Here is a 121896-nt window from a genome sequence, read left to right as displayed (position 1 = left end):
AGCCAAAGAATGACTGAGCCAGCTGTGTGAATGCATTTTGTTTAAAACGAAATAAAAACAAGCACGTTAACCCAGGTTTTTCCTAGGCGTTTAAAGCAGTGTTTTTGCTACAGTTACAATCAGAAAAGTTAAATTGAGCCCTCCCCCCTGTATAGTACAGTTTTAAAGCCTTTCATATCACAAGATGAGTTTTGCATTACTGTGCTGTATCTTTGTATTATATTCCACATTAAGGCAGTAGACAGCAAGTGTACACATTTATTAAAACCACAGAAAAGTATTTTATTTCAGATTTAGAACAGCCTCCGTTCCCAAGGTGTTCCTAACTCAGAGGTTCTACTGTATGTGGAAATATTAGTAATTCATATCTCAGGCCCCCCAGAGAGGCTGCCTTTGCCTGATAGGGGGAGAGTCGCCGGAAACCCGCAGTCACTTTGATAAACCGTTTTCTTTTTTCTTCTAACAAATTAATCTGAGAAGGTCTGTGTTTGAGCTTGTCCCTGCCTCTCTGAAATCATAGCTGTGAGGCAGGATGTAAGGGCTCTGTAGGTGGCTGAGTATAAATACGTCATTGTGTTTAAATATTAGGCAACACCTTTCATACTGTCTGCTTACTGATTCTCATTTCCTTTAGGAAAAAAAAAAGAAACCAACCTTTTAATATCTTGTTTTGCTTCCTGTAGAGCTTTATAACCCCCTACTGCTGCAAAGGCTGAATGTGGCAAGCAGGTTTCAAAGGGGGGGAGGAAACTACCTTTTGGAAACATAAACAAACTGGACTGTCAATCCGATACACGCTAAAAAAAATGCAAACTGTCACTAAGGAATTCGATTTGTGTGAGCTGAACTGAGCATGACTGAGGAACATTACAGAAGTTAAAATACTTCTAACTTCTATCTATCTGTATAGAAAGGGAGGGCTTATTTATTACAGTAACATCAAATGGTTATAGAACTTTTAACCTCATCCCAGGTCAGAATCCATAATGGGAGTGTGTCAGGCAACTCCGACCGTCACCTGAGGAGTTTACTGAAATCATTTCACGGGGTGATCTATTCTGGAGCTGTGCTTGGACATGTTAAAGACTAATCTAGACTTTATTTTATATGGGCTGAACACAGACATGCCGGGATATTTAGGAGCTGTGACTTTCACATAGACAGGTTGGACCAGGTTGCTATCACACGTGAATGCTCAGTAATGATAGCTGGTTGAGAGAAAGCAGCCCCCTGTCTCCTACACAATGCTGCTTGATCTCTATTCCTTTCAAAGTGTTTCTTCTTATAAATACAGCTCATTCTTGGAGCGGGAGACAGACAATGCTGTTTTCTTATGATGTCTGCCGGGACAAGCTTTAGCTACACTGTTTACACTACACTCCCTCATCACCATATCACAGTTCCTCAGCTCTAATGACCAGGCTACACTGCCTCCGAATCAGTGGTGCAGTCCTAAATCTGAAAGTACCGGAACTGTGTTCCAGCACGTTCTGGCTACACTGCACCGCTGCTCCCAGTCCCTTACCTCTAACCACTAAGCCACACTGACACTCCGTCTCGCAACTCTAAACACTAAGCCACACCGCTCCCAGTCTCTCTGCTCTAAACACTAAGCCACACCGCTCCCAGTCTCTCTGCTCTAAACACTAAGCCACACCGCTCCCAGTCTCTCTGCTCTAAACACTAAGCCACACCGCTCCCAGTCTCTCTGCTCTAAACACTAAGCCACACCGCTCCCAGTCTCTCTGCTCTAAACACTAAGCCACACCGCTCCCAGTCTCTCTGCTCTAAACACTAAGCCACACCGCTCCCAGTCTCTCTGCTCTAAACACTAAGCCACACCGCTCCCAGTCTCTCTGCTCTAAACACTAAGCCACACCGCTCCCAGTCTCTCTGCTCCAAACACTAAGCCACACAGCTTACCTCCCTCTGTGGTGTGCAGTCGATATCCCAACTCTCAAAAGGTTAGAGGTCCCTGATTTGTTAAGCTCTCTCTCTCTGTCTTCAAGGGGAGCAGCTTTCATTAAACAAACAGGTGTCCTGATGGTACCTCACTTCCACAAGGTTAATGCTCTGAGGAATGTGTGGCAGGAACGCACAACTCAAACTTCAGAACAATCAAGTGACTTGAAAGAGAGCATGGCAGGATTTGATGGCTGTTCGTTTGGAAGCATTAGTCCTCCGGGACTCATAAACATTGCAGAGGGCTTGGGGGTCAGCAGATCTAGTATAGTGGTATCAAATCTAGACTAAGGGTTAGATAGGGTTAAGATACAGGTCACTGTTTAATGACCTGGTGTATAGTGCTATTCGATCAAACCTCTAGACACAACAGAACCCCCAAAACAAACAATCTATACTCCCTTTCATTTCAAATACATTCTCTAGAAAGTATCGCTGAATGTCATTCTTGAATCCCTCCCTTCACTCTGACTGCCTCTAAAGACACGACAGTTGTATTTTTGTTTCTTTATTAAATGAAGATTTTTGAAATGCGCCATTTATGATGTGAATCAATCTTCTAAATAGTTAAACAAATGAAGTCACTCTTCAGTCAGATCAGCACTTCAGGGCAATGTAACCCAGGAATTTGCAGATTAAGCCACAGTTACAAAACGATCATTACTAAGCAAACAACCAGAAAGTAAATACAGAGCAATGCTCCCGTTTCAAAACTCAAAATACAGCTTTTACGCCAATACAAATACTGCTCTTAGCCACAAACTTACCCATGAAGGTGACACTCAAGCTATTTAGAATTTTTAATACAGTGAAATAGTTTGATGTTTAAGATTCCCAAACCAATTATACCCTTGTTTGTGTTTATATGTACAGCTGTGGCCAAAAGTTTTGCATCCCCCTACAGAACGAGCTAATTTTGCTTTATAAAGTCGAATGAAACCTGCTGAATAATGTTACGTTAACATATTGAATTACATACCGCTTTGTAGTTTTACTTAAAGACAAACTGGCAAAAATTTAAAAAATGTGACATTTCAAAATCTATTCTAATACTGTACTGCTGTTATGGCTTCCGGTAGACTTTTTTATCATTTTGTAGTTGATCACATGATGTTCAATAAAAGATCTAAAATATGTTTATATAGTTTAAAAACCAAAAAATAAAATATGCGTCAATCCTAAAATTCTAGGTGATGCAAAACTTTTGTCCATAGCTGCTGTGTGAGTGTGACTGAGTGTGTGTGAATGAGTGTGTGATGAGTGTGAATGAGTGTGTGTGATAAGTCAGTGTGAGTGTGTGTGAATGAGTGAGCACATTCAGATCAAACAAACCTAGGCTTGTTCATTCGCTCTGATTACACTGTGTCGGTTTAATCAGCACTACACTTGTACACGGCCCAAAGTTCTCATGTTCAAGCAATGAGCCCCAAAGTGCCTCAGAGGAGTGTCGACGATCCTGGGATTCTTCAGAAGTGGGATTTAGACACATTCCTGTGGAAATTCAAAACCAATTCCGTGGATTAGCACACATTTTTATTACCGCTAAACGTGCTTACATTGTTTTGATATGCGGTCAGGAAAAAAATCTAAAGAACTTTCATACCTGTAAGCGCAGCACGCTGAGATGGCTCTTCTCTTGAGTAAATGTATGCCCTGCTGATGTAATGCAGACAAGCTTGTAAAAACCTGCCTTCCACACTCCCTGCCGCATCGCTGGAGCTGCCTGCTTTGTGCTCCCCAGTTTCAGTCACCGGCTGCAGGTCTGTGGGCCCCATTTCCCAATCTTTTGCTCAGTGCAATAGACTCTCTTCAAAAGCCTTTTAGTTGCTTTCTAACACTGCTGTTTTATTTGCAGTCATTGTGAGTGGTTCTGGGATCCCCTAAGCAAGTTCAAAGTCTGTAAAGGCAGGTTTAGAGAAATGCTATGTTGTTATTTCTTTTTAGTGCTTCCATTGGGCTTAACCATTCCTGTGGTTTTGCTCCAATAGAAGGCTATTTAGTCCTTCAACAGGCTGGCTAATGTTGATTTGCTACACAGTGGTAGACAGCTAATAAATGACAGGAATGAATGTATGAAAAAGGCCATTGACAGGCTTAGACTTACTGTCTATATTGGTCTTCCGCAATGGTCCTGGTTTCAGTTGTCAACCCGTTCCACTTTCTGAGCTGAAGAGCGAAGCCAAGTTTTAATAAACCTTTAACATCCTGGGGGGATGGAGGGATATAGGAGGGGATTACAGCTGGTGAAGCCCACAAACCAGATCTAATTTCGGGAATATAAACGTCTTTCCCCTGTAAATCAAGCCAAAGGCAGCGCCATTGTCCTGGAATGGGCTAGGGTTAAGGGGAGGAGACAGATTTATAGAGGGGGCATGTGCACAGCGAGGCGGGTAGACAAACACAACGCTCCCCAGCCTGCAGGCTGCTGAGATGAAACAGACTGCTGTTAAAAACAGGGAGGGAGAAACAAGCTCTTGTTTTATTTCTATTAAACAATAGCATGTCCAGGAACGCAGATGGCCCAAACTCAAAGCTGCTGAAAAGAAAGATGCATTAAAAAAAAAAAAGAATGACAAATGCCTTGTTATAAAGGAGTATTGGGTCATCTGCCTGCAGACAGTCAAGTTTCTGCACTGCGGAGACCTATACAAGACTGAAAGACAATGATGACCACCAGGTGGCGTTGGTGCATATATGGAGTCAGCTCTTTGCAATGCTGCTGCAGAAAAAACATTCATCTCAGGCAGGTGTAGTCCGTCAGGCATAAATGGATAGAGCCATAGACAGCACTCACAGCTAGTATCAGTCTCTGAATCACTGCGGTCCCGTATTTTCAAGGCACAACAACTGCCCCAAAGAGACAATGATCATTCCTTCATCACGACATATTCACAGAACATCATCCATGTTTGATACTTCACAGAACATGATTATCTACACAAGCATTACGTTTCACGTTGGTCTGCCAAATTCTCAACAAAAATGTAGGGCTAATCCACATACTCAGCAATGCAAACACTGAATTCAGGTAGTATGATGAGAAAGCTTTATCGATCAGATTTAGTTTGGGTCTCAGCTAAAGTCTGCAAGCGTGGCCGCTTTATTAGGAACTCCCTGGAACTCTCGAAGCGGACGTGATTCTTAAGGGAATCCCAGTTGTGAAATGGGAAGTGGGAAGACTTGGGACTAGAGTTTCCAACACAGGAATTGTTTCATAGAGCAGCTGACACTGGCCAGTTCCACTCTGCAGGTTAAAGGTTGTGTAAGGACCTCATAAAACAGCAGCTGCTGGCGTCCAGTGTGGTGCCATAAATTTAGCAGGGGTGTTGAAGACCCCTGTAGAGACATATGGTGTGGACACCGCGTGGACCCTGCGCTGGGATTATCCTCAGTCTACAATAACAGACTCGGCGATGCCTGCTCCTTCTGTCAGTGTGACTCCGATCTGAGTTGGGGGCTGGGGGGCTGGGGGCTCAGGGGATAACCTTTGAGGTGTGACGCCTTTTCACTCCAGTAAGCAAGGTCACTGTGATCCAGTGACCAGTCACAGGCTACCATACTGAAACTGTCTGGGAGAAAGCTTCTATTGAAAATATATTGTATTTTCTATAAATAGTGTATTTGATTTAAAGTCTTGTTTAAAATGTGTTATAAATTAAATTTTAATTTACTGTTAAAAAATCCGATACGACCATTGCTGGTGTGTGTGTGTGTGTGTGTGTGTGTGTGTGTGTGTGTGTGTGTGTGTGTGTGTGTGTGTGTGTGTGTGTGCAGTTTGTGGTGTGTGATGCGTCTCTATTCAGTGTTTAGTGTTCTTCACTGCAATAGTACAATAGGTCCTGTGTTTGAGTGCTGAATGAGGGCACATTACACAATGCCAGCGCAGGGGAAAGATAATCTAATCCGTGACACTGCCTGGGAGGCATGTTTTTCACACTGTGCTGCCTGTGAAGGAGCAGAAGGAAGGCAGGTGAGAAAGGAGATTCTGGACCCGCTGTAAAGATTCACACTGCCCAATTGACACCACTGCACTAGAGGTTTAAAATGGCTTCCACAAATCTTAATCTGAAGGGCAGTGTGTTAAAGGGTAAATAAGGACCTTTTTTTATTTTATTGTGTTACATGTTCCCATGTGTTGCTACAACTGTTTACGTAAGGTGTGTGCATTGTTTTTATTTTATTTTTTTATTTTTTTTAACATTTTGACCAATTTTTTAAACTTTTCAATTGCATTCCCTGCCGCAAGATGGCTTCACATGTACCCGCATGGACCTCTCAAAACTATATTTCCCATCATCCTCCTGCTCACTTGTAAATCCATCTGTTACATATGTGAGCAGGGGGGTGATGGGAAATGTAGTTCTGAGAGGTCCATTTGACCTAATCAATTTGACCTGATGCTGTATCTGCAACAAGATCACCGCTACAGAAAGAAAGGCGTGCCAGAGTGTTAAGGTGAAGTTGATGGCCTTTGTTAATAATAAAGGAACATTAAAAATATACTTCTGCAGTCCTATTGTTTTACCCATTACTGTAATTATCTAAGCTACAAGAAAACATTTTAAAACCAATGTCTTACCTAGTTCTCTCAGCATTGTCACTGATCCCCCCCTTTCTTGTGTAACGTTGGGTCACCCAAGATTAAGGCTAATTGGGTTATGTGAAAGATGTGTTTTAGTGTTTGCATATCGCTTCTAATCAGGCATGCATGCTGCACATACATGCTCTAAAGCACAAGTTAAATCAAATTTAAATCCTGCAACTTAAAAAACAGAACCATCCGGTCCGAGGTTTTGAATCCTGTGATATGATCTGAAATGAAATCTGCCTTAAGTGACCGGGCTGGTTCAGCAGTGTCTTTATAAAGCAGATCCTGACCCACCCCGCCAGCAGTGACACACGAACCCTTTACCGGGCAGGAAGTTTTAAATGACTGGAATCCCTCGCTTCTACATTGTTAGGGGATGTGTCAATGGGGCGAGGAGCAGACCAAAGCGCCAGGTGCCCTGTTTTCTGTGTGTTTTATTCTCCGGAAGGTATTAAGTGTCTCCCGTGTGTGATTATTTCAGGTAGTTCTTAATCAGACACCCACTCATAGCTCTTTGACTGGGTGACTCACGTCCCTCTCAGAATGGGTGCAGGCAAAACCCCAAATTGAAGGGGTGCCTTGATTGAACACTTGGTTAAACAATGCTGTGGAGCTATGTTACAAAATAAAGAAGGGGAATAGAAAAGGACAATCTATGTTTTTTTACGGAGGGTATCTACTTCAAAGTAAGCTTTTAGGATTTGGATTTGTTGTGGGCGCTTTCGCTCTAGAACAAAGTGATTCAAACCAGAGAGCAGGCCAGCGTTCTGCATGAAGTGTATATAAATATATATGAATTAAATAAGAATCAATAGTATAGCTAATCTTAATGTGACATCATTCAAACTGCAAACTATCTGACACTTTAGATGGCTTAAAATACCTGACTGATACCTGCATTACAATATTTGAACACATCCCGTATATAGTGCTTATTTACACAACATAAATACACAGAGGGAGGTTGTTCTGCGTTTGTTTGTCTGAAATGAGTTTGTTGATCTGCAAAATAAAAATATATATATATATATATATATATATATATATATATATATATATATATATATATATATATATATATACACACACACACACACACACACACACACACACACACACACACATTATATTTTGCCCGATACTTTACAAATAATAAACATCAAAGTGTAGGGGAGAATGGGGGTGGTTGTCACACGGGTTCGCTGTCACACGGGTTCGCTGTCACACGGGTTCGTAGTCACACGGGTTCGTTGTCACAGTGCTCATAGCTATGACACTAGATGGTGCAGGCAGGTGATACTAACACTGAAATGTGTGTTCTATTGTCTGGAAGTCAACCATCTTGTAATTTGAGGTCAATTCCATCTAACATAAAGGTTAGCAGATATTTCATTATTTTTCATACCGAAAGTAAAAAATTGCATATCTTGTTATTTATGTTATAACTCTTAGTAGTACTGGAGTTTGTTTGAACTGGTGGCCATGTTTAATAGAACCAGATACTTGGCTAACTTTTGGTGTAAACCAGAAGGTTCTCCCAGTAGTACAGCGAGAATTAAATTATCATGTAAAGTCTGGTTGGGGAAGGTTGTCACATAGTTATGGGGGTTGGTTGTCACATGCAAATCATATAGGAAGAAGTCTTATATTTTTTCTTTCTACTTTTTTTACACCAAAATGTGGGCTATGCTATGTATATGTGTGTGTGTGTAAGTAAGTAACATGCTTATTAAATGGGTTTTGGTCTACCAATACCTGTGGACTAAATTTGACAGCATGGGGTTGAATGAATAACGTTAACAAACAGCTTTGATTAAATAATAATAATTTTTAAAAAAAGTTTTCAGTGAAGGAATATATAACATGTTTTATTACAGCTAAACCACCGGGCGAGACAAGACTCTATTGTGTGTGTCTGATTACAGAGAGGCATATTTTAGTGTTAAATACACAGGAAGGTCCTCCATTTATTATGAATGATGAAAGGCGTGTTTCGCTTTGGTGCCAGTCGTGTTTGCTCAACTCGCTCAGATTGCAACGAGAGGAATGAGTTAATTCCGTCAAAACTATACACGATTAAACTCACTAAATAAATAAATAAAACACTGACACAACGTGGCGATATATAAAGTCCGCCACTGCCAGTTGCTGCACAAAACAAATATTTTAAGCATCCATTTCACTTTCTCTAAACTTAAAGTCAATACAACAGAAGTACTGGCAGCCGTTTTTTTTTTTTTTTTTTACGGGATTCTTACTGGCAGTAGAATCTGCATATAGGAAAGCCCAAAAAGGCAGATGCCAGTAGATTTTCTACCGGTTCTAATTACAAAAATATGGGGAGCGTGGTACAGTGCCCTTGGCGATTACCCAGCGCTGTAAAATGCTCTAAAAATAGTTTATCCCGTCTAGCAGGGTTCTCGAATCCTGGCCATGGAGCGCCACAGGATCTTCTGGGTTTCATTCCAACTGAGCTCTCAATTACTTAACGAGATCCAGTATTTAACTACTCATTTGCATAATTAAGCTTTTTTAAAATTGTTCTCGGCTACAGAGTTCAAGTTACTAATTAAGCAAATGATCAGTTCAATTAATTGTTTAGTTAAGTCATTCACAGCTCAGTTGGAATGAAACCCAGAAGATACAAGGGGGTCTCCAGGACCGGGGTTGGGAAGCCCCCTTGATCAGCCCCTCACTGCCTGGCTGCAATTTGAATGGTGGCCTCAGATCACTGGCAAGGAGACAGTCTACCTGTATGTTAACACCTTGGACCAGACAGGACCAGTGTATTTTATTCTTACTATATTTGATTTGGTATCAAAACGTGGTTCTTTACTCTTAAATATATATATATATATATATATATATATATATATATATATATATATATATATATATATATGAACAGGGACTGTCTTTCTCTCCACCAGGAACACAAACTTAAATATGCACAACATTTCTTTTGTTCAGCTACTGACTCACAATTTACCCCCGTTCCAATCTGTCGTTTGTTGTTTATTTACTATTTTCTGTAATTTTCCTAATTTTCAATTTATCGTCTCCGTCTGTTGCGCAGTTAAAACACTCGGACGAGGCTTTGATCTTAAATTTTACGGCGCTAGTACCCGAGGCTCATGTGCTTATTGACTTCCAGACGCTGTTTAAACCCTAATCCTCGCCCTATGACAACACCCCCAGCAGAAACGGTGGGTGGGAGCAGTGTTGTGAACACAGCCCCCCCCCCCATGTTAAATTAAAAGCTTCCCTTTCTCTCGCTTTTGCTCAGAAGTTGTGGAGCGTGTGTGAGAGAGAGGGGTTTTGGAAATACAACATCTGACAGCTCGAGGACTCGATTACATTTTGGGGGGGAAAATTAATTGTTTTAATACTGGTATTTATGGACATCGATAAAACAAATGGTTTTTTTTGTTTGTTTGCTTTGTTTTCAAACTGTAAAATGTTCCAGATTGCTAAAAATTTGTCTCTTTTTTTTTTTTTTTTTTTTTTTTAATTGGATTTGGATATAAAAATAATATATATATATATATATATATATATATATATATATATATATATATATATATATATATATATATATACTGCATGTTGCATAAACTATTTATTTTAATTGATATTTTTGAAAACTTATATATATGCGTAAAAATTTTACTATCTTCACATTTTGTTATTTTTTTATTTTATTTGTTTTATCATTTTTAAACACTTGCATTAATGCCGCATGGTTTAAATTAGTTAAGTCGCGGTGGTATAATAGTTATATCATGTATTAACTGTTAAACTGCGAATGCCAAAGTACTTTTACGCACCCATAAAGAATGACATCTGTTCCAGTTAGCAGCTCTTCCGTGCGCCCAGCTCGCCGGAGCGAGTGGCTTTGCAGCGCCTTGGCACACCACTACAAACCGGACCCCGGCGTGGGTAATGAGATTGTAGTCCTAGCCACCGGAGTCGACCAGTACCTCCAGGAAATATTCCATCACCTGGCCTTTTACAGCGGAGACGATCTCATCTCCGACGAGGACTTCAAACTATTATGCTCGGTTTTGGGGTTACTCGAGCACCTGGAAGTAGAGGAGGCGGGAGGGAATGAGACGAGAGGGCTCTGCTCCGGGCTGCCCCGGGAGCTCGGCTTCAGGGAATTTCACTCCAGGCTCTGTGGATATTTCTGCCTCCGCTCTGGGGGGTCTCAAGCTGAGACTCGCCTACCTCTTGCGGCGGAGACAGAACACGTAGAGCGAGAGATTAGACTTCGCTGGCCGCGAGTGCGGCGGAGGAAGTGTGTCAGTTTTGACCTCTCCAAGGACCGACAGTCGGTCAAGAGGACATGTCAGAAATCTGGATCGATCTTGAAACTGGATAAACTGCACTTCTGCTCCGGTGAGTGTGGAGATGAAACAGGTTATTATTATTATTATTATTATTATTATTTATTATTATTATTATTATTATTAATGCATAAACATTCAGAAAACGCAATTGCCAACAACGTTGTTGAATCTCTAGCAGACCCCTTAGCAGGCTGATTTGAGTGAGGGTGCATGTTCTGTTTTTGCAGTGCGTTAGGTTAGGGTTCAAACCCGTTAACACTTTCACCCTTGCTCCCTTAAAGGGACCTCCTGGTTAGGTAAAGGTTTAATACATTGAAAGGCTCTGTATAAAAAGTGGCTCATTGATTGATTGCCTAACTGATGGATTGAGCCCCCTATTCAGTTTCATACCACCTCTTTGTTTAGGATTACAGGGACATCACAATCTGTACCCATTTGGTTTTGCACATCACAAATGCATTTAAGTCTTGCAATTTCAAGTTCAAGTTTTGATCATTTAAGGCGTTCCTGGCCTCCATCTGCATGTTCCCAGATTCTTGTTGAGGGGACTTGTAGGGAAGGTGAAAGGCATTTAGAATTCTTTGACCAGGGTTTTATTTTCTAACTGGTAGGAGGGCACTTTTATAACCCTTCCCTGTGTTGCAATTCCAGACTCCGGCCAACAGGGGGCAGTACAGTGCCGCCTGGAGATGGAGAATGCCAGCCTGCTGGAACTGGTGGAGGATCTGAGATCAGCCCTGCAGGGGAGTGACGCCCGCTGCCTGGCCTTAGAAGTAGCAGTGCGGAGAGAAAAAGCTGCAGAGCCGCATGGCACAAGCAAGCAGAAGCCAGTCGAGGTGCCAGCCTGCAGGGCGGCTCGTCACCACAAGGGAGAGTGCTGCCGGGGCACCAGGGCCCTCCTGAAAGAGCTGGAGCTGATCAGAGCCTCGCGGGACGGACAGCTCGAGGAGGCCATGAGGTTCAATCAGAGGGTGGAGGAAGAGCTGATGGCAGCCAATCAGCAGATCCAGCAGCTGGAGGAGGCGGCGTCTCGGCTGCAGTGGGAGAACGCGGAGATCAAGAGGAAGGCTGAAGATGCCAGGGCAGCTCTGGTCAACGGGCTTGAGAAAGTCAGGGAGATCCAGGAGACTGCCAGGCTGGTGCCCTGCTTGCAAGAGAGGATCCAGGAGCTGGAGGCTGAGCTGCAAAGCTACCGGTAAGCATCTGTTGCCTCTGTTCCATTTTGCAGCATTACTGCTTTTTCCTGGCTTTTATTATGTGGCCACGACCCTACAGCTCACAGACAGACAAGCAGTTTTAATAGCCAGTCTATCCCACGGCCACCGAGTGCGGACATGTGTGGATGAAAGTGCAGCCTACCTGATGAGATGTTAAACAGATGTGCTGTTTGCTTTGTTTGTGGATGTAATTAAAGACCTCATTGAGGAACCAACGGCACTGCTTTGAAGAAGAGGAGGGATGTTAATGTTGTTTTACCTGGTGAACTGTAATCAGTCTTCAGGTCTGAGGGACGGGGTCATTTGCATCATCAAACTACATAATGTTACAAAACTGCATTGTTGAGAGAGAGGGAGAGAGCGAGAGGGAGGGAGGGGAGGGAAGAATTGTCTTAAACGGATGAGGAAACGTTCAGGTCGAGTTAATTACAGAGCACTGGCCTGCTGTTATTTAAGAGATTACCATCTGGACAACGGAGGATCATTCTTCCTAGAAATCAGCCCAGACTTGAAACCCAAAGCAAAGCACAATCTAATCTTGATCTCCTAACAAGGGCAGCCGGCTTCTAATCATGTGTACATCTGTATATAGTAACTGACCTCTGCGTTGTCTGTTCCTGATAGCGGTGGGGCTGTTTCTCATACACACAGGCCCCTTTAATTAACCAGCAGCAGCATTCATCCATACTCCAGCTGATGCATGCCTATCAGCATGCTGACAGCCAGTTCCTGTTTCTAGCTCAATAACATTGTTCCAAGCCATGCCTTGTGAACAAATACGTTCTCAATGGCTTCCTCCTCTTGGAAGCCTCTTTCCCAGGGTTTGACTCGCTGACCAATTATCACTGAGCCATTGCACATCCCTTCAAATACTAAGCCTCTTTTCTCTGTGCTGGTGATACTGACCCTGTCAGGGAAGCTGTACAGTACCCTATAGATGGAACATTCTTCAGAGTGCACAGTGGCAGGGACGGGGAACAGTACCCTGGAATGATAAAGGCTCTGGAAGGAGTGAAGGTTCCCCTTTGTTACTCGAGGGGCTGCTGGCTGAATGGGCGTTTGCAGGTGGTGAGGCGGGCTGGTCTGGCTGTGGTCTCCACTGAGCAGACGCATTGCTGCTTTTCTCTGGGGCACCCGGACGACACACACAAAAGAATCCGAGGCTCTTCTTATTTTGATTCCCATTTACCCCTGTGTTAATTTGCAAGTAAAAAAACGAATGCAGTTTGCAGGTGTGGCGAGAGTGCATTAAGAGGCATTATGGGGTTTTAAATCAGCACACACACAATTGCAGTTCATTTAGAGTGTCGCTTCATGACACCGTTACAGTAGATTAGCTGCAGCACTAAACCTTCGTTGCGTTTGCACATTGTAAATGCAATTTAAGATCATTGACTACACAACATTTAAATTGCATCACTGTGGGTTTAAGCTTCTTAGAATTAGGAAATAAACTACTTGAGGAGTAAATCGACCATTTAGTGGAGTGAAAGAAATGCAGTAAAACGAACCAGTCGCTCAGAATGCAGTGCGTTGTATTCTTTAAATAAAGTATAGCTCGCTGTCACGACCCTTCTACTCGGGTGATCCACTGTTCCACTGTATATAGAACATATACAATGTAACGTGCTGGCTGACTCCCTGAGAACCAGGAGCTCCTGTCTGAACCAGACTGACCAGGCAAAAGCTGGGCGAGTGGCAACACTGTATCTCACTGCAGCCCCCCCCCCCCCCCCCCCCCCAATCTCACCCCCACAAGCTCACACTGGGGTGAAGATTGACATGTGGGCTGTGTAGCACGGCAGGAGGGACTCATTAATCCTAATTAACGAGCTTACTGTCCAATTATCAGTGCCCTTTAATAGACACAATGCCACTTTAGATCTGGGATCAGATTAACCCTTCAGATGCCCTTATACAAGTTTTGTTACAGTAAATCTGCGCAGTCATTTTTCAGTTTAGCCATTCTTATACTGTGGGTCCCTCTCGCACGCACTAGGAGGTCCTGTCTGTGTGTAAGGTGAAAGTGAAGAAGGAAAGCAGAAAGATCTAAGGACATGAAGACACAGTTAATGTTTGGTGAGATTCACAGGGGCTCTGATTGACTGATTAGCTTGATGCTGGCTTGGCTTTAAACAGCCTGGCAATAGTGGGAAAGTTCTCTCCTGGTAATTCTGTCCCAGCGGGGCACACACACCCCTCCCCTGGCCACACACAGCCTGGTTCAGGATCAACAGAGTCCCATGGGGGCGACAGTGGATTCAGGATTAACACTCCTGCCCTGCAATTTCTACTGTACACAGGCAGCATTCATTTTAAATGATTAACAGGTTCACACCCCTGCAAAGCTAGGACTAATATTCTAGTGAAATATCATGGGAGTATCTTCTATTCTATTGCAGGTTTGCTTTGGAATCATCTGCAGTGTGCCTTCCTGCATCAGGAGGTGTCTGTTTCTGCTACTCTCCCTTCATAACCCCCTCTATTTCACGCGGGGCTGTGTGCGTGGAAGGTCGATAGCCTGGCGCTCTGCAGATTGATCACGTTGCAGTTCTGTTTGTTTCTCACAGCTTCAGGGCTGAGACTCCGGACGAGCAGGTGACCTCCGCCGTGACCCTCGACCCCTGCAGCCCACCCCCCTCGCATCGACGCTCCCCCACGGGCCGAGACGAGAGCTCCCTGAGAGCGGGTGAGCCCTGCCTGTCTGTTTGTCTGTGTCCGTACGTCCATGTGTTTATCACTGTGCTGCAATGTCTTACTCGTCAATTTGGTTTTTTTTGCCACTGTGGAATGCACTCCTAATAATATGGCAATTTAATATTGCTGTTGAATTTAGTGATGAAGCCCTGAGTGTCTGTGTATTGCTGTTGTAAGGAAACTAATGTGATGTCTGTAAATGAGTGCATGCAACACCAATTGCCTTGATAGTAAGTTTCCATTAATTCATTCCAATATTCAAAAGCACATACATATAGCTCAAGCATTACCGCTAGACACAAGAATGCAGTACCTAGCTATGAACAGAAATCGGATAGTGGTCAGTGACCTAATGTTCAGGGAGGAAACTCAGGTATGGCAGTGTTCTGTCGGGAGAGGATCCCGATAGTTTTTCTCATTTGCACTCTCAAGTTCAACTTTGTTTTCCTAACAATATCTAAACACTATCATTTTCACGGTGTCTGACGTGTGAAGCCCTGTGTATCGCTGTGCCAGTCTGTCCACTTGTCTAACAGTTTCGTGGTCCCACAGGGGAGGAGCATCTCCAGCGGGCAGTGGAAGGCCGCGCTGCCTCGGACGAGGAGGAGGAGGAGAGAGGAAGCGAGGAAGGGCAGTGCTGTCTCCTGGAGGTCAAGAGGCTGCTGAACCAGCTCAGCTGCTGTGGGAGAGGGTGAGTGCCTTCGTTGTGCTTTCTGTAGGAATGCTTACTAGAGCACATTTGGAGGGAGCGGTTCACATAGCACACAGTGCCACCAGTGCCCAAATACTGCAACTGCAGTTTATTTTTGTTTTCCATACTCAAACACAAATTGTAAAACTGGAGTTTTGTATATCTATAGACTGATGCATTGCTACTGCTATTGCAAAGTATTTAATATAGAATAGAGATACAGAAATTGTACCTTGGACAGTGTCAGAGAAACACAAGACAGTTTCTGTTACCTCTAGTAACAACACAGTCCTGTATCTACACGCAAAGCAGAGGCAACAAAGCATTTGAAATGGAAGAAACCATTTAGCTCTGGATTGTTAACTGCTTCCAGGCAACAGGAGGAAACGAGACAACTGCAGCTCATTAGCCATTTGGTAGCTAATTACTGTTAATTTGTGTATCTTAAACGTTGACTCACACAGCGGTAAACAAGGACTCGTTCCAGAGAGCAGGGTTCACGCTGCACACACCTGAGGGCTGGTAAACTGACAGCCAGGGAGCACTATAGAATCGCTTCCACTAAGATATTGCTGTGGAACTTGGGAGCATTGACAGGCCCAGCTGTTTCCTTCAACAAACTGAAGCAACTTGCTGGTGAACTTCTCAAGCAGTTTTTCCCCAAGTTGCAGAAATCGAGACTGTTTAGAATTGCTTGAACTTTGAGATGAAAATGCTGTAGACGTTTCAAGAGCTTTTGGGCAACTTTGTGGGAGAGGTGACATTTTCAAGCAGTTCCACCCTGGATGCTCAGATCAAGCCTGTTCTGGTGTTGCTTAAGTTTCTAGAGGAGTTTGCCTTATGGTTTGTTTATATGGGCAATGCACACTTCCAGTAAACTACACTTGAAATTGTGACAAACCATTTGTGGCGGCCTCTGAAAAAACAGAGCTCCCGATCCACCTGCCGCTACCTGGTGAGCGCAGCTCCTTCTCAAAATGCCCTGTTTTTGTTGTTGTTTCCACAGCTGTCAAAGTAGTGCTGCACGCCAGCTGCTCATCGCCCAGGCCAGTTTCCATGGCAACGCATCGGCCTGTGTCGCCATGACATCAGAGCTCAAGGGGTGGAGTCGGCGATGCCACGCCCGTCTCGAGGATCAGGGAAGGAGTTCGGAGAGCGAGTTGGAAAAGGTGAGCGGCGAGGCCTGGAGCTGATAGACTGTGATGTTAGTGAGGCTTGTGTAATGTGACCCTGGCTTCCAGTCCTGTATTAACATCCCCCTCTCTCTCTCAGCTGCTGTGCTCGACAGGGAAGGACCTGCAGCTGCAGGAGGAGGAAGCGGAGATGCTGCGGATGGAGCTCCAGATGGTTGAGACAGAGCGCGTGCGTCTCTCTCTGCTGGAGGAGAAGCTGGCTGATGCACTGACACTGCTGCTGCAGCTGCGAGCGCAGGTAACCACTCCAAACACACGCTGCTCTTTAAAATCAGCTGATCTATTGCAATTGTGTTATACTTTTATTTCTTGATAAACTGCCTGTTTAATGCAGAATCTCTCTTGCAGAATATTTCTCGCAGGGCTCTGGGGAAGATCCTTTTGGACACACTTGATCTCTGTAGCAAAGCTGGCCATGGTAAGGTTCTAAGCCACAAGCACACACCTTCTTTTACTGGGATAAGTGACTCCCAAGTCCAGGTCCAAGCAAGCTCCGAAAGCAGTTCATTTCCAAGAGTGTCTGAGCAGTTTGTGCATGAGGTCCCATCACCTTGTCACACAGCAAGGAGGTAGCAGGTTCGACCTTAGAAGAAACAATCAGACAAACATTCATCAGCATGTTGTCTCCCAGCCATGATACAAATGCATAAGAAACATATTAGTGCAGAGAATTCAAAAACAGCATATCCAAGGAGAATCAGGATCAATCACGAGAAACGAATGAAGAAAAGAATTCTTAATTGATCTATGTATATAATATGACTAGCAGAGCTTCACGCTGGCTATCTCTTTGGTAACCCCTCGTCCTGCCTCTCTTTCTCCAGGTCCATCCCACTCCCCTGTAGTGCTCGATACCCTCTGTCAGCAGCTCCTATCCTCTGAGCTACTGGCGGCAGAACCAGCCGGGCAGGCTGGACCCGAGCAGCCGTGCAGCACCACCAACTCCCTGATCATCTCCTGCTGAGACTGAGGAGAGAGAGTGGCTATCAGCTGCAGTCCTGTGAGCCCAGAATGGGAATGGGATGTGAAACAGAGGACTGAAGATGCCAGTCTAGCACCTTCCCAGATTCCAAGTGTTGTATTATTAGACAGAAACAAATGAACTTCAGCAGATACCATTCTATTTCACTGATTATAAACTGCTGTTCAAAACCACAGTTTATTTGAAGTCGTAGGCGATGTGAAGCTCTAATTAGCTGTTTGTTTACTACAGTTCTTTAGCGGTAAATAGCCTGTCTATTATGGTGTATATATAGAAATCTATAAATGCAAAATGTCTCAATTATTTTTTAAATGTACTATATTTGTATCCATTCTCTGTACAAAGTATATATATCGTGAGCGTTAATTTTATTTTTTTATCTGAGGACATACTGCCACCTACGTGTAAGTGGATGTTACTACAGTGTATCACTCTTCATGTCCAATTGTACAGAGAGGTAGCTGGAACCCTTGGGCTTGTCTATTGTACTGATAGCTGTTCCTGTTCATTTCTGGTATTTCAGAAATTAAAAAGTGGTGAAAATATTATGTTTACATTGTTGTGTTGTAAGATGTTTCATTGTTGCAATTTAGAAATACAGAGACTAAAAATAGTCTGTAAATATGGTTACACACACACATATATATATATATAATCATTGACATTGAAACTAGTTATTTGTGAGTAGCTGGTTTCTAGGAAGCTTGCCTCTTTCAGCTAAACCTTTGTTGCTGACAAACTGGCCCATCAACAAGGCCATCGTTTGTGTAAAGTAGAGTGCCTAGGAGATTGTAAACAAGCAAGAAGTAATAATATTTTGATATGTAATATTGAACAATGCTGAAGCTGTGCACACCAGTGGTGATTAAATAAGGCTCAGACATGTGTCACATGCCTTGGCCTTGATCAGGGAACTCTGTCCTTGTGAACGGTGCAACGTTGTAATTCATAAAGCAGATGAGATCATTTTCTGTAGACTTTGCACTGGCTTCAGTTGTTTCAGGCATTTCTGAGTACAGTGTTTATTGTTTCAAATGATATGAAACAAAGACGCTGAGGCCCACTCTTTCAGTACAGTCTCATATGCACGTGTAGTTTTCTCTGCTGACCCATTGCGTCAGGGGAAAGCTAAAATGCAGCAGTCGTGGGAATAAAGAAATACATTGTTTAAGGCGAAGGCATAGCTCGGACACTGCAGTGGATTGTGTGTGACTGGCACCCTCTAGTGGCTAAACTGCATATCCTTGCTCACCATAGAATTCAATGAAAAGCGATACTCGCTGATGAAAGGAAGCTGTTGCCACATTTGAAGAAATGTTATCTTTATGCAGAAAAAAATTATAAAATAACAGAAACACCCTGTGATTTTCCTCCTGGGTGCTATCATTTGTAGCAGAGCATGCACGTTTGGGTGATGAAATGTTATATTTGAATGTGATTGTGAGACCGATTCTTCAGCAAGGTGTACAGGCTTCAATATTTGTTTGTCAGTCAGTACACGTCACCCGCCACAAGGGGCACTGTGGAGATGCCCACAACAGGTGTCAATTAAAGATGACAGAATGCAATAAGACGGTTTTGCGGGCCAGCGAAGTCCAGATCTGAAACTGGTGATGCTGGACGAACTGGGAACATAAGACTCCAGAGACGAAAGACTAAGAAATATTTATGATTTATTATTCAGATAATTTACAAGTACAGTAGTTGTGCAGTCTTGAATGGTCAGCGCTGAACATTACGACCACCGTGCTGTGGACGGCCATGCACTGGTCCGGGCAGGGTTGAGATGCATGCCTTTCCAGCGTGCAACACAAAGGACCCACAGAAACAAAGGCAAGAAGCCAACCCTCGCACTCATACTGCTGCTTTTTAAACGTTTTATTAGCCCTTACCCGGCTGTGGCTGTTACGGTGCGCATTCTTTCTCTCTGTTTCAGGTGATTGCTTTCCAGGCTGGAAGGTGATGTCACACAACACCTTTCTTAACCCCACCCCTCTTTCTGAGTTCCACTGTATCTCAGAACTCTGAGCACCCAATCATATCCACTGTGGGAGGGGTTTGGCTTCGGACAGAAACTGAGGTCTCATTAACGACAACAGCTGACAAATCTTTTGGTAAACACTGGGGAACGGTACAGGAATCATAATTCAAATAAACAACTAATTATCGTTAGAACAAATCTTTTTATATACAAAAATGTTTGACAAACTGTAAAAAAAAAAAAAAAAAAAAAAAACAGTTCACAGGAGCCAAAGTTCTTATTCATAATAAGACGTTTCAATAGGATTGTGCCTCAAACATGTATTTACACCGTGTTGGCTGCAGGTGGCACTGTTTCATAAAGAGTGTAGAGTGTGCACGTTCTCCACCCAAATTACATTATAAAATATCTTGAACACATCAATACAACCACAATCACCCAGATGCTTTTTGGAGGTTTCTCATTTTTGGCAGCATTGATTCAATTAAAATTTAAATAACCTTAATAAATAAATAAGAATACTTCTAAGTAAAATAAGTTCATATTTTACTAATGCCCATTAAAACCCTCTAGGGATTTATTTAAATAAATTGAACTATTAATACAATTAAAAATAAAGACAAATTAATTCTTCCTTATCCCAAATGTCTTTTTGGCGTAATACACATATCTAGATTAATATGATCACTAGCCATGTGTGACAATCAACTGCTGAGATTTTAAAATCAAATCAAATAAACTACATGCACACATTTGAAATAAAACATCTCATCCGAGCCTTTTTTTGTAACGCCACGTCACCACTATCCAAAACCAGTCTCAGGAACCATTCCAGTTATGAAGATGCTATTCCAGTTATTCACGCATGAAGCAGGTTCATTCAGGTATCAGTGAGAGCAGTTAATAAAATCACAGCCCAACCCTGGTCCTGGGACCCCATTCCAACTGAGCACTCAATTACTTAACTAAACCCTTAATTGAACTGATCATTTCTTTAAAATTAGACCTTTTTACTTGTTTTCGGCTCTTAAACAGTTGCAGATTTGAAGTTAGCTATAACATTTTATAAGTAACTTGAACTCTGCAACTTTTTAGGAGCTAAGAACAATTAAGGTCTAATGAAGCACATTATTAGTTCAGTTAAGGGTCTTGTTAAGTAATTGAGAGCTCAGTTGGAATGAAAACCAGAAGAAACAGGGGAACCCCAGGACCAGGGTTGGAAAGCTCTGGCACAGAGTAAAATAATCGTCACTAGATAATTTTACTGAGGTCCAATGATCACAAGAGATCAGCCAGTTTTAACTTTGCTAGTAGGATTCATTGAAGGTGCAGGTTTAAGGGAAGGGCAGCTTGGATCCTTTGGGGTAAATCAGTCCCAGGAAGTTGTAAAGTGTTGAATTATCCAGCAGATGGAGAATCACAGGACAGATATTACAGCGTCCGCGCTGGGAGTGGAGTACTTCAGACATGCTTAAATAAACTTCAATTCAAAGTTTTGACTGCAAGTCCTTTCCAATGCAGACCCTGTTGTTGAATTTAAGTCTCTTACAGTATTAAAGTCAGCACTACAGAGTTTAATAGTATTGAAGGGAACAGAGCATGCTGGCCAACAGACTAGCAGCACTTTACAAGAACACAGAGTTTTCAGCAAGTGGTAGAATTCAAAAGTAATTAAGTATGAAACATATTTCCTCATGATCAGCACACTACATTCCACACTAGGTTGATTTCATCCGTGTTCATGTCAAGTATAGTAAGTATGCCCACACTATCGGAGAACACAGTGCCCGGCAGGTCGAGAAGCAAGAATGGGAAACACTCAACACAGTGCCCGGCAGGTCGAGAAGCAAGAATGGGAAACACTCAAGATGGGTTTCCTCAAACCCCAATTCTTCAGGGTAGAGGATGCCTAGTGTGAGGAGGCTGTTCTGTGTGTTATTGCCAGTTTTTTGTTCTTTTTTAAAAAAATTTGCACTATATCATTTTAGCCTGTAAAAATATGGCCAATAATTTTTTTTTTAAATCCCCATTGAAAAATAATGAGAATTCACTTCTCCCACTGACATTAAAATAATTATTGTAATAAATTACAAAATACAAAAAGGGTACAGGAAGCCTGAGGAGGGGTGGGTCTAATCCCCGACGTCGCTGTCGCGGTCTCCGATCAGCCACAGGATGTGGAAGCTGAGAGCCAGGAAGCCGGTCCCGAGCAGGTCCCCCAGAGAGGTGAGGTACGGGATGGAGAAGTTATCGGGGTCCATCCCTCGCCCCCACATCCAGTGCACCATCCAGTCAGCCATGTAGAGCAGGATCAGCACCTAACAGGGGAGCAACACAGCACTGTGAGACACCCTGAGGATCACATCACAGCTCCCCTGTCATTACACAGGCACAGCTTGCAAACAGAAAGCCATGGCGGTCGATAATCGATTAACAGATTTATTGCTGTATCGCCACCTTCTTTTTTCTAACACCCCGACTGTGGCCCTTACTGTATCCTGCACGTCGTAGTTATACTTTGTGATCACACTCTCTTTAATTCCAGTGTTTGCTATGCTCTGTTTGAAGACGCGGCGCTGTGGTACCTGTAGCAGTGCCACGGTCAAGTAGAAAGCCATGAATACGGAGGTGAGGGTGGTGTGGCCGCCCTGCATGGAGCTGATGGTGTAGAGGAAGACCAGGTGACCCGGGACCACCAGGAGGAAGAGCACTCGGGCCGAGCGGGAGTTCAAACCTGTGGGAGGACAGGAGGAGTGTCAATCAGACCCATTCATCCACCAGCGTGGAAACCCCGCCTTTACTTTCTGGATTTATACAGGGATACGTCGATATCTCGCCACTGGAGATTAAATTAACAGAAGCAGGTGTTGCCGTTTGTTGTTTTCCAGTCCTGCTCCGCGTCCCCAGGGTTAGGGCGTTAGAAGCTCCAGGTGAAGGGCTGGTCTCTCGACTCACCTGATCCAAAGAAGGCACTGCAGGGGTTGAGGCACTTAGGCCGGTTAGCCTGGGGCTCCACGCCGGGTAGGCCAGACATGTGGAGGTAGGTTGAGATTCGGCTGGCCTGCACTGCAACCAGATTACCACCAACACCTGCCAGGAGAGAGACGCTTGTTAAACAGAGACCTCTCACCAAGACTGGCAATGCCCAATAGAAATAGTAAAAGCAGGGAGAGTGGGTATGCTTGTTAATGACATTGCCAACATAAGAGCCATATACATTCCATTGAGCTCCTGGTACTTTTAGAGGAGAAAGCCGTGTTTTCAGGGCTTCCGTTTGGTCAGAAAGGTTGTAAAGCTCGGATCCAGACTCTCAGCTCCTTGGCTACCAGGAAGGTTTTGCATGGATTTCAGAATCCTGCTCCTTGTTTATAGAGCCGAGACATCTGGGCAAGCTGCTTGCTAACAATGTGCTCTCGTGCAGTTTGAGAAAACACTGTCCATGCTTCCAGCAGCCCCTAGCTTTCCATTAAAGAGCTTGCAGTCTTCTCCGGCAAGGCATGGCTAGGCTTGGCTAAAGACTTCTCTTTACCATCTTGTTAAATGACTTTGTTTAATTTGGATTGTAGAGCTGCATTTGGTTGGTAAAGCGTCCCTAGATACAGAGATATTTGCACACTTGAGATGATCCAGTATGGTTATGAAAATCAACATCTCTAAGCGTGCATGACTTTAATCATTTTTGCAGTGTATAGCGATGGCCAAATATTTAGCATCACCTGGAATTTTAGGATTGAGACAACTTTAAATTAAAAAAAAAACACTTATATGAACATAATTTAGGTCTTTTGCGTGTGTCATGTAATCAAAGAAACTACAAAATGATAATGTAAAAGTCTGCGTAACTCAGTATGTTAACGTAACATTATTCAGCAGGTTTGATTCGACTTTAGGAAGCAAAATTAGTTCTTTCTATAGGGTGATGCAAAACTTTTGACCATAGCTGTACAAATCAACCCTGGCCCAGCTAAATTAGATCTTTTTAAAAAGCAATTCAAATGCCCCTTCAGGAGCTTGTCAAACATGCATTGAGGAGTGCGAGTTGAGGCTTACCGTTGATGACTGGTGTGAAGACTGCCATCCCTGCGAAGTTGGGATCTGACACAGTTTTATCTAATATCAGACCTCCAACACTGGAAAAGATCACAGCAGAGCAAGTCAGACCATAGCCAGATGGGGTACAATACAAAGTTTTAGCTTCATCCTGCTTTTCATTTGCATTGATGTGATGTGCATTGAGCAAGCACAGCAGCTACAAACTCATTACGATGCCTGGAACACTAAAGCTTTGGACCCGAAACGTTTGTCTTCACTGTTTCTGCTTTCATGTATGCGATGCACCGTTTGGTGTTTTGGCCGGAGAGTGTAGCGGTTACCTGCTGATCGCCATGGCGATTATGACGGGCTCCCAGCCAGAGTACAGCACCTCCCTCGTGGAGGGGGTCCGGCGGGCGATAACGATCCAGATCGGGGTCAGGGCCACAAAGACGGCGCACACCAGCGTGTTCACGTAGTCATTCGCCTCTGCAAACACACACACCCAAGAGACACTGTCTTCATCAACTAGGACTGCAAGCTCCAGCCCTCATCAGCACCACCACCACCCGGAGGCTTCAACACAAGCAGATGCACATGTGACATGTGCCAAGAGGGGCGTTTACAGAAGTGCTCAAGTACAGCAGATGCGATGTGTGCTAAAGTTCACATCAGCTAGTTGTGTGATTCTCAAGGGCTTGCTAAAAATGTACACCTACTCCACTGCCTTTCCCTGAATTGTAGCACCCCTTATCAAACTTTACCACATTCAAACTGCACGGTAACTTTGCAGTTTCTGTATGCTTGTCTCATATTTACCTTAGTTTACCATGCTTTTAGTTTTTGTTATAAGCTTCACCACACCTCTCTGGGCTTCACAGTGCTTATGCTTTTATGTTGGGAGACTTTCCTAAGGCAAGGACTCCACTTACGCATCTGTTTGTAGAGCCCCTCGCTGATGCCGGACAGGAGTGCCAAGGTGATGAGGTCTCCCAGGCTGGCAGCGATGGGCGTTGCCACATTGTCAGGGTTTATACCGATCTTCCTGGCGCCCACGATCACCCCAATCATTATCAACCCTGCACAGACACAACAAGCGGGTTAAGAGCGCTAATCAGGGATCGCCACTATACAAAGCACTGCCAGTGCTGGGCTTTCTGTCTGTACTAGCTTTTGTTTCAATCATATTAAACACACATTATTCACATTGCTAGTGTAGTTATTTTCAATACCCTCCACTCATCCTGTCTTATCTGGATGACATATTGCCCGCCGCTCAAGTCTTCATAAAAGATTATTTATGGAAGGCGTGTGTAACAGGTTCACTAGGTAGGGCAGTGGTATGACTTAGCCTGGGGCAGGTGAGGCTTGACAAGCAGCTGATTCATTATTATTGCATGTGTACTCTACAGCTAAGGCCAAAAGTTTTGCATCATCTAGAATTTTAGGATTGAGACCTCATTAAAAAAAAACAAAAAAAAAAAACATCATGAACATAAATTTAAATCTCTCATTTGACATCATGAAATAAAATAAACTACAAAACGATATTGCAAAAGTCTACCGGAAGCCATAACAGCAGTACAGTATTTCGAAAGATCGCATTTTTCAATGTGTCACTATATGAAAAACTACAAAGCAGTATGTAATTCAATATGTTAACGTAACATTATTCAGCAGGTTTCATTCAACTTGATGAAGCAAAATTAGTTCATTCTATAGCAAAACTTTTGGCCATAGCTGTATAAAGAACACTTTGCATTCTAGCCTGGCCAGGACTTAAACTGAGGAGTGAATTAATAAGGGTTCTTACACAGTATAGTAAACAGTAAAATATGAACTGTGAACAAGGCCTAACCATGAGTTAACAGAATGCATGACTTGCCGAACTGTTAGAGAGGATCAAAAGCATTTTTTTTAGTACTTTTTTTTATTATTCATTTATCTGTCACTCAAATCAAAAGTGTTTAACTGGTTTGTGGCTGGGCTACTCCTGTGGAGATACACACATCACTGAGGCAGCCTGGGGCAGTACAGATCTACAAGACAATCCCATTTCTGTGTCGAGGAATTGGCTTTGGTTTGTGTCAGAATCTCACCCAGTAATAGGGAGGCAATGAACGCCGTGGCTACACTGCTGGCACACAGCAGGACCGCGTGCCCCATTTTGAAATGGCCCTCAGGGATCCAGCCGAATATCACAGCAGCGATCGAGGCCAGGAACCCCACCACTGTGGCCTGGACCTAGACAAAGAAAGAAGAGATGTTACAGGACACGACTTGATGAGAGCAGTGCGTAAAACTCACCACTGCCCTGCGCCTTGTCAATCCCATTTATACAGCAGGCAGCAGTCACACATGAACTGGGAAAGCCAGACAAGTTCCCGACCACATTTCCTCAACAGCTCGTACCACAAGGGAAACCATTTCATTCAGCGATAAGCATCAAGTGATTTTAACCTTGGCGCCAGACTGCAGAAGGAGGTTTCCTCTTCTATTTACACTGGATGCATGCTCAAAAAAAAACAGACAACAGCAATATGCAATAGGGGGAGGAGAGTGGAAAAATGTAGTCATGGGGGTGTGATACAGGACTACATCACACAGAATGCATTGGGGTTTGCAATTCGAGCCAGGATGGCGAAACACCTGCCTCTAACAGAATTAGGGGTAAAGACTGGGTGGAAACTTTGTACAGCCTGTGTGGGACAACTTTAAAAGGTCCTCGGTGTGCTGCGTTTAACTTGTTTTAACAAGAAACAGTTTTGGTTGAACCGGTAAACAGCTTAGCCCTCCGGCTTAAGAGTTTAGGAATTTGAAAAAGTTTATTTAGCTCTCCAAAGACGGAGTTAGGCTTTTGTTTTTTGTTTCAGCATTTCACTTGTGATCTGTGTAAATAATAAAAGTGCGTAGCAGGCACTAAACTGCAGGTCTTGTGCCTGGGTCAGGTATTTCAAGGGTGCAGACCAGCCTTGGGCAGTATGCTTTACCACAACATACACACACACACACACACACACATATATATATACACACACACGTACATACATACATACACAAATACACACGTTCGCATACGAACACAAGAATATTTAAAAACAAGTTCATCTCAAGCGCAGATTATGACTAATTTTCAAGCGTCGACTGCATTCAGCTCAATCTGTTAACATGACAGATTCCTGCTGCCTGCCCGGTTTGATGCTAAACTGGTTATTGTTTTGCTCTTGGGCACACTGATGGGCTCACCTGTATCAGCGCTAGGTTCCCTACGATCATCCCCCACATCTCCTTGGCTGTGTCCATATGCCCAATATTAGCCTGAAGAGAAAGAAAATGATGGCGATGTAGACAAGCCCCTTTATTAATGAGTGTACTTACTGTTAAATACACCGAGCATCCAAAGAAACGTATCACTTATATTTGGATAAAATTCAGTAGATCGAAAAACGACACTCTGTTTTAGAGCAGCTGCAGTGACTTTTTATTGTGCTGATTAACAACTGACATCACAAAGATGCTGCAGGATGATCTGTCGATCTTGGGCAGGTGTTGTGACTCGTAGTCCATAGTCCAGCCTAAAACATGTCAATTGCACGATTGCTCTCTTTATTGCTTTTATTCAAGCTTGCAATTCATCAGCTGAAATCACTCCATATCCAGTGTCCAATCAACTGTCTCACTAATTAGGTGATTAAGTGCATAAGCTTCAGTCACAGCCACTCAAGCGAGGACAAGGAATAATAATCGAGCGATTAAAAAGAAACCAAAAATATTTTGTCAATGTCCAGCATTTATATACCTTATTTTATTTTTTTTATTTATTTTTTAATAAATGTGTTATAATAGTGACAAGTTTCTTTTGATGCTTGGTATACAAATACACAACTTCGATTTTGTGTAATTTGGGGAAAAGAAATCCCCTGATCTACTATAAATCTTCTCTAGTGTGACTAGAATAGAGTTTGCAGTGCAAGGTGCATTAGAGTACATAATTAGAGCAAGGGAACATTACTGTGCACATTTACTATAGAAAACCTGTGGAAGACCCCACTGCTTCATTGAGGGGAAAAAACACAAAACAAAAATCTATACCAATGAGAGGGCTGGCATTGTAGATAACCATTGCCTTAGTTGCATACAGAAATCAGGTTATTCAATTTGAACACCCCTCAGCTAACATGCTCTTCTCCAAAGCTGAAGGACTCAAAGCTGCAGTAGGATGGAAACGCAGGTATCTGCCACAGCGTGTACAAGGCAGGTTTATGCAAAATTAACTGGACTGAATTGGAGATGGCTTTGATAGGAGCATATCCGGTTTGTGGTTTTCCTGTTTGCTTACAGAACTTAGCATTCTCAAGGGTGTGGGGCATTACCAGCTGCTTGTCAAGGACCCCATTAAGCTCTGTAATCATGCTATTCAATCAAATGAACACCTTTTTACAACCCTATCTCCTGCAATGCTAATGCTTTACGAGCAAACATCTACGACCTGCCAATGTGACAGTGTGGAATATTTCTAAAAGGATGTTGCAGGAGATTTGAGAAACAGTTAAGACTGTTTTAAGGTGTATATAGTGATCGACTACTTCAAACCATTTTTTATTGTAAATTGGGTGTTCAGACACTGCATGCATGTTGAATTATAAACGGGTAACAATGTACATCAAGGGCTTATGCAATCTTCAAAGCTGGTGCTCTGACCTTGAAATATGTTTATAATATTATAGCTAGATTCCATCACTAATTGGTGCAGTTTTCCTCTTAGTAATTGTTTGCAAGCAGTGGATTTGTTTGGCCAGCGTCAGCAACCTCTGGTTTAATTGCATACCAACTTCAGGACCCCCAGATCAGAAGCTTGGAACTTTCATTAAAATCCCTTTTGGGGGCCTGATGTAAATCTATGCATGAATAAAAACACTCTGGCTGCCTTCCTAATCATGTGAACTAATTCTCACTAAATCTGAGACTTAGCTAGTGAAGGATTAGCATTCAAGTAACCCAGCCAGCAACTTTAATTACACCTAATCTGCTGGTAATTAGACGCAGCTTCGAGCCGATTTGTAAAGGAGATGACAATGATTTTGAATACATGGTTATTTTTTTGTTTTACGGTTTTTTATATCTTCAAGAGAAAGGAACAGGAAAGCTGTTTGCACACGCGGTCCCTCCCCTGTCTGTCATGTTTCCAGTGTGTTGGGATTGTTTTCAGGTTTGAATGCAGAGGAATCGCGTGGTCACACAGTGGTTCACACAGGCAGCTCTGCAGGAACAGCACCACGGGGCTAGCATGCTACTGTTTTGCTTGTATTATCCTTATCAGTGGGTTAGATAGCAGAACCACTATTAGGGATGCAAGTTTCAGTATAATTCCTGAACGTTTACAATTAATATGATCATCATCTATCTGTGGCCCAATCAATTGCTGCGATTTATATTTAAAAAAAAAAAAAAAAAAATTAATTATATATATATATATATATATATATATATACACACACACACACACACACACACACACACACACACATTTGAAATAAAACATGCCACAACAGGATGTCATTCTGTAAAGCCACGTCTCCACTATCCAAAAAAACTCATTCCAGTTATGAGGGTGCTATTCCAGTTATTCTCTCCTGTAAACAGCTGGGTCTAAATGGATGGTATACTCACTGCAGTAGACAACCTGGAGGCCAGCGTCATCTCCAGATTCCCCTTCAGCCCCAGCAGAGCCGGGACCAGAATAAACACCTCGGTCACCTCCTGGAACACCGTCCAGTGCTGCAGAGAGAGAACACAGCACAGAGTGAGCACCATGGGTAGAGACAGCTTGAAAACAGTGCTGGAGAGAGAGAGAACACAGCACAGAGTGAGCACCAGGGTACAGACAGCTTGAAAACAGTGCTGGAGAGAGAGAGAACACAGCACAGAGTGAGCACCACGGGTACAGACAGCTTGAAAACAGTGCTGGAGAGAGAGAGAACACAGCACAGAGTGAGCACCACAGGTACAGACAGCTTGAAAACAGTGCTGGAGAGAGAGAGAACACAGCACAGAGTGAGCACCACGGGTACAGACAGCTTGAAAACAGTGCTGGAGAGAGAGAGAACACAGCACAGAGTGAGCACCACGGGTACAGACAGCTTGAAAACAGTGCTGGAGAGAGAGAGAGAACACAGCACAGAGTGAGCACCATGGGTACAGACAGCTTGAAAACAGTGCTGGAGAGAGAGAGAACACAGCACAGAGTGAGCACCATGGGTACAGACAGCTTGAAAACAGTGCACCACGGGTACAGACAGCTTGAAAACAGTGCTGGAGAGAGAGAGAACACAGCACAGAGTGAGCACCACGGGTACAGACAGCTTGAAAACAGTGCTGGAGAGAGAGAGAACACAGCACAGAGTGAGCACCACGGGTACAGACAGCTTTGGAAAGCAGGAACCGAAGCCATCAGTGCAGACCATCAAGGTTTGATGTCCAGTGAAAATTGTTTACAGTTTTTCATGAGTGTTAACAACGTGATCCTATCAGCAACTTCAAGTAAAGGAATCGGCCTGTTCAAAGAGAACATCCAAGCTCTGAATACAGTCCTCATTGTTAAAACAGTATATATTACATGCAATTGTGTTTTTAATCTCTGTAATACTGTACAATGTCATTTATTATTCTTCATGTAGTAGGTACAGTTACATAACTTAACAAGGTGCTCCATTGTGGTAAACCAAAGTAAAAACAAACAATGTCAGAGAACTAGCATGAAATTACAGCTCAGAAACAAAGGCCTATGTAAGAGGAGCCCAAGTATTTACTGCGAGTTTCAAAACATGTTAACACAGTGTTTTCAATCTTAGAAACAGCCTTTGGCATTCCCAGAAGCCCACTGAAATTAAACCGAGGGCTTCTTCCTTAAATAAATAAAACAGAGCTGGCTGCCCTGCGACCCTGCACACTGCAAGCAAGTGGCTTAGCCACAATGCAAAAGAGCCAGACTCGTCTGCGTTCCTATACAGCTTGTAACCTCGTCTCGAGATTGATTGGGTGTGGAAACCCAGTATTTCCCTCACCCCCTAGAAGAGAGTGAGGTCCCTCCAATCCAGCACAGGCTGGATGCATGATCACTGGAGCACTATGTGGGCTCACATTGCCACTGTGTGCTCTGTCCTGGATCTCGTGGCAAAAATCTCCAGTCCACAATCCCAGAGCTACTGTTACTGCACAGTAAACCTCTTGTCTCTACACAAAGTTATTAAATCAATGACAAGAGACAATAGGACCCATTGTCTGTCCAGGACTAAGCAACAAGTAGAAGATGTTATCCAGGTAGCCAGGGTGGCACTGATTGGACGGGACCGCTCTGCAAGGGGTTTAAATTATTCTGCAGAGGTGCAAGACCGTTTTTTTTTTTAAACTTAGTGTTTCAGTGCTGTACAGACGTTCTATGTCATTATCCATTTCTCCAAGATACAAATGTACCAGCTTCACTTTTTTTTTTTTTTTTTTTTTGAAAACATTCTCATTTTGTTGATCATTAACGAACATTTCTGTACTGTGGGTGTTGCCGAGTGATTAAAAATGAGACGTTTTGTGTTTGAACTGAAAGTGATGGCCTCAAGGAGTCAAATGGGTCAAAGTTCAAGTATATTTTCCTCTACAGGAATTACCACTTTTTAATGTCCCCTACTGTGCTATTATGCCTTTTTTTTTTAAGAATGGCTCAGGATGCAAATATAGCCATGTATTACACACACACACACACATATATATATATATATATATATATATATATATATATATATATATATATATATATATATATATATATATATAGTAAGGTGGCAGGGGGAGGGTCAGATTCCTCCATGCCTAAAAACATGTGAAAATGCACACTTTGTTTAATTGAATTGCTTTTGTTTAATTTGTTTGTTTAATTGTATGATTTGTGTTAATTGTTTCATTTTAATTATCCCCTGCACCTGGCTATCACTGTAAATTAGAGCCAGGTGCAGGGTATTTAAGGAAAGCAGCCAGTGTGCTCAGTGCTGTTGCTGCTATGGAGTGAAGAGCCCGGCTGAAAGTCGTTAAGGTCTGTTGGAAACCTACCTTTGGTTTTATAAACACGTGTATTAGTGTTTTGCTTTGGTGTTATATGTCAGGTAAACAGCTTAGCTGTCCTGCGTGTTAGTCAGGGACCTGTGTACGTTTAGGTAGTGCTCAATGAGAGCTAAGTGTTTATTTTTTGTTTTATTTTTTGAATAAAAGTGTGCGAAAGCACTTTAAAAATGCTTTAAAAATCAAAGTTTTATCCCCGGGGCACGAACCCAAATTACCGCCAGCCTGTTTACATATATTATAGTTTTCTATCCAGGACCCGGCCCAGCTGTGCCTATCCAGTCAGTATCTCGTACTGTCAGAATTCTTAAATGGCACTGCTGGGGTGTGCTATACACATCATCATGTATATTGGGATAATTGAGATAAATTGGGTTACAACAGATTCTGCAGCTCCAGCTACAACAAAGCAGCCAGAACGAGTTCAGCCAAACAAGAGACACAATCAGGTTTGACCTGCTTCAGCACCAGCTTGCACCATGCCTTCCAAAACCAGCAACAAACACTGCAGGGCCTTTATTTGCACATGCTATTGGGCTAATTAAAGAAACTTGACATGCGCATGCGTTTTATTTTTTTAAACAAATATCATTTTGTATTGCTTGAAGTATTACTTGATATTCTAGGATTCAGGATTTGCAGTTTTTTTTTTTTAAAGTTGCAGAAGTGCATTCTAATTGCAGCGGTTCTTCGTTCTGTGGAGAAGCTAGTAACTTGACACCAGAACTTGGTCTAACTTAAGAACAGACTGACCTCCTGAGTATGACCTGTCAGTATTTTTAACAGCCATGCAACCTCACAGGCAAAACTTCAGGACCAGGCACTGCGTGCTGCAAATGAATAAGGACGGGAGAGGGGAATATTCTTCTTTTGCAGATACATCTCAAATTAAACTTTACAATAAAACATCTGCTGGACTTATCAACCTAATCAAGTACAACGTTTTGTACAGATGAACTACGATTGTCTTTTTTTTCCACGGGTTTACCCATTGCTGTATAATATGTAGGTCCCTGTGACAATTCCCATTTCTGAAAGATATGCATATTCTACATGTACTGCGTGTTACACTGCATTTAGGAACCTGACAGCTGGTGTAGTTTGTTTCCGGTAAAGGACACGACACACTGCAGCTGCACGATTTCTTAAAATGTCATCAACGAAAAAGACACAAGCTGCATCAAAGATGCAAATGTCTTTATATCTATTTTGGAGTGTGAAATGGCATGGAATAAGTCACTTTTACCGCCCTAACTATGACGTCTAGGGTATACATCTTGTGTTCTGGGATGGTCTCAGATTCCTGATCCACAGGAAGTGGGAGGGAGTTCCCAAATCAGAACAGGAGATAACATTTCAGATTTCTTAAATTCTTTCAATCGGTCTCTTCCTATCCATGACACCACAGCCAATAGAAGTCATCTTGCCAGCGTGAACTCTGTCTATGAAATGGAAATAAAAGCATCTCTTTGCATGTGACAAGGGGGTCTGCACGTGTGTGCACATGCGTGTATTTATACAGACAGGCTGAGAATGTCCATTGATATTCCAGCTCGCTGCTGACAATAACCTCAAGCTGTCAACATGTTACTGGGTTTATTTCATACAACACAATATTAGGATACATGGATTCTCCAGCTATTAAATATCTAGAAATAAGTAGATCTTAAATCATTCTATTCAATGTGACTTTCTCTCAAGTTTTCAGTTCTCTTGTCTCCCACTATTGTTTATTACATTTATTAATACTATAACTTGTATACCATTTATTTTTGACTGCATGTTCTCATTGTATTGGATACAGTCAATGCCCCAATAGAGGTGGAAATAAAACGGATCCATTTTTGGTTTTATAAGACTCACCTGAGCTTGTGACATGCACACTGTGGCTCCTCAAACTTGTATTAAAACATGAAATGAGGTGAAAGTTACTCTCGGTAAAATAAAAGCAAACTATAATAAACCACAGTGAAAGCATGGCAAAGCATAGGCAAGAATTGTAAAAAAAAATTGTAAATAACATTAATTATCATGATATTACAGAAAAGCATGGTAAAACTGGTAAATACAGTGGTAAACTTTATAGATAGTTTTAAACAAAAGCATGGACAATTGGGTTTGGCAAAAGGTCCCTACAGCTATCCATCCTGATGTATTGCCACTCTAAATTAAAAGGTATATGAACCGAATATAACTCACCTGTACAATATCCAACACTATGCCAGCCCCGACTGTTCCAAAGCCCGCCAGCAGGAACGGAACCAGAACTTGCAACCCAATGGAGAAGGAGGTTTCCTTGAGAGGGGGCGCCAGCACTTGGCTCTGGTCTGTGCTGGTGTCGTCGCTGTCGTTGCTTTGGCTGCCGTTCTCCAGGAGCGCGTCCTCCTCGAGAACACCCTTAGCATTGGCCCGGGATTTGATGACCACAACCTCGGCTCGGTCGGCATCGCTGTCTCCCTCTTGCTGTTCCGTTCTCTTTGTGAGGCTGGTCACTTCCTTCAGTTCGCAGTCAACCGGCCGCGTTTCGGTGGGTATAACCGGGTGCACGGCACCGCTGGCATGATGGTATCCAGGGACTGGTCCTTCTTTTTTGGTTTCAGCAACGTTTGTAGACATTTTTTTTTTTCTTAAAAAAAATGCTGTTGTTGTTCTTACAACTAAACCAAAAAAAAAAAAAAGTTGAGTTTTGTTTTAAAAAAAAAAAAAAAATCAGCTTTCGTAAAGCTGATGGAAGTGTATTTGAGTTTATCCCATGGAGTCAACTTTAAATATATAAATAATTAAATAGATGAATCATTAAAAAAAAAAAAAAAAAGTATGTTTTAGCATCAGGCAGAAGCTATTGTAAAAATATCTGAAGGTTAGAAACTACAGCAAGGTGTTTCTTGTCTCTTGGCCATTCGTAATGCAGATCCAGTGTTGGCTTTGGGCAGGTGTACCTGGATCGCGCAATTAAAAAGTCATATTCTGTTTGGCGCAGCTTGAAGAAAATTTGCATTTGTGCAGAAAACTTAATTATTAATAATTTGAAGGCGATTATTGGTCATATTGCTGAGATCAATATTCTGCCTTAGCTGTCCGGCAGAACCTTCAATTTTACTTTATTATTCTGCGGATGTGTGCGTTAGGATAACAGGAAATAAAATAAACTTCTCAAAGTTTACCGTCAGACGTCAGTTTTCATTTTTCAGGCTTTCTTGTTTTCTTTAAAATATGGCACAAGCTTAAATAAAACCATCGAAATATCTGGCTATGATTTTGAACCCACTTTGGTCGTAATATATAATGGTTCCCAGATAAACAATCCGATTTTTTTTTTTTTTAAAGTTGTTTACGAATGCACGGGCTTTAGCTTCCTAGTGGAAATCTCCTTTCCTTTGAACTACCAGCACGCCCTCCCTGGTCAGCGTGGAGCTTCCACTTGAGAGCGCGTTAGTTTCAAGACTTCTCTGTGCTATGGACTCGTCTCCCCTTACAACATGTGGCGCTCAAGTTATTTTATTTAAGGACCTGGAAACGTGGGTAGTGTTTGAGGTGGCGCGTCGTTGCTGTAAGGCAATGCAGAGCAGTGTTGGTCCACCCCACTTTCAACCTACAATTAAGAATAGAGATGTCATACACCTGAACATACAAGAAGACATTATTACAAAGAAGGATATTGTCCGCTCATTACAAGCCACCAGTCTATTCATATACATGTATACATTTTATTATTATTGACATATGCTTTATAGACAGTAAAATCCCCACCTACTGATTTCACTTAATTTGTAACCAAACATAGGGAATTTATTAATTTTTAAACCTTTAAAATGTTCCTCCTTTTGTGTATCTGTATTACCTTTCATCAGAAGTATTTACCCTAAGAAAACTACGTAAGGCTTTGTGATTCGTTACCGAACAATGGAGTCTTTTTTTATACAGAGTCGCAATAGCTTTCTGGAAATAACAGATCAAATACAAACAGGCACTCTGGCGTGTTGCAATGCGGGCTTCAGTTAGCCAGAGCTACGCCTTATTCTTAAAACGTCAAGTGTGCATCCAATATACCCCCCCCTAATACAACTATATATGAAATCTTGAGAGGAAGCAAGGCAGGGGTGAAATGGGCATTAGAAACGCAGAATGCAGCACCGGTAATCACAATAGTTACAAGCTTTCTGGAGAAGTAAATTATACTGTATCGTACATTGCACACTGGGAAACTCATTTGCCGTCGGTGTAGATATATTTTAAAAGTCCAACGATCCCTGTCCCTTTTATTGTCAGTTTTTTTTTTTTTTTTTTTTTTAAATCTAATTACGGGTAATAAGACTAATTGTTTTGTTTGTTGATCCGACATTAGCTGTAAAGTTCCTGGGTAAAACAACAATTTCTACAGACCAGAACATACGTACCTCGCTTCTGTACTTTTTTCCTCCTCTGTCCCCTGCGTTACTGTATTCTCTCGATCTTCCTGCTGTTAGTGTCACGATATGTTCCCTCCGTTACCTGTCGTGGAAGCGGCGAGCAGTATCGTTACCAGCCTAGCGGGGTTACCCGTAATGTGCAGTAAACTCACCAAGTAATCACGCCGGTCCCGTTACACTGTCTCACTCGCATCAAACACAAACTCCTGCGCTACTCGGTTACTGTCCCTAGCTAGTAATCTTGCATGCAGGAGGAAGTACATGGGCGGGCAAACCCACAGGCACTAATACTTTTCTGTCCAATGAGGGTGGACCTGTTTCTGAATTGGATTTGCCCCTTCAAAGTTACCCCGTGCGAGTGGCAGTAGGTGTGCCCGGGTGACACGCAGAGGCAGCTGCGAAGGTAGCAGTCAGGACTGAATGACACGCTGCTCTACCGGTATATCGACTTGGGTGTGAGTTTATTATAGTTGTTGATGTGCACGGTCGCCTGACTCAAGTTTAACCTTTATTTCCAAGTGATGTTAATCCTTAGGCGCTAAAAAAATATATATATTAATCTTCAGAACAAGTCTTGCTCGTTCTATGATGCGACATTCCGTCTTTATTGTTAAAATAGTTTACATATTTTTAATATATGGTAAAAAAGTATGATCCTTATACTTTAAATACATAGAAATTGACCCCTTTTATACATTTAAAATATATTTTAGTCTTTAATCCATTTATTTTATATGGATTACACGCTAATGAAAATATATGGTGCACCATATACTTTCAACATATAAAATAAATATATGGATTACAGACTAAAATATATTTTAAATATATCCTATATATTTTAAATATATAAAAAGGGGCCAATTTCAATATATGAAAAATATAAGGGTCATGCTTTTCTACCATATATTAAATATGTTTTTTCCATAAGGGCGTGTTCTGAAATCGTTTAATCTTGATCTGCAGCATTGCAGTAACTCGTCATTGTTTTAAGCATAATAAAAAAAAGACCTGTGCAAAACAACTTTTAACCAGTAAAATGATAAGTTATGTTTCTGTTAGTCCTTATTTGGTATGTTGTGTCATTATTGAGCAACAGGGGCATTATAATAAAGCAACTGCATGTGTTTCCATAGAGGAATACAACCAAAACTGTACACAACTATTGACTCTGCAGCCAAGCGCCTGGAAGTCAATATAGAACACATCAACACAGCAATTTCACAGCTACATATCTGCTTGTGTATTTCAACAGAAATTACTTTTTTGTGCTGTTTATACATTGTTGTTTTCCTCGCACTCATTTGCCTAAGCCCCTGGACCTCAATAGCGCAATGGCTATTGCAGCTGTGTAATATTGATTTACAGCGTAAAGCTGCTATAACCTAAAAACAAACCCTCCGGTTCTCCTGACGTCACGGTTCCCAGACAAGGCCCCATTGATGCCCACAGGGCTCCTCCAGCCAGGAACACAAGCGCCTTGTTGTCTGTGGCAAGTTTTCAGCAATACCTGAGCTTGCCTGGACGTCAGGCTGCATCATTTACCAGCACGGCTAACAGGCTGTCTGACTGAACACATTCCCAGGGTCACAGATCCCAAGAATACCAGCACAACACCTGCAGCTACCATTCAAGCTCGGGCTGCATTTGAGGACTGCATTATATAGTGAATCGGGAACTAACCAAAGAGGCACCAAAAGTTAATGCCCCAGGCCTTTCCCCTGTAGGGGTCGATGTTCGAATTTAGTTCCCACGTGGCAGGAAGGTAGTCTACATTAAGCCCAATGACGTTCAGTCCACACTAGGCTCCTTGTTAAAGTTTAAAATGAAGATCCTTCCTTTTTTTAATCTGAGAGGTTCTGTTCGCTGTCACGGTTTTTGGTTTATTGCCGTTTTAGGGTTATGTATTTTTAGCACGCTGTTCATCTGTCTTTCGTACCACTTGCAGTGGAAGCAAGATCACTGGAATTGTATCTGATCACCTGATTGGCTAACGATCTGGCTTTTCAAGGGACAAGTACCTCAATGAGGTCACTGATCACAGCTGTTAGTCTAAAGGAAACAGTTTTGAGAGGGTGGGGGTGCAGGAAATATAAAAATAGATCATTTAGAAAACTATTTCATTTGTTTTGCAGTTCTTATGTCGCAAAGGGAAGTTCTCTGTCATTATGAAAAAACAGTAGGTGTAAAATCAAGGAGTAAATAATAATCTTTAAAGTCACTATTAATAGATAATCTGGCTAGTTAGAATCTGAAGATAATTGTATTCAAAGACTACATCTAGATGCCCGAGTGTATTCAGTAGTAAGAGACTTCTTTATGTTGGTGCATGTTCTGTGCAGATCTTAAAAGGTGGTTCGCCGAACACAAACCATGCTGAATGTATCAGACTGGGTTTTTTCTGGGAACTTGTTCCAGTACACTATTCTCAAAACAGTTACAAAAAAAATTCCAGCTTTTAACCCTTTCATTTATGGTGACATATGGGGATAGATTTTTTTTCTTTATACAGGGGGCCTATGGAAGAGGCAAATGCATGACACTGATATGAGGATGCTATTCCCCCCCCCCCATATAAAGTAAAGGTAAGAAATTCAATTAAAACATATTTGTGGGTCCAAAACAACTTTCTTCAGCTATTTTTAAAAACATTTTATGCAGAAAATGGTTCAATTAATGTTTTAAAGAATGTACTAAACACACACACACACACGCGCAGGATTTTATTTTATTTTTTTTGTGTGTCCAATTGTAGAGCTGATTTATCAAGACTGGTTCTAAAATACTATATTTGACTTTTTCTTTTATTCAACAATTCTAATAATAGGTATTGGAACTATGAGGCAAAGCTTAGTAAAAGTGCACCTTTCACAAAGGGAACTGGATTTACCATGCTTGAATTAGTGAGCCATTTTCATGTTTCATATAAAGCTGAGCAAAAACTGCTGAAAGGACGGAAAATTCTCTGACCGCAGGAGGTAAGTTAATAACACAAAGCCAGGCAACGTTGTAGAGAACAATACCTCTTTCCAGCAGTCAAAAGCCCAGTCAAACAGCTAAGAAATGACAGGAATGCTGGAACAGGCGAATCTTTTAAATCAAATTTAAAATCATATTCGTTTGAGTTTGCTTATTTCTGAGCTGAGTTGACTGGCCGACGGTTTTTACTGCAAAGCATCCTGGGATGTTCCACACGAACGGCGCTATATAAAAGCAGACTGGATTGTGGCATCATTTCCATCTGATCATAAAAAAAAAAAAGTTAAAAAAAAAAACTATTTGCCTAGTACTAAATGTTACAGGAACACCCATATATTTAATAGCACCTGTCGTACAGAGAATATTCTACAACAAGCACTGAGGGATCTAGCATCGTGAATGTTCATGGTGTTCAATCATCTCGCTGAAGGATTCAGTAGCAGTCTTGCAGTCTGATAGTGGCTGTAAGGGTTAGGGTTAAAGGTTTGAGGTCAGGATTAGGGTTAATGTGCAGGCACTCCTGCGACACTCAGGTGCTGCTGGAACATTTGTCTCCAGAAGAAGCAACAGTGAGGGCGTCAGTCTGGGGGGGGGGGGGGGGTGCAAGACCAAATCGTTATGACCATCAGATTCTGGTACAGTATCTGCTGGTTTATATAGGTAATGGATTTAACACCAGGATGAAAAGCAGAAGGGTGTAGGACCTGGTGGTCACCTCTACCCAATGGGCACGATGTTCATCCTCCAGCACTTTCCTCATGGTGTGTCGCTTTACCCCCCACCCTATGCTAAAATCTGTTTGCCACACAAAATCAAAACAAAGCGGGACAGTGAATCTCAAAGACGGTACACAGACCATCTGCTTATTTCACGCGCGTTGAGACAAAAGCCCTCTACATGCTCGCTAATGAGGTCTCTAGACTATGCACTCATAAGCAAGCTGTTGTTTTTCAAGAGGACTGTTATCGAGTTTAATCCAGCCTCCAATTATCAGCAGCTTTATTAGAAGCAGCTTGCTATCTGGGCCCCTAAGCTCATCTACCAGTAACACTGAGTTCATACATTACTTACAAAAAAAAAAAAAAAAAAAAAAACACTACTAGGGCCTCTCACTGACCTGATTTAATGCTGTTGTTGAGAATAATCATCACTAGATTTATTTTCCAATTCCCTGAACATTTACTATGCTGTCCAGTATTCTACTGTACCACTTCCCTTTCCAATCCCAGTAAATTATTCTTTCAGACTAAGTCACTAGACAGAGAATGCTGTACTTGAACGGGGAACTTGTTTTTTCCATTGCTAACTGCTGTGCAACGAAACCTTGGCCCCCTTACAAAATGATGGCCAAGAAAAACACACACGATGGTTCAGGATGGCAGTGCCACCCATCCCTGCACAGAAGATTAAACAGTGCAAAGTTCACGAGTTTGATTGCTTCATCTTGCAAGCTTGACAGAGATTCTACACCTCTTGTTCTCGTGCAGCTGATCACAGGAAAGACCACAAAACAGCTTGGATTTGTCCTTTTATTTTCACATCAAGTGTACCTCTGCATCTTCATTGTCTTTTTACAATCAGTGCTTCAACATTGCTTCAGCTGCCTGTATTTAAATTAAAATCTTACCAATAAAAATGCATTGCTAGATTTTAGTAGTAGTGTTCAGTGCTAACTGATTCGTGTTGTAGCTCTTAAATCAAGTGAAATCTAACCTGAACACTTTTTAATTATGTCCATGCAACTTCTGATCAAGTACGACTGGTTTCCAAGATGTAGCCTCCACAGTGACCCATCACAAGCCGGATTAGAAAAATGTCACAAAAACTAGATTCTACAAACCTCACAAGGTTCTAGAATGTGTACATCTGGTTTCATCACAATCCAACGAGAGGTTCTGAAGAGGTGCTGTATAACACGCACACAGATTGCCAGAAATCTGCATAATAACTGGCAACCTAACTCTTGGGTCAGAAAGCAGGAATATTTCCAGCGATCAAGTCAAACCTGTGTAGGTCACAGTGTCCAGATTGGTTTAAATAAATCAAGCATGCCTTCTCAAATAAAAACAGAGAGGCCAGACTTGTGTTTTTTTTTTTTTTTTTTTTTTGTTTTTTTTAAATAGAACAACCCTTTCTGGAAATAGAAACTGAAACAATAAACTGACAACATTTACATTAAGTTGCTATCTGCTACTATTTAAATCAATAAAATAGACACCATGCCTAAAAACACTCTCATCCAAAACCCTCAACTGCCTGTCCAGTGTAACGCTTAAACAATAAAATGCAAACCATATGCTAAACCTTTGCCTCCGTCACCTGGCTCTGGTTTTGTGCAGATGAGTGGAGCAGTGTCAGAATCACTCTCCGCAGGGAGGGCAAACTGGAGAGATCAGAGTTGATTCAAGGTTTTTCAAGTTGAACATCAATTAATGTGATCATTTCTCAGCCACTGTAGCAATCTTGATTAGTATAATGATTCAATCTTCATTATGGCAACGGTATTCTTATCCTTAATACACGTTGCCAGTCTAGGTACAGTACAGACGCATCATAAATCACGTCCAATCACTGGCCTACAGTTCGTGAACACTGCCGTGGGGTTCCGGAAGCTTCCCGATATCGCAGTTCTGGAACAGTCGGAAATAGAACATCACGACCTCTTCGTAGTTCTTGACAGAAATCCTTTCGTTGATTCCGTGGAACCTGGTGGGGGATATGGGAAAGTTAGCCAATCAGAGCATCGTACGGGGAGCGGATTGCGAAGGCTGTGGGCGGGCTCACCTGCGCGTGTCTCCTGGTTTGAACCAGGTCGGAGTGAACCTGTAAATCTCCTTGGTCAGGTCGACAAAGTGTCTGCTGTCGGTATTCCCCACGCAGATACCTGGGACAGGGCACAACAAAACAGCAGCAGGAATGAGGACAGCTGACTTCCACTGGGCAAGCAGCAATGGAAATGCTGGAATGGAAACGCTATACTAACATCTGCTTTTAGTATTAAAAAACAAAGCAAAGGTCTGTTTTAAAAACAAGAGTTTGCTTTTGGCATTTTTATGCAGTGATTTGTGCAAAGGCAGTGTTGAATCTTCAATCTTACACAAAATACCTGCCATGACATTCAAATCTCTCTCGTTTCTGCCAGATGCACATTGGTAATGAACCGATTTCCCCAGAACAACCAACCATTCACTCACTGGAAAAGATTGCTCCAAAGGGCAAAGGCATTTTTTGTCTTATTTCTGCTTGTAGATCACTAATCACTATTATTTTACATAGTCAAGCCTAACCCTAAAGGCAAGCATGAAACCCTATAGCCACATTACAAAAAACCTAGTGATTCAGCGCTGAAACAACAGCCCATTCAGCGCTGAACACAGGGCACCTACCGAACACTCACATGAGCGCAGTATAACCAACACTGCCTGGTGGACGCCTTGCTAACGTCACCTTTCACTGGGTTTCTATATGTGAAAGAACCTGAACCTGTGTGACAACTTCTTGAACAAACAGAAAACCGAGCACTGTGCCGGACGTCATAACAGTAGTACAGTATTTCATGTTAGATTTCGAAATGTCACATTGTTTCATTTTTATCAGTTTTCTATTAAGTATATGGAAAACTACAAGGCAGTATGTAATTCAATATGTCAGTGTAACATTATTCAGCAGGTTTCATTCGACTTCATGAAGCAAAATTAGTTAACACTATAGGGTGATGCAAATCTTTTGGCCATAGCTGTATATAGAGTTTCTGCTGCAGTTCAGTGGGGTTTGTGCTGTGCTGGTTCTTAGCAGTTGCATCAAAGCTGGATACCTGGTGCCACAGAGACCTGAGGGAACAGCTCCAGCACTGTTTTCTTAATGATCTGATACCCGAAGGATGTTTCGCTGTGGGAGCTGACGGGGAGAGGATCAAATCCGCTGATGAGGTCCACCTTCACACGCTCGTCAGCCACCGTGTCTCTGACGATCTGCAGAACCTACACAGACCAAGAGGAGGCATCTCACTGGTAATCTATCTGTCTAGCTATGTTTATAAACAAAATAAAAATATAATAATCTATTTAGAATTTTAAACAGCTCCAGATCTGACAAAGGCACTGCATAAAAAATACATTATTATGAATAATAATCATTTATAATCACTCCTGAAAGCAAAAAGTTTCTTAAAACAAGGAGCTTTGTGAACAGGGCCCTCTTGTAGTACTTTCAGTATGAAACTGGGGACCCCTGGTAGAAAGTTGCTTCCTTGTACAAGCAATGGCAGTTGTAGCATTTGCTCCTGATTTCATGTACAGAACAGGAAGGAGTGGACTTTTTAAACAAACCCGCAGCCAACACCACATTCGGAAAAATCCTTTAGGATATTCACCTCTTCCAGGGTCTGTGCAGAATGGATCCGGAAATTCACAAGCGCTTCTGCATACGGTGGGATAACGTTTAACTGGAAACGTGAGAAAGCAAACAAACACAGACAAAGAACAAGGCAGCCATTAAATCACTGAGATTGAACAGTTACATCCACCTGTCAGTCACCCTTCACTGTATTTGAATTGCAATAGTAAAGCTGGTCTATAATCAAGCCCTGGAGGAAAATGCCAGCCGAGTTCCTTTGGATGTGAAGGACCGATATTTCAGCATTTCCAGTTCCCATGCACACCACGTTATTTCAGCAGTAACAGCGCCACCTGCAGGCTTTAACCTGTAACTTCTGGTTCCAGGCTGGTATACCATCTCAAGTCTCACCATGTTAAAATGGCTGCAATGAAAACAGCATTATAACTGGCCATTAGTTTAGCATAAACTTTGTTTCATTTTCTACGTTTAGAAAAAAAAGGAATGGTTTACTCTGCCTAGAGCACATCTGCAACCCAACATGCCAGCCTAATTGAATCTTTTATGAACAAATCTAGCTCCCCTGGAATGCCCTTCCACGCTCTCCGATCGCAGAGACAGTGTCAGTCTCACCCCTCTTACTCTTCTCTCATGGAACAGGAATAAAAAAAAGAGCCGTACCTTTATTCCAGCGTTAAACATGGTAACTGCAGTGGTGGTCCGGATGAAAGCGTTGGACTCAGGCTTTCTTTCAAGAACCCTACGAAAACAGACACCAGAAACAAACCAAAGCAGTGAAGGACAGCAGAGGCCTCTGCCGTTAAATGCCGACTGTGTTTTAAATTACTGAGAGGTTGTAAGCTTGCTATACTATACATTTCTCATAGATAATCCTGATTTGCCATGAATATGATTTACGCCATACCTCGATATTCTTTACCATGCTTTCACTGTGCTCTGTTGCACTTTGTTTTTACTATGGGACACTTTTATAAGAGATAGTCGACCTGTGTTTGACTCCAGTCACTTTGCATGTGTGGTGCGTAACTTTCCACTGCACAAGGAAGAAGCTCGATTAAACAAATCAATCAAACCACACAGCATAGTAATAGAGGCTTAGAGTTACATCTATTTTTGCTTTTACTGTTTACAACTGTAATACAAACCCTGTTCAATTCATTCGGTACTGTACACCATTACATTCACTGTACACCGCTACGGTTTCACCTCTTGAGGCAACACACAGATAACTATTAATCCTCTATTGCATTAGATGGAAGAAAAGTTTCCATGTGTCAGAAAGAATTCTGATTCACTAAGCATTTACTTCAGGGTGGAAAGTTTGATGCCGAGTCACAGAAGCCAGCAGGAAACTGGTAACTACTAACCCCAGTGTAAGTCCTCGTATTTTTTTGTAATATTTAACACAGACACAAACTCCACGCTGCAGCAAAGGCTTACTATTTAACTAACCCATATTCCATTCACTATAACGAGGAGGGTAGCTGTGCTGTACAAACAAAACAACAGCCTGTTGCTGTAATTGGCTATGCTATGCAATTAGTGCAATGAGGCATTCAAACAGATTCTTACCTGCTTAACAGAGGGGAAAAGAGCCAAAGATTGGTCAGAACGAATCGCAGAGGTAAGCTGAACTGTAAAACAGTAAAGAAGGAGACAGGAATATTTACTCACGCTTTCAATGCGTAGAGTGTAGAAACAGGACAGCTACACAGACCTTGCTAACTAATACTGAGTTGTTCCCATTTTTCTCTAAATCTGTCTTTGAGCTTGTCTGTCAAACCCTATCTGCTTAGTCCCTTGAAATCACGTGTCAGTGTAACTTTGTAACTGTGTCGGACCCTCTTTCTGTCTATATGGTACACATGTAGAGTAGGTGGGGCTGGCAGAGTTGAAAGGTTACACTGTCACATGATTTGAGTGGAATTCTGGCTACTCCAATCAGATTTAGAGAACAACGATAGTGCCACAGACAGTGCAACAGCAATGGAAATGCATTATGGGAATGCTGGCGTTAACTCAAAGGCAGTCTGGGCTGGCCGACAGGGATTTGTGAGTTTCAGACTTGCCTTGGAAGCCAGGTGCTCAAAGGTAGCCAGCTCTGGTCCTAATCCAAACAGTCTGGGCATGGGGTTCCTTTCCAGCCTAGAAAGAAAACAAAAAAAAACACAGAACAGGTTTGTAACTGTGCAGTAAGCCACTGCATTTTATCATTTCAGCAGTAAACAGGAACATTGCAACACAGCCCAGAAATAGCTACAGCTCTGTACCACCAATCTGCTCTGGAATTCCTTCTGGCGGGCATTGCTGCTTAAGAGTATAAATACGGGACTAGAATTTCAATATTTCCCTATTTCTGTTGCATGAAGTCTTGTTGCTGGACTACTGCCTGCGCGTCTTGGGATCCCTGGTGAAGACCGGTGACTTCGCACAGCCAAGATGCAAACCTGTGTTCCCCTGGCTGGATGGCCCCCCTCCCCCTGCACACCACCCTGTCATGCTTTTACCAGGGGAGCCCCCGGAGGAGTCGTTCAGGGCACTGCTCCCCCTTCTCCTCACCTGGACACTGCCGCTGCCAGGATACCGATGCTCGTCTCACTCGGAGGCATGGAGGAGTGCCCGGTTTCCGTGGAGACGCTCAGCTTCACGCTGCCCTGCCCCTTCTCACTGGTGCCAATGCTGTACCAGACACAGGAACCCATGGGATCAGACAGAGAAAGTGTGGTGTGCATTGCACACACATGCTGGAGACTTCAGGGCTCTTCAGCACAGTGGAGAGAGTTAAACAATTCAATACAAATATTTTAAAAGCTGTTTTTTTCCCCTCATTGACTCCTTCAATACACCAGACCTTTAAACAAAAATAACCCTACTCCTAGAGCAGTCTGGGAAGAACAGCTCCACCCGACACAGCAGTCATGTGGCACCTGGTTCTGCCCTTATAAAAGTTTATCACAGTGTTTTTGCATTTAGCATAGTTTACCCTGGTTTGCCAGGTTTATTAACATGCTTTACCATACCTCGCTATCCTTTACAATGCGTACCTACGTTTTACCAGGCTTTACTACACTTTGCTATGCTTTTACTGAGACAAACTTTTGTAATATGGGTATGCTATTTTATTATGTTATTTATAGACATTGAAACTAGTAGACTACAGTAGTCTTGCACGCAAAACTACTTAGCAGAAAAGAGCTAAAGGTGTAATACCTACAGAACGGCCCAATTAGAAAACGGATAACATGTATGTCTTACAGATGTCCCAACACCGTCAAGTCTGAGTTTAGGAATGAAAAGGGGTGGGGCATGCAGGTGGGTGTTCTGCTTAGCAGGAACAACAAAAAAAAGTGTGACTGGGCCCTCTCTGCAGTGTGTTTCTGGGCTCTGGCTTACAGAGCTGCTGGTCCTTGCAAACCAATTATTATCCCGTCCATCACGGCCAAGCCCTCGTCCAATAGGAAGGACAGCTTCACTGCCCTCGACTTCAGGAGGGCAACGATATTCATCGCGCCTTGAAGACCGCTCGCCTGCCAACAAACAAAACACAGCCACTAGCCCAGAGCCTGAAATGAAATCAGGAAAGCATATTGCAGCGGATTTGATGTTTTTGGTAGAGCCGTGTGATTAAACAGCTGCTTTACCTCTTCATCGTGTCCGAACCCAATGTAGAAGGTGCGTCGGGGTCTGTAGCCTCTCTCTAACAGATATTCCAAAGCCTGGAGGATTCCCTTTAAAAACACAACATGCATATGGATTTATTTGGTTAGTTATTTAACCAGGAGATTTACCCATTGAGATTGTGACCTCATTTACAAGGGGGTCCTGGAAAACAATAAAAGGACAATTGCAAAGTACAAACAACACAGTAAAAACATGCGTGGCTCAAACTTAAATCAGCAGCATACAGAGATCAAGGAGCAGAATAAATAAGACACGTATCTATGTGTTAATGTGGACTGAAGGAGAAGCATCTAAGCAATTCCAAAACATGATCTTCATTAGAGAAAGAAAGATCATCAGATTCACAATACCTCCAGCGTGTCACCTCTGCACCAGGAATTACTTATTTTCCAATTCAAAAAGAAGGACTTTTTTAATGTTGATGGCAGAAGTGTAGTTGCCAGTCTAATACCTCTTACCATGAGGGACTGCTTGTTGTCAATGGTCCCTCGCCCGTAGATGAAGCCGTCAATCTCCTGGGCAGAGAAGGGAGGGGCGTCCCAGCCCTCCTGGCTGGCAGGGACCACATCGATGTGGGCAAGCAGCATGTAGGGCTGCAGATCCGGCTCCAAGCCTGGCACCGTGAACAGGTGGCTGTAGTTCGCAACCACCTCGTGCTTCACCAGAGCGGAGGAGAAGACTGTAGGAAAGGCTGGCAAAGGAACAGACACACGGGCGTCAGAACTTAAGGGTGCATTGATCACCCAGAACTTAAAGTGCTTGAACCTAACAGAACATTTACCTATCAATTCACTATACAGGTCTCACATGTCTGATATTGCAAACACTTATTTTCATTATAAAACATAACATCTGATTCTACACCAGGTAAAAGAAAGCCCTCAGTTTGCTTGCCTTGTCTTCCAGGAAATTCTGTTACACTTAAGACTTTCAAGGTCATTTCACATCTGCACTTTTTACTACTGGCTACAAGGAGTGTCAATCAAGGTCAAGAGTAGTACCAGATGTCTTGTTTCGATATGAAAATACATGTTTGCTAAAAACTACACAGTGAAGACCTAATTAGTGAATGGATATGCAAGGTGAGGGCAAAGTACAGAATTATTTTGTCAGCTTCAACCTCTTTTTTTTTTTTTAAAAAACAAAAAAGCTAAATAAAACAAAATAAATCTCTTAGTCTAGTAGAGAGACGTCTGAAATGTCATTCTCCAGAGATTCAGCACCAACCCCCATTGCATAATCAATATACATCAACCAGTTTACTTAAAAATATATTTCCCTTCTGACGTGGGCTTTACCTTTGAGCAGAAAGTTTCGGAACTCCTCCAGGGCTGTGGTGTTAAACTGAGTTTGCGAGAAAGACACGGTGGGAATTCTGATGGCATCTATAAATAAACAGAAACGAAGCAACGTGTGTGGATTAGCAGATTGAATGGGGCAGAGCACAGGGGTACAGTAAAGACCTGGATTAGTGCACACCTGTTTTAGGCGCAGAGAATTAACAATGGGGGTGACGACCAATTCAATGATAATGTTTATTGAAAGTGGGGTAAAACGGCCAATACTGTCCATGACGCACCATTTACAGTTGTCTGACTGGTGTCAAATGAGCAAAAACTGCCCCACTCCACGTTACATTAGAATGAATCTATTTCACATGTACTGCACAAAAGTATTGTTCATGAAACATTGCATAATTAAATGCTTTTAATGTATATGGCAGAGACCCTTGTCTGCAAACTCCATATGCATTGGAAAAAGTCATGATAAACTTATTTTACAAATCTACACAGCGATCGTTGGGTGTGTTGTCAGGACGTGGACTCTAACAATACCTGGGCGAGCCTGGATTTGCGTGCGTTCAGATGCCAACTGAAGCCCGCTTGCTTTACGCGGGAGTCTGAAAGTATGCACACACAGTAAGATTTGTATTTATTTTATAACTGTACCTTTGAATCTGGCAATTAGCTGCTGTCTCTCCAGCTGGCTGATGTGCGGAGGAATCTGCTCCCGTTTTTCCCACGAGGCAAGCTGGAGACCCGCATCGGTATCAAAGGTGAGGGTCCTTATGAGTGCCGTTACCAACAGAAGCAGAAAGATTAACAAGAAACCCAGGCCTGCCAATTTTACAAGCCTGAACACTTTGACGTGATTGCAGGTGCTTCTGCTTGTTGTGCTCTTCCTGCCTGTCATTTTAAAAACGTAAACTGTGTGGTCTGTGCTGTCCCTTGTCACATTACCCAGATGAATGTCACGGACTGTCAAATTGTATGCATTTGTTCCCTGGGCAGTACTTGAATAAACATTGTAATCGGATATGTGCTAAAGGTTTGGTTTTGTTAATCTGCGGCACATGTGATGTGAAGTTTACCGTACTTGCACGAATATAAGCGTAGCAATTAGACGGCAGTGTTCCATGCATTCATTAAAATCAAAACACGCTTCAAAATAATCGCACCACCTTGTGGTAATTCCTTGCAATTACATGTAATTGAAAGATTCAGTACGCTTTTTTTTTTTTTTTTTCCCCCAGCGCACAGGGAATTACTGTCTTGGTTTTCTGGAGATATTTAAATGTTCTTAAGTCATAAGAAATACAGTGACATCACCTTCACAGAATTAAGGAAATGGCATTTGTTAAACACTTTGCCCGTTGCTAAGAAATGAGAAAGCATCACCTTTGTATTAGAAAAAAAGAGAAAACACAGTAAAAGCAGCATAAAGCATTTATTTTAGTTTTTAACAGTGTTCTTAAATTATACTAATGTCCAAAGCTTGTCACATTCCCTCAGCAATGACACCAAATAAAATGTATTTCAAACTAATTGTGCTTCCCTGGCACCCATTTAAATCCATTTAAAAATACAAAAAAACACTCTCTTGGGGCCTCAGCTCAGCCACTGTTTGTACAGGTCTTTATAAAGGCAGGGAATACAAGTCCTCTTCAACTGCAGCTTAGTGTTCCGAGAGGGAAGGCGTGTGAGAGTGAAGGGGGCGGGGCAGTGCAGGTCAAGGCCCCTCCCCCTCCTGCACACTCAATGCCTCCGCAGCGCAGCTTGGGCCCTGGTTGACCCCGCCCACCACCAGGAGGCGGTCCTGGAAAATGATGCTGGAGGCGGAGCATCGGGGGGTAGGGAGGGAGGGCAGGAGTTCCCATTTCTTCTTCCCTGGAAGAAAAGCTTCCACAGAGCCCAGCACAGTGGGCTGGTTACCTGGAACGAGAGCGGCAAACCAGCAGTCAACCTGCCATCTCTGTGTTTTATATGTTTCAACAGAGTTGAGTAACACAACAGTTTAAAAGCCATGTGTGTTTAACCCTTTCAGTGCCGGATTATTTGTGTTGAGTTGAATAGGAAATTAATTTATATAAAATTTCCTTTACTGAGTAAGCATAAGGACTAAACATATTTTTTACCTGTATTTTGGTGAATAAGAATTTCAAAAGGCAGTATTCTGAACCCCACATATTGAGAAATAACTTGTGGGATTAGAGTTACATGTTTGTACTCACTTGTATCGCAACACAGCTGGTATCATATTTTTCTGGCTTGCCTTTTCTCACTAGATTACAGAACCCTTGGTCACTTTATTTTTTTCCCCACAGGCCACACTGTTAGTTAAGAGAAGGCAGAATGTTGAGGTCCTGCCACAGGGCTGAAAGGGTTAAGGTCTTTCCCAGGCAGAGGCTGTTATGCTTCCTTACCCAGGCCCCCAGCCACGATAACCCTCCCGCGCAGGTAGCCTGATGCAAAGTCAGCACGCTTGGTCTTCATTGAGAGAGAACGCTCAGCCTTGAGCCAGAGTCCTTTGAGAGAGAGAGAGAGAAGGGGGGGATTCTTAGAACAGAAAGTTCTCATTTTAAAAGGGGCTCCTGCATAAATTAAGCAGCGCATAGTCGTACCCTTCTGGTAAATAATGTCCTACTGGTTTCAGATGGATAGACAACCTCAAGTAACAACTGTAGTAGTACTATAGTACTCGGTTAGCAAGTCTGTGACTGTCTTTAGTAGCCTAGGATTAATAGGGCAATAGTAATTTAGGTGCTTTTTCCAAAGGGTTGCTGTCAGCATGTGCCGTACCTTGCTGGATGTCGAAGATGTTGATGTTCTTGGTGAATTTGGGCCGCTGGTGGCCCCCCCCTTGCCGGAGCCCCCCCAGGCAATACAGTCTCCCCCCCTCATCCAGGACCAGGCCGGAGTAGGCCCTCCTGCTGGGGATGCTGGGAAGAGGGGCCCACGAGCGGCTCTCCATGTCAAACGCCTCAAAAGCGACGACCGAACGCTTTGACTGGCGTCCCCCTGCAAGCGAGTTCAGAACAAGATCAACACACAAGACAGTCACGGCTTCCACAACCTTTCGACACTACTTACGCCTCCTTGGAAGCGAGGAGCGTGTCTGAACTGGATTCCCCAGGCTGAATAAAGAACAGTGTGCAGTGTGAGCTCTGAGTTCCAGGGTGTTGAAGGCACTCACCGAGCACGTAGATCTTGGAGCCCTGGACGAAGGTGGTGGTGTCATAGCGGGGGGTTGGCATGCGTGGCAGGGTCACCCACACGTCCTTGCGGAGGTCATACTGCTGGAGGAGGCTCTGGGGGTACAGGTCGCCCCCCATGCCTCCTGCTGCAATCACCCGGCCGTCTGCAGCGAAGAAACAAAGAACGAAGAACAGTGGAGGCATTGCAAAGAGAGTAAGCAAGATGTCTCCAAGAGTGGACCCATTGTTCTGATAGCATTGCTAATATGTCTAAATTATTTTAAACTGTTTCGCCTGCCTGTTTTTTTCATGCATGCATTTTATACATGTCTATCAGAACAGCTTGAAGGAGCATTAGCTCTGGTCCTAATTCTTACCTTTCACAGTCATGGAGATTCCCATAGCTGCCGCCCTCAGAGAGCTCCTCTTCCTCCACTTGCCTTCATCTGTGTTGTATACCTCTACGGCCTTAAGGGGACGCTGGTCTAGCCCCATGCCTCCCACCACCACCAGCCGCTTGCCCAGGACGGCTGTGGCTGCCCCTGCCCGGGGTGTGGGCATGGGAGGCAGGCTGATCCACTGGTCCACCTCGGGGCAATACAGCTCCAGGGCACTCCTCGGGCGCCCGCTCTCGTCGCACCCCCCCACCACGAACAGCTGCCCCCCCGCCTCCACCAGGGAGTGGTAGACCCGTCCGCTGGGCAGTGGCGCAAGGCTCTGCCAGCGGAACTTATCTGTGCCAGCCACCGCCATTCCACCTGGCTTTCTCTCGTCAACAGCGCAGGCTCCGTTCAGTGCGATAGCACCTGCCGTCCCTTACCATCGCCTCGGACACACCCGGAGTCAAGCCCAGCCTAGTCCACAGCTCTCTCCCTCCTCCTTCTGCAAGGTTCAGAGAGTCCCTTGAAAGAGAAGAGAATCCATAAGGAGGAGCAGAATACTTGGATTTAAAGGCTTTTTATCCGGCTGTCGCCAGAAAAACATCCACCACAGACACTGCAAATCTTTACCACGCTAGAAATACTACGATGCCACCCCTATAGTAGATCCAGTACTACAAACCAGCATTACATTGATCTGCAGTAATTTGCAATCAACTCAATGATGTAGTAAATCAAAGCAATCAAAGGAGGTTGCATTTATATAGTGCCTTTTGTGTAATTAAAAAAGTACTGGTGAAGTACAGAAGTAAAAAATACTTCTATACAAATATGGTCCCAGTTCACACCCCATGATGATATAACACACATATAAACAGCAGAGTTCCTCAGAGTAATTCACCCAAACTGCAGCTAAATTAATAGCACCACAGGCAAGAAAATCAACGAGCATGCACATAAACTAACAACTAATTAACAGCTCGCCGCATCTGAGGATCTGCCTGCATGAATGCCAGCTGCTACAGGACCAATGAACAGAAGCCGCGCGTGTGTTCCTGTAATTAAACTGTTTTTACGCTCCCACCCTGACCTCCTCAAACCTCTTCCGCTAACCTCTCATTATATAGGTCACTGTGAATTTAAACTCAAAGGCTCATGGCACTGACCCTGGCTGCAAGCACATAACTGATTCACCAGTATTGAAATAAGAGTCCTATTGCGTAGCAGTTTCACCCTTTCCAGATTTTGCTACGAGCTTGATTAGCCTCAGTGTATAGGTAACAAGTTCAGGTGCGTCTTGTTAGACTGATAGTAAAACCAGGAATGGATCAAACTTATGCAATGGGAGTTAATTCCATCCCTGGATTCACGTCGTGGAAACGTCTTTCCTGAGGCTATGGATCGTGGGATATATACAAGCTGCATATCCCTGTCACATTCAGTCATGATAGGCAAGACTGATGGAAGCTGACACCACGTACCCTATACACACTCTGCTGTGTCACATGTGCCTCCCCTACAAAGAATAAGGCGTTAATGGAGGGGTAATATATGCATGTATCCCTCTAGAACAATTGAAACACCTTGCAGTCAAATCTCTGCTGTCCACAGTGGACTAGACCCTGTTAGCACTGGCAGACATCACAAATTTTACAAACCCTTGATAGCACTGAACGTAATAATTATGTCATCAAAATAACACATGCCTTGGACCCAGCCAACGAAAAAGACAGACTAAGAGAATGAATTAGCCACAGATTCTCTGACGTGTATATGGGTGGGTTTCCATAGCAACAATGGCATATTTTTAGCTGCAAGTCCTAGTGTCTCCTACAGTTTGAATAATGGATTGCAAACCTCTTTTTCACATTCAGCAGCACCAGCTCTAAATGGCATTCAAGTCGGATTGTATCCATCATAATAGAACCGAATCTGGAATACCTGTCAGTTTGCATTTTCATGAATTCTGCATGTCAAAAAATACCAATGCAAACACACATTTTACCCCAAAACAGTGAAAGTAGTGCTGTACATCCATGCAAGAGCTGAGTAACCCACTTCTATAGCTAAATGATACCTACATGTGTGCATCTTCAACAGCATATGACCCTGTCGGCTCTGAGTTCATTGTAAATCATTACAATAGGACTGCTGTGGTTGAGGTTAGCGTTAGGAATCGGGAGAGGCCATTTTATTTACTTGTATCATTTACAAGGAATACCAAGCTGATTTGGTAATATCTACTTTCCGGGAACACGAATCTCATTGCTATAAACTAGTGCACCTTTTATATACCGGTATATCCATTGGGTATACAGCTGAAAACTTTTTTTTTTCCCTTCCTGGTGGAGTTTTCAGCAGGTGAGAAGATATCCGTTTACCAATTTAGTCGATTTTATTTAAGTTACACAGCGCACAACAAAGTGTACTTTTACATTACCGGAGTCCCCTGCGTATAACAAATGCCTTTGGTATTTCTCAAGTTATCCAGGTTTCCAATCGCATCTCTGTAATAAACAGACATGTTTTATTTGTTTTGTTGTTTTTTTTACCTTGCTCTTGGCTTCTCCTCCTAATGCTAATACTACATTTAAATTGCAAATCGATCCGAGTCGTTTCCATAGCAACTGTGACTGCTGTTCTACTTCAAAATGTCAAGAAGACCGTCATAATCATGTGAGGTAGATGACAGTTCTGGAACACACACACACACATATATATATATATATATATATATATATATATATATATATATATATATATATATATAGCAATTATAGAAGGAGGGGAAAACTATAGGGAAGGATATTATTCAGGGGAAAAAAATCATACATTGTTATTTTAAATAAGGTAAATGTTACTACCAGTAGAATTTTTACTGGCACTAATGCAGCTGATTCCGCTGTTGCTACGCAAAACTAATTCATAATATAAGCACCCATTTCACTTTCTCACTTTTAGTCAATAAAATAGAAGCATTTTTCTTTCTTCAGTCCTGAGGCAGCAGTCTTTTGGGGAGTTGTTTCTAGCAGTAGAATTTGTACTGGTGATAAGAATCCCCCCAAAAGACTGCAGCCAGTAGATTCTCTAACGGTAGTAAACACTTCGTTTAAGAAAATGATAGATACTGGTAATTAAAATGCATGAGCGCCAGTACCATACGGAAATACCAATGCTGTTTATTATGAAAGGTACCTGTCCATTACACTTTAATATCAATAAACTCGCGATATATATATATATATATATATATATATATATATATATATATATATATATATATATATATATATAACCTATTGGTATAACCTAACCACCTCAGTCATTTACTAATCTCGGAGCCAATTTAAAATTATGGTTATTCAGTACAAGGATTCGTGAAGCACTTCTTTTTTTTTTTGTTTGTTTTAAGATATATAAATAATTAAATAAAAACAAAAACACATACAGCTGGGCTGCGTAATTTAAAAATGTTTAAATAACGCCATACTTACCTTTTCAAGTCAGAGCCGATCTCGTAGTCAGTCCGCATTGACCTAATGTATAAAGCCACATCACAAACCCTTCCCAATATTTCAGTGTATCCCACAGCGTGGTGCTTGACTAATCGTTCCAGTTTCTTACCTGCTTTTGTAAGTGAAATAAACAAATAAAAAAAAAGAAAGAAAAGGGAATCCTGAGCGATATAACTGGTTGGCAATGTTACAAACTCCTCTGGCGACTGGATTCGCTCGTCTGTGTTACAGTCTGCACTGTGTAGGACTGGACTGAACGCTCCGAGTGGAGACGGGAAACTCTGGAGGTGCGCCTCTGATCTTTACTCTTCAGATCGAAGCAGTGAAGTCGTCCCTGATAAACAGAGAATTAATGATGTCTGTCAGAGGACGAGAGGAAAGCGTGCCTGACCACACAGTGACCTAGAAGATAAAGATCGCAAACCATATGCAAGCACCTCAATTGCCTGTAACTCACAGAACAGGCAATGCTGAATAACCACAACGGGCAAATTAAACACGGCCCGCATGTCAGAATTTCCTCCCCATTTATTTAGAGCCAAAGGATCGTCATATTAAAAGAGCAGTAGGGTATTGAGAATTTTCATTCAATGTAAAGCGCTTTCATTGACTTTGAATCAAACATTTGTTGTAGCCTTGGTCAGGTACTGTAGAGCAGTCTATAGGACTGCATTTTCTTACAGCCTCCTACAGCCTACTAGCCAAAAGTACATTGCAAAACCTAAACCTTTTCTGCCTTTGAATTGATTATGACTGTAGGAAAAATATAATTGAGCTCCATTCCCCATGACAGGTTCTTAAATAACTGCCAGATAAAAAGTTAAGTGCTTTGTATGCTAATTCCTCTCCTACAAAACTTGTCAGAGGCTTGGAGACAGAAATAGCTTGCCTCTGTTCCTATTCTCTTAAAAAAAAAAAAAACACCCACACCTCACCCTTTAAATATAAACCAATTATCACAGTAAGAGAGAAAAAAAGAAGACACGCTACGAGTCGTATGACAGTGTTGTCAAAGCAAGTACTGTGCTGCTTAGGGATATATTATAGCTTCCTCTCGGGTCACCAGCAGAGGTACATTTGGCAGCTGAAAAAGCTTTGAACTTTCCAGTGTAAAACATGATCAAAATGCACTTCTGAATGTGCTGGGGGCAGAAAGCAGAGTAAGGAATTCAGAACATGACAGAAGTCAGCAAAGGCAAGACCTACAGCTGTGGCCAAAAATGTAGCATCACTGGAATTTTAGGATTGAGCCATAATTATATAACATATAACAACAATTTAGATCTTTTATTTAACATGCATGTTGCAAAAGACTACCAGAAGCCACAATAGTAGTACAGTATTTCACGTTAGATTTCAAAAAGTCATTTTTCAATTTGGCAGTTTTTCGTTAAGTATATGGACAACTACAAAGCGGTATGTAATTCAATGTTTTAACATAACATTATTCAACAGATTTTATTCTACTTTTTGAAACAAAATGTGTTAATTCTATACAGCGACGTAAAACTTTTGGCCATAGCTGTACACAGTGAGGTTCTGAATCAATTAGATCTAGTTTATGGCCCCTTCCTATTTACAGACTTATTGGCAACATGGTTAACCTCAAAAGGTATATCCTACAAGGAAAATAAAACTAGGAACCGAAAGTCGACTTGTGAACAATTACATTATAATATCCGATTGCATTTTACACTTAAGCCTTGCATACTTCTAAAAACAGGGCTTTCATTAATTCAGCTCATTATCTTCTTTATACATAAAACATAGGCTGTGTATTGGTTCAGAATGGACAATACAATGGAGTATTCCAGAAGATGAGGAGAAATTCAGAGGTGGATTCTGTAATAAATTAAATCTACACACATACTCTTCTGCTTTAAAAGAACTCTGAAGAGAAGGAACTGGTAACTGAGGCAGTAATGCATAACACTTTTGAGTGGACCCATCAAACAAACCAATACCCTTCTCTGTTTGACAGCTCGGGATCTCTGGGGACCAGGAGGCAGCAGCAAACATTCTGCCTCAATCTGAAGATTGATGAAAAATAAAAAAAGCAATTCCTACCGGAGATCCATTCAGCCAGTTAAATGACAACCCCTCCCCCTTTAAAAACCAAGCACAGATTAATTACTAAATAAATCCTTTATTAAACCTTTTCATATTGCATTGGTATATACTATTAAAATAAACACACACATCTGGTTACTGTACAATGACCAAATCTAAAATGCAACACCAGCCTGGAAAAAAATAAATATTAAATGACACAAGAGATAGAACGGACACCTTCCTAAAATATATTTCTGAAAGCGGAAAAGGGGGAGGCGGTAGATCTCGCAAGACCTTGCATTAAACAGGGTTATTTAGCTGAAAACCAGGCTACACACGGCTAGCCAGTCTCCCTCGGACTCATTCCAGTGCTTACATGGAAAGAATCAATGAGGTGTGAGTCTCAGAACTAACTGACCTTCGCCACCTGGCAGATGCGGTACATTTCATTATGTCTAGAAACCGTCATGAATTGAGAGAGGCAGATACTACTGTGTACACTTCTCCCAACTGAAGCCTATAAAGGCACTTTTACATTAGAACCTCAGACAATTTAGCAACCGGAACTTGCATCTTAATTGCCAAAAGGCTAGATTGAGTGTAGGGTTTGAAAACTGAATCCCTTGCTTGTCAATTGGCAAGTTTCCTATGGCATCACAAGACTTTAGAGGCTGTAGTAGAAACAGTCATTTCCCTTCCATTACCTCACCCCCGGTTCCAGTTTAAGGTTTCTGTTTTGTATGCCTTTACTCCTGCACAGCGAGGGGTGGCGGTTGGGTGTCCTGGGCTTCCTGCAGGATCTCCTCCCCCCGGCTGGGGTTCTGCAGGAAGCTGCTGAAGGGGTTGTCCTGGTTGGCCTCCATAGAGTGGTAGATGAGGAAGAGGAAGCCAGCGATCACAATGAAGACCGCAATCTGGGCCCAGATAGGAACGAGGTGCCCGGAGACAGGTGGCTTCTGGTCTCCCGTGGCTGGCACTTGAGTGACCAGCTCGCTGTACTTGAACTGGACAGGCCGCCCAGCCGCTCCTTTGATGGGCCTGCGACGCGTGGCACTGGGAATTAAACAAATCAACATACATCATGATACAAAATGATACTTACCTATTCAGAAAATCTTAGTGTGATTAAATAACTGCAATTGGAAGAGCTAGCCAGTGGAGGGCACCAAGTCACTAACTAGCTTCCTGTACTCCCCTAATTAAGCTGCTGCTTCAAGATGCTTTGTCTTTTCCGATTACCTTTAATTATTTCTATACCGGCTCATATGATTATTTTTTTATATACTGCAGCATATTTCCACTTTGATAAACTGGTTGCATTTTATTTCAAATTAAACAAATCAAGGCATTAGCAGCATGTATTGTTCTCCAAGAGGTTTTAAAACACATGGTTAACATACTCAACCAGGCATTAACAATTACCGGAACAGGAAAAAGAAAACACAAATCATATTTGCAAATGGACAACGCAGAACAAGTTTTGCAATATCTACCACTTAAAAGTATTCTTATTTACTGCTACGGATTCCATTACCATCACAGTGCCATTTTCAACAATCTCTTAAACCAACAGCTGTCACGTCATTGTAGCTGTAGGACCTGCACACATCAGTATATTTCTAGAGCAAAGTTAATTACGTTTTCCTTCACACACCATATTAATTTCTGAACAGATTGCAACAAACATATGGTATCTGTTCAAATTACTCATGGATTGAGTAGTTCAATGTGGTTTCTCCTCCCCTTCCTCTGTACAGCTTCTTTCTCATGTCTCATTATTTTGTCAGAGTACATTTTACGATAATGATTTGCAAATGGATTGGTTTCGAGTGGCTAGGGTTTATGACCTTCAGTACTAATGCCGTCACAACGCTGACGTATTCGGACAGGGATTCAACAGGTAGGCTTGGAGATATAAATGTCAATTACAGTAAAGCACTTCAAACCCATCTGCAATAACTGCTACCTCTGAAATCCCTGGCTGGAGAGCTTTCCTTACCTGATGCCTGTCGGAGTGCGTGCTTCATCTGGGAACATTTCCTCCAACACATCTTCCTTCTCCGACTTGCTGTTGCTGCCGTCCACCTGGAGAGAGAAAAAAAAAAAAGATCAGTCAAAGAGCCCTTGTGGAGCAAACTGAAAAGACAAAAGACATGGAGAGTGCTTCCATGACCCCAAGAGATAGAGAGAAAATATTGCTGCTGTGCAGTTGAAAAAGGTTAGGAGATGAACTGTTTTATTGTCTACCTGCGAAAAGCAATTCAACTCAAGTTGTATTGTAGATCCACCTCCAGACAGAATATGCACACCAAGGTCTGAGGTGCCACAATTCAGCATGTATAGTAATTGGACAACAGAGCAGAAAGATGCAGAACAAGAATCAGCGTGTATACCTTCCCCACCACCGTCACCATCACGCAAGTGACGAAGCCCTAATAAACAGCTGCCTTATTTTTCAGTGTGAAATGAGATACCATGGGAGTGTTAGTTGGTGTTCGGTATGTCATGGTGTTCTTGTCCATCATTATCTGTCCCTGGCAAAAAAATTAACAAGCACATTAGAACAGTATTACATTGCTTTATAAAATAACTTATATATTTTCCTAATATACTAAAAAAAACAAATAGTTATATACTGTAAATTCCATTATATTGCAGCCTTCATTTATTTATACACCAAGAAACTAAAAATCAGTTGCCATAAAACAATGAAGGAAAAACACAAACGGTAATCTGCAGTATATACTTCACTGTGCAATTAGCAGCCATTTAAAACAGCGATTACATTAACTTCACAGAATTTGCTTAAATTAACAGCACAGGAATAACATGGCATTTACAGCAGTTAACAGAATCCTTATTGATTGGGTCTGAAACTTTTAGTCTATGATCAGAAACATTTGGGATTGGTTAAGCAACCTCAAAAACCACCACGTGTCATTTCAAAGGGGAAACAGAGTGAAGTCAAGTAATCAGATTTTCACACCTCCTGCTTCTATGTGCACAGATCTGTGTTAATGTCAACTACACAACATTACCAGAATATGAAAGACACTCTCATCACCTTCCCCTTCACGTTGCCGGTACTGGCACTCCTCCCGGAGCCCATGCTCCCCCTTCTCAAGGGAATGGGGCTTGGTGTAACGGGCACAGGAAAAGTGATGTGACTGGGGATTGGTGTATCAGCAGATCTAACAGCCCCAGGGACTGGGGAAGCAGGAGACACAATAGCCCCCAGGTTTGGGGTAACAGGGGATCTGTTTGAGAGCTGCACCATAGTAGAAAAACACAGTCATCATCTTATATAACCTAGTTCTACTTTATAGATTACCTCTTCAACACTGCAGCTATTTAGTTTGCACCACTGATAATGTACCTGCAGCTCAAGTCTAACTGATCTATCTCTAGCTGACTAGGTTACTTGTTTAATAAGCTAATGTTTTTTTTATTTCACTGTATTTTAATTGCTTAGCAAAATCCAAGTCTAGATTGGTGAATGTTGCTAAATGTAAAGCTGCATTAGATCTTTCGTTGCCCTAACCCTAACCCTGAAGCAAAACCTTTTCAGCTACACTTACAAAACATTTAAAATGGGGCTATCCTGGAGAAATGTGAAAACAGAGGTCAGGTTTTTTTTTTAAATCAGGTCTGGTAAAAAAGTGCAAAAAAAATGATCAATATTCCAGTCACTTTCCTCATCCACCATCTTGGCAATACTAAATGAGACGCCTGTGCCTGCAGAATCCCTGGTTGTTTTACTGCCCTCCAGAGACGTATAGAGCGGCTTCACCTAAAGCAAGAACAACATGTTGACCGAGAAAGATATGCGAGTGGGTAAATACTGAGAAGACTAAGAACTGTTTGTACAGCATAGGCTCATTGGCTCCCACAGGAGATCAAGTAGTGACGTGGATACTGAGAACTACAAATTTACACAGTATCTAAACCCAACACTTTATTGACCTTCATAAACTTTATCCAGTAACCAATCATTCTCCAAACATTTGTTTTAAAATTATCTAATCATCATCATTTGGAGACTGCCAGGTTAATGATGGGAATATTTCCGAGACTTAAAACAAGTCACTGCTAAATGGCGCCCCTTTTCTGAAGGTTACAGTAATGTGTGGGTGGTCATAATTTCTGAATTTATTTGGAAGGATACAGATATAGAAACTCATATTGAAGTGCTCTTGAAACCACACTGCTCAGTGCTCCGTGTTCCAGAGATAAACTAAAGAGGAGGGTGCTGTGATCAGAAGTATTCAAACTCAAACCATCACCATCTTCTTGCTTACAGAAGGCATACTCTGAAACAACCGTCATTTCAACTGACTCATATTTAAAAGACTGCAAATTCAATTCAGTAAACTCAATACCTGAGCCAGGAACAAGCAAAGGGTTAAGCTGGAGCATTCAATGAAAAGAGATCAGTACAGAGATGTTACAGAAAACTAATTATGGTGTCTTGAAAATCCATCACACTTGACACAGAAAACTCATTATGTTGAGGTTTCCAAATCCTGCAAATTCAATGCAGTGTAGTGTAGTGAAAGGTCAAAAGCATTAAGCCAGTTTGGAGTCAGGAAATTAAACATCAAAACTCTCTGATAAGAAAGCGAATTCAATAAAGACGAGAAGCTGATGATGGGAGTTCTGGCAATGAAAGGGAACTTGGTAAGACAGCCATCAGGGTTGGGGGTCAATTCAAAGCCCTTTAAAAGGAATTATTTGGAAAGGCTTGGAATTGGAATATATTCAGAGCACGGGAAGTAGACAGCCATTACCAGTGTTCAAGTGCATTCCACCCATTCAGTGTATTGAGAGAGTGGTACCCTGACACCATGTGCTCTGAACTCTACCGCCGGTGTGTTCTGCACTGCAGCGAAGGTATTCCGCATTAGAGGACTCAAGGCAGTATCAGCAACACTGTGATTTGCTGCGGGCGGCGTGTACCCAGTGCTAGGATTTTTCCTGGGCACAGGAACGCTCACAGACAGCACTGGCGGCAGCCTGGCCACCTGCAGAAGGAACAGCTTTGTTTAACTGAATACAAATTAGAAATATACAAACATTATCCTGTTCACACAAATATGTGCCTGTGGCGTCCGATAAGCTCCCAAAGTAGTGTCAGTTTTTACCATCGAACAAGGGGCGAAGCACTGAGGAAAGTAGGTTGCCTGTTTTTCATGAAGTTTTCTTACCTGTTAATGTAAAAGAAAATTAAAGTAGGAAATTAACCTGTAGTGCTCAACTGAAACACCTTTCTCTCTCTTTCTCGCTCTACCCCGTGCCAGGACCTTAGTCTTACAATGCTGCAGACCTCCACACATACCCCCCCCCCCCACCCTTTCCCAGCCTCACAATAATAAACATTACTCAATTGCCACAAGATGGCACTGCTGCTAAAGCACCATTTCCGAATCGTCTCTTAGTGTATGCTATCCAGCATTTAAAAGAAACAGAAAAGGACACAGTAGCACAGAAGTAAAAGCTCAGGCTATTAGATGATGTGTGCACCTTGATTTACAAAGCTTAGCAAAGAAGCAGCACATGATACATTGTGCATAGACACAACACACATTCAATGCACTTACAGGTGTCATCTAACGTGTCATTGTTCTGAAGCACACTCCAAAGCAGCATTGCAAAAATGCCTCCTGACTTATACATACAGACACACTCCACAGTATGAAACAGTGAATCCTGGAAAGGCTCAAGCTGCTATGCAATGGGAGATGGACGCCTGTAAGTGCCCCACCCCAGTGATCAGTATCACTCACCCCGCTGTGATCGAGTTGGGCTGGGCTCTGTCCCACTTCGACTGTGACTTTCTTCCTCTCCTGCTCATATCGCGATGCTGAAGGAACACAGGAACACTTCAAGTTCTGACTATTAGGCTAGGAATTTAGTAGCTTGCAGTCCTTTAATTAGCAGAGAAGCTAAATGACCGCTGGGAGGTGAAGAGGACAGTTACCTCGCTCGTCTTCCTCGCTGTCAGAGTACCGCCCCACATCGCCAGTGCTGTTCTGCTTGACTGCCGGCACTGCTGAACCCGAGCCGATGAGCTTGAGCAGCTTCTTCTCATAAACGGGCCTTGTGGAACCTGTCACAGAAGATGATCCTTAGAATACCAGGGTCCACCCAAACCTAACACTGAAAAGGCACACTATGATTCAAACAAGAGCGGTACGTATAGTAAATAATTGAAACAGGCTAAAACAGGATGCTTTCGACAACTAATGTACATTACAGGCACAGGACATGATCTATTTAAAAAGTAAAAACCATTACTTTTAAGAGAGAGGAGCCCAATGATGTTTGGGCAAAATTAAAGCTTATGAGGACAGATCAAAATAAATCTATCCCTATTTCTGTAGTGGTCAAACAGCCCAGGGAACAATCAACAAACGATTTAAATGGAATCTCCATCTGTCATTACAAACAAGACCAAATGCCTCCGTCACATCTCCAATTTTAAAGCCCTTCTTTGCGACACAAGACCATACTACAGTAGATGTGTGTATGTGCGTGTACCCTGTCTCTTACCTACAATGGGCCCAGGCTTGACTCCGTACTTTATAAGCTGTGCCTTCAACTCCTTGTCAGTCAGCTGGCTGATGTCCATCATTTCTGTATAGCTTTTGTCCTTGTCTTCGAGTGCTGCCTCCTGCTGGAGATGTGAGGCAAGTCAGCACAGTTCAAACTATTCATGATCCTCGAACTGAATTTGTTCTGTGGTCAATCTATCCTACATGATGATATTGCCAGATCAGTGGGACATGATAGGCATATTCTTGGCTATGACTCAACTGAAGCAGAAGCACTGGCATGCAGCATGAAGCAGGGGTCAAGCAGAGGGCACAAAGCAAGCTGTTCCAACACTTGTGCATATGCTGCATGGTACATACACCAGTACTCTGCACAGGACTAGAAGTTAACTTAAAGCAGTAGTGAGGATTTGCTAAAGAAAAATTATTAAAAAAAAAAAAAAAAAAAACCTACCTACTGTTTTAAATAGACGGAATATCCCAAACTATCACATAGTAGGCCCAAAATCAGATAGTATTTATTGAAACCACCTTGTGCTCAACTAAGTAATGGAACTAATGCAATTCCTTGTCGAAATGAACTTTGTTTCATCCTGAAGTTCTATGAGAATGCAACCATATCTGTCATCTAAAGCACTGATATGCCATCAGTACGGTTAACCAGGTTATGTTTCATCGGTGCAAATTAAGCGGTATGAAATGATCCTCTTATCTGTCTTTAGTTGTTGACTGAGATTTTGGTAACAAATCACACACACCTATAAAGCGATTAAAAAAAAAAAAAAAAAAAAAAAGTAACGTGTGCATTGCATGACCCTATAAATTCTAAGGTTTCAACCATAACCAAGCGGTTTTGAAAATGATAGACAATTCCAGCACGGCACAGTTTTAAAGAAATGAACCAAGTAATAACAGATTAAGGGGTATCAACATTAGTTAGTATGTGTGTAAATTAGTTTGACAGTGCAGTGTGTGTGTGTGTGTGTATATTATATATATATATATATATATATATATATATATATATATATATATATAGGTAGCGATTACAAAAAGGAAACAGATAGATAAATGAAAGCACCTCAAGAGTGTATTTCGTCTTATTCATACTGATAAAACAAGGAAGTCATAACATTATAGCTATTTGAGCTTGTTTTTTTTCGTAGTCAGAATTTTGATAAAAGTAATAATTATCTACCTATTATGTGTTCATTTTTAGCGTGGGTGAAACCAGGCTAAACATTATAACACAACCAGAGCTCACATTCTCCATGACAGATTAAATTAACATTTTATAGACACTGAATAAACTTAATATCCTGTTAGGGTTAGCCTGTTATCTTTATAAAAATCACAATGTTTTTACAGTTTAATTTTACTTTTGGTCTATAAAATAAACTTCATACCTTGAAATTATATCCATGTTGTGATTTGTGACAGTATTTGTACTCTACTGTCCAATACGGTTTGCATTGTGGGCCTCACGTATCTACATGGGACGTTACAAACCTCAGTCATCTACATCGGGAAGCTCTATTAGCAATGGTTTCCCGCTTTACGAATGATAATGTACAGGTTTAAAAAACTAACACCTGCAAGTATGAACGTGTTCACTCAGGGTTGGTCATATAAACTGCAGCGCAAGGGATCAAAAAAAAAGCTACTGCATAAAAAAAAAAATAGTAGCAAATGAAGCAAAATGCTGCTAAATCTACATTAACTTTAAGCCTTGGCACGGCTGTGAACTTTAGATCTGACCTTATGGAAACTATCAGTTACTACTGGATTCTAACAGCTGATGCCATGCTTAAAGCTACCATCTACGACTTCAGCTCTTCAGAGAAGCTGATCTGCATAACCAGTGAGGGAAGGCCCGTGGTTTGAAAGCTCCCATGGCATAGCAGTTTGAGCAATTCCAGCTTTTACTGTGAAATGATTACACACCTGAGCATCATTATACAGCTTTTGCATAGGCATCTTACAATTTAGACTCAAAGAAAAAACCTGGAATAGCTCTAACAGCTAACTCAAGGGTTGTCTTAAATGATTCCCTAAATAAATACTTTTCTACCAAAAGACCTTTCTCTATTGAAGCGCTCAAAGATTAAGGGGATTTTTACAGGAGAAAAGGCTTCCGTACATCATACTTTAGCCTTCTTGATATCTAGATTGAATATTTAGTGTCCCAAAAGCTAGTTGAAGCTACAGGGGGGCAAAGCTTCCGCAGTACAGCTTGCACACAGACGGGAAATAATGGAACTCTTGATACGAGAGGGTAATATGCCTTCACAAACGTTCTGGAATACGCGTCACACAAACGATGGCCTGCGTTTTGGTTTGCCATATGGTATAAGATTCCATCGAAGCTTTGCCTTTTCAAAATACCTACAGAGGAGCCTGGACTGGCATAAACTGCTGCAGGAAACAAAGCCACACACCATGCATGCTTGATCAACTGGACGGCATTTCTTTGAGGAAGATGAGCTGTAGAAGCAGCACAGTGCTTCGGTGTATTCAGCAGGGTTATCAGTCTGAGCAGCTGCAGAAACTTGAGAAAGACAGAGCAATCTGTCTAGAAGGAGCCCGACTGGAAACAGAAAATAGCCTGGCCTTTCATTCTAGGACAGATACAATAAAAATCGATTTTTTTTTTTTTTTATTAGGGTGCAAGGGACTGCTGACTACAACCACTTTTCGTGCTTTTCCAGTTGCCTCCAGTGCAATGTAGAATTATCTTGCACAACATACAGCCTGAGCCTATACTGCATTAGTATAAGACTATTTTTTTTTGCCTGCTTTCTCATTCTGAACACCGGATCGGATTCCTACTCCAACTCAAGAGGTTGACTGATCTGTGCTACCCTGAATCTGCATGCTTTCCTGCCTTCCAGTCCTCAGCTTTAGCTGCTTGAGAACCCTTCCACCCATCCCCCATGACTTCTCAGACCTGGGAGACCCGATCCCCGTCTCTAACTGCATGGATCCGCCTCTCTGCATTTCAACAACTGGACAGAACTACCTTCATGACCGTGTGCAGTCCCTTCATAAGCTTCAACACTTTTCAAAAGTTTATTCTGCAGCTGAATTCTTACACTTAACAGCGTTTTCCTAGAAGTTTATGTTAGAGAAAGAGCCTGTATCTAGTTAGAACTCCATGCTGGTTAGAATTCTGCATGGTAAATGAAAATTAAAAGACTGTATACAGAGAAACTCACACTGTCACCTTGGTAAACAGGCTCAAATGCCTCCTCTTCATCGCTGGAGAAGTCAGCTACATTTTGATTGGTAACGTGTTTCAAATAGAGCTGGAGGTAAACCTCCTTCTTGCTCTCGCTCAAAGGCAGAGCCACATCGTTGGCGATCAACTCCGATTTCAGCCTCTCCTTAGAGAAAAGGGCAGGATCCTCCATAAACACGGGCATTTCCTTTCCAACTGTGGCTCAAACCCAAACCAAGAAAGCAGTGTGCCAGGTACAGAGCCTGCACCACTATAGTGCAGCCCCGTGTTGTGTTCTGATCTACTTAACGCTCAAACTGCAATGCAAACTGGGGGGCCAACAGCTGAGCACGAAGGAATCCATATTAACACACACACACACACACACACACACAGAGGGGACTTTTTTAAAGGGACAGTGTATACTATGGGTGATTTTAAAATGTTTTAGCAATATAATCAGTTTCTGAACCTTAATTTAACTTTCATAATTTTCAATGTCTAGGTGGCATCTCTTGAACTGTCCCCAGATGAACTGGCGAGAGCACCCAGTTCGGTGAGTCAACTGCACAGCGATACCAAACAACCTTTACTGGCTGCCAGTTTTCAAACTCATCTATGCGGTGGCACTGCTTCTTTCCCCACACAGCAAGGTTCACCCCTTCTCACCCTGGAGAAGTACAGCAATGTGCCGACACATCGTTCACACTGGGGACATGATGACACACACGATCATGCTTTATTCCTAAACCACAAACTTGCATTGAGTCATCCCCAGCCAGAGACCAGGGCGACCTTTCCTGAGGGTACTCCCACCTGCTTTACATAACCAAAAACAAGGAAGGTGCATTTCAGTAACCAAATTTATTAACAAATTAGTGTTTCTATCAGAGACCAGCCAACAGTCCTGTTTGTGCACAATCCACCGTACACTGAAACCCAAGCGTTGAGGAATAAAACAAAAACCAACACATTATAAAGATTTTTTTAAAACTATTTTAGTCTTCCTTTTATGGCCTTTGCACTGTAATCTTTATTTGGGCACGTTTTAGGTATACAAGTCTAAAACAACTGAAATAATGCCAGAACGTGTTTATAATGTGTTAAATAAGATTTTTAAAATGAATCGTGGATAACGAAGATACTTTCAACCTAGGGAGGCGTTGCACCTTTTCTCTCACAGTGGGAAGTGCATTGATTACATGTACAAACACTGTACAATGACGGCTGACTTGCAGAATCAACTGTTTTGTGACTTTGCAAACAGCTCTGCAACAATAGCCGGGCTGTGGATATGATAGTTCACACTGCAACAAACGAGCAGGACTGAGCTCACGTGCTTTTCCAGCAGGACAGAATAAAATTGACCCCCCCCCCCCCCAAAAAAATAAAAAAAACAAACAAAACAAAAACAAAAACAAACAAAAAAAAACTGCTGGCCATTTTATTAGAAACTATTCAAACACCGTTTGCATTATCCAGGCGAAAAAGATTATTGCGAACTAACGGCGTTACATTTTCCTACATGTAATATTATTATTATGCCCTTTTTTTATTTATTGTTTTAACGTTTTATTGGAACCAGGAACGCTGCTACACCAAACAAACACGTCTGATGTGATGCGGCATCCCGGCAAATTCAAATCTGTTGATTTGAAATGGTGTAAGATAAACGACAATATGTTGTTTTTTTAAACATTTAAACAACTGTTTGGAAAATTACGCTTTTATGTGTATTATTATTATTATGATTGTAGTCGACTTGTAAATAAAACAATATTAAAGCACATTTCACTTAAATGTTCTCCGGTTAAACTTCTGTTTGTTCAGTTCAACAAACGCGCAAAAACATGTACATCAAATCTTACCTTTTTACCGTTTCTTGTGGGTTTATATATTAAAAAACAAAGACAGGACTGTGACAGTATATTATACTGTGCTAATTAGGGTATCTGTTATTTAATTTATAAAAACACATCGTCCAGTTTTCTTCTCTATCTTCTTGCGTTTCAAACTGACAAAAAAGATTTGAACTCCCTGGGTGTTACCACTTAAAAACAAAAAGGGGGGATTATATATTTAAATTACAAAGTTTATATTTTCATAACAAAGAGTATAGCTCAGTGATGAAGACTTCTTCTACACTTTTATGTTTACACAACGTGAATATGATTGCGAAAAACGTGTACTCTTTTAATGCGTTTGTTCACAGAGCCACCCCTCCTTTTTGAATGGTGCTGCCCGCCCTTGCCGCCGCCGCCGCCGCCGCCGCCGCCATTAAAAACGTTGTTATTTTTCTCATCATCAGCTGTGCAGATTCAGCGAGGTTTCAAATTGCACCCGTTGATTGCAGTGGAAGTCCACGTCCCGTTTCTTGTTGGGTTGTTTGTAACTAGCACAGATTCTTTGCTTACTACATTGAAATGTCCGCAGGAGAATAGGCAGCACCAAACACAGTCACTAGGTGACTATGCATGTTCTTATCCCCACACTTACACCATTGGATAGCTGTGGTTTGTACCACACTTCAGCGTGCATTTCTGGCATTATCCATGCTCCCCTTTGCTTTACCATTCTTTTACCATGATTGGATGTTTAAGTGAATGGTGCTTACTAACACAGTATGGATTTACTGCAGTAGAGGGCCTTCTTCATTCATTCCCATCCAATTGAAATCTTCAGGGTCTCGGTGGTCTGTAACACACATGCTCTCTTTGCTGAAGCAGTCTTGTGCCGGCTGGGCATTGCGCCCTAGCGGGGCCCCCACCTCAAGCAGGATCCTGCACTTAGTGCATGAAGTTGTTATAGAGACCTAAAATTAGATTTAAATTCTGGAGCAGCAGCAAATCTTTTGCATTGGTTGGCTTTATCACCTAGCCTCCCCCCCTTCCAACACACACAACCCCCTTAATAACTTCGATGCATATATAAGGGCAAACTGCCTGTGAAGATTTCAAGTGCTCTTCATGCATCCTGGAAAGGAGACATTAGCAGTTATTGCATGAAATAGCAAACTGTGATTGCTTCTGAATATGAAGGTGAAGGACACTCCTTGAACCTGGTTTATTACACCCTGAAACAAAGGAGGCTGTAGTGTTCTGAGAGGAATACCAGGAACTGACCAAGAACAGTCCTGACAAGCAAGAATCTGTTGCATTAGGTGTCGTAAATTAGTGTCGTCTTTCAGCCATGTTTTATTGTCAGTCTGTTATTAGGTAATAATGGAACGGCTGATCTCCATAGAAAACAATGGAAGAGCAGGGTCTGGTTGTTGTGTGTTGTATTTGAGCATTGTAATAAAAAAAAAAACAGACCAGTCCACTTACACAAAAGTATCTTTATTGACTGCTTCCTTGAAACACTAAGCAAGTTCAGTAGATGGATGGAGCCACCATGAGTGCTGTGCCACTGGAGGGTCTTCCAAGTGCACAGCCCCAGCAATCAAACACAATCTACAGCAAGAAAAGAATGCAGATGGACCAAATAGAGGCAGACAACGAGTTGCATTTCACAGGTACACCTGGCGCATTGCAAGAAAAGGTTGAGATGTAAAACGGAAACAAAATCAGACTGTTCATCCCTAAAATAAACATGTATGTCAGTATTTTACTCAGCATGAAGAAACAATGACACTACTACTCAGAATAATATCCACACTCATTTTTATTAAACTTGAGATTCAATCCCAGTTGGTTAATGCAGGGTCACATGACGCAAAATAATTTGGGTTGTTTCCCTAAAAAAGCTATAGCTATAGTTGAGTGGACTCCATCCGACAATAAACAAAATGGCGGGCCAGCCACATCACAGATTCCTGTGGATGAATAATTTTTCATAAAAGGTTAATAAATAAGAGTTTAATAAACTGATAATTGATTGTGGAGTTCCTCTTATAGTAGACAACACCACTTGGGTTGACAAAATGACATACAGTGGGCAACAATTCAAAGGGTTTTTCCAGTATAAACCTCCGCTCCAGTCAGTACTTGGATGGAATATGTTAGTTTGTGTTTACTGTTTTGATCTAAGCTATAAAGGGGACATTTTCTCGGTTGGTTTTTTCTTTTGCTTTGGCTGCTTAGCTTGGGTTTCAAGCAGTGGCAGAAAAAAAGGATGATGGCTTCAAGATCCCAGCAGCAGTAGAATCATATTATTAATTCGGACTGACAACACTTTATTATTATTATTATTATTATTATTATTATTATTATTATTATTTTATTATTTAAGGCGACTTACAGGTGTTACAGGGGAGTACAGGGTTGCATTGCAATATTTAAATACAGTATAGTTTACAGTAAGTGCAAATAATATACTACTAAAATGCAAAATAAAATAGGATGCAACAAGTTGAGCATTACAAGAGGATATATCTACAATGACACTACAGTGCTTTAGCTGAGGATTCAGTCAAGTGGTGAGTAGATCAGGGCAGACCAGTGCATAGTAAGAGATCTACAAGTGCAGTCTAAACAGGTTTACCCCAGTTTGGCTGTTAAACGCATTTTGTAATATACTTAACTGTTACACATTCTCAGCGCGCGTTTGAAAATGGACTGTATACAAAATTGATATAGCATTTCGATTTCAAGACCACGTCACTAACGTACATTGCATAAAAGATTTTCTGAACAAAGTTGTTGCCGCAGGAAAAAGCGGACAAAAAATCAAGCAACGTATATAGACTTAAACTTAAACAGACGATGAACAAAGTAACGATATACCGTGCAAGCAAAAAGAGAGCAGGCCTCTGGGTTTGCAGTGTCTTCTGGGAATAGTAGTTTATCTGGTACACGCTGAAAGGTGTTTCCAATCAGCAGAAATGCAGAGGAAAACTACAACTCCCGCAATCAACAACATGCTGCTCAAGATTTTAAATTTGTTCTACCGTTGTGATGGAATTCTTTAATTTATTTTTTTACTGGTCACTTTTAACTGAATACGAGGCCGTATGACGCGATTGCCATTATTCAACACTTCACTCATAATCAAGCATGCAGCTGAGCCTCCGCAGGGGCGGGAGGATATGAGTTGCTGCTCCAATTAAAAACAGGGCTCAGACTACGTCACCGGTCATTGCCAGTGCTGTGGACAATGCCGCTGTTAATATAGGGTTTGGTTAAATATATAAACTATATATATCATTTTTATTTATTTTTTTCATTTTGAGATTTTTAGAGGCATTGCCTCCCTTGTCTCAATGTACTGCATAGTGATTTTTATTGTACATGAAGCATTTTCTACCTATTATTTCTATTGATATTTGCTCCTTGCTTTTCGCTCTGTCTCATTATTATTGAATTTTGGAAACTGTGCATTTAGACTAAGCATTAGACAAAAGTGAAAATGATTAGTGCTGATAGGAAACCATTAGAGGAATGATGCAAATGAGGCACATAAATGGATATAATAGGCTAGATGCGGAGAGACAGGGTGGCTTTTTAAAGATTACGTGAAATATAAACAGTGCAAATTAAGCAGGGTTGCAATGCATAACTGGGTTGATTTCAAAGGGAAACGGGTTTGTCATTTTCCCTGGCTCACTTAGATTCAATTGAAATATATTGAAGATATCAATCACTGTCAATCTCAACGCAAAGACACTCACAGCAGGCCAGCCTTATTGCAGTTTCAGACTAATATAGTGATACAACAATATACTGCATACGGACAGAACAAACTCTGCAATATATATTTATTCAAACAAGGTGTTGTTTTTCTTGTATACCTGGTAAAGTTTATACCTCCAGTATAAGGCTGCTGCTATACATTGCAATCATCTTTCTAAGTGTAATATTAAAGCTAGTATAGAATTCATTCTAACTATAAAGCCCTGTAATGTACTGCACTCTCCTATAGGGCAGCGCACTAGCCTATACAGACCATGTACTTATTAAGGTTCTCTGCTGTGATACTGTTGTGCACAGAACCCCTATACTATTCTCATCTAAAGGCATTACAATAATGCTAATCAGTTTATTGTGCAGTCTGAAGCCTGTGGGCCCCAGGTGGCCCCTCAAGGGCCAACCTGCAGGTTCTTGAATTAGGCAAGGAAGTATGTTGTTTTTTTTTTGGGGGGGGGGGGGGGGGGGGGGGGGGATAATTGGAAAAATCTGGTCAGCTTATAAACAGGTTCAAGATGATTAGACACGTGCTGATTCAGAAACCTGGTGCCATAATGTTGCAGTTGGAGACATGCAGGAAAGTTGATCCTGAGATATTTCAAAGTAACCTTTGTAAAATGAACATGGAAGATCTTTCAGGACCTTGCCAATTGAAAATAAGCTGACATGTAATCGAAAATTTGCAAGGCATCATATGGCCACAAGGATGTGCTGTGTGCAAAGGTAAAATAGGTTATATAACATTTAAAACCGATTCTAACTGGAGAATTGGTCATTTGAGCACCTTTCAGATTAAATTTAAGTATTAATATTACACTATAAAACAAAAGAAAGCTGACAGCGATCACCGTTTAAATGGAGAAGACAGGAATTGTTTTTGGAAATCGTGCAATAATGCTGGATCCACAGACAGAACTTTTTTTACAATCCAATGTGAATGTGAAGTACAGTGCTGTCTTACATTGCGAATCCAGCACAAATGGATGTGGGCCAATATCGTCAGACTCCACTCACACTACAATAAAAACGTGACTGTGAATGAAGGGTGTTAGATTGACGTTACAAACACACACACACACACACACACACACACACACGTTTGTATTGCTAGCTATCTGTGACATTAAGTCTACTCCCGCAATGCTGTCATTTCAGATCAGTCTGGTTGTCTTCCCAATATGTTTTTCTTTGTGTTTGTGGTTTTTTTTTTATCTTTCTTTAGTTTGATCATACTGTTTAAAAGAACAGGATATTGACACATATCCAGCATTGTGTGGGACTGTCTTTAAAAGTAAATAATTGAATGCTTAACCAGAGCTTGCATTGAATCAATTAAATAGACCCCAGTATTGGAATAACTGAACTGCTAAAGGGCAATGGCGATGTTGTACAGACACCAACATATTATTTTAAAACTCCAGACCTTTATCCTGTGTGCTTAAGCACAGTGATCCCTAACCCCAGTCCATGGGAACCACTAGCAAACTGCAGCTTTCAACCAGGACTTGTATTAGTTTGTCTAGTCATGCATTTCATTAAGTACTTTATGAACTGCATGAACTGTCAGCTTGAAGAATAATTTGTTTTATTGCCCTTATAAAGGTTTTCCATGGTAAATGTTACACCATATTTTTTGTCTTTTACCATCCTTCCCTGCATCTTCGTGCTTTTGCTGTTGTACACAATACCGCAGAGAACCTTTATAAGCGGTATGTTTTATATGAAATCATACATCACAATGTACACACAGTATAGGCATAATGTCGAGACTTTGTTAAATGAGTGAATTCAAGCTTTGAACAGATCCTGGAAATAAATGTGTTCAATTACAATATTAAAGCAATGACCTTAGGGTCACTATAGAGTACTTCTACTTGAAGACATTAGCCAAAAACACAAGACAACTTTCCAGGGTTTTTCTGGCACCTTTAAAAGCAGCTATATTTGAGATTCTCAAACCACAAATTATGACTTTTATCACTTGATCTTTGCTTGTCCTATGAATGGCAACACCAGCAAATTCGTTTAAAAGTAGCAGGAACAAGCTGCCTGTTCTTCACTAGCCTTGCATTTATTATGGCTTCAACTTATGCCCATGAAACATGAGGCAACTTTTGGGCATGGTGCTTCTACATACTTACCAAGCACCTTGTTGTAGGCGACCACTTGCTTTAAAATGTCCCAGAAAAAGTTTTGTAAAAATTGCTTGGCATATGAGCTTTAGGGTTACCACCTCCGAGGCACAAAAACTGGGACATCTGAACAGAACGGTTTTAAAAGTTTAAACTGTCTAGAAATCCTACAGCCATCCAATAGGTAACACTGATAACATTACAATTGTAGTGTTGACAACCAATTAATATAGTGCATCTATTGCAGCAATGATATAAGATCTTGATTGATCTAACTTACAGTACTGGCATTGCTGTAGTATATCTATATGGAAGTATAAGATTAAAAACGGGATCATTTTAAAAACCAGGAACTCTTAGTGTCCTGGGAAGGCATATTGAAATCCTGGGACGCCTTCCAGAAAACCAGAACTATGCAGGGAAGACAGGGATAGGTGGCAACCCTAATGGGCTTTGGTTAGTGGTTTCCCCGAGCACTAGGATTTGAAATCACTGTGGTAACAAACCTGGTGACCTCACCTTGGAGGTTACAAACCCCTCCCTCACTGCCCTGGGTGATCGCAGTGCACTGAGCTCTCAGTTGAGCAGTCACTGGAGGGCAGTGTGGTTTGAGTTGACAGCAGGGTGGGGCAGGGAGAGCTCAGTGGCGCCCCCAGCAGGTGCGCGTGGCTCAGTCACACCACCGTCTCCTGCTCACGTTGCCGCTCTTGTTTTTTTTTCGGCTTCTTGTTGCAGAAGCTGTGCAGGCCGCAGAAGCAGGCGAAAGTGAACCCGGACATCGCCCGCTGCTGCTGCCAGGGAGGTCACTCCTGCAGAGAGAGAAGAGACAGGTCGGCTTAGCCACGCAACATCCGGACAGCTTCTGACAAAAGCGCTCCCTCCCTCCCTTCCTCCAGCCATCACTCCCTAAGAGAAAGGGTGCTCCCTGCAGTCCAGGGCAGGCTTGAGGCATGGAGACTGAACTGCTCACTCACCCCCTAAGAGAAAGGGTGCACAGGCAGTGGTAAGATATATCCCGTCCAGGGCAGGTGAAGGTATCGTACCACTGCCTGTACACAGTGAGGAGTTTGGCCTCCAAGCACAAAAACACAACAAAAAGTTAGCAGCCAATCTGTGTGGGAGTTTTTTTCTCTCTATTGATTACAGGCTGCAGCTGAGCTTTGCCCTCCCACTGGGGTTATTTTCACAGCGCCTGTACTGTATATATATGGAGGAGGAATGTGTGATTCTCGCTCCCCAGACTCTATCTGTGGTCCGTATGGAGCCAACATATGTTAGTCATTTGAAAATGCAAAGCTTAATTGAAATGATAAAATAGAACATGATTAAATCCATTTGTTTAAATAAAACTTTTAACCCAACTTGTGCTGGACATTCATACAGAACTTCTGAACAGGTTTCAGTGATATATTTTTAATCGGCTCAGCTATAATTTATATATATATATATTAGCTCTTAAGACCATGCAAGTATCTTCTTCAGGTGAGAAGTGGAAATAATGCAACATAAATATCCAAAATTCAAAAGTAATTTCTTACGAAGCAGCTAGATTCACACACATTTTTTTAAAAATCTCCCATAGTAGGTATTAAATGTACCCTTAATTGATGCTTACTTCATTAAATTCAATAGCAAATATGTTAGAATTGAATTCAACGCATATTATGAAGCCACATAAATGAACATCCGCATTTATTTTAAATTTCAACGAGGAAGCAGACTAGTAATTAATGAGCGGATTAATAAACACTTAATGCTGTGCAGGGCTCTGTATTCTCATTCAATCTCACAATCTCTCTCTCCCCTTTTCCTCTTTGTTTCATCCATCCAGTGCAATCACTCCCAGAGGGTAATTAGAAGGAACGATCCGGCATTGTAAATCCCATCAGCAGCTCCCAGTGAGTCTAATTTAAAGACCGGTCGTGATAAATAAGCAAGTGTTCATTAAAAACAACCTGATTCAGCATCTCCGCTCTGGGCTGCTGCTCCGAGACTTACTCTGCTCACATCAGCAAGCAATACCGTGTGTGTTTCCTTACACAGTTTTATCCAATATGAATTTTAATTAGATTTTTACCTCAATTCGAATGTCTACTGTTGTATTGATACGATCCAGAACATGCTGATTATCTAATTCATTATCATAGTTCCATTTCAAGACCATTGGGCTACTGAATACTGTTTGATCCATTGCGTTGCCATTGCTGGTAATGCCGTGGTCTGCCACTGGGTCAGCGAACGGTTCTGCAGGGTAACGCACTGGGATCATAATGGGAGACGGTTTTCAACATGTTCTGGTCATTTTATTATGATGGTTAGAAAGTCTCCCATTGGCTGAATTTCCGCTCTGTATCTAGTGGCTTTGAACCCTACATGAGATATGACACAAAATCACATAGGAATAGAAAGCCATAAAACACAGCAGCGACCAAACCCTCAAGATAACTGACCGACATTTTTATTCATGCATGATGCCCAGACCATGGTCCCTAGCTAGGCTTAGGCAAGGGTGTGACTTTCAAAAAAAAAAAAAAAAAAAAAAAAATCCAGACCTTCAGTGAGGAGAATTGCAGGTAGACTCAAACCGAGATTGAACTGATCCCTCACCCCCTAACAGAAATGGCCCTCTGGTCCTGGGTGGACTGTTAACAAGCTGGCCTCTGGAAGTTCTTGAGAAGCCCCATACTGTCATTATATCCCTGCTCTGTGGATGACCAGAGGGAATTCCAACGCGACCAGTCGTGTAACTTTCAGGAGCTCAAAAACTCTGCACAAGAACAAGAGCTGTGAACTGTTGTAGAGTACAAGCCAGGATGTTGGGTTCAATTTTAAACTTTGACAAAGTCTTATTGTCCAGACTTGTTTAAAATTGTATCACTTCTTTATACTTAAAAAAAAATGAAATAAATTCCAGAAGCGCATATCATTATCACACAGTGCAACAACAATTCAAATATCTTCATGACAGAATATTCAAGGTAAAAAAAAATACAATCCCATCTAGATCTCATTGCAGTCAATCACACATGCTCAAAACACTATTCTTCATATCTGTGTATTGTAGTATACTACGGTAAAAGCATAGAAAAGTAACGTTAACAACAGTGAGAGCAAGGTAATCTATATGCTAATTTTTATTTAGCAGACATCTTTATCCAAGGTGGCTTACAGAAACTGGTAATGGCACCGAAAAATCCAGCCGAATTTAACATGAAGAGCTTCTGTGAGGATAGACATACTGTAATTACAGAAGATGGGAGAGATCCAGCTCAGGAGATAGTCAGAATGATGTCAGAACTAGATTGTGCCCACATGGCAGCCAGACTCACCTGAAATACACTGGCACATTAGTGCTGCTCAGATGTGCTTGGCTGATACCAAAGAACTAAGGAGTTCTTGTTCGTCCTCAAAGAATATGATACGTGGCATAATAGCGGACTCTGTACTCGCACTATGAATCACATCCTCAGGTAAGGCAGGTGAGCCAGTAACTTCAAACTCTGTTCTGCTGTAATCCATCCGCGAAAAAATAAATAGAAAGGGGAGGGGGTCAAAAACTGTCCTGAGACAAAGAGCTGAATAAAGAGACAGTGTTCGTGGACTCTGTGCTCCGTGCATGTCTGAGATACATGTGAGGCTCTGGGAGGGCAGGTATTTGTCAATCAGTGCTCACTGTTTCCATGCTGGTTCTCAGCCCTCGCTTAACAAAGCGCCCATTGAAGGAGCCTCTTTCCACTCTGCGGAGGCACAAAGCACTTTGTAGGGCTCTCCAGACCAGCGCTTTCAGGGACACTGCCTCACTGCGTGTGGCTTACCAGCCACAGAGAGGCACTTAGAGATCAACCTCCACTAACCCACATGCTTTTTTAAAACGTTGTATTACTTTCTTTGACTTATTTTAACGAGAAGAAGTGCCTTATATAAGCAGCAGGGCCATTCAGGGTTATGACATTTATAGGTGAACGAGTCCTTAAGAAACCAGGAGGTATACTGCTGGAAAACCCAGGCCAGCATTTGTGATCTGCTTTTAAAAATAAAGCTGGATCGTTGGACAGGTTTAGCATTTTCCGTCAGCACAGCACCCACAATACTGGGGCAATGATTTCTCCATAATCCAGAGGGAAGAGTGCCTGGCTGTATCACTTCATAAACCACCTGCTTCACCTCAAAGGTCCAGTACTGTTGAAATCCAACCTTGCTTAGCTTCTAAAACCTGGCAAGATCAGACTGTGCTGATGTTTCAGCTCTCTCAAGTCTTCTTTCTCTCTGTATCACAGCTGTGTTTGCACTGCCTGCTGTCCCTGTGCCTGCGTGCTCAACCCCATGCCAGCTCAGCAGCATTCGCACGGATATTATTGTAAGAGTATATTGCAATATACTATTACAATAATATACTATTACAATAGATTGCAGTGGTTTGCCATGTTTTTTTTAAATATGCTATACATTTTATAAGAGCCACATTCACCCCAAGGCGGTGCACACAGGTTCTGAACGACAAACCAAAATGACTTCCACATAACAGCTGTGTTGTGTGTTCTGTGATTTGTGCGATTAGGCGGGTAGAATTGACACAATGCAGTATATGGAGCTCTGGAGCTTGGTGTCATCGCTTGTTATTAACGTGTTCTACCCGTGCTGGTTTCCTCGCTAGTCCTTGTTTAATTAGCCCCCCCCCCCCCCTCTGTCCCTCTCTCCCTCTCTTTCTTAAACAGAAGGACTGTGACCGAGGCCCCTTTCACAGTAAGTAATTCAGTCACGTGGGCTGGAACGAAACACAAGCCTGGGATCCAAGGTTACATTGCTTCTTTTTTTCCCCCAAAGAGGTTTTTTTTTTTGGCTACAAAATTTTTGCTGAGCTTTCAGCTGAATGTGAAATAAAACTAAGACTCCCATTCTATCCTTTCTGTTCAATTTTGAAGGCATTTGTTATTTTCTATTTAAAGAAAAGACACATTACTTCGTGTTTATTTCCTGTAGGCTGTCTTTTATTGTTGTTAAGATACCTAAAATCTCTACCCCTTTCAAGAACCAGATACCTCCACAGGGAGCTAATCCAGGTCCTGGTTCCGTGGGCCCAGCCTGACGTACAGCTATGACTACACTCAGTATGTAGGTGCTTCTGCAGCAGTGAATTACTAAGTAAGATGTGGGAGTGTTAACAGTCAGGGAGGTCTCGAACAATCAAGGGTGCCCACACACACAGCACGCACACTCCTTAGCGACACACTCACACTCCGACACACTATGACACACAAGAGTCCACCAGTGATTAGCTGGTAATTGAACACAAAATGAAGAGTTTCAGCAGAAACAATCCCACCTCCTACTAACGATCTATATATCTATTGAGGTTTGAAAAGGAGGTGTATTTCAGAGACATAATTGTTGTGATTGTTCAACTGCTTTCATTTGAAGCCAATTTAATTGGCTAACAGAGCCCTCAAGTGAAGTAATTTGCTGTCATTGTGAGAAGCTAATTGAACACTGCTAATTGCCATTTTGATCGAGGATGTGTTGGAATTGATTAAAAGAGAATGGGAATTGGAATTGAAAAACAGGAATTGACCCAAACCCTGGTGCAGATTATTTGGTAAGTGCACACAGTGTTCCACCACTCCACTCCTCCTCATAGTCACAGTACTGCAAGCACACGGCTTACACTGCGGGCAGAGAGTCCCCTACACTCAGCTGGCAGCCCAGAAATCCAGGATGGGAAAAGCCTTCACTGAGAGGCCCGTTCAGAAGTACCTGATGTATCATCAAATACGCTGGCTTTTTTTTCCTTCTGCCCTTCCAGAAGCAGTTTGCTCTATTTAAATGCAGATTTACTACACTGAACTGCAGGTTTTTGTCTTTACCTCAGATTTACCTCAGAATCTTATTTGATTTTATTGAGTCAACTTTTTATATCGTCAACTTTTTCCTCATCTTTAATTTTTTTTACCTGTTTAATATCCTATTGTAAAAATTAAAAAACAAAACAAAAACAAAAAAAACATTTCCTTGGATGAATCTGTTGCTAAGGAACATTAAATAAAATAGCCCTTTCTCATTGTGTATTGTTTTGAATGACAGAATCTGAGACAAGCGTATCGGAAGTGACCCGCATTCAGAAGATTGACTAAACCAATTGATTTTCGTCATCGAAGCGCAGGGCCAGCCTTTAAATACAGTAAAGCACCAGGCCAGGCTTAAACCCTCTGGGCTTTTGTTTATTGTTTAGCTTGTCGTCTTTATTGCTGAGGTACTGTAATGATGAATTAGCCTGTTCAATCTGCTCCTGCAAGCTCTTTATAATGGTCTGAAATCGCTACGGTGTGGAATACCTAAACCATACTCCTTGGCCAGGTCGTTAAGATAGCAAGTGAAAGAGGCCTGGCCATCGATTGATGTCCGGTAGCTGGGAACTGTCTACCTACATTTGAGAAGTGACTGACTGACACTTAAACAAGGGTTCATTAAATACACTGAGAACGGTAATACTTTTTATGCTGGCTGGGGAGCTGTAAGTTTAGCCTATCAGGACTCATTTCTTATTACTTAACACTATAAATGCTTTAAACTGCTTACGTTTGTGTAGTAGCTGCATTTCTAAATGCTTCACAGACAAGGGAATATGCTTTAGTGGAGTCAAACTGGATCAGGTTTAGCAGGGTTGACCCCACAGCGCTGCAAGGGTTAACGGTGTTATTTTTTTTTTTTGACCTTCTACTGTTCAGACCCACCTTCTTGCAGAGTTTAAAGATAACTAAACTGCAGATCCACATGGCAAACCAACTTGAGTTCGATTTTTGTGTAAAATCGCACACGATCGTGAGAAACTGGCTGCAGCGTTAAATGATCCTGTCTGTCCCCCCCCTGCCACTGCCTAAAACAGGGGCAATTTTACATACGCAATTTTACGCAAATTTTACTAATTCACTTAAATCCGATTGAATAAATCGTTTTAAGAATTGCTTGAATTTACAAAGTAAAAAAATATTATATATTTATAAATCGGCAAGATGCAAAAAATTTTTTAGGTTAAAAAAAAAAAAAAGTGCTGTAGACCTCTGTTAAGATTGAAGGTGTTTTGTAACCTGTCAATTTGGAAACAGTCAATTGTGGGTGTGTTTCCCAGGCTGTTGTCTACAGCAGAAATTGTAACAAATATGATGGCGGCAACCTCATCGAGCGATTCAGTCGCCATCATCGAGGTGAAATTGTTCAAATTTTTTTTATGTAAAGCAAATTTAAAAGCTCACTGCTAGCAAGTGTGTTTCCTTTAAAATCTTTGAATAAAACTCCTATGTTCTGGACCCTCTGTAACACGTTGGTTGGGAGACAATAGAGGCCCCGAGTCAGAACAATCGCTAGTTCATATGAATAAGTGCGGAATGCATCATGAATTAACGATGATTGGGATTGAAAGCGGGAATCCTGTTTTTAGTTTATACGATGTACAGTGACATGATGTTATTGCCACTCATTATAGTCATCCTATCCTATTCCTCCAAGCTTATTTTCCAAATAAAGAATTTTTTAAAAAAAATTGCCTGGGCATCCTATTTCCCCTTGTAGATGGAATCCGTTCCTGGCACAACCAACTTTCATTTGAATCCTTTCCATCATATTTATCACATTAGAAAGAACCCCCCCCCCCAATTTGATTCAGTCTAAGGCCCTGGGGGTTGCTTGTGTATACGCTACTTTTCAAAAACTGGATAATGACGTCAATCCCCATGCAATGTTTGAAATGTATAAAATCAATATTACATAGAAAGAGAAACACTTACAGAAGTCTTGATGTACTTACCTACTGTCAAATATGGCGCTCAACTTGCTTATTTCCTGCTTTCCTAGACTCTCTAGGCTGGGAAAAAAACTGCTCCCACCCTAACCAACAGTGCGGAGAAAGACAGTGAGAGAGAGAAAGAGGGAGCGAGAGAGCGAGAGGGAGAGTGTCTGAAGTAGACAGCCAATCAATGAGAAAATCAGCAAGCACTGGCTGACAAAGCGTCACTGGATTACAGTTTAACCACCTTCTCTTCGGTTGAAAAGCCTCTGTGAATAAAGAGAGGGAAAAAAATAATGAAAAAGTCCCGCCGTCGCCAAGTCCCCCTTTTTCTCGAACTCCTCCTTTTTAAAAATTGGCACCGTGCCCTCGTTGGGGAAAAAAATGCTAAGAAAAGAAAAAATTCTGCCTTTTCTTCTCCTGTTCTGCGATGGCTCACAGGCTAGACTGAGTGGTTACTTGGTGTTCTTGATAAGTTTGCCACAGAAATAATCAACTTTTTTTCCTTCGGTTGTTTTTTCCATTTTCCAATTTTAAAAAATTACTTTTTTCAAAGCTTATTGAGAAGTAAACCTGTATTTTTGTCTTTAAAAGTAGTTTCCACTTTTGTTCTGAAGAATGAGTTTTCTTTAAGATGCTTGAGTATCAGTTCGAAGAGAGTGACTTAGGAATCACAAGGTGTGCTCATTCAATACAAAATCTGTCAAATTTGAGAACAAATTTTTTTCTTTCTTCCAGTTGCTTAAAAAAACGAAGTTGAAATATACTTTTTTTACTTCAGGAGTAAATTAATTTTCTTTTACAAGCTTTTAATTTCTCGTAGAAAGGAGTTTTCTATTCGCTTTGCTTTGGTAGTCCATAAAGCAGAATGCAAATTAATTTTCAAAGAAAATCTATAATCCTTTCCATGTCTGTGACTCTTGGCGCCGAAAAAAGCAGCCTGTGTTGAGAGCTAAGAGTTGGGAGGAAAAAGAGAGCGAAGAGAGATATGCTTCCGAATCCAGGTGTGCTGTCCTCCCTTTTCAACGCTGCCGCACACACTGTCTTCATGTCCTCTATTCATTGCTCTTCATCTCTTCATCGTGAGAGAGTGGGGCATCGAGGTGGGGGGAGAAAGAAAGAGCGAACGAGAGAGGGGGAAGAATGTGAAATGAAGGATAGAGGAATGGAGGTAGTGCAGTCTCCCACACCACCTTTAGTAGTTAATAAAAGAAAATATGACACAGAGAGGGAGAGAGAGAAAGAAAAGAATGAAGTGCTGATTCAGACAGCAGCCTCCTTCCTCCTCCTCTCTCTCTCTCTCTCTGTGAGCAGGACTATTACTGCATCAACTAGCTAGCTCTCTCTCTCTCTCTCTGTGTGTTGCTCTCTCTCTCTCGCTCGTTCTCGCTCTCTCTCGCTCTCTCTCTCCCCCTCCCCAACATGCACGCACATTACTATTCACTAGTTCCCCACTGAGACTCACTCTACTAGCCTACACACTCTCCTGCTCTCTGAGAGCCAGAATTATTAATGCGAGAAGCAAGTGGTTGCAAGATGGGGAGACAGTTGTGTGTCTGTCTATCTATCTATCTATCTATCTATCTATCTATCATGGTGAATCATTGTTATTCTTCTTGGGCAGAGCTGGTTTTTACCCTCATAGAGCGCTCATCACAGCCCTGGATCTAGAACCAGAACTACTCCCTACAATTCCAGGATTCCAAAAAAGAAGGCTGATTTCCATTTTTAATGGATTATCAAAAGACAGCAATACATCAAGTAGAAAGAACTCCTCGCCTGGGGGTTGCACACTCTAGTGGTCTGTAACATGAAATTACAATAATCTTTAATAAAACGCTCGTGATGCCTTGTGCTGTCACAAACCATTTCCTTTCCGTTTTGTCACCGATCCCCCCCACCTTGCTCCAACTTCTGATTCTTGCTCTGGTGAAGACAGACCGTCCATCCCAGAGTAGAGAGAGAGAGAGAGAGAGAGAGAGAGAGAGAGAGAGAGAGAGAGAGAGAGAGAGAGAGAATTAACAATTTACCTTTGCTGCATCACGCACAACCTGCAGCTATTTTCCTGTATCCATCCCCCACATCCAGCCGGGACTACTTGTCATTGACATGGACTGTGTATATTGACAATATGAGTGTGCTACAGTTTGCAGCTGTTTCAGTTTTTTTTTTTGCCCACTTTTACCCACTTTGACTGTACACCCATGCTTTGTCTGTCTAACACTATGCGTATTATTTATGGACTTTTGTTTATATAGGGCAGGGCTTTCCAAATATAAACCAACAGACAGTATATTCTATAAAGGTCTCTTTCATTAGGAACGTTCTCTGTCAGCCTCTTCCTCAACTAGGACCAGCTCTCAGCTCAGCCCTTGAGGGATTCCACATATTACCTTTGTAAAGGTCTTTTTCATCTTCCGGCCCTGGTTTCCCAGCCTCCCTTGATCGGTGGTTAGCACAAGCACTGCTCTGCGACACAGCAAGGTTACTTTTATCAGAGTCACCAAGCAAACCTAAAGCAATCTATCTCCCGTACTATCAGGAAAATTACACCTGCCACCTTGAACCATGAAATGAATCAATATTTCAGCCAGCTCCCCTTAGGGAAAGAGGGAAGCATTAGCACTCAGTGAGCCGTTGAAAAGGCGGAGTCATTTCAACGCGCCTGCCTGCTGTACAGTTAAGGAGACGGTAGGTAACAGAACAATTCTCTAGGTGCTACCTGGAGCGTTTGCTGTGTAGGTCCCAAAAGTTTTAGAAGAAGCACGTGTTATGGAAAACAGGATATCTGGCACAGCGCTAGATTAAAGCACTCTCTGTTTGCAAGCCTCGCTTTCAATTAATGCAGCCCTCAACTTCCTAAAAATAAGGCAAGCAAACTGAGAATTTCCTTCAATTTAGTGTAGTAGCAGATAACCCTTTCAGTCCTGGACTGTTTTTGTCAAGATGAAGAATAAACATCTTTAGTGAGTATACACGAGAACAGGGTACGTTTTGTGTACATATATTTATACACGACCTCAGGCTGGGACCAGGCTGCCACGTGATTTCCGACAGCATATGTTAACATACAGCACTAAGATCAGAATAAATACCCTATAATGCGTGTCTTTCAAAACTACCCATGTGAGACCTTGTGCGGCCAATGGAGGTGAACAACAGATAAGGGTTATAGGTTAATGATTTTGTGGCTGTTTAGTCAGAGGTACAGTATCCCCTTTCTGTATGTGAAGTAATCCTATATTTGTGTACAAATCTGCAGTTCTTGATGCTGAACCCTTCAGGGCTGATCTGATCAATCCATACCCTGCCAGGATAAGCAGGATTGATTAACAGCATTTCAGAGCACTGGGGAACAAACCAGGATTCCCCTTAAAAATAAACAACTGAGAAAATACAGACTCCCTGATAATGTAAAATTCTATAAAATTGCAGCTATGGCTTATCCTTCAGGGCATAGATTGATCAAAGCTAACAGAAAATTAATCAATGGATCACAGGATACAGTATAACTGTGATAGACTTGAACAAAAGGTTTCAAAGCGCTCTGAAGTACAGTACAGTGCAATGCACTACACACTCTTTTTTTAGGGCTGTTAACTGGCCAACAACACAGGAGCAATTAAGGAAAAAAAAGGCTGCTGACATTTTCAGTATCCCCCAGGCTCGAAGGGTTGTATTACTGTATTTTTGGTCCAGTCTTCTCTGTCCGCTCACACTCAGACAGGTAATCAATCTCTGGCTCGCTGGAGCTGTGGGATTCCTAGCAGACTGGCCTAATAAGAAGCTCCAGAGCGTTAGGGGGTTCTCTCTGCACAAAAAAGCAGGGTGTGCTCCTCATTATTCTGAAGAGCATGGTACTGTCCAGGCGAAACAATCTGACACAGGCCAGCAAGAAATACAAATCAGACACTGACCATTTAATAATGTGAAGATTGGGTTTTCAAGGACCTGTCATGTCTAAGCACCACAGACTCTCGCACAGGTGATATTTTGCAAGCATACGTACAGTAATATGAAAAGCATATGCATAGAAAATTGTTTTTTTGTTCAATCAGTATTTCAAAGTAATAGCCACACTAAACTTTTGCAACATTAAATATGAAAACTATGGTAAAAATGACCATTGCGATATGCGCAGTGGAATTTATAACGCAATACTAGAAACAGATATCAGTTTCTTCACTTTACCAATATTCTGCAGCTGCGGGGCCACAATGTCACAAAGACACAACTAAAGGAGACTCCACTTGCTTTTTCATTATATAGAGGAAAATGCATATCTTGAGACACAGTCCTTTCCAGTGCAGGGTGATAGTGTATTTTTCTTCACAAATAAAGCTTGTTTGTTGCCGTGTTGTGTACTTCAGTGGAATTATCCATTGGTAGAATGGTATTGACAGCATCTTCATAAATATATCATTGGTGTGGGGATCCTCACAAACCACTAATGCCTTGCAGTATTAAAGCGCAGGGATATCAGGCCAAATCCATTGTGCTGCCGGGCTGGCAATGCTGTGGGCTGCTGATGGTCCTGTTGGGGCTGTCTCACCATTCTTACACTCAGAACTGTGGACAGTTCAATACGATATTCCTGAATCTCGTGGCGTTTGGCTTGCAAATCCGGTGATACTTTAGCAGCACTTGGACACAGCACCTGTCAGCAGCTATTTGTCTTCAGGAAAACAGCAGCTCAAATAAAAGCATCAAGGTGTTTTTTTTTTTTTTCCCAGAGTTTCTCTCTGTGTTGGTTTAGCAATGCCGAGCTCACTTTGTTTCTCTTTCATTTGTAGTTTGTTAATTAGAGTCGTTAGTGTGTGATAGTGCAGCTGCTGGTCAGGGAAGCTGTTAGCGCCTCGCTGGATTCATATCATTCATATTGCAGGTAGATTGTCACCTGGTTCGCAAAATATTTTGTTTTGCATTTAATAATGCCTTGTCTGTCTGGTTCAGTGCGAAGTTAGAGAGCTAGCAAAATGATTCCAGTAAATCTTAATATAAAGCACTGTTCGTGAATATGTTTTTTTTTTTTTTTTTTATAGCAATTATTGAACAATAGAAGAAGTCGCATGCTTGTGTGTTTCAAAAAGTGAATACAAGTGATTTGGTGAAGGCAGGATTGCCTGCATTTGATATTGTCACTGAGACGTTAGGAACACACTGTTTCTGTATCTGCTGTGATAAAACAGGAAAGCACAATCCCACCTACTCGAGAGCTATTAAAAGTAAGTGGGTGACGTCAGACAGGGGAGCATGGAGGGGGTGGATCCCACGTGTGTGTGTGTGTGTGTGTGTGCGTGCGTGTGTGTAAATCTCAAATATATTTGTCCCAGATCTGATGGCCTGTTTCTCAAAACAGAAAGGGAGAAACCAATCATGGAGGCTGTGTGGTTCAGTGGTTAAAGAAACAGGCTTGTAACCATGATGGTCCCTGGTTCAAATCCCAGCTCAGCCACTGACTCATTGTGTGACCCTGAGCAAGTCACTGAACCTCCTTGTGCTCTGTCTTTCTGGTAAGACGTTGTTGTAAGTGACTCTACAGCTGATGCATCGTTTACACACCCTAGTCTTGTATCTTGTAAAGTGCTTTGTGATGGTAGTCCACTATGAAAGGTGCTATATAAAGATTATTATTTATTATAGTGGCTCCAGCAGCTCCCAGTTGTAATAAACAGGCCCCAGTTTACTTGGCAGCGTGATGCTACATTATAACAATATACTCGGAAGTGTTTGTTAGTGGTAGTGGTCCCTATAGCACAACCTGGTCCTCGGAACCACTGCTTCTGTTAGCGCAGTCCTCGGTCTGCCTTTGCATGCAGGAGGCAGTATTGCCCTGAATCGTCATAATGCCCAGCTCACGATTACAGCATACAAGCGTAACAAAATCAATACTAAACACCAATTTACAATGGATTACTTCAGCCCAAGATGAGACGTCAAACTCTCTCCCGGGACTTAAACAGCACATTGCTCGCACCTCATAAGAACAGTGAAATGGGTCTGATTTTAAAAAGATAACCACAGAATGCAAGCCGTCTATATATGCGTCACACAAGTATCAGGTTTTCCTACGTGTTATATTGTGTTGCAGTGTGTCACGGGCTGAGCTGTGTCTCCGTTTCTATCCCCAGCCGTGTGATACGAGGCAGCTCTGTGTGATTAATATTCTCTTCACACCCCCGGCTGCCCAGGAGTCAGATCCCTGCCAAATTGTCCCTCAGTGTCAAGTAGTGATGAGACTGTGAGACTCGAAGAGCCAGGATCCTTTCACCGTGAGGCAAGCGAAATCGATGACGCGGCTCCGGTCCAGAATGTCAAGAGGCAGGACGGATAATTACGGAGCGTTTCTGTCCCAGCAAAGTCTGGTCATGTACACAACCACACAACACTGTCTGCTCCTTGGCACATCGCACCAGATCCTAATTAATCGCACACTGTTTTCTTTCTTTTTTGTAGATGGCTTTGCGTGTTTCGTGTAGAGCTCAGTGGTTAGGGAAAGCGCTCTTCTGCATTGCGGTAAGTTTGAGTAGCTCAGTGGTTGGGGCTTACTGGGCTGCACTGTGGAAGGTAATGGGTTTGGTTAAGGCTCTTGAAGGTACGCTTTCACTAGTTCAGTGGGTTACCTGCCTGCTAGCACTGTAAACCTGCCGTGATCACTCTGTGTCAGAGCAGACAGCTTGTGCATAATAAAGTGTAATAATACTCACCGTTGAGAACGCGGCTCCCAGCAGTGACCGTCACTGCTACTAAAATTGCAGCACACATGCGGGGTCAGGCTGTGACCCCGGAGTGGAATGCGCGACCTTTAAATCAGGAAGCAATGCCTAACAACTAACTGCAATCAATATGCATGACATGGGTCCTAGTTAGTGTTATGGTTATGGATTAGGGTTAGAGATTAAAAAAAAAAAAAAAAAGAAGTGAATATTTTCCACTTTGACAAGCGTGGATCTGGTGTTTGCTGCCACCTAGTGGAGATAAGAGGATTTAGGCTGTGCAGTATATAAGACCTCCTAGAACGATTTCAAAGAAGTGAACACGAGTCGTTATTTAAAGCGCAACACAGTTGGAAATTGAGGGGAGACCATTTTATCACCCAGAGAGTGGTCAGTCTACATGCGGTCCGAAGCAACTGGTAACAGATAGGGAAAGATGACGGTTGCAGAGACAACCAATATGCACAATTATCAATGGACTGAATACAGGCAGCGAGCAGGTAATGGACGAGAACAGCATGCGAGGAGTCTGTGTTAATTTAATAGAAACGCACTCGAGTGTTGAAGTGCATGCGTGCTGTGCCAGTAAATATAAATCACCGAGCCTTATCTGAAACAGACACACTGCATTACTACACTCGCTGCCTCTCTGGGTATGTGCTGCCTGTTTAATCTATCTCAGCAATTATCAAAGTGTTCTTTTTCATCCCTGTAGCCAGTGGCTCTGTTTTTAGAGAGCGGTCAGGACCTCAGGGAGATAGGGGCGCATCCTTTCTCTACCGCTCCTCGTGTTCAATGACATTACAAATCACCTTGACCGGGGAAATATAACCTGTGAGCGAGGCAGTAGAGACTCATACGTCACACAAACAAGGGCTACATCTCAGTACTAAAAGCACTTGCGGGGGTGAAAAAGCTATTAAGAACACAACAAATACCTCTGCACAGTGCTAGAACACGCACAGTAATCCCTGACGGGGATTAGTAGAAGTATGATGCAGCTCTCTGTCCTCTAGTGGTAAAATGTTGAAATACAGTGAGGATAATTGTACTGTATGACCAGATCAGACGCACCTTGACATATGCAAAACAAACAAACAAAAAAAAAATGCATTGCACGGTGCTGATGTCAAAAAGCCGCCAAAACCATGCAATATAAATTTCTCTGTCTACTAGTGTAAAAACCATAGACAGATGGGCTCCTAGACTGCAAACAACAATGTCACAGAACCGCTGCTGCATGCAATATATTTGCTTGCAATTCACTGTAGCCCATATATATTTATATATATATATATATATATATATATATATATATATATATATATATATATATATATATATATATATATAGTGTTGCGTTAATTGCTGTTCATCTTTTGCCAGCACACCTCGGTGTCTACTTTCTGCACTTCCCTCTTACAGCACTAATTGGAGCTGACTGTAACAACCAGGAATTAACATTTTCAAATTAAGAGGTTCTCAGCACAAGGCAAAACAATCTTTATACTTAGAAATTCAGCACCCTGTACTATAAAGGGATCGGAATAACCAAAGCGTCAGCAGTTTCACGCCATCGTGAATCCAGAAATGAATAGAACTTGCATCAGAGTGAGATGACTCGAGTTCTCCCACCACCCTTCTCTTCATTATTAATTTTCAACACAGTTGCCATTAGGAGGGCGGCGCTCCCCGTTGTGTAACAGGTGCACCGCCTTGATCTCGTTGTTTTACAATCTTTTCATCTTACGGGCGCTGCAGAATTATTACCGCGCTTCGTTTATTTCAAAGGAATAAAGCACAGAGTGAGAGAAGCGTGTATTGCGGATGGTCCGGAGAGCACAGAGAGCGATCGGACAGAGAGCCCATGGTGAACGGGATAGTGAGACACAGTCAGCCTAAACTACCCTGGGCAGTTAACCTCTCACCCCTGCCGCCTGTCTTTCAGCAGATTCTAACTTATTTTTATAATTGTAAATCGAGTTCATCCTCTATAGAATTCATGCAAACTGTTTGCAAATTTCTAAAAATGTAATTAACTAACTTTATTATTATTATTATTATTATTATTATTATTATTATTAGTAGTAGTATATAGTATTATTATTAGTATTGTGAATAGAAGAGACTGTAGAATAGAATACTTGCTGTCGTTCACACGGGTTTTTCTGGCTGGATAATAAATCAATTGAGTTATTAAAAGGCACAACCAGCTCTTGTGCAAACAATGGCCCAGCCAGCACTAAACCCTTGTTCTGTCAAACTCTGTGTGTTCATTACACATTAACCGGCACCACACACGGCTATAGCTCTTTAAATACATTTCCTTTTTAAATATCTCCATGTGCTGAGCAACCTCTCATTCCCCAGCCTCGGAACACTGCAGCAAAGACTCAACACCGAGCAACACAATCCTCCAGGCAAGAAGGCACTGCAGCTTCCATGCAGAAACGTGCAGCCGCTCAATCAAACATTTAGACTGACGTTTCAAAGCACAGTAACTGCCGTTCAGTGGCACTTCCGCTTCATTTGAAAGGAAAAGCCATTTAACGTATAGAGACATTCTAGACAGTTGCATGTAGAGCGGTGAAAATGAGCAAACCCAGCTAACCGGAAGCATTTCCATTAAGAATGCAGTGCAGTACGATTTTAAATTGCGAAACAGCATTTCAAAAATAACAAAAGCATGTACATGTATTTATGTATGCATGCATGTATTTTATGTAGGTATGTATATATGTATGTTTAACATGGCTTGAATATGAATTGCAATCACCATAAGAGTTAAGGGCAACAAAAACAAAACACAAAACGTAATTTCAAAACTATTCTCTGCTGATCAGAACAACAGGGATTACTGGCATTGTTAGCCCTGGTGCAAAGTGATTAATGTACCCAGGACTGCAGCTGTCTGCTCGGAGGGGTCATGCCAGAACCAGCCCTGCTTGTCCTTGACTCCTAGTGGAAGACAATGTACATATATAATGCAACAGGATCTGTCATGACCAATGGGGATTACTGAGATGCGACATTTACAAGAGTGTCCCGTTGCTTTTCTCTATGACCAAATCTAAGTGGATGTGTGAACTGCCACCAGTGTTACCAATGCGGTTAGTTTAATCCATTTTTTGTTTTAGTTTTTTTCACATAAAGCACAGTGCCACCAGGTGGCCAAAAAGTTGTAACTGCAGCAAGAATCTTTTATATTCAGATATAAACAATGGGGTGTATTATTTTAAACAATGGTATTGTGGGTTTTATAAACTGGCAATGGTAGCTACAAGGTAAGCATCATTTTGAACTGCTACTTCACCCCCTAAGAGAACAGGTGACCCCTACAGTCCTTTTCTTAACTTACTAAGCCTCCAATGCTGCCAATTCAGCACCTGTCATAAACACTAGCGTTTGTTAATAAAGAAAGTGCTCCAGCAGTAACTCTTCAGACACAGAGAGAAGTACTCTCAACACTATTGTGGTGCAGAGCTGGTAAAACAAGCTTCACAATCCAGCGCTGCCATTGGCTGTAACCATAGCAATAGAGGCGGGACGGCAGGCAGGGGGGGGGGGGGGGGGGGGGGGGTGTTGAGCTCTGATTATAGAATACTTCAGAGGAACAGATTTGCTTTTTTTTGTGCTTGTCATTGAGCGGAAGGTAGCTTCTGTATACAGCATAGAGAAAGCTGATCCTGTCAACTAAAGGCTAGCAACTCAACTGGGAATTATTTATTTTTACACTTAGGAAGAACTGAAGCAGTGGAACGCTGTTTCTGGTACAGCCTTCACTCTTGTAAGTATATCAAGAGGATTATCCTGCTCTCTGCTTGTACAATACTGTATGTGTGAATGTGCTTCCTGGGGGAAGGAAAAAAAAACAGTGCTGCGTCTAACAGGTGTTTTGCATATTCTGGCTTGTCAGAATAACTGATGTCTAGGTTCGAGCTCAGTTTTGGGGCTGTGATAAAAGGTAGAGGGTTCATGATATCAGTGCAGTGTGGAAGGCAGTGGGTTCGAGTGGCTCAGTGGTCGAGTGCTGAGCTGCAGTGTGGAAGGCAGTGGGTTCGAGTGGCTCAGTGGCAAAATCAACAGTAGTATAATATATATATATATATATATATATATATATATATATATATATATATATTTAAAATATATTTTTTTAATATTTTATTTAATAATAATAATACTTCTAATGTTATTTTTGCATAACATGTAGTGCCAACTGGTGGAAAGTTTTAAAACTGCAGTTGGTTTGTATTTTAAATTGAATGTACACTTAAGACAAGTACTCTAATGATATCATAGAGACTTAGAGATGGAATCAAATTCACATTCTGTTTAGTTACTAATGACATCTCCCTCGGACCAAACTTCATACTTACTGCAGGGTGGCATGCCATGCAAATTTCCAGTCCTTGGTAATGCGGGGATGCGACACTGCTCTTCGCTGGATTATTTAAAGATGCACTACGTTGGGTTAATCCGCTGCCAGGCAGCACCCTGTTTAGAGGGATATTCAGCTTGCATTAACAAGGGGAAGTGAAGGTGTGTTGGGCAACTTTGCCTGTCAGAGATTTATTGACCACATTGGAGTTTAGCCTCTTGGTTAATAATGAAAAAAAGAATCCACTTTTAACAACAGGGCCCCCAAACGCCATTCTGGGGATCTGGTTGAGTTGTGGGCCATTGGGAAGAGCGCCCCCTACTGAGCTACCAACACCACTTCATATACTGCGTAGCCAGATCTTCCTAGGAGGTCGCTGATCCAAGTGCTGCCAAGCGCTGCGTAGCACCCTAAAGCAGGTCAGCAGTGGCAATGTCCTGTATTAGGAACACACATTGCAGAGGGTGCGTGAGAGATACAGCAGCATCTGTCTGCTGATATGAAACAATGGTACCAGAATGGATGGTTGAACTGGTTCATACCACTGGGGTGCCAGCCGTATGCCACTGTGGTACCAGTTTACCAGTGCCAGCCTGAAGTCACTGTTAGGTTCTCTCATTGTCCCTCAGTCCTGAGCCATTGTGTGACCGCTGGAGATTCTTCGGAAACAGAAGCTCTCCTATCCATCTGGCGCCAGATAAGGCACACAGTGCACAGGAAATAAGAGACAATGGCAATATTGAGTGCGGACACGCTCCCCAGCCTCCCTGGCTTTGCTAGGCACCACTGAGTGTCTGTAAACACACTGGAGAGACACAGTGGAGACAGAGCACTGCTTTGAACCGCCTGGGCTGATTCACTGCTGCCTTCTCGTCGTTTAATCAGTTGGTTTGACTTGCTCAGAGGTTAGAGAAAGTGCTGGGCTGCAGTGTGGAAAGTAATGAGGTTGAGTAGCTCAGTGGTTAGAGTGCTGGGCTGCAGTGTGGAAGGCAGTGTGTTTGAGGAGCTCAGTGGTTAGAGTGCCAGGCTGCAGTGTGGAAGGCAGTGGGTTTGAGGAGCTCAGTGGTTAGAGTGCCAGGCTGCAGTGTGGAAGGCAGTGGGTTTGAGGAGCTCAGTGGTTAGAGTGCTGGGCTGCAGTGTGGAAGGCAGTGGGTTTGAGTAGCTCAGTGGTTAGAGTGCCGGGCTGCAGTGTGGAAGGCAGTGTGTTTGAGGAGCTCAGTGGTTAGAGTGCCAGGCTGCAGTGTGGAAGGCAGTGTGTTTGAGGAGCTCAGTGGTTAGAGTGCCAGGCTGCAGTGTGGAAGGCAATGAGGTTGAGGAGCTCAGTTTTGGGAGACCAGATTTCCTCTCAAAAGCACATTTACTTTATTCTTGCACTGGAGACAAAGAATGCCAGGTATGTCTTATCATCGATTAATAAAGTCTGTAGATAATGCAGTGGCTCTGCGCTTGTGAGGGGCAGTCTAAGAATTCAGAAGCATTGCTTGGCTTGGAAGATCCCCTTCTGAAGTAATAAACAGCACCCTGTGCAGTGAGGATTAATCGCATTTCTGATGGTCCCTTTTTAATAAAGCAACAATTGGATTGCAGTACGAGTTACACTTGTGCTGTCCTGGGGATTGGGTAGACAGCTGCACGACTGGAGGGTTAGTTTCTTTATGCAAAGCTTTCTGTAACACAAACGATGTCAAGACCCTAGTCACAGAGAATTAAACAGATCTCTTGTGCGTTCTTTGTTTTACTAGGGTTAGTCATAAAACTCCACCCAATCCAAAAGCCTGTTCAGCCAACCAGAGTGGTTTACCAGAGAGCTGCATCCAATCACAACAGTGTCAAGCAGCACCAGTCCCAATCACCTACCGCCAATCGTGTCAGTGCCACGTTCACTTCTCAAAACAGCACAGGCAGAGATTCTGAAGCTGTAGTCTGACAACTGTGATCAGTTTAAACAATAATAACCCAACGTCTGAAATGCACTGCACCGTTCTATATCGAACATGAATTGCGTTAATGTAGGACGGCTGACCTTTCCCCTGGGGCTGTCTATCACCCCCAGAATAAGAATCAAGAACAGCAAACCTCATTCCACACCAGAAAGAGCATCAATTCTTCAGGAGTTACTGCCTTCAAAAAACAATGCAGTGTGTTTGTATTCATAAAAGAGAACAATTGAAGAAAGAGTTGATTGTGTGGGTGTTTCATTTGATTTTTCAAGGCGTGTTTGTGTGTGATCATTATTCTTCCTCGATAGAGGCAGCGTTCCTCCAGGGGTGCCCATGTGTATATGCTGCTGTTTTCTACTCCTGCTTCTTTCTGTCTTGTTCAATTGATTGCTGTTACGGACAATATTAGAACCTAGCAGAAAGGTGCTAAGGGAAGAAAGCAATCAAGTTGACAATAGCACTGTGTGCTGTGTGTAGGTGCAGAACTGAATCTGCACTGACCTTTGCATCAAATGATTCCACTGGCGACTAATGCATTTTCCCAGCTATTTTAATAATCCCCTTTGACATGAACAATTTAATAGCAGAGTACCTGCACTGATAGCATTTCACAGAACACTGTGCATGCATTAGCATTCCAAATAGAATGATACATGGGCTAGAGAAGGTTTTATTGTACTTTACTGTTCTGTTTTCCTGAATGAAAACTCCACAATGATCGTGGGAGCAGTTAAGCGTTACCATTTATGCATTTGTGTATTTTACATTTTTTAAAGGCCTCGCTGGGGTGATAACAAAAAGTTTACAAAAAAAAAAATCTACATTTCCACGCTACTACGCATGTAAAAATAGACATATGTTCTCCGGCAGATGAGATAAAAACAAAGCCATTTTATTAGTTGTTCTGGTTGTTTGAAGAACTTGATTTATGGCTGTATATACTCTCTGTGCTTTGTGATTGCTGCTTTGCAGGGTACATTGACTCAGTTTTGTAGACCTGAGTCACTTCCTTAATCTGGAACCAGCAGGAATGACACAGTGATTTAATACACACATTCATCTTTAAGTTTGAAATATTAACAGTAGTACTTTGCTGTTTTTACATTAACCCCGCCTGTGCTGAATTCACAGTTCGACGCCAGATTTTGGGATCAGAGCAGTCGGTATGCTCTTCTTGTTGGAGTTACACTCGTCCTGAAGCCAGGAAGGCTGCTGGGTTGTGACTTTAACCACACAGTGATTGGGAAAGAAGTGAAAACAGTGCCAAGCTCACTATAGAGAACGTGCTGCAATCTGAGATGGGACTGTTGCAGCAACAGCAAGGAATACTGTTAACATGGTATTCATTTGAGCTAACTGTGCTATGTGCACTAACTTGAATGGCTAATTTGCAATAGTATTTGTCCTTCACTGCGTTGGCCGCCTTTCTTGAACATGTACAGAACATGCCTGACCAAACAGTCTCTGTATTGTTCCTGTTTATCGGAAGACGTCGATGCCACCAGCATACTTCCAGATGATTTATCAACAGTATTATGTTTACTTTAATTTTCCATGGAGGTGGCTCAAAGCCTCGATATTTCTTCTGTATGGTGTCAATATTTAGTACCAGCAACTGGAGATTATTTATCTTTTGAGAAGGATTTTTTTAGTTAAGCGAGTCGAGAGTCATCTTGGGACTGGGGCGGAGATGAAGGAAGGTGACAGACAGCTTCCAGCACATTTGAGCCAATCACAGTTCTTTAAGTTTTTAAGTAGACTTTGCAGAAAGGGAGAGAATTGCTGTTTAACTGATTTTCAGAACTTTTTTTTCTTAAAGATAATATTAAGCGAATTTGATTCTCAAGGTGTGGGCGATCAAGTAATAGTTTTTCTACAGCAAGCCTGAGTAAATGAGTGCAGGAATACACTGTAATTACACCTAATAATTACACTTCTAAAGATAATTGCAATTATGCACGAATGACTTACCAAGTACATCAGTTATATTTAATCACAGAGGTTCAGAGATTTGGTTCAAATCGAGTGCCATTATTAAAATTTAATCCCACCCTCTATTTCAGTGACACAAGGAGACCCAAACTGACCACAAGACTGAAAATCTGCAGCTCGGTTTCTCATTTGAATGGCTAATTAATCCACAGCAGTTTTAGGTCTCATTTTGAAGCATGAATGGAAACTTGGACAAATTCTGCCCTGCGCTGACTCTCTGGTCTGTGTGTATGCGTGTGTGTGTGCGTGCGTGTGTGCTGACGTCTGTGTGTGTGCATGTGTGCATGTGCTAATAAACAAGATAAATGGAGCTCATTCCAATTTGAAACGCATTCTTGACAGAGCAATTAGGCACATCAAGACTGAACAAATTAGAACGGGAACATTGCTCTTTTAAAAAGGAAATGCAAATATGACCCTCCCCATGTGCATACAGTCTTGATCTTAAAAAGCATTCATTTACACAATGCACATGCTAATGGAGAGAGTGCTGCAGTGCAGTGCAGATGCAGCTGTGGTCAGGCCCCGGGTTCGCCTCGGTTTGCTATTGCTGCTTCTGTTTTCGTCGCTCTGGCGGTGCTGCGAGGTGGAGTGGCGGGGGGAGAGCGTGCCTGTTTTGTGCCCAGAAATCACCTACTTGGGAAGCACAGTGAACCCTAATTCCACCATGCACCCATTTATCTCACGGGAATGTTACTTTGGTTTGCACCTGATAACGAGGGGACAAGAGGGTAGGAAGACTGAGTCGATCACACAGGTGGCATTAAACAGGGGACAGTGTGGGTCAAACATGCCATTTCCTTTGTAAATTCCTGCACTGTTGGGGTCAATATGCTACTTGTATTAGGTTATTGTGTGTATTGATCAAAATGTCTCTGCAACCGTCATCTTCCCACACCAGCTGCTTATGTCCTCACATAGACAGTCTTCAGGAGCCATAGTTTATCGATCAATCGTCTACCTTGGAATGACCCTATGGAGTTATTTTGAATGTTGCCTAAGCTACAAAGGAACATAGATTTTTTTAAAAACTCTAACCCTCTCCCCTGCTGTTCTCAGTGTCTGATCCTGCTGAGAGGATGCATTAGCGGTAGCTGCTGAATTATCAGCACCACGTCCACACTGCTTCCATTGTCAGGGGATTCTATTCAGACACGAGGACATTTCAGATTCAGCGAAAAGCTATCTCTTTCCTGACTCCCCTGCCGTGAACACTGTGCCTCTTACTGGAGGCACAGAAACCAGTCGCTGAGTAATCACAGTATTACCCCACAGGAGTTGAAGGCGGTGGAGCGGTCCTTGCTGCTTTCACCCCAGGGACCGTGTCTAAACCCACACCAACAAGTCAACTGAGCTCTGATGGTCTCAGCCAGACAACTTCACGAGTGTCCCTCCTGCAGTCAATGAAACTTGTTCTGTCTTGTAGAATCAAGGACCATATTCACGAAGCATTCACTGCCATACATTTTTTTTTTTTAACGATTTTGTTATTCTTTTAAGACATGTATTGTTTTTTTTTTTTTAAAAACTTAATTCAAAGTACAGAGGTTTTGATGAAAACTTTATAAATGAAGCCTTGATTAAAGCGCATTTGTCTGGCAAGCGTTTGTAATTATCAAGGAATCCTACGCAATAATCTGGCTAGGACTGAAAATAATAAACTGAAAACCCAGTGACTATCTGTGCATTAGAAACATCATGTTCGTTTGTGGAAGGATGCTATGGGCTTACAGTGCTAGGAAGCTCCCCTATCAGTGCACACATTTAAGAGCTGCTCTGCAGGACTAGATCTGATGTGGAACTTTTTTTACAGCTTCAGTATCAAGATCACTGCCCGCCTTATCATTGTGCATGTGAACTTTTCTTTCGTGAAACATCTCAGAAGGCATATCGATTTGGACCATGCCTTTCCTGCTGTTAATATCCTACCTTCTCTCCCAGTCTGACATCCAACACTTAACATCCTGGTTTATTCAACAACAGAGAGCACTTGAGGGGTGTTTCTAGGTGAAGACCTTATTGGAAGTTACTAGCTGAGCAGTGCTAAAGGTGGCAGTGAAAATGTGTCCTGGGTCTGAATGAAAACCCCAACCCCCCCTCTTTCTGAAAGCCGTAGTGTTTTTTATTGTGTTTGATGGAATGGACGATCAAAGATAAGGGCTGGCCTCTTCTTATCACAGACAGGAGTGGGGATTGATCAGTGACACTTTGCGGATTTATCACCGTGCCGCTGTGCAGCGAAGGGGAAACAGTGGTCACAAACACAGCTGTAAATTGCTAATCATTACAGAGACGGCAGACTGATCGATAACTGCGAGACAGAGATGAGAGAACAAGCAGTGCCCGACCCCAGCTCTCACTGCCCATCTCTGCCATGCACGCTGCCAATGGAAGTGTTGCCAGCGCTGTGCGTTCAAGGATAGGTGTCAGTGCTCTTCTTTGCTGATGCAGAGGTGTGTAGGTGGCATGCTATATTTAGAAGTGTAGTGCAATGCTGCAAGGATATAATGTAGTTTGTAAAACTAAGCTTTGTGCTGCTTTGGGTATAAGTAAAAGCATGGTATGAATTGTAAAGCACAGCGAATCAGGATAAAACAGTGAATGCATGGCAACATCAAATATAGTCTCGATTGTAAAGTGCTAGCTGTGACAGAGTAATATTGGTCTCGCACAAACCTATGGCGAGTGGAAAAAAGATAAATGATCTCAGCAACTCGACATTTCAAACCATTATGTGGAGATCAAGATAACATTTTCCTCATGTCCTCATCGTACAAACCGGATATATAAATGAACATTTAATGTACATCCTGCTCTCTGTTTGTAGCAGAAATCGATGTATATAATCTCCAAACACACCTTTGAATTATCACAGTGATCTAAAAAGAGGTGTTCTTGTGTTTTAGATTGGACCTCCGCTTCAGTCATCAGATCCAGGAGACTTTTTAAAACGCAGACGATCGCTCCGCAGCACACTGCCCCTAGTGGATGTATGTGGGTATTTATTATTGATGTGTTTCCATGTAGTAGCATTTTGTAGTTACCCAAATATTACCATGTTATTACATGGTTATATATGGCCTGTGATCTAAACTGCTTTTTTGTTTCTTAGTTCTGCGTTTGGAGGGTCATGGGTTAAAGAATCCAAATATAAATTAGGAGACTATAAAGGCTCATTTGCAGCACTTGTCACAGTCTGTGTTGTAAATTAATCTCTCTGTCTCCAGGAGGACTGGCAGTCTGTTTTTTTTCTTACCTGTGTTTTTAATTATATTACACAGTGCAATTGATTCCTCAATCGAGAGAGGTTGACAGCCTCCTCCCACCTCCCTTCCTCTCAAAGTCGTGACTTTAATTAATCAGGCTGCAAACCAACTACAGTAAAAGACTGGTTCAAAAACCAGAGCCCCTAGCAACAAGCTCTTTTGATACCCGGTAACCACTAACCACAGAGGAGAGAAGGAGATGAAAGAGAAGAGGGTAGAGGCAGAGGGGGCGAGGAAGAGAGTACAGAGGAGCGAGGAGAGGGTAGAGAGAGGGGGAGAGGGAGAGAGTGCAGAGGAGAGAAGGAGATGAAAGAGGAGAGGGTAGAGGCAGAGGGGGAGAGGAAGAGAGTGCAGAGGAGAGAGGAGAGAGGAGAGATGAGTGGGTAGAGAGAGGGGGAGAGGGACACAGGGATGGAGATTTGGAAGGAAGGGGAGAGGATGAGGAAGACGGATTTGTCACCAGCAGTGCGAGCTAGTAGAAGGTCTTGAATGATCAACAACAATATTCTGTCTGACACCTGTAATCTAAGTGGTGCACTGCTCAATTATTTCCACAGAGACTGCACACCTTTGCCAGTAGGTTTCCATGGATACCACATGGAGTTCCGTCACGAAGCTCAGATCACAGGACTAACCTGTATTAAAAAACAACGATCCGCTCTGAGGAGTCATTTCTGAGAACGCAGGCCTGGACAGATGTCATGACCCTCAGTTCTCACTCTAAAAAGCTTTCATGAAAGATTCTCAAGAGCCCTTTCAGATAAACTGAACTGTGTGTAATTTGTCAATGTCTGAAGCTAAACACCCTAGATAAATAGGTCCACATATATTTGAATGATATAAAAAGACCCTCGCCTCTTACATGTCTTTCCCTATCATTCTGAGTAGTCCCGGGGGATTGGTGTTACCCTGTAAAGTGATGCTCAAAAGTGAAGCAAAAGTTTTAGAAACATTTCAACTAAACTGTGTAGGGGAGCAGTGAAAAGGGTACAGGAGGTAACTGGGGTAGGAATGGCCAGTGGGCTTCTACTCTGTTTAGTTCTATCAGGTTTCGTCACACAAGTGTTGGCTACGCCTCTGTTGTGATGACGGTATGTTTTTTAATCTGGCTGCGTTTGCTCTTTCCCATCGCTGATATCTCCTAACTGGGCTCCTTGCTCTCTCCCCTGCAGGGTTGCCCGTCCACGCCAAGATGAACAAGATGAAGAACTTCAAGCGGCGCTTTTCCCTGTCCGTGCCGCGCACCGAGACCATTGAGGAATCCCTGGGCGAGTTCACTGGGCAAATTAACCAGCTCAACAACCACATGAGCAGGGGTGAGCGGGGGAGACGGTGGTAGTGGGACCTTTATGGCTTGTCTTTGGAGATCCTTAACACTTACACCTTTCCTAGTTCTTTATACAGTGAGCCTCACACTTCTGCCCTCGCAACAGGTTCCCAATTCCTACAGTCACAAGTGAGGGTCATTACTTCTATCAGCACTCCTACAATAACTAAATGCTTAAATGAGGCTAGGTCTGAACCCAAATCCATTACACAGCTGCTAGTAGTCCTGCTAGGGTTTAAGCAAGTTGCTCCACTGGCGTGAGTCTGTTCTCTGATGACTAGAGGGTGTCATGGTGCTCAATGCCGCCATCTAGTGAGAGCATAGGGAAGCACAGCTGAAACTTTGTAGAACAAACATCATTGTACTGCTTTGTGCAGAGAAAAGGTTTGCATCGCCCTACAGAATGAACTTCATAAAGTCGATTGAAACCTGCTGAATAATGCTAAGCTAACGTAATGAATTGCACACCGCTTTGTGGGTCTCCATAATAACTAAACACTAAAAAACTGAGAAAACAAAATTCAAAATCTAACATGAAATACTGTACCAGCATTATGGCTTCCTGTAGACTTTTGCAATATCATTTTGTCGTTTCTTTGGTTACACGATGTTAAATAAAAGATCACAATTATGTTCTTTTTTTTTTTAATTATGTCTCAATCCTAAAATTCTTGGTGATGCTAAACTTTTGGCCATAGCTGTAGGTTTCCCTGATTTAAAAAAGACAGTTGTGTCTAACACGGTATTTTTCAAACTTTTCTCAAAGCGCTGCCACCCCCGTATCTCTAATGCGTGTGATTTTCCGCTGTGTCTTGGTAGATGAGATGGCACCTCGCAGATGGCAGCTGGAGATGCCAGATCCCTAATTATTCCTCTCCTTGCCTGAGCTGCTAATTAAGCAAAGCCGCCTAATTGAAGCTCCCACACAGTATGCAATCAGAGTGCTGCGTGAAATCCGAGTTCCGGGCAAAATGGCTCTCGGGCTCTTTCTGCAGAAGCCGCTCCGTTACACAAATTAGCATCGTTAGATTTCGGATCTCATTTTCTGTTCCTCCACAAGGTTGTCCAACTCCCAGGCTCGTACAGACTGCACACAATTAAAACAGCACGTTCTGTCATGAGCGCTGCCACCTGGCAGGCTGATGCTTCCCCTGTGGCGCATTTAAGCTGCGCAGAATATTGAAACAGATTCACCAAGTTGAATATGCCCTGTTTAAGACAGTATGTGCTTCGTGTGTCTCAGACTCAGAATGTAGCTCCAGTGAGCGCTGTGCAGTCTGTTTTTTATAATAAACACCCTGCCTGCAGATAAATAGATCTGGTATTTCACTCAATGTAGAGCTAAAAATAAAATAGAATAATGCCCCCAGGAATTGAAGAATGCTTTTGTATGCTATGAAACTTTAACATAATGTGTATTACTGTATAAACAGCTAGTTAGATAAAGCTAAATACATGAAAGCAATCTGATTCAGTGGTTGGAGATGGAAGGGGAATGTGGGGCTAATCCATTGTGGCAACCGATGACCTGCACCATGGCCAAGACAAATGAGCTTAAGTGGGGCTGGCAGAGTGACAGAGGCCCCCTGGACAGCTAACAATAGGCAGGAGATGAATTTGTCAACGCCGTGTGTGTTCTCTCTGGGCTGTCAGAAATGATGCACTGACTGCGTGCCAGGCTGTGGCAGGAGGAATCAATCAAACTTCTTTCCTACAGCGCAGACTGTTTTTTCAAGCACCAGAAGGGAACCGCAACATTCTCACACAGATGCACCAGGGGACGAGGCAATGCCTGGATATACAAACGGCCCCAAGTTCTTAAAAGCGCACCTCCGCACATCTCTATTGCAGTCTGTGGGCTGTTTTAATAACACAAGGAAAGCTAACAGATCTGGAGTAATGCTGTTTTGTACCAGCACTCAACACTTTCTGAGGAGTGTTGTCAGGGTTTGTAGAGCAAGCCCAGGGTATTTAAGTCACAGTAAGGGTCTATTTTAATGATCCAAACAGTTTCTGAATTAATCTATATCAATCCACTATTTACAGACCTGCATATTTACATTGTTGCATATAGTATAAATCTAGTGAAATGAAGTGATCAAAAAAAATCCTGTTTCAGAAAGTTCGGGAAGCCCAGTGGAAGTCGGGAGCTGTCGTTTCTGTTTTAACTATTGATGCCGCCAGCATGGCTTTTCATATGACAGTATCCTCAATCCGCAATTGTGCTTTCTTTTAGAGCAGACAGCCAAAGCCATTCATGGTTCAAGATCTTCCTCCGCCTTGATGGAATGAAGCATTGCAAACGGCCCTTGCAATGGCTCTCAATATTAAAGATGTGCAAGCGGTAAACTCCCTGCCTTAATAAACTGCCCGTCATGTTCTCTACTGATATTGCTTTGGGTTCTGGGGAGTATTCATCTGCACTGGTAGAGTGAGCAGAGAAACAAACAGCAGGTGCTATGAGAGAACAACACCTCCATAGACACATCCATCTTCCTAACATACTCCAGCTGGGTCATTGTACACATGCAGGGCTGACTTGAAGCTGAAAGCCAGGCTGGATTTCAAATCCATTTCTTCATGAAGTCCTGTGTGTGAATACGGCTCTGGTCACAAGAGGAATGAGTCTGTCTTACAAATTAACACAAAACCACCACACAACTTGCACAGGTCAGGATTGAGAGTCTCTCTCTCTCTCTCTCTCTCTCTCTCTCTCTCTCTCTCTCTCTCTCATGCTTGCAAAGCTGTGAAAGAACCCTAACACTGCATCTGTCTGCATCATTGACCTCACACCTTATAATCTGTCAAGCACTAAATTCACACCCCAATCCTGTTTCGAAAGGGAATAAATCAAACAGATATTCAGATCAGCTTGTAGTAGATTTAGGAAGCCAGTGCGGGTAGCTTGGGTTAAAGATAATGATAACAAAAAAACAAAAAAATGACTTGATGCCGACCCTAATTACTGGCTTGAAGTTCAAAGCTGTCCTAATGGCCTTACAATTAAAATCACAAATCCGCTTTTGATATCTGCGCTCGGCTCTCCTTTTTTTCCTCAAGCATTAGTCCCTTCTACAGCAGTAGCAGGGAAGCTGTTTGCTGTTCGCTCGCCCCCGCACAGTGGCAGATGAATTGAGGGCGATATTTTGCATATCACGATTAATCCTGACCAGAAGCCTTTTTTCAAAACCTATGCTCGTCATTGAACTAATTCAGTTTCTCTCAGTATTTTAAAGGTGTCTCTGCTGGGTGTTTTAAATTTACGGGTGAGAGTCTAATCTGTCAATAGATGATTAGAGAAGGGTTTAGAGCAGGCAGCAGATCGTTCTGCACAGGTTTCCTTTTATAAAGATCCCCAGAGAGGAGCTGAATAGTTTGTTCTTGTCTGCTTTGTCTGTGTATGCCTCAAATTGCCTATAACACACACAGAGGAGATTTCAAAAGGACCTCATGTTTTTTTCATGTTGGCTGTTGTGCGCTCAGACAGAAACAAGCTAATTAAGCGACAGTAGATAAGAGTGAATTAATAAGAGGCTGAGGCGAAGTGTTGCCTGGGCTCCCACCTACTGGAGTCACATGGATAACTGAGGACTGTATATAACCATTACATATGGGAGCTGAGCTCTCTGTGAGTACTCGATGGTATTGTTCTTGTGTAAATGAGCTGTCCCTCATTTGACTTATTTGTAATGCTAATGTATTCTTTAAGAGGCCTTTTATATAAGATGCATCTTCCTGCTGCCCCTCTTGAAAGATTACATTTGAAAAATTAACGCAAATACAGTTACAGTTTTTGAACAAGTAGTCAAAACTCAAGCAAGTGTCAAAAGCAAAAAAGAAATCAATAAAAATGATGCCAGTGGGTGATCAAACGATACTATACGATGATCGATGCATCACCCCAGCCTTGCGTGGTTTATTTAAAGACTGGTTCTGAAAGCTGTTGCTTTTGATTAAAAAGGATGGTTTTGTATCAAGGAAATGTGTTTTTAATGAGCATTCGGCAGCTATGGACGGATTCATTTCAGCAATAACGACTGCTCTCTTTACACAACATCATCACGAACAAGACAAACACGCACGTCATGGGAAATAGATGGGACAATCAAGCTGTTTTGTTTTACTGTGATTTAAATGCACGCTATTAAAAAAAAACAAACATACAAAGCTTGAATGTAGACAAGAAAAGCCTTTGATCCGTTAAAAGGTTGGTACTTAAGAAAGCTATCATCATAAGCATAAAACCAGAGTTTAAAACCCATAAGCACTGTCCACAAAAGTGGAGCGGAGTTCGCTTTTGATATTTCTTTTTGAAACAAGTGTTCTCTGTTGCGGTCGACAATCTAATAGAGTGCCAGATAGGACATCAGGTTCTGGTTTACACACTGTCTCTCCAGAAGGTCTGTTAGAAATGTAAAACAAACTCCTCTGGTTACATCACACTGCATTGTTAGAATAGATGTTACCTTTACTTCTTCTTTAAAGCTGTTATATGATGAACTTCAGTACATTCTGCATAGCCCATGCCTTACCACAGTGGTCTGTTTAATGGGGATTGTTATATAAGTATACAATACAAACTTTTTGAGTCTAATGATGATAACTAGCAGTGACCTAGGTAAAGAAAAGGAAATCTTTAAGATTGGGTTTAAGTTGTATTAATAGTAAGTGTGTTAGAGATTGGTTGTATATCATAGTTTGAAACAACAGCTCTCAATTGAAACTGTGCTTGCCTTTTTGCTATACGGTCTCCTTTTCCAAATACATATGAGAAAATGATTATTTAAAAAAAATGCTGACACAGACTGCATCATAAAGCAAGGCATTTTACACTTCTCCAAGTGCCAGTAGTAAATCGGCAGGAAGTCGGGTCAGGTGCATTGTGGACTCTGTAGTTTCATAACAGGAGCGTGCATACCGATACTGGTACGTAAGTATTAAAAAAAAAAATATATATATTTTCTGGATTTTCTAAACAGAGGCATTTCCACGTTTAAAGGTGGCAGCCTTGTCTGTAACACACAGGTCTTCCTATTCTGTCATCCCACAGACCTGGTCCCCAGTAATCTGCAGCTGACAGCCCTGCACCCCGCCCTGCAGCCAGACCGCAGTCCTGCTCCCTGTATTGAGGGCACCCAGTCCCCCACGCAGCTCCGCTACCAAAAGAACCACCGCCTCCGTCGATTCTCCATGGAGGTGGGTAACGCTGCCTGGGTGCTATTCCTTACACAGGGGGAGAGGGCGCCAGAGAGCGGCGCTAGAGACCACCTGTGTTAGTGCTAGGACAGACGTGCTGTTTTACAGACCTCATTCTATGGTGTTTATTAAATTGTATTTAGTAAACTTAATAAGTGGACCTCCTTGTAACTGTTGTTCTCATGTCATGTGATTAAACGGTTGGGGTAGGTTTATGGCACAGAGTTCCTCTTGTAGTTTTGGTAACGTTTGTCTCGTTGCGTCCCCCCCCCCCCCTCTCCAGGACATCACCAAGCGCATATCCCTACCTGTGGACACCAGTCTCCCAGAGGACTTCCTGCAGAAACTGCACATGGACAGTCCTCCTGTGTCCAAACCGCTCAGCAGGACGTCCAGACGGGCATCCCTGGTCAGCACTTGCCTCCTCTCCTGAACTCTGACCTCCTTTCGCTGCCAATCACAAAGCGTTTCTATTCAATGCTGGGAGCAGATTGTGCTATTAAAAGGAAATGCCCCAGCTCACTTTACAGCTGCACTTGCAATAGCATCTTACAACTGCACACTGCAATGGAAAATATATGTAAACTGTTTTCAAGGCAACTGGTATTAACGATTTCACAACTCATTATGTATTTCCCTAGTAGTTATTTTGCATGAGTGTGCCATGTATGAAACATGTAAAGGTTTATAAACGTTGTTAGATTGCTATACAGTGAGTATATAAGCACGGCTCCATGTATTAATGCCCAGATTCTTTCTTGGACATGTTTATTCTCTTTAGTCTGACCTTGGCTTCGGGAAGCTGGAGACCTACGTCAAGCTGGACAAGCTGGGAGAGGTGAGAATAGTCCCTTATGTTCAATAAACAATCACAGTTTTTGTGGCATACAGGGCAAGTTCAGATACATCTAGAGCAGTGGAGCCCACTGACAAACTACAGCCCACAGCCCCTAGACTTCAGAACACTGTAACACTGACTGACTGACTATGTGGATTAACCTCTCTCTCCTTCCTCTCTCTCTCTCCCGCCCCAGGGCACCTATGCCACGGTGTTTAAGGGGCGCAGTAAGCTCACAGAGAACCTGGTGGCTCTGAAAGAGATTCGACTGGAGCACGAGGAAGGAGCCCCCTGCACTGCCATCCGAGAAGGTGTGCCCCAAATATCCCACTGGAGTACCAGGACCAATATTAACAAGAACCACAAAGCCCCTCACCCATTCGCCCGCTGCTGAATCCTTTACCAGAATATAGACGTTGCAAGAGAGACACAATAGATTGCTTTCCCTAATATTATAATTAATAAGGACAACACTGTTGTGCAGCTCCTCAATAAAAGTAAATTTTATTAAATATTTTTAACAGTGTACTTGTGTGTGGGCAGGTATTACTACCAATGTGCGGACAAAATTTGAGAAAATGTCCCTGCAAAGATAGTAACTCCTGAAAAAATGACATGGAGACGCCCCCACTTTGTAAAACACGTTTTTAAAGAACTAAATATGCTTCAAAAAAAAAAAAAAAAAAAGTGCCAAAATATTTAGTTTATTGTTGACTTTCACCCTGTGTGGAGATTTGTCTGATTGGAGTTAGAAATAATAAATACAAATGTAATGAGAGTCAATGAGAGGCCCCCACAAGTATAGGAATGAATATATATAAACATTTTTAATTGGGCGTTAACAAGAACATGGAAAGTGTTATAACTGTGGCAGGCCAGTGACGGGAATGGTATGCATTGCATTGCTGCGGTGTGTGTGTGTGTGTGTGCGCGCGCGTGCGTGCGTGTGTGTGTGTGCGTGTACGTGTGTGTGTAACCCTCCTTCCTGTGCCCACAGTGTCCCTGCTGAAGAACCTGAAGCATGCCAACATCGTGACGCTGCATGATATCATCCACACAGACCGCTCCCTCACACTCGTCTTCGAGTACCTGGTAAGGCATCTGGGATGAAACAGACATGAGCGCATATGCAGCCTTCGCTTCTAAATCAAAAGAGCTATGATGTGGAGCCATGTACTGCATTGGACAGCCCTGACTTAGACTATACACATATAATGAATCTCTTCACTCTGTGGTGTTCTGCACTGTGTTCTGATCCACTCTCTCTCTGTGTTGCAGGATAGTGATCTGAAACAGTACCTGGACAACTGTGGGAATATCATGAGCATGCATAACGTTAAGGTAAGATGACAAAACTGTACAGCGTCTTGCATTGCACTGGACTGCATTGTACTGTACTGGACAGTACTGCATTGTATAACAGTAACGTCACAACAAAACACAGTCCTGATTAAATCCATCATCAGGAATAAATGCTTAATTATGTGTGATACAGACAGGAAGCACAATGGTCTTTGTGGGCAATAATGAATTTGTGGTTAGGTCACTGATCATTCATTGATTATTTGTACCCACTTGGAACCAGTGTATCCTCTCTGTATTGTATTGCACTTCACTACACTGTACTGGATTGGACTGTACTGTACTTGTCACTGGTATCCCTTTCCCCTCCTCAGATCTTCATGTTCCAGCTCCTGCGGGGTCTCTCGTACTGTCACAAGAGGAAGATCCTCCACAGGGACCTCAAACCCCAGAACCTGCTCATCAACGAGAAGGGCGAGCTCAAGCTGGCTGATTTTGGTAAGGGGCATCGGCCAAAGCCAGCATTTTCATACTGGTTGCTATTGGATATTTACTTTCATACATACCTTGGCACACACGGCATGCCAGGTTATTACAATGTCGTTTTGTGTAGTGAAGCAGTGAAATCAGCTGTCTTAGTGCCAGTAAGAATCTAACCAGGTTGCTAAAGAAGCCAGTTCTAGGGAAAGCTAAAGAACATCAGCTTTAATTTATTCTTAACATCAGACTTGTTAGTGGCAAAGAAAGAACAACGTATTATTTTGTGTCCAGAAAGAACTGCAAAGTTACGACCCTGTAATTCGTGCTCCAGGTGCGTGCTTTTAATTGCATGGTTTGTGTTTCAGCTCTTAGTTTGGTCAGGGCTTCATTGGTGTTGTATTCCTCAGGCCTGGCACGAGCCCAGTCAGTGCCCACCAAGACGTACTCCAACGAGGTGGTGACGCTGTGGTACCGCCCCCCCGACGTGCTGCTGGGCTCCACAGAGTACTCGACGCAGATAGACATGTGGTGAGGCTTCAGCTCCAGCTCCCTCTCGATGACTGCAGCCTGAATGGGGCTTCTTAGCACAGGGACCCCTGCCAGTCGAACATTATCAGGGCTGGACAAAGAGAAAAGAGTTCATTAGCTCTTAGTTTAAAGAAAGAGAATGGGTATTAAGATTTGTGTAGCTACTGGCAGCAGTGAAATCAGCTGTCTTAGTGCCAGTAAGAATCTAACCAGGTTGTTGAAGAAGCCAGTTCTAGGGAAAGCTAAAGACCATCAGCTTTAATTCATTTTTAACATCACTTATTTAAAGCGGTCTTGAACTGTTCCACCTGTGTTTCATTTAGAGAGGAGCAGGGACTAGCACTATTGACATTGCACATGTATTAAACATGGAAAGAGCTCTTGAATGTGCTTTGATAAAAGTGATCTGGAGGAGGATGCTAAGCTTTGGTCTGGTAACATAACAGGTAAACTTCAGTGTCTACTAATATGGCAATGCAATTGGGCAGTTATATCCAGTGTTCACTTCTCTGTGCCAGATACCGCAGGGAACAATCACAGGACTTTGACAGCGGACTTTGAAAAGTTCTTTACTACACTAACTTAGTGATCAAAGAAAATCAAACAATGTGCATAGCGGTGATGAGGAAAGGCAGGCGTGCCATATACCGTATGATACCAAATTACATGCCACTGTTTAATATACAGTTTGTACTGTACAAATGAACTTCTGCATTGCACTGTTACAACTGCAGTGCCATGCTGAGCTTCGTTTCTAAGATGATCGGACACCTCAGCTCTCTGAGCGATTAGACACAGGTGCAGGAAGAATACATCAGGGCAGCTTTGTCGTGGATTTATTCTGTAATATCCAAAGAGACTCAGGATTCCGGTTGATTACCAGCTCTAAATATTTTTATCAATTTATACAGAGGAAGAGTCAAAGAAAGACCGTTTGAGTTAAAGTAGATATTTCTACAGGATTTTTACAAGCTTGAAGATAGGGTGTGTTTAGTGAATTTTACTGAGAGATTAAGGCAAATTATAATGCAAGTTTGTATGTGACATTATTGGGCAGCCCTCACTATGGAAGTTGTTGAAGTTAGCATTAGCAGGGCACTGAAACGATGTGTGCTCTCTCTCTCCTCGCTGCAGGGGCGTGGGCTGCATTCTGTACGAGATGGTGACGGGGCGGCCCATGTTTCCGGGCTCCACGGTAAAAGAAGAATTCTACTTGATCTTCAGGCTCATAGGTGAGGTTGACAACTGCACTCTCCGCTTTAAACACTAGGTGGCGATCACAGCTAGTGAGCTCCGGCACGCACTGGCCAGCAACCCAAGTTGATCCATTTCAGCTGGTTCGCTAGCCATGCGTTTACCAGCAATAAACTTAAAAATAGGAACTGTGCAGCTACTGCCGCAGCGTGCCTACCAGCACATCTTCAGTGCAACCATTCTTATTTCTTCATTGTAAGCCAGGTCATAGCAAACGCTATGCTGTGCTACCCTTCAAGAGCTTTTGAATCTTCATTCATTTCAAGCAGCCTAATGCAATCTGTGAGAAAATATAATGACAACTTTGGAGTGTTCCCACTTAAGTGTCATAAAAAACACAGAACCCAGATTTCGATTAAAGGATGCGTGCCGTGCACAAACATATAGATGCAGATTGGATACGGCAGGTGTTTACAGCTTTACATGAAGTGTGTAATTCCTTTGGAAATTCCGCTCCGCCGGAAAACCAATCAAAACCCGAGTTTGAATTTAAGCTCCTGGTTTCCGATTATGCTTGCAGATTTCTAAAGGCAGTAGACAATTATCATCAATAAGTTACCTTGTTGTGTGAACGGAATCCCATCGCGCTTGGGAATAGGAAAAGAGCGTGGGTTATCAATGTTAACCAATATCCCTTATCAAAACAGTGCGCGTTTCCAGACTTGCTCGCCAGCTCTGACTGCGCTCTTACTGAGGATTCACCAATGCACCAGTGCCCCCCTGTGGAATTTAACAGTACCGCATCCAAAACCGATCCCTTTCAGTAACTTATGTACCGCATTTTACAAACATTACATGGAAACATCGGTAAAAAAAAAAAATAGGTCAGTATACGGGAGCGATTGAAGCAAACGATCAGATCTATTGGAGGCCCGTGTGAATTATTTTCAAACGATCTCGGCAAAATAATGGGAGCGGTTCGTTTCCAGTCACACCAGCCTGAAACACTTCAGTCTTCACACGCTGCAGTTTCTGCTCGCTGTGGGGATCACATCTCTTCTACGCAGTCATTTTTGTAATAAGTGTGATGCTTATAGTAGTCCCAGTCCTTCATTTGACATTTGTTGTTATTATTTTGAATTGGGTTTTTAAAGTTTTTAAATGGATACGTGTACGCAGTTTGTTTAAGTCTGGTTTGGTACACAGATAAAAAAATAAATAAAAATAAATTGCAATTTTAAACAACGGTATTTTTGCATAATTGCACTGTGTTGCTGCGTGTTGCAATTATACAAAAGCGAAAGAAAAATCCTAGACAACATAACAAAACCGGCCAATGTCTTTGATAGAGAACTAAACACTATAGCGACGTTTGAGTGTTATTCGAAGTCCGAATTAGGTCGGAGTCCAAATACAAACTTTTGATTTAAATTGTTTTTATATTTCTTAGAAAATAATACCTGGAAAATATTTAATACTAGACAAAAAAAAAAAAAAAAAAAAAAATCGGGTATAAATCAGTAAAAACCGAGGTTCCGTTAAAAAAAAAAAAAAAAAAAATCGGTAAAATTCGGAATAAACCGGAAATGTGGAACATAGCGAAAGCACAGCAAAGAACTGAGAAGTATGACAGCACATGTTAAAAAGCAATGGAAATCCGTAGTGTAAAGGCAAACTAATACAAGCAACAAATACCAAGCAATCACCATCAGGCTGAGAAAGATGCCCCGTGGATTGATACAGCCAAGGAGACAGTGAGAAAGCATGCTGTCATCTACACAGGGATCCGTTGGTTTGACCCCATTGCAAGCTAACTCAGTACAAGCTGTCCTGCATTCATCTTTCCTCTGCCTCTAATCGCTTCCGCTCCAGGAGTGCCCATTTCCAGCGTGTAGAATGAGTTACAGCCAGGCCACGAGGTGCTCACTGAACCACCCAGGACTACATGACTGCACAGGCAGTACAAACATCCTGGTTGCGCTTATTTACATTTGCACGCTGTACAGGAATGATTTACGCACACTCACATCTCCCTTTTTTTGTCAGTTTATCTACCATGATTACTAACTGTTCCAGCTTCTGAAAAGACTCCTCGAGGTCAATGAGGAAGCGAGGAGACATATCAGTATTTCGCCATGCACCGAAGCCTACTGGAGAAGCATTGACGCCTGTACAACGCTAACATACCCCCCCAGACCTCTTTCAGATTCTCAGAATTGTTTTGTTGGAGCAGTCAGTCAGGCAAATAATGTATCTGAGGCCGAGTTTCTCGAAGGCTGCCTGTTTGTTCTTGTTTTACAGGTACGCCAACAGACGACACCTGGTCTGGTATAACAGCGAATGAGGAGTTTAAATCCTACCATTTCCCTCAGTACAAACAACAGCCTCTCATAAACCACGTGCCCAGGTAGCAGTCAGTCTTTTAACTAGGATTGCCTACACAATTGTAGAAAAAGGCATTTTAATAGAAAACCTGGTGGTCAAATGGCATAGTTACAGGTTTTTTTTTGTTCTGTATGGACCCTTTGGAGAGAACTTCTTGTTAAAGTCTATTTCAAATAATCCATGAAAACGTTTTTAGGTTGTGTGAGAGAGGGTTAGATAGTTTACCCTCCTTTTCCATAGCGCTGTTTACACTGTTTCAAGCATGTTAATCTTTGAGATACTGTAAAAGTCCTTAAACAGTCCTTAAAATATTGTGAATAGGACCTAAAAAATAACAATGCTAAATAGCCCTTCCCTTTATTTTTGTTCTAGGTTAGACACAGAGGGAATTGACCTTCTTGCAAATCTCTTATTGGTAAGATATCTTTTTTTTTTTTTTTTATTGTATTTCTATTTGCATAAAATCTACCGACGTTGAGAATGTTCTTTCAGGTGGTCCTGTTATATTATGATTAAAAGCTGTGTCGCTGGTTGTTGATAATGAAACTATTCCTATTAAATATTAGATGAACCCTGATTTAGACCATGTCAGAATGTTTCAACCTAAAATATCAATGAATGGGAGAGCTGCCTTTACCCACTCTAAACAACCACGGTTTTATGTCATTTTAACGGCAGAATAAGAAATAACACTTTTAACTAAACCCAGAGAAGCTTGGTTAGTGGCCTGAGGGTTCGAGTCTACACAATTCCATCCAGTGCCTTCCATGTAGCCTCAATTCTCTGTTGAGACAAGGGGCAGCATGCTTGAACAAATGTATGAGAAGTTGCTTCAGGTGCAGCGCTTCTAGTTTGAGCTTGTGCTGCACTGTAAGAAAGTTCTGACCCTCAGGGCCGCTACTCACTCTTGTTTTGTTTTTTTTCTTCATCCTCACAGTACGAGGCGAGAAGCCGGATATCTGCTGAAGCTGCTTTGAGGCACCCATACTTCAAGAGTCTAGGGGAGCGGGTCCACTCTCTACCTGATAGTAAGACCACAGTTAGGGTGGGGTTTAACAGATTGCCTCTAACACCCAGAGTCCTATTCTGAAGCAAAGCACAAGCGCATTTTCTGAGAGGAACTGAACCCATAACCACCTTTGTGAGTGAGCAATCTCACACGAACCATCACTCAATCCTTTTCAAAGCTGTGAAAATGGCTTTAGATCAAAACGGACCACATGTTTTATTTAACACAGTGTCTATGTATGAATTTCACTGGATCTGTATAAAAGTGGGTCTCGCTTGAAAAAAAAAGGTGCACAATTCTGTTCAAGTTATTAAACATAAAATATTCTTAGTGCGAGAGACTTTGACCTTGGACTTGCTATTCACACCTGCAGTTTCCAGTTCTCAAAACCGCTCAGGTTGTGCAACCGCGTTCAGAAGTGATGGGCATGCTTTGTGTGGGGTCACATTACACTTGCATTTACCTGCTGAACAAGGTAATCTAGTAAGAATAACATAACCAGTGTGCGCTCTGTTTTTTTCCTCTGCAGACAGTTCCGTGTTCTCCCTCAAAGAGATTCAGCTCCAGAATGATCCAGGATACAGGGGCTCTGTATTTCAACAAGCAGGTGGGCTCATTGCACATTCAAATACAAGGCACACTATTAACTCAAAGATTATATATATATATATAGGTATAACGCTTATATTGTGTGTGTCCCTAGACCCGTATTATAGCTTCAATTCTGGTGCATGTGGAGTTGTGAAAGGTTCCTTTCAGGTATATCTAATTCAGGTTCATGATGAAGGGCTGGCAGTATTAAGATCCACCACTGTTTATATCAGAGGTGGCCAATCCCAGTCCTGGAGGGTCATTCCACTCCAGGTTTAACAGGTAAAGTGAGATCACTAACTACTTTAGGGTCTGGATAGAGTTTTAATTAGCTCAATTACATGATTTAGAACAGGGTTGGAACAAAGACCAGGAGTGGAAGGACCAGCCCTGTTTTAGATCATTTCAACAGATCCTATTGTGTTGAGGGCTGATGCTGAAAGCGTAGACACCCTATAGTGAGCAGAACCTGAGCCAGGGCCTTTCAGACTGCAACATGCAGTCTTATATTATACTATCATGAAAGGAGGCTTCTCGTTTTCTTTTGTAGCTCGTGGCAAGAACAGAAGACAGAGCATCTTTTAGGCTCAGGAAGGTGGAATGGCTGTAAAGGAAGGGAGAGGGAGAGGTGGGGGTTTGCATTCCAGAAGAACAAAGAGGATGGGCTGCCCATCGGCAGGGAAGCCTGGTTCCTGTGCTGCACTCTTTACATTGAGAAACTTGAATTCCCAGTTACACCACAGCAGAGCACCATTACTGACCACCGGGTCTGGCTTAGCAACATTCTCTCAGTATTTGTTTCTGCTGCCTCCAGTTACAGTTCCCGAGCCCAATCTATCCCAGAGCCTGCTGGATCCAAGTAGGTAAGAAAGTTAAGTAAGAAAGTAAGTTAAGTCATCGTGTGGAGGCTGGCTCTCATTATAAGAGTCTGAGCAGCCAGCATTGCTCAGCCTTGGTTCACTGTCCTCCCGCCCCAAACCGAACATGTTTGTAATAACATGAAGACACATCACCTACTAACTTATAATAAGGGTAGAACTAGGAACCTCCTGGTGTGTCCAGGAGATTTGATATTGCCCACAAACCCGCTGCACTACCTAGTATGCAGAATAATAGAGCTAGCAACAGCAAGCACCACACATTGTTCTCCAATACTGATGAAAGCAGACCTATTGAGTGCAGCCCTGATACCGTGTCTGCCCCCGATTCAGTGTATACCTCTCATTCACGATGGTCCAAACTAACCCCAGCCGTATCTGTGACTTTCCTTTCCACCCTGTGTATCTGTGTACCTGTCACCCCTGTTTGTGATACTCACACATGGGGGAAAAACACAGGTACATTTTACAGCAACATCTCTGTCCATACATGACAGTTAATATACTGTATGTTCATACACAGTTGGTCTTTAAAATGGTGCAATAGCGTATATATATATATATCTTGTTGTTAATCTTTTTAACTTAATAAAGCACATTTTGCCAATGCAATGCACTTTCATGGTTTAAACTACGGACCTCCATCATATGGGATAAAATTATACAGAGTGAAACTTAACATGTATATATATATATATATATATATATATATATATATATATATATATATATATATATATATAATATAATCTGCAGTTTCTATGCTTGTTTACTTTGACATAAACTTCACTGATGAATAAATACTATATACATACAACAAACACAATGGTAATAACTAAAAAAAATTAAATAAAAGAAATACAAAATGTATACTTTTGAATGAGCTGTATTTTCTGATATCTGGAACTGCTGTACTGTTGAATAAACTGCCGAAGTATTCGAAAGCCGTTTGAAATACTGCACGTGTAATAACTAAAGAATTAATATAATGTCTTCAAGCGTTTTCTGAGAATGTGATCATACAAGGAGTTAAAGAGTGCATTGTACTATTGTAGCTGATGTCTAATTGTTTTATAAATGCGGTATGTTTAGACTTTTTGTATGGAATATGTGGTATTAAATATTCTGTGTGATTATTCTGTTGTGAAGATTATGAAACTGAATGTATTGTGGATGCTGCCAAGCCATAATTTATGACAATGAGAAAAGATAAATAAATCCTAAGTAAATACTTGGCTTGTTTGTAGTTCTGTATGATTGCACAGGGGACCACTTTGGCTCCCATTACATACACCTCTCTCCTTGTTTAAAAACTGATGCCAGTAATATTCTGGCTCAAATGTTTTTCAGGGCTGTCCATCTCATGGCCCTTTGAGTTCCACAATATGCTTATTTTGATAAAGACATCAGCAACGGAAATAAGACTCCTTTTGCATAGCAGTTTCACCCATTCCAGGCTTGAATACGTGTTTGATTATCCATAGTGTACAGGTAACAAGCTCAGGTGTGTTATTAAACCTAGTAAAACCTGGCATGGGGTCTTATTTCCATTCCTGGATGTGTTTTCTAGTCAAGGATCTTAATGGGTTTGAAAATACCACAAGGGTAACCTCTAGTATCTGGATGAAGCCCCCTAAAGATGTAAACTAGATGGTGTGTTTAAACATGACACATGTCTGGTGACCTCAAACGTGCTGCCGCTTCTGGTTAAACCTCATTTTAGTTCTCTCTGTCTTTGCTAATATTCAGTAACCTACATAGTTTTAATGAACTGAATTACGGTCCGCTGCGTGACTGTCTTGCCCACGGGACTACATTTCCATCCCAAAATTAGAACAAAGAAAATCTTGATCAGAGAAGATTAGCTTTCCCATTTCGTTTGATGATGAATTGAGGGCTTGCACCTAATTACATCTTCTAAATGAAAAGCCATGCTGTTCTATTAAAAAAAACCAAAAAAACAATGGCATCTTTCCTCTGGCAATCATTGACCCGTTGCCAGCCCAGGTTTCCTGCTCCCAGACGCTGGATTGTGCAAACCTACTCAGCACTGCCGTTTACAGAACAGACTCCATTTACCCAGGTATGTTATGTAACCTGCAACCTGGAGTGAGATTTCAAATGCATTGGCCAATATGTGTGCTGTAGGAATCTATGACTGACCTAATTTGGAAAGGATGTTATGATTCAAATAGTCTAAGTTATTATACACATGTTTTATTCATTTTCTTTTAAAATAGGCGAGTATCAGGATCTTAACCTTGCTTTGCAAACTGCCTCGTGTCCAGTGTAAAGATGCAAAGACAGGCATTGGAAGAGCTGGGCAAATCTTCTTAAGCCGAGGGAAACACAAAGTCACTTTGTGGCTTGGAGCTTGCTCGCTGGCGACTGCACGGCACACCAGGCAAAACTTGGGGTTTGATAAAGCAAAGTTTTCTCAAACTAGGTCTCCCGGTCGCCTGGTTTCAAGCCACTATTCCTTAAAAAAAGTGGATTTGTGTTCCCTCAGCTTTAGAAATGGTATATTGTTCAGTACAGAACCTGAGGGCTTTCTTTAGAATTATTTTGTGTCTTCTGTAAAGAACCACTCTTATCCACGGAACTGCACAGGGTTGTATATACTGGGTTCCAAGCACACAATTATAATATTTGGAACCTCTGACTGGGTTCCAAATATGAACCCAAGAGTGTGTTGTTGAAAACAGAACAGGGAACTTCTCTCACAATCCAGATACAAGCAAATTGGACCTGTATTTTCGATTCCCACATGTAAATAGGAACTACTGTTTTGAAAATATATGCCATATCATCAAATGATGCTTCTCAAGCACTGCAATGGCAAAACAGGCGGTAACAACTTCTTTATTGCAAAATGTCTGACGTCAGAGGTCTTGTAAACATCTAGTTATTAAAGAAAAAAAAAACACATTTAAAATGTTATTTTCTATCATTTCATTAGTTATGTAAAGTGTGGGTTTTTTTTCTTCTTCTTAAGTTTCTTACTGTAGTGTTTTAAACAGCTTGAAATCACCGGTTTTAAAAATACAAATGTGTGTTAAATCCTATCCCCGCTTAATCAATCACCCGCCTTGCTAACTGTGTACTCGTTAACACCTGAGGGAAACGGGTGCCGTCTTTGGCGAATGGCCTCTCTTACAATGAATATCGGTTTTAAACACACAGTGGATTACAATTAGATTAAAACCGCAGCTCGAACTGACTAAATGTAGCGACGCCGTTGAAAGCATTAACTAAACTTTCACAATGTTTACAAGCCGAAAGGGAGGGCGTTACGCATAACTTCAATATAAAAAATACAGCTTTCCCACTTTTTTTCTACAGTAGTACAAAGCAAACAAATTGTCCAAGACAGTAACACACCGTTTAGAAACAGATAGAGCAGTCTCGCCTTGCAGTTTACACTGGGCGTGGCTTTAGCAACCAAGTCAAAAAGCTTGTCTTGGGTTTAAAAAAAAAAAAAAAAAAGATTGGTCAGGAAATCCTTAAGAAGACGCAGGCAACAGGGGTGAACAAATCGAGCTACAAAAAAGGTGTACAATTAAAAAAACCTGAGATTTGATTCTACCTGCCCGGTCTACCTGCCCCCAGCTTTATTGGCTCCCTGTGCAATGCTGCTGGACGAGCGGAATGTCACTCTTCTCAAACAGAACCTGCAGCACACGCTCACTTACTGGAGCGTGTTCTTCAGTTTCGGACTCTGCATCGCTTTGCTCGGTCCGACCATCCTGGATCTGCGGTGCCAGACACAGTCCACCTTGCAGGAGATCACATGGGTGTTTTTCTCGCAGCAATTCTGTCTGCTGATCGGCAGCGCCGTTGGAGGAATATTCAAAAAGACGTGAGTGTACTTATTTCTGCATCACGACGACATCCTTATTAGTAGGGTTATTACCAGTCGTAGTAGCAATGGTGGTGTATTTGCAATGTGTGTTTAATTAATTGTTGATTAATTAATGAATGGGTTATTAGCTTCCAGAACTGTACCCATCATATTCAAATGCAGTATGTCGCATAGTATACCCCGCTGTGTTAACATGTTAAATATTAAACTTATGGAGTCCGAGTTAAAATATGTGCCTACACTTTAATATAATTTGACAAGGGTACTCTATGGCTAGGCTGACATGGGTCATATAGCATGTTATTGTTCAAAATAATTACATAAAATACAGCATTGTAATTTACATGGGGGGCGGTTGCCTCTCCTCTACTCTCCTCTCCTCGCCTCGCCTCCAGGTAAACTGCTTGGCAGTTCAGGAGCCTGATAAAGATCAATGCTCTGATCATTTTACAGGTTTTTCTTGATCGTCTCACAGGTTCAAACTGTTAGTGTTCTACACCACATTAAAAGCATCAAGCGCAATACTACAGCATGTCTAAAGCACAGTGAAGCAAAGAGATGAAGCATTGCGGTGAAGCACAGTACTGTATATGGCTCCTGTATCTCATGAAAGGGGGGGATATATAAAGTTTGGAATTACTGTGCAGAATTACCAGGATCGACTTTGATACATAACTGGGTGGTATTTCTTTATCAGAAAAGTGACTGATTTCAGTTGGCTACTGTCCACACTAAAACCTGTTTCCACCAGGGGGGGTGGGGTGGAGTCGCTCTAATACAAAGAGCCTGTGTTTTGTTATTGGCATCACAAGTTCATAATGACTTTCATGTCCCCCATTAGTAATCATGTAGTCAGAAAACAGTCCAGGAATAACATGTTGCAAAAATAAACAGAGAGGTAGAACTGTGTTACAGCTGTCGAGATGTTATATTGTGTGAACTAACTGACACTATTTCCTTTTTGCTAAGCAGTTATCTAGTCATGATGCACTACATTTAATAACCCTCAAGGGACACAAAAGCTAATACACAGTTTAGTGAAGCTTCCAGGGAAACTCGGTCC

At 42.1% G+C, this 121896-nt stretch overlaps 7 protein-coding genes and 2 long non-coding RNA genes across 14 annotated transcripts in view; 3 read left to right on the top strand and 6 right to left on the bottom strand.

The window, feature by feature from the left end:
* Positions 1-3209: 3209 nt before the first annotated feature.
* LOC121300387 lies at positions 3210-4500 on the bottom strand. Its single transcript, XR_005947520.1, has 3 exons — positions 4067-4500; positions 3566-3859; positions 3210-3453 (listed from the first exon to the last, which is right to left on the bottom strand). It is a non-coding gene; the product is annotated as an uncharacterized LOC121300387 (long non-coding RNA).
* Positions 4501-10219: 5719 nt separating this feature from the next.
* Positions 10220-18212, top strand: LOC121299597 (EF-hand and coiled-coil domain-containing protein 1-like). The gene is made up of 8 exons (XM_041227416.1): positions 10220-10948; positions 11551-12094; positions 14687-14805; positions 15366-15504; positions 16511-16673; positions 16777-16935; positions 17046-17115; positions 17522-18212. Exons 1-8 carry the CDS (start codon positions 10387-10389, stop codon positions 17659-17661), a joined length of 1896 nt encoding a protein of 631 aa, XP_041083350.1. The 5' UTR covers positions 10220-10386; the 3' UTR covers positions 17662-18212.
* Positions 18213-21681: 3469 nt separating this feature from the next.
* On the bottom strand, positions 21682-36473 carry LOC121300102 (solute carrier family 41 member 1-like). Its single transcript, XM_041228503.1, has 11 exons — positions 36199-36473; positions 34001-35393; positions 29363-29470; positions 26939-27010; positions 25792-25936; positions 24625-24771; positions 24034-24181; positions 23711-23790; positions 22616-22750; positions 22246-22394; positions 21682-21978 (listed from the first exon to the last, which is right to left on the bottom strand). Exons 2-11 carry the CDS (start codon positions 34415-34417, stop codon positions 21793-21795), a joined length of 1587 nt encoding a protein of 528 aa, XP_041084437.1. The 5' UTR covers positions 34418-35393; positions 36199-36473; the 3' UTR covers positions 21682-21792.
* A 4231-nt stretch (positions 36474-40704) lies between these two features.
* On the bottom strand, positions 40705-49596 carry LOC121300364 (N-fatty-acyl-amino acid synthase/hydrolase PM20D1.2-like). The gene is made up of 13 exons (XM_041228934.1): positions 49176-49596; positions 48525-48611; positions 47685-47917; positions 47187-47273; positions 46939-47072; positions 46105-46224; positions 45615-45690; positions 45118-45179; positions 44206-44284; positions 43562-43633; positions 43004-43169; positions 41974-42073; positions 40705-41895 (listed from the first exon to the last, which is right to left on the bottom strand). Exons 1-13 carry the CDS (start codon positions 49417-49419, stop codon positions 41766-41768), a joined length of 1590 nt encoding a protein of 529 aa, XP_041084868.1. The 5' UTR covers positions 49420-49596; the 3' UTR covers positions 40705-41765.
* A 349-nt stretch (positions 49597-49945) lies between these two features.
* On the bottom strand, positions 49946-56469 carry LOC121299566 (kelch domain-containing protein 8A-like). 2 transcript variants are annotated; one of them, XM_041227354.1, is made up of 6 exons: positions 55705-56469; positions 52078-52602; positions 51700-51864; positions 51306-51524; positions 50930-51031; positions 49946-50438 (listed from the first exon to the last, which is right to left on the bottom strand). In XM_041227354.1, exons 2-6 carry the CDS (start codon positions 52451-52453, stop codon positions 50236-50238), a joined length of 1065 nt encoding a protein of 354 aa, XP_041083288.1. In that variant the 5' UTR covers positions 52454-52602; positions 55705-56469; the 3' UTR covers positions 49946-50235. The 2 variants fall into 2 exon arrangements, with proteins under 2 accessions (XP_041083288.1, XP_041083289.1); XM_041227355.1 differs by lacking the exon at positions 55705-56469 and adding an exon at positions 55575-55686.
* Positions 56470-57721: 1252 nt separating this feature from the next.
* Positions 57722-67727, bottom strand: LOC121299520 (lamina-associated polypeptide 2, isoforms beta/gamma-like). Of its 3 annotated transcripts, none has more exons than XM_041227280.1 (7): positions 67414-67727; positions 64197-64320; positions 63625-63753; positions 63431-63507; positions 62789-62851; positions 59647-59732; positions 57722-58700 (listed from the first exon to the last, which is right to left on the bottom strand). In XM_041227280.1, exons 1-7 carry the CDS (start codon positions 67618-67620, stop codon positions 58394-58396), a joined length of 993 nt encoding a protein of 330 aa, XP_041083214.1. In that variant the 5' UTR covers positions 67621-67727; the 3' UTR covers positions 57722-58393. The 3 variants fall into 3 exon arrangements, with proteins under 3 accessions (XP_041083214.1, XP_041083215.1, XP_041083216.1); XM_041227281.1 differs by having other exon boundaries at positions 64197-64317; XM_041227282.1 differs by lacking the exon at positions 62789-62851 and having other exon boundaries at positions 67414-67726.
* Positions 67728-73500: 5773 nt separating this feature from the next.
* LOC121299533 lies at positions 73501-84265 on the bottom strand. Its single transcript, XR_005947425.1, has 2 exons — positions 82970-84265; positions 73501-75980 (listed from the first exon to the last, which is right to left on the bottom strand). It is a non-coding gene; the product is annotated as an uncharacterized LOC121299533 (long non-coding RNA).
* Positions 84266-93278: 9013 nt separating this feature from the next.
* Positions 93279-117659, top strand: cdk18 (cyclin dependent kinase 18). 3 transcript variants are annotated; one of them, XM_041228904.1, is made up of 17 exons: positions 93279-93451; positions 100884-100971; positions 102416-102559; positions 107621-107766; positions 108050-108175; positions 108548-108604; positions 108801-108915; positions 109602-109696; positions 109883-109945; positions 110281-110404; positions 110794-110914; positions 112049-112146; positions 114410-114515; positions 114866-114908; positions 115431-115521; positions 116032-116109; positions 116644-117659. In XM_041228904.1, the coding sequence occupies exons 3-17, from the start codon at positions 102436-102438 to the stop codon at positions 116676-116678; spliced, it is 1422 nt and encodes a 473-aa protein (XP_041084838.1). In that variant the 5' UTR covers positions 93279-93451; positions 100884-100971; positions 102416-102435; the 3' UTR covers positions 116679-117659. The 3 variants fall into 3 exon arrangements, with proteins under 3 accessions (XP_041084838.1, XP_041084836.1, XP_041084837.1); XM_041228902.1 differs by having other exon boundaries at positions 100884-100967; positions 116644-117658; XM_041228903.1 differs by lacking the exon at positions 100884-100971 and having other exon boundaries at positions 116644-117658.
* Positions 117660-120199: 2540 nt separating this feature from the next.
* Positions 120200-121896, top strand: part of LOC121299548 (major facilitator superfamily domain-containing protein 4A-like) — an 8965-nt gene continuing 7268 nt past the window's right edge. Inside the window, exon 1 of the mRNA XM_041227331.1 lies at positions 120200-120830. Within this exon, the coding sequence (XP_041083265.1) occupies positions 120601-120830 (230 nt within the window). The 5' untranslated portion in view covers positions 120200-120600. The remainder of the gene's footprint in view (positions 120831-121896) is intronic.

This window comes from Polyodon spathula, chromosome 25 (genome assembly GCF_017654505.1).
Source record: "Polyodon spathula isolate WHYD16114869_AA chromosome 25, ASM1765450v1, whole genome shotgun sequence".
Classification (NCBI taxonomy): Eukaryota; Metazoa; Chordata; class Actinopteri; order Acipenseriformes; family Polyodontidae; genus Polyodon; species Polyodon spathula.
This window is presented reverse-complemented; position numbering and strand designations above follow the sequence as displayed.

Excerpts from the sequence above, each read along its gene's own strand:
- LOC121300364 (XM_041228934.1), bottom strand. The coding sequence starts at position 49,419 with ATGACAGGCAGGAAGAGCACAACAAGCAGAAGCACCTGCAATCACGTC. Across the intron at positions 48,612-49,175 it reads GCTAATTGCCAGATTCAAAG|ATGCCATCAGAATTCCCACC; the intron begins GTACAGTTATAA and ends GTTTATTTATAG. Across the intron at positions 45,180-45,614 it reads TTGAGCACCTGGCTTCCAAG|TTCAGCTTACCTCTGCGATT; the intron begins GCAAGTCTGAAA and ends ACTGTTTTACAG.
- cdk18 (XM_041228904.1), top strand. The coding sequence starts at position 102,436 with ATGAACAAGATGAAGAACTTCAAGCGGCGCTTTTCCCTGTCCGTGCCG. Across the intron at positions 112,147-114,409 it reads CTTGATCTTCAGGCTCATAG|GTACGCCAACAGACGACACC; the intron begins GTGAGGTTGACA and ends CTTGTTTTACAG. Across the intron at positions 115,522-116,031 it reads GGTCCACTCTCTACCTGATA|ACAGTTCCGTGTTCTCCCTC; the intron begins GTAAGACCACAG and ends TTTCCTCTGCAG.
- LOC121299597 (XM_041227416.1), top strand. The coding sequence starts at position 10,387 with ATGACATCTGTTCCAGTTAGCAGCTCTTCCGTGCGCCCAGCTCGCCGG. Across the intron at positions 16,674-16,776 it reads CGGAGAGCGAGTTGGAAAAG|CTGCTGTGCTCGACAGGGAA; the intron begins GTGAGCGGCGAG and ends TCTCTCTCTCAG. Across the intron at positions 16,936-17,045 it reads TGCTGCAGCTGCGAGCGCAG|AATATTTCTCGCAGGGCTCT; the intron begins GTAACCACTCCA and ends TCTCTCTTGCAG.
- LOC121300102 (XM_041228503.1), bottom strand. The coding sequence starts at position 34,417 with ATGTCTACAAACGTTGCTGAAACCAAAAAAGAAGGACCAGTCCCTGGA. Across the intron at positions 24,182-24,624 it reads GGGGCTCTACAAACAGATGC|AGGCGAATGACTACGTGAAC; the intron begins GTAAGTGGAGTC and ends GTGTGTTTGCAG. Across the intron at positions 23,791-24,033 it reads ATCGCCATGGCGATCAGCAG|TGTTGGAGGTCTGATATTAG; the intron begins GTAACCGCTACA and ends GATCTTTTCCAG.
- LOC121299566 (XM_041227354.1), bottom strand. The coding sequence starts at position 52,453 with ATGGCGGTGGCTGGCACAGATAAGTTCCGCTGGCAGAGCCTTGCGCCA. Across the intron at positions 51,525-51,699 it reads CTCCAAGATCTACGTGCTCG|GGGGACGCCAGTCAAAGCGT; the intron begins GTGAGTGCCTTC and ends ACTCGCTTGCAG. Across the intron at positions 50,439-50,929 it reads TATCGTGGCTGGGGGCCTGG|GTAACCAGCCCACTGTGCTG; the intron begins GTAAGGAAGCAT and ends CTCTCGTTCCAG.
- LOC121299520 (XM_041227280.1), bottom strand. The coding sequence starts at position 67,620 with ATGCCCGTGTTTATGGAGGATCCTGCCCTTTTCTCTAAGGAGAGGCTG. Across the intron at positions 63,754-64,196 it reads CAAGCCTGGGCCCATTGTAG|GTTCCACAAGGCCCGTTTAT; the intron begins GTAAGAGACAGG and ends CTTCTGTGACAG. Across the intron at positions 58,701-59,646 it reads CGCACTCCGACAGGCATCAG|TGCCACGCGTCGCAGGCCCA; the intron begins GTAAGGAAAGCT and ends TTTAATTCCCAG.